Source organism: Scyliorhinus canicula, chromosome 3, assembly GCF_902713615.1.
Source record: "Scyliorhinus canicula chromosome 3, sScyCan1.1, whole genome shotgun sequence".
Taxonomy (NCBI): domain Eukaryota; kingdom Metazoa; phylum Chordata; class Chondrichthyes; order Carcharhiniformes; family Scyliorhinidae; genus Scyliorhinus; species Scyliorhinus canicula.
In genome coordinates, this window is record NC_052148.1 from 176,400,464 (window position 1) to 176,544,642 (window position 144,179).

Consider the following 144,179-nt stretch of genomic DNA (forward strand, 5'->3'; position numbering starts at 1 on the left):
GTTGTAAAACCGTGCAGGTCTCTTAATGATACGCATGCGCGTTGTCATTGGCTTATTGTCTACCTGATGTTCTCTCTTTGCAAAGTGTTGTTTATGTGGCACCTGTTGTTGCCATAGTAACTGTTGGTGTTGTTCCATTTTTGTTGTTGGGGACCAGTGGATCTCTGGGACTGATAGCCGTTCTCTTCATCTGGTGAAAACCGTTCTTCCTGATCAGCCAACTGCAGTGAAGGAACAGCTTCTCGATTTGTGTGTATATGCCTGCAGTTGTGCTGGTATATTTGGCATTCACATCCACCACGCATGATCAAGGTGAAAACTGCTCTTTGTGTGTCCCAGGTCACCACATGGGCTGACTCCTTTAAAACTCTGAAGATTTGTACCCTGACTTGCTCTCCAATTCTTAACTCTGGCAATGGTTTGGCAGCTTTGACAAAATGGAATTTGTTTTTCTGCCATTTTACCTCGCGATTTTCCACTTTTGGAAGAGTAGCTTGGATGTGGCTGAAATTATCTTTGGACTGGGCTACTTACCGTGTCTTCAGTCAGTGTGTTTCTCCGTTCGAAAATTCCTTGTATAGATCTTCTCAATTTTCTGATAATTTCTTGGGAACTTTCTATGATGCCTCAGCCTTTCCACTGACTGGGGATAGTGTGGTGATGATGTATTGTGGTGAATTTCTCAATCCTTTATGAAATAGCTGAATTCTTCACTTGTGAACTGAGGGTCATTGTTGCTCACGACAGAATCTGGAATGCCCTAATGACTGAAGTATGCCTTCAGGCATTCTACAAGTTGTTGTTGATGTCAGCTGGTCTAACTCCCAGTCATTGAAAGAATAGTCTATCGTGGCATGATAATCAGTTCCTAAGAGAGTGAAGAAATCTACTCCCAGCTTCCTCCATGGTCTGCTGGCATGTCTTAGGTCATCAGTAGCTCTCCAGACTGCTTAGCTTTCTACTTGTCATAAGGATCACACTTGCTGGGTGTGGTCCTTAATTTCATTGCTCATATTTAAGCAATAGAGTATATCTCTTGCCTTCCTCATGCTCGACTCAATTCCTTGATGGCTTGCATGGACGCACTTCAGCATCTCTCCTCTCACTTCCTTCGGAATATTTCCTTTCTACAGAATGCTATTATGGGTTGTCAATTCATCTTGGCTCTTGTGACCATAGGTATGTCCTTGATGCTCTCAGGCCATCCTTCCTGCAGCCCTTGGAGAGTTGCATCTTGTTGGGTCGTTCACTTGATTTGAGCAAGGCACTTGTCTGTCATATTCAGTGTCAGCTGGGTCGATGACTTCCCGATCATGCCAAACTGTTGCTTCACACTGAATCTGGAAGATCTCACATTTTGTATCAGCATCGTTAACTTCTTTCATGAGAATGCTGTTCTTGAAAGCATATCAGTGATGTACATCTGTTTCCCTTCTGCCTGTATCTCTATAAACAAAGTGGCATTCTTTGCAGATGTTTTGGAACAGAGCAAGGATTATGAAAATGCTTTGAAATGGCTTGTGGTCGGACTCCATTGTTACTCTGTCTCTCCCAAGCAGTTACTGAGAAAAGTGCTCACAATAGCCAGGCACTCATTCTCAATCTGTGTCGTGTCATTCAGTTTGCATTAATGCCCTGGATGTAAATGTGACTGGTTGTCTTTGCTGCATTAGTCTTGCTGGCATCTCTCTGCAAGGTAACTCCATCATTGACACCATAGTATTTCAGCACTGATGTCAGCACCAGTTATTTGATTTCAGTTATTCGATTTTAGTAAATGCTTCTTCTTGTTCCCTTCCCAATACCACTGCACATCTCCAACAGTGAGCTGGCATAATGGTTCACATTCTGATAACAAATTAGTAAAAAGCTTTGCTAAATAGTTCACAAATCCAACAAATTATTACACTGATTTCACATTGGTTGGTCACTACATCGCTACAGCTCTTATCTTGTGAGGATCTGGGTGAAGGCCTTTTGCAGTGAGTACATGACCTATGTTCTTGACTTCAAGCTTCTGCAGTTGCAATTTTTCTTATCCAGCTTCACGTTCATCTGGTAGTCATACTAAATTCTGATCATGGTCATCGTGGTTCCTTTCATTGTGTCTCCACATCCATAGATGAACAAATCATCCACTTTGGCTTCCACTTTGCGACAATCACTGACTATCTCACGCTGTCTACTTTGATACTCTTCTGGAGCTGTGGGAATGCCAACCATCTTGTGCAACCATCTGTATCTCCCAAACGGTGCCTGGAATGTAGTTCAAAAACTTCTGCTTTCATCCAAGTTCACTTACAGTAATTGTCCTTGGCATTGCAAGTCGTGAAGGTCTTTGCCTTAACAAGCTGTTGGCATGGGGTAATGAGATCTCTTCAGCACTTTATTTCGATCCTTTGGGTCTAAGCATATTCACAGCTTTCCAGATTTCACTGCTACCATATTGCTAATCCAGTCTGCAGGAATTGTCACTTTCTTGATCACACCCTTTTCCAGTTCTTCTATCTTGCTTTTTAGGCTGGGCTTGAGGGCTGCTGGAAATCTTCTTGCAGATGCTGAATTGGTCTTCCACTCTCATCTACTTTGATATAATATTCATCAGGAAGACATCCCATAAACACATCTTTGAACTGCTCTTGGATCTGTTCAGTGGTCAATGGTTTAGTGCTCTGTGACACATTGTAAATAACTGTTGGCATTTTTAGGGTTACCAGTCCAAGCTATTCATTTGCTCTGGCTGAGATGAATGGTTGATGCATTCCCTCTAACATCTTCATTCTTGCGATTACATTGGGCTCTCAGACTAATTTGTCCTCTCAGTATGCGTATCGTCCCTTCGTGTAGCCTCAACCTTCCTTTCGAGGGCTTCATTTTTTGATTACCATGTTGAACAGGTCGGTGCAGATTATGAGGTGGCATGATGGCACAGTTGTTGGCACTGCTGCCTCACAGAATCAGGGAGTCGGGTTTGGTTTCGGCCTTGGGCGACTGTCTGTGTGGAGTTTGCATGTTCTCTCCATACCTGCGTGGGTTTCCTCCAGGTGCTCTGGGTTCCTCCCACAGTGTAAAGATGTGCGGGTTAGGTGGATTGGCCATGATCAATGCATGTGGTTATGGCGATAGGGTGGGGGCGTGGGCCTAGGTTAGGGTGCTCTTTCGGAGGCTTGGTGCAGACTCAGTGGGCTGAATGACATCCTTCTGCACAGCAGGGATTCTCTAGATTGTCTATGATGTTGCATGATGCAGCACTGTGCTTCTGCACATGTCATTCACTTTCTGGAGAATACGTTTCTCCTCTCAGTAGGCTTTCTCACTGTCACAAACCTATCTTTCATGATCAGTTCAATTGCCCGATGCACAGGATTCTGCAAGCTGTGTTACTGCAATCACATACTGATTGATTGACCCTTTTTCACCCTGAGCCCTAATGTTGAACCATTTAGAATGTAGGTTGACTTGAGGTTCAAATCGTGCCTTCAAAGTTTAAAATAATTCTACAGTCTGGTTTTCTGTTATTCGGAGAGATTTAGAGTAGAATACAATTTGTAGCAGTCTATCCCCATTAGTGTTAAAAGTGTTGCTATTTGGATTAGCTCCAGCTTGTTAATTCAATCTGTCCCAAACTTGTAGTTTTGCCATTGCAAGTGGAAAAACTGCCAGTTCAGCCTCACATCATCTTTTATTTCGACAGGAGTCAGAAGAGGAAAATACATAGCCTCATAGTGTCTCACTCAGTGATTCACTGCAGACAATTTAGTTTGTTTGCTTTTCCTTTTAAGTGACTTTCAATGATTTATTTAGCACCATTTAGCAGACTGAACATTTCTGTTTACACTTTTAGTAATGTTTCTTTATAGCTCTTTGGAACTCAATCTCAGCTCTACTTCCACAGACAGCACGGTAGCACAAGTGGATAGTACTGCGGCTTCACAGCGCCAGGGTCCCAGGTTCAATTCCCTGCTAGGTCACAGTCTGTGCGGAGTCTGCACGTTCTCCCCGTGTCTGTGTGGTTTCCTCCGGGTGCTCCGGTTTCCTCCCACGATCCAAAGATGTGCAGATTAGGTGGATTGGCCATGATAAATTGCCCTTAATGTCCAAAAAAGATTAGATGGGGCTATTGGGTTGCGGGGATAGGGTGGAAGTGAGGGCTTAAGTGGGTTGGTGCAGACTCGATGGGCCGACGCCTCCTTCTGCACTGTATGTTCTACGCACAAGCTTTGAGGGTACAGTACGTATTGTACTCAGTCTTTATTGGAACTGAATGTAACATGGCAGAGGTCACATGTCTACAGCAAGCCAGGTTAAACCTTTAGTACATGATTGCATATCAATCCAAACTTTTTCTGACATCACCCCATGCATGGCCTATCTCTAATACTATGATTCCCCCTCTCCTGCAGTTTCGCTGCCAAAAAATTAGGTTCCTCTATCGACCCTATTATGTCCTTTAATCATCTTAAACACCGCAATTAGATCACCCTTTAACCTTTCATAGCACAAGGGCTGATTTAGCTTAGTGGGCTAGACAGCTGGTTTGCAATGCAGAACAAGACCAGCAGAGTGGGTTCAACTCCCGCACCAGCTTACCCGAACAGGCGCCAGAATGTGGTGACTAGTGGCTTTTCGCAGTAACTTCATACTCGTGACAATAAAAGATTATGATTATTACTCAAGGCAACACAAGCCAATCTCTGCAACCTATTCTCATAATTTAACCCTTATAGCCCTGACGCCTTTCTTCTTGCAAGTATTAAGTGCTAATTTCTCCTATGAGATCCCTAGAAATTCATAGATAGACATTATTTAATGGCTTCAAAAAGGAGGCATGAAAACAGCATGTTTGTTTGATTAAACTGAGGGCAGGAAAGGAGTAAAACATGGTCAGTAAAATATTTATTAAGTGAGACCCAGTTTTTTATTCCACCCGTTTTATTTTTTCTTTGAAATTTTAATAAGAATAAATGGATCAAAAAGGGTATAATTGTGGAAGCATACACGTGTATTTGATTTTAAAATTAGTAATGCATCCAAGGTTTTAATAATGAATTAGCATAATGAGTGCTTAAGACTAATCAGCTGCTACAGATTTTTATTGCACTATTTTTGCAACATTTATTGCCCTATTAAATTTGAATAATGACTGTGGAGATATTGATTTATTTACACGTAGATGCTAGTAGTTTCCAAAAATTAACCAAAATGCAAAATACTAATTCATCTGAAATGTGCAACTTTGACGCAGTTCAAAGCTTTGTAAATTACTTTGAAAATGACCAAAACAGCCGACTCAAATTATTTGTGTGATAAAGAAAGCTAGGTCAATAACTCTTGCAACAAAAATTGAAAATAAAGCATTTCTGCTGTCTATGTGGCTGCGTCATCGATGCCTGAAATTAAAACACCTTCAAAAAATTTAGTGTCATAGTTCATTGCTAATGGGTAAGATTGTTTTATTGCTCTTTGCAAATGCTGCTGTTACCATGACTTCACCTACCTCCATTTTATGTTAAAACATAAAATGTGCACTTTATATTGCTTTATGCCACTTCTTTATGCTACATCATTCGAACAGCTTGATTTATGTTGAACAAGAGCTCAAAAATTGTGGATGCTGGAAATCTGAAATAAAAAGAGAAAATGTTGGAAATCCTCAACAGATCAGGAAGCATCTGTGGAAGGAGCAGAGTTAATGGGCAGTAATTAATGGAGGTGAACTGAGGGCTGACAAAAGTGTCTCTCTTCGGGAAACCTGAAGGCACTAAAGAGACAAGGACCGCATGGGTGGAGGATCCGCCCACCAAGAACTTCAAGCGAATCAGAGGCCAGCAGTACTTCCATACTCAGCAGCATCCCTATACAAGAGTTGGCAGGTCATGTTACAGTTGTATCGGACTTTGGTTAGGCCACATTTGGAATACTGCGTGCAGTTCTGGTCGCCACATTACCAGAAGGATGTGGATGCTTTAGAGAGGGTGCAGAGGAGGTTCACCAGGATGTTGCCTGGTATGGAGGGTGCTAGCTATGAAGAAATGTTGAGTAGATTAGGATTGTTTTCATTGGAAAGACAGAGGTTGAGGGGAGACCTGATTGAGGTCTACAAAATTATGAGAGGTATGGGCAGGGTGGATAGCAACAAGCTTTTTCCAAGAGTGGGGTTGTCAATTACAAGGGGTCACGATTTCCAGGTGAGAGGGGAAAAGTTTAAGGGAGATGTGCATGGAAAGTTTTTTACGCAGAGGGTGGTGGGTGCCTGGAATGCTTTGCCAGCGGAGGTGGTAGAGGCGGGTACGATAGCATCATTTAAGATGCATCTGGACAGACATATGAACGGGTGGGGAACAGAGAGAAGTAGACCTTGGAAAATAGGCAACAGGTTTAGATAAAGGATCTGGATCGGCGCAGGCTGGGAAGGCCAAAGGGCCTGTTCCTGTGCTGTAATTTTCTTTGTTCTTTGTTCTTTGTTCTTTGTCCCTGGGGAGGCAGTGGTTGCTGCTGGTATGACACCCATCAGAGGCCTTAGATTCAGGAGGGACTCAGCCACAGGTGAGTGATACTGAGAAGGGGGTCATGGTGACTCTTGGTAGGGCCTCTATTCTTGATGCCGGGTCCTTCAATCAAGCGCCTTTGAATGAGGGAGCCCCCATGTTAGCCCCGCAAGCAAACATCAGTGTTTGCTTGGCATGCTCCCCGCATGGCGAACCCCTCCACGCACTGTTGGAATAATACCAGCAGCAGCGATAAGGCCTTTAAGTGGGCATTAGTTGCTCATAAGGGCCTCAGTTGTCAGCAGGGCAGGAAGGTTGTCCACAGACCTTCCCAGCCCTGACTTAATTGGGAGTGGAGGATCAAAGGTGGTGGTATCTCTATCCGTTACATTCCGGCCCAATGACATGCACTCCCACCACCAAACTCACCATGGGAGCAAGCACAAGATTCCACCTAATGTTTTAGGTTGATGACATTTTAACATCTTGCCCTCCCTGCCAATTGGATGGATTGGGTCTTGTTCATGTCAAATGTGAAAATGACCTATGAGGTTAAATTTTACAAATCCTTGTGCCATGGTGTTGCACCCACATTTCTGTCAAAATGCTTTGGTGGTATATAAAGCTCAAACAGCAATGTGGAAACTCATCGAAAACATCCTCCAAGCCCCACAATGCATTACCTAATTTTAGATTCTGTATCATATGTATTTAACTTGTATACCTGACACAACACATCAATGACCCAAAAAACACAAGGCCCATCATGTTCCACATGTATTACATAAAGTTTCATTTACCATGTAGGTTTCTTTACCCTGGGATGAAAAATCAATCCAGTCTCTTCTGTACAGGGGATGGTCAACTGCTTTATGCATTCCTTTAGAGTCATAGAGTCGTAGATGTTTACAGCATGGAAACAGGCCCTTCAGCCCATCTTGTCCATGCTACCCAGTTTCTATCACTAAGCGAGTCCCACTTGCCCACATTTGGCCCATATCCCTCTGTACCCACCCTGCCCATGTAACTGTCTAACTGCTTTTTAAAGGACAAAATTGTACCCGCCTCTACAACTGTCTCTGGCAGCCCGTTCCAGATGCTCACCACACTGTGTGAGAATAAATTTCCCCACTGGTCTCTTTTGTATCTCTCCCCTCTCACCTTAAACTTATGCCCTCGAGTTCTAGACTCCTCTACCTTTGGGAAACGATGTTGACTATCTACCTTATCTATGCCCCTCATTATTTTATAGACCTCTATAAGGTCACTCCTAAGCCTTCCACGCGCAAGGGAAAAAAATCCCAGACTCTCCTGATAACTCAGACCATCAAGTCCTGGTAGCATCCTCGTAGATCTCTTCTGCACTCTTTCTAGTTCAACAGTATCTTTCCTATAATAGGGTGACCAGAACTGAACACACTACTCCATGTGTGGTCTTACCAATGTCTTGTACAACTTCAACAAGACATCCCAACTCCTGCATTCAATATTCTGACCAATAAAATCTAGCATGCTGAATGCCTTCTTCACCACCCTGTCCACCTGTGAATCCACCTTAAGCATTCAAAAACTGTACCCCTAGATCTCTTTGTTCTGTAACTCTCCCCAACTCCCTGCCATTAACTGAGTAGGTCCTGCCCTGAATTGATCTACCAAAATGCATCACCTCACATTTATCCAAATTAAACTCCATCTGCCATTCAACGGCCCACTGGCCCAATTGGTCAAGATCCTGTTGCAATCTTATATAACCTTCTTCACTATGACTGCACCACCAATCTTTGTGTCATCTGCAAACTTACTAACTATGCCTCCTACATTCTTATCCAAATCATTTATATATATAACAAATTATCATGGATCCAGCACCAATCCCTGAGGCACACCGCTGGTCACAGGCCTTCAGTTTGAAAGAAAACCCTCCACAACCACCCTTTTGCTTCAGTCGCCAAGCCAATTTTGTATCCAATTGGCTACCTCACCCTGGATTCTGTGAGATTTAACCTTTTGCAACAACCTACCATGCAGTACCTTGTCAAAGGCCTTGCTAATGTCCATGGAGACAATGTCAACTGCACTACCCTCATCTACCAACTTGGTTACCCCTTCAAAAACTCAATCAAATTCGTGAGACATGACATTCCCCTGATAAAACCACGCCGACTTTCTAATTAGCCCTTGCCTGTCTAAATGCCTATAGACCCTGTCCCTTCTATCAACATACCCACTACAGAAGTAGATTAACGCAGGTAAGAAAAATGTGATGTATATATGTAATTGTTTATAAATATGAGGAATGCCAATAAAAAGATTTTTTAAAAAGGAAACAGAAAAAAATGCAAAATGCCTCACTCGAAAACGCAACAAGCTCACTGTGACGACAGCTGTAATGTTTTTCCCACAAAATGTTGTAGTGCACTTTCTGATAATTGATAAAAAAGACAGTGTTGCACTATCAGTGTGAAAGGCCAATCTTATTGTGATTTTGAAAGGGTGATTTTAATAGCTTTATTATTTATTGCCAGTATTTTAAATTGCAAACCTACTTTAGTCAGCAAATGTTACAAATTGTAAAGGAAACTTGTAAAATGTTAACATTTTTCAATGCACTGGTAAATGAATTTTACAATCTTGAGGTTCAAATGAGTATATATCGGGGAATGAACAGAGACAAAACAAGTGATGTTTTACTGAATTCCGATTGTTTTAAAGCCACAAAGTAGCATTTATCTTAAGAGCAGAAATCATTGAGCATTTCCACAATATCAGGTTCCAAGTAAGGATTAAAAAAGGGGACTTTTTGATATAATAACTACCACCAATGGCAGCAAAATAAAAATGGCTGCTAGTAATTCACACGATACAAAAGTTAATATTTAATGGCCCAAGTAGTGTGGATTTAGTACAGTACTCTAGTTGGAATTTAACTGCATAGATGTTGCACCATTTCTATAACCTGTGTATTCTAGTTCTCTCGCATTCCAATAGCCATTTTGATTGTTATCCACACTTGAACATGACATTTTAGTGATCTACATACATGGACCTGTAAGTCACTTTGGACCTTCGCTGTTTCTCCAAGTATTTTGATTAATTATTTAATGTCATTATTAGAGGGATGCATATCTAAGTGGTGAATCAGTTGAGTAGTGTGTTTTTTTAATTCGCTTTTTTACGGGACGTAGGTTCACTGGCTAGACCAGCATTCATTGTCCGTCCCTGATTGCCGTTGAGAAGGTGGTGATGAGCTGCCTTTTTGATCTGCTGCAGTCCATGTGGTGTAGGTACACCCACAGTAATGTTAGGTAGGGAGTTCCAGGATTTTGACCCAGCGACAGCGAACTAACGCCGATATATTTCCAAGTCAGAGGGCAGGATTCTCCGAGCCCCGCGCCGGGCCGGAGAATCGCCGAAACTGCGGCACGCCACCTCGATGCTGGCACCGATTCTCCGAGGAGCGGAGAATTGGCGCCATTTGCGCTTGCGCATTTGGCGCGGCGCCGGTCGCGGGCCGCTGTCCGTGGCCGGGCCGCCGACGCGGAAACGGCAGAGTCCCACCGGCACCGTCCACACCTGCTCGCAGCCGGTGGGAACTCTGCACGCAAGGTCGGGGGGCGGCCTGTGGGGAGGGGGGGGAGGGGGTCTCCTTCACCGGGGGGGCCTCCGATGGGGTCTGGCCCATGATCGGGGTCCACCCATCGGTGGCCCGGCCTCTCCAGCCCCGGCCCTATTTTGTTACGTGGCCGGCCCCTGAACCCCCACACCATGTTGTGTCGGGGCCGGCGCGTAGAGGAAGTCCTCCAAGGATGCGTCGGTTGGTGCAGCGCCACGGTGTATGCACGGGTTGGCGTGATGTCCAGTTGGCGCCGGGAAGGGAGGCTGGAGCGACGTGAACCGCTCCAGTGTCGTGCTGGCCCCCTGTGAGGGCCAGAATCGGTAGTGCTCGCGTCCGTTTCACGTTGTCGTGAAACGCGACGGCGTTCACGACGGCACGGACACTCTGCCTCCATTTCGGAGAATCCTGCCCAGGGTGGTGAGTGACTTGGAGGGGAACCTTCATATGGTGCTGTTCCCATGTAATTGCTGCCCTTGTCCTTCTAGATGGTAATGGTCATGGGTTTGGAAGGTGCTGCCTAAGGAACCTTGGTGAGTTCCTGCAGAACATCTTGCAGATGGTACACTCGGCTCCCACTGTTCGTTAGTAGTGGAGGGAGTGAATGTTTGTGGAAGAGTTCCCATCAAGTGGGCTGCTTTATCCTGGATGGTGTTGAGCTACTTGAGTGTTGTTGGAGCTATTAACACTCCTCTTTAACAAAGGCAGTATCCTGATTGTTATTTGTTCCAATTGTTGCACAAAAATGAGCACTCAAAATCAGCTGTCAATATTTTGTGTTAACCAACGAATCTTATGATTTATTTGTAGTGGTCCATAGGCATTAACCATAATAAGAAACACTGAACAATATTTTTTTAATTTTACACATCAGTTGAGTTTATAGTAAGCACATCAACACACTTACAGGAAACTTGTTTTATCTGGTACTCTATCAACCAGAATTCTCCCCTAACCAGAATTTCCCCGAATCTAATATGAATCATCACTTTACTAACTGGAAACAATTACAAAGTTGTCCCGAACCCGTACCTGTATGTACCTGATTTGGCATAATTTTATACTTTAATTATGCTTAATGTACCATTGAAGATTGGAATTAAACATGATACTGTTCTTTTCTTCTTGAGTACTTTCACATGAGTTCATGCGACAAATAGTGTGATGTACTCCATTGGTAAATGGAACTCTCCGTTAACCAGTGTTTTTTGATTAACCGGCACTACCCATTCCCCGCTCGTGCCAGATAATAAAGACTTTGCTGTATTTGGCATATTTAAGATAGAAAAATGTCCTAAGATGCTTCCCAGAAGTGTCATATTGTTAGGGCACTACAAGCTAGTCAATTAATTGGTACATGTTGAGCTTTACAAAGAGTTTAATTTTCTGAATGGAAATTTGGCTGAGCATGATGCACCTGGCCTTAAAAGTCCTGTGCTGACCCCAGTGGAGTGTGTGGAGTCAGCCTAATTTTATTAGTGTAAGATCCCAGCATTATGGGTATCCCTAATTTGGAGCTCTCCATTTTGGCAACTAGCTCACAGTTTGACAATTTAGCAGAGGTTCTCAACCAGAGCTTTGTAGAGTCCTAGGGATCTTGAGCAGATTTTGATGGGTCCACCAATAACAAGTACAGGATATACATCCTCATTTGCAAATGAAAAATTCTATCTACCAAGTCTTAATCTGTTGCACCATTTCATTGAGTTAGATTCTCCAGTCCCCCAGCCACATATTTCTTGGCGCCGCACCGTTCGTTGGCGACGGGAATTTATACTCTTGCCGCTTGTCAATGGAATTTCCCATTGAAGACACCCTATGCTACCAGGAAACCAGCAGTCGGGAGTGCACTGCTAGCGGGAACAGAGAATCCCAATAGAGGAAGAATTCTGGCCCAGGTGTCTACTTGGCGACCAAGTGGCCTGGATTCTCTGCTGCTCGTCACCGGTAATGGGGTCCCTAATGCAGCAGAGAACAGAAAAATCAGGATCAGCGGTGGGCACTGATCCAATTGCAATGCTGCGGCCCCCTGCTGCTGGCGGGATCGGGGTTTGCGGCCACGCCAGAGGGAGAATGTAAATGAGAATGTGTCTTAATGCCCCATTTGCAGGCCCGGCAACCTATTCTTCGGCCCTCTGTGATTCTCCGGTCCCCTGGGTCAGGAATCACGTGGGTGGGAACCACAGCAGGTCTCACCAAACATGTGGTGGACCTCGTGGTGGACCAAGTGGGCAACTCCTTAAGGGAGTTGCCCCCAAAGTCCATCAGCGGGCCTCCCACACCAAAATGGCAACCTTCTCCACGGAACCCCACAGAGACCCCCTTAAACAGGAGACCCACCTAAGAGACCCCTTAATAGGGAGACTTCTTCCCATGGATGCACTTAATAGGGAGATCTTCCAGGGACCCCCTTAATAGGGAGACACTCCAAGCACCCTCTGACTAAATAACCCCCATCCCCCTCAGAGGGACCCCTGAACTAGAGGGACCCTGCAGAGACCCACTAAAATGGGGCCCCACAGGAACCACCTAAATAGAGGGACCCCACACAGGGCCTCCCTTAAAAGAGGGACCCCCACAGAACCTCAATAACCCAGTCTGGAATCGAGAGAGCAGTCCAGACAGGGGCAGTGAACAAAATTAACCACATCAAAGAGAGATCAGTTTCAATCACTAAGTGCATTCCAATCACTCAAGCTACGATTGCAATACACTTAGCTCGCTTTGGTGTGGTTGATGTTTGTAAACATTGGGGTTTCAGCACTTAGAGTCACTCATCCATGGAGGGAGATGAATGTATCAAGGCAGCAGCGGTTTTATGGAAGCTGCAATCACAGCTCACTACTAGAAATGAATGAATGGGTTGCAGATAATGGATCTGAGAGGTTTAGACACAGGTCACAGCTGTTCTCTTTCCAAGAATGGACACGTGATGACTCCAAGGAAGTGTTACAATTTGGTTCGTCCACCAAAGGCATCAAAGACCACAGGGAACGGAAAGCAGCAGGCTGACCCCACATCTGATGTGCATCCTGAGGGCACACCTCGACATAATAGTTGATGACGGCAGATCAAGAAGAGTGAGGAGCACTGAGTGGGCGCAGGTGAGATAATTATTTATGGCTAGGGGGAATGGGAATCAATCACAGTAATATAGACCCCAAGTTTTGACAAAGAGTCATTTAGACTCAAAATGTTAGCTCCTTTCCTTCTCCACTGATGCTGTTGTGATTATCCAGTATTTTCTGGTTTTGTTTCAGATTCCAGCTTCCGCAGTAATTTGCTTTTATAACAGTAAAATGTTCACTATTAAAGCATGTCACACCTCATACATGTGTAAAATGTTCACTATTAAAGCATGTCACACCTCATACATGTGAAGCCTCTGTCACATTAATCTTCACAGCCGGCCTACCTGCACCCCTGCCCCCTGTCCCCATGCCCACTGCCCCCACACCCCCAGGCACAGTGGTGCAGGGTCTCAAGCCCCAGATACAGACCTCATTCAGAGGTCGGGTGTGAGCGCGCAGTCAGCAGAAAGACAAGAATCAGGCTTTTTCAGAACCTGAGGAACCCCAGAGCTTGCCTCACAGCGAGTGATCATCACTCTCCTGCCTTGTACGGTGACTCACTGACAGTGCCGACACAGGCCCATCACCCTGGAGGGATGTTACACAGACCCTTGGAGGGGGTAATAGTGTGGTAGGAGAAGGGGCGGTGTGATCGGGATCGGTACAAAAACAGGAGAGGGGAAGGAGGGGTAAATAGTGGCGGGAAAGGGGGTTTGAAGGAGGGAGGGATATGGGAGGTTGGGCTGACAGACACAGCCTCATCTTAGAATAACCTGGAGACGATAAAAGCCTCCCTGGTCCTCCTCGCATGTCAGAGCCTTGCTGCCGTCTGACTCCACCTCAGGCTCATCCTCTAGCCCCTCCAGGAACCCCTTCTCCTCAGACAAGGACACATGTCCCTCGTCCTCCTGATACTCCTTCTCCATGTTGCCCCGATGCTATGTCAGGTTGTGGAGGGCACAGCAGACTACCACAACGCAGGAGACCATTTGGCGCGTGTACTGCAGGGCACTAGAGTGGTCCAGGCATCAGAACTACATTTACAGCAGGTCGATGCACCACTCAATGACAGCACGAGTGGCAACATGGGCCTCATTATAACCAGCCCCCGCCTCTGTCTCAGGCCTCTGCACCGGCATCATCAGCCATGACCTCAGTGGGTATCCCTTGTTCCCCAGGAGCCAACCCATCATCCGAGGTGGTCCACAAAGACACCGGGATTCTCCAAGTGCTCCAGGATGCAGCTGTCATGGGTGCTCCCTGGGTAACGTGCACGCACATGCATGATTCGGAGGCGGTGGTCGCACACGATCTGAACATTCAGGGAGAGGAACCCCACCCTGCTAATATACGGCACTCCCTGATGCCCCGGTGCTTGCAGGGTGACATGCGTGCCATCAATCGCCCCCTGGACCTGGGGCATCCTGATGATGGCAGAAAATCCTGCAGCCTGGGTATCTTGCTAGGTCTGGTCCAGCCAGAAGTTGATATAGTGGATAACCGGGCATACAGAGCATCTGTAACCTCCCAGATGCACTTGTGGGCTGTAGATTATGGTATGCCACACAGGTCCCCGCTCGAGCCATAGAATAACCCATTCTCATAAAGGGTCGGTGCTACAGTGACCTTTGCGCTGGTGTCCTCCTTCTCCACGGGGTGCCAAGTCCATGAAGATGTGGCACAGGTGCTGCACTGACCCTCTACTGAAATACAGTCTGCTGTGGAACATTGCGTCGGCAGCTCACCGAATGGCCAACGACGCCTGTACATATTGGTCATCGCTGGCCTCCCCTCCTCCCCTCCTGGGTGCCTCCTCAGCCTTATGGGTGGCAGGTCGTCAGGCTGTGCAGCGTCCCTGCACATAGGGTGCTGCTCCAGCCTGTGTAGGCCTTACTGCCGTGCCATCGTCTGACCACCTTGGCTGCTGCAAGCAATGTGAGGGCAGCCCCCACGGGATCCAGACATTGTTGTATCGGTAAGGAATTGGAGAAGGAGAGTGATAGACAATCAGTTAGACCTTCCACCTTGGGACGCTCAACTCCAACAAGTCTTCCCCGCCCCTATGTGTCCTGTCTTCTCACAGAGTGCCATCCATCAAGCCTCTTGGGTTGTCAAACGTTGCTCTGCACACTCATCCCGGTCACATCAAGACCCCCTAGACCCTAGACCCCAGACCCCAGATCCAAGATCCCTACTGGGTACATTAGGAGGCCGTGCTCGAATGCCCTCTCTTAATCCACACACTCACCCTTCGGGGAGAGAGAGGGTCATCAGTGGTGAAGCCCTGCTCTTTAGTGTTTGATTGTTGGCAGCGGGCTTTATGGCGCTGACACTCCTCGAGTTCAGGCACGCTGTTTAGGCATCAAAGTTTGCTGGACATGTCGTGCACTAATCATCCTCTGAGACATGGCATGCCTACCCTCGAGGAGGCACTTGCGAGTTGAGAATATTTTGTTTATTAAACAAAATCCACTGGTAGGAAAAGCTAGAAGCAGAGGACACAATCTCAGACTAAAGGGACGATTCTTTAAAACAGAGATGAGGAGGAATTTCTTCAGGCAGAGGGTGGTGAATCTGTGGAACTCTTTGCCGCAGAAGGCTGTGGAGGCCTATTCACTGAGTGTCTTTAAGACAGAGATAGATAGGTTCTTTATTAATAAGGGGATCAGGGGTTATGGGGAGAAGGCAGGAGAATGGAGATGAGAAAATATTAGCCATAATTGAATGACGGAGCAGACTCGATGGGCCGAGTGGCCTAATTCTGCTTCTATGTCTCATGGTCTTATAGTCAAAAGTAACTAAGATTTGAAAAACAATTACGTAACATTCCACATATCACACTAACCATTAAACAACAAGGAAACATCACCATTCCATATTGGTGCCAATAAAAGCAAAACAAACACACGGTATCACACTCTCAGGTTCTTCAACAGAAACAGAGGATAAGCCTGAGAAGGATGTGGTATCATGCTCTGAACTTTGTTGTAGAAATTTAACAAAAAATAAAGTTAGAGCACCAAATTATTATTATTTTTTTCAATTAAGAGACAATTTAACATGGCCAATCCACCTAACCTGCACATCTTTGGGTTGTGGGGGTGAAACCCACGCAGACACGGGGAGAATGTGCAAACTGCACATGGACAGTGATCCAGGGCCAGGATTTGAATCCGGGTCCTCAGCGCCGTACTCCCAGTGCTAACCACTGCACCACGTGCCGCCCTACTTTGTCGTAGAAATGATCTGTCCATCAATGTGTTATTTGTTTCACATATCAGTGCTATTCTCCGTCCAGGAGCCGCAGCTGTACAGCCGCTCCCACACGGCCCAATCTCACCAGAATCAAATCCTGGCATCCACATATTCCACTGACACTCAAGGTGCAGTTGAACATCTTGGACTTCCAATGCGTTTAACCAGCCAGGCTGTGCCAGTTAGATGCAGCAACAACAAAAGCACCAGCAATCTGCAAAAGCATTTCTTCAATGGCATCATCAAGTGGTCCATTTGGATCAATGTCGCCCACCAGATCCCGCACCGTTTTCTTGCCTCAAACCGGATTACGTTCTGGACTCATACTTCGCCCTGAGCCCAATGTTCCAGCACACAGGTATCTTAAAAATATTGTCCTTCTTTCCGGCTACAGAAAAGGAAGGAAACAGCAACAGCAGTCTCCAGGCATCTGCAGCCACCAGCAGGAGCAAGCAGCAAACACAACCTGCAGCTGTAAAGTGCTCTCACAGCTAACAAGGTTAATTCCTCATTTGAAATAGCCTTCAGCTGTGATGCTAGATTGGTCACAGTCGAAGGGAGTGAAATTGAATTTCAGGAGAGAAGCTGCAGCAGGGCTCTGTCCTGGGAGAGTTTGGTAGGACAGCCAGGCTGCAGCTGTGGTTTCCCCTGTTATGGGTTTCCACAATATTTAAAGATGGCTTGAGACAAAGCCCCTCACATCCCAGCCCAGGGCCGACCCAAGACCGTGAACGCTTCAGCCCCCTCACCAAGCCCAAACCTCTGAGGGGTCCCCCAACTGCAACCCCCCCCCCCCCCCCCCCCCCCACCCGCCCCTCCCAGCACTGGGGTAGCTGCTTAAGTGCCCCTTGAGCTGCATGCCAGAAAATGGAAATGGCTACTCAACTCCTCACCTGCCCTCAGAAACCATTGCGCCAGCTTCATGTTTTTGGAAAGGAGTACTAAACCACGCCCACCTGACTTCTCGCTGGGGAGCCGGATAATTCCCGGGAGGTCACTGTATTCGACTTCAGTCTCCGAATGAGATAGTAATAAATGCAAGTAAGGGTTAATGATATTCTCATCATTTGTGGGCATGATCCGGAACTTGTCATCAGGCTGGGTGAATTGCAAAATGGTTCACGCCTGGCACAAATTTTGATTTAGCACCGGGTGGTATAAGGTTGCTGAATCATCCCCAATCACTAAAAGGCTGCTAGATGTATTCTGCTCAAGAGAGGACTCCACCCTTTGGGTGATCACTCATTCAATGTTCCCATTGGTCCCTTAATTCAGCTCACCCTTTTTGGCTGCACTGTTTTAAAGAGACAGACACCACAAACACAACAGTTTTAACCCCTCTCAGCATTTGTTTCAACATGTGCCTGCTTCAATCAAACACTTTTTCATGTGAAACATTTCAAGCTTTTTGTCATTTTTTGTTGTTTCCCATGGATTCTTCAGTCACATCTCTAAGGGAACAATGCTCGTTTAGCTACTCTTTCCTTTTTTATGCACTGGTAGTTGCTTTTCCTGTCTCTTTTTATATTTATTGTTGGTGTTCTCTAATATTCTATTTTCTCTCTCCTTACTTTTTTAAAATTCACCACTGGCTGATTTCTGAATCATTTCCAATCTTGGGCCACTCCTAAGCTTTGCAACAATTGCTTTCAATTTGACATCATCCTTAATCTCTTTAGTTAGCCATAGATGTTGCATCCTCCTTGTTAAGTCTTTTTTACTCAATTGAATATATCTTTGTTGAAAGTTTAAAAAAAAAATCTTTTTATTGGCATTTCCATATTTATAAGCAGTTGTGTATATATACATCACATTTTGTGGACCTTATCAGATTGAAAGGAAATTAGGGGCTGGTTTAGCTCACTGAGCTAAATCGCTGCCTTTTAAAGCAGACCAAGCAGGCCAACAGCATGGTTCGATTCCCGTACCAGCCTCCCCGGACAGGTGCCGGAATGTGCCGACTAGGGGCTTTTCACAGTAACTTCATTGAAGCCTACTCGTGACAATAAGCAATTTTCATTTCATTTTCATAATGGGGAGAGCGGGCATCCCTGCCTTGTCCCTCTCCTGAGATTAAAATATTCTGACCGGGTTCGGTTGGTTCTCACATTTGCCACCGGGGCCTGATCAACAGCCGGACCCAGTCCACAAATCCCTGCCCAAACCCAAACCTGCCTAAAATATCCCATAGGTACATCCACTCCACCCGGTCGAAAGCCTTCTCCGTCTCCATGGATAAAGAACTGGCTGGGCAACAGGAGACAGAGTAGTGGTGGAAGGGAGTGTCTCAAAATGGAGAAGGGTGACTAGTGGTGTTCCACAGGGATCCGTGCTCGGACCACTGCTGTTTGTGATCTACATAAATGACCTGGAGGAAGGTATAGGTGGCCTGATTAGCCAGTTTGCAGATGATACTAAGATTGGTGGAATTGCAGATAGCGAGGAGGACTGTCAGTGACTACAACAAAATATAGATAGATTGGAGAGTTGGGCAGAGAAATGGCAGATGGAGTTCAATCCAGGCAAATGTGAGGTGATGCATTTTGGAAGATCAAATTCAAGAGCAGACTATATGGTCAATGGAAGGGTCTTGGAGAAAATTGATGTGCAGAGAGATCTGGGAGTTCAGGTCCATTGTACCCTGAAGGTGGCAACGCAGGTTGATAGAGTGGTCAAGAAGGGATACAGTAAGAAGTCTTACAACACCAGGTTAAAGTCCAACAGGTTTGTTTCAAACACGAGCTTTCGGAGCACGGCTCCTTCTTCAGGTGAATGGAAAGGCTTTCCATTCACCTGAAGAAGGAGCCGTGCTCCGAAAGCTCGTGTTTGAAACAAACCTGTTGGACTTTAACCTGGTGTTGTAAGACTTCTTACTGTGCTCACCCCAGTCCAACGCCGGCATCTCCACATCAAGAAGGGATACAGCATGCTTGCCTTCATCGGACGGGGTATTGAGTACAAGAGTTGGCAGATCATGTTACAGTTGTATAGGACTTTGTTTCGGCCACATTTGGAATACTGCGTGCAGTTCTGGTCGCCACATTACCAGAAGGATGTGGATGCTTTGAAGAGGGTGCAGAGGAGGTTCACCAGGATGTTGCCTGGTATGGAGGGTGCTAGCTATGAAGAAAGGTTGAGTAGATTAGGATTGTTTTCATTGGAAAGACGGAGGTTGAGGGGGGACCTGATTGAGGTCTACAAAATTATGAGAGGTATGGACAGGGTGGCTAGCAACAAGCTTTTCCCAAGAGTGGGGGTGTCAGTTACAAGAGGTCATGATTTCAAGGTGAGAGGGGGAAAGTTTAAGGGTTAGGGTTAGGTGCGTGGAAAGTTTTTTACGCAGAGGGTGGTGGGTGCCTGGAACGTTTTACCAGCGGAGGTGGTAGAGGCGGGCACGATAGCATCATTTAAGAAGCATCTAGACAGGTATATGAATGGGCGGGAACAGAGGGAAGTAGACCTTGGAAAATAGGAGACAGGTTTAGATAAAGGATCTGGATCGGCGTAGGCTGGGAGGGCCGAAGGGCCTGTTCCTGTGCTTTAATTTTCTTTGTTCTTTGTTCCATGGCTACTACCATCGCAGCCTCCCGCCCCTCAGCTGACATCATTATAATATTAAGAAGCCATCTAATATTGGAAGTCAAACGCCTGCCCTTCACAAATCCAGTCTGATCCTCACCTATTACCTCCGGGACACAGTCCTCTATTCTGGTGGCCAAAATCTTTGCCAGTAATTTAGCATCTACATTTAAAAGGGAAATTGGTCTGTACGATCCACAGCTCTCAGGTCCTTGTCTCGCTTCAGGATGAGAGAGATCGATGCCTGTGATAGCACTGGGGGAGGCACTCCCAACTCCTTAGATTCATTTAAAGCCAACAGCAGTCCCACTAGCCCCGAAAACCTTTTATAAAATTCCACTGGGAATCCATCAGGTCCCAGGGCCTTACCCGAGTGCATTGCCCCCAATCCGTCTATCACTTCACTGAGCCCAATTGGGCCCCCAAGACTTTCACCAGCTCCTCATCTACCTTCGGGAACTCTAGCCTCTCCATGAATTAGTTCCTTCCCTCCTCCGACTCATATAAACAACTATAGAATTCACAAAACACGTCGCTAACCACCCCCAGGCCCTCACTATTTTCCCCCTCACATTTCCCTATTTCTCTCGCCACCTCCTGCTCCCTAAGCTGATGTGCCAACATCCTGCTAACTTTGTCCCCATATTCATATACTGCCCCTCTTACCCTTCTCAGCTGCCCTCTGCCTTGTCTGTGGAAAAGAGCCCAAAATCCATTTGAAGTCTCTGCCGCCCCTTCAGGAGGTCCTCATTCGGAGACTCCTCGTATCTCCTACCCACATGTAAGATTTCTCCTACTAGCCTGTCGAGCTCCTCTCTTTCAGCCCTTTCCCTATGGGACAAATAAAAATATATTCCCCTCTGATGACCACTTTCAATGCTTCCCACACCACCCCTGCCACGGTCTCTCCTGTGTCATTGGTTTTTATATACCCCCAAATGGCCTCCCTCTCTCGCTCACATATCTTGTCATCTGCTAACAGTCCTGATCTAGCCTCCACTGTGGGCGCTGAGAATTCCCCGTGTTCACCTGTAGGTTGAGCCAATGTGGCGCATGGTCCGATACGATTGCTGAATACTCTGTGTCCACCACCCCCGTTAACAATGTTTTGTCCAGTATAAAAGAATCGATCCTGGAGTACACCTTGTGCACATGAGAGTAGAATGAATATTCCTTGCTCCTTGGCCTCTCAAATCTCCATGGATCAACACCTCCCATGTGCTCCATGAACCCCCGCAACTCTTACACCATTGCTGATACTTTCCCTGACCTAGAACTCGACCGGTCCATCCTAGGATCCAAGACTGTGTTAAAATCATCCCCCATGATCAACAGGTGTGAGCCAAGGGCCAGGACTTTTCCCAGCATCTTTCTAACAAACACACTGTCATCCCAGTTTGGGCATATATATTTACCAACACCACTGCCATTCCCTCCAGTTTCCCGCTAACCATAATAAATCTTACTCCCTGGTCTGTCATCATCTTCCCCACCTCAAACAACACCCTTTTGTTAATCAGGATGGCCACCACCCTTATTTTAAAGTCCAATCCTGAATGGAACACCTGTCCGACCCATCCCTTTTTCAGTTTAAATTGATCCCCCAGCTTCAAGTGTGTCTCCTGTAACATGGCCACATCCATCTTTAACTGTCTCAAGTGTATGAACACACGGGCCCTCTTGACCGGCCCATACTGGCCACAAACATTCCAGATCCAGCAGAGCAAAGCTTCTGGTTGACTGTTCCGGGGAGATTTGCATACGTGCAGTGCGGTCAGCGTAAGTTGAAGGTGTACCTGCGCAAGTGACCCGAGGAGTTCGAGTGAAGGGAAGCATCCAGCAGAGGGCAGCAGAGCAGAGCTTCTGATTGGCTGTTCCAGGGAGATTTGCATACGTGCAGTACGGTCAGCGTAAGTTGAAGCTGGTTTGTGAAGGGGCTGTTCTCGAGTGACAGCTTTACCTGAAACACTACTTATGTAGTGTCTCCCACCCATCCTCCTCCTCTAACAAAAAAAAAAGTTCTGTCCGTCGGATTGCTAAACTAACAAGTTTTTTTTTAGTTTTTAGTTTTCAGTAGTTGGGAAGTTAGTTCAGTGGGAATGGAGGCTAGGGCAGTTGAATGTTCCTCCTGCAGAATGTGGGAGGAAAGGGTCACCTCGAGTGTCTCTGCTGACTACATCTGCGGGCAGTGCACCCAACTCCAGCTCCTCGAGAACCGCGTTAGGGACCTGGAGCTGGAGCTGGATGAACTTCGGATCATTCGGGAGGCGGAGGGGGTTATTGAGAGGAGTTATAGGGAGGTAGTCACACCTCAGGTAAAAGAAGAAGGTAGATGGGTTACCTTCAGGGGAGGGAGAGGGAACCGGCAGGCAGTGCAGGGATCCCCTGTGGTCGTTCCCCTCTATAACAAGTATACCGTTTTGGATACTGTTGCGGGGGACGACTTACCAGGGGGAAGCAATGGGGCACAGGTCTCTGGCACAGAGTCTGTCCCTGTTGCTCAGAAGGGAAGGGAGAAGAGGAACAGAGCACTTGTCATTGGGGACTCCATAGTTAGAGGAACAGACAGGAGGTTCTGTGGGAACGAAAGAGACTCACGGTTGGTGTGTTGCCTCCCAGGTGCCAGGATTCGTGATGTCTCTGATCGTGTTTTTGGGATCCTTAAGGGGGAGGGGGAGCAGCCCCAAGTCGTGGTCCACATAGGTACCAACGACATAGGTAGGAAGAGAGATGGGGATTTGAGACAGAAATTCAGGGAGCTAGGGTGGAAGCTGAGAGCTAGAACAAACAGAGTTGTTATCTCTGGGTTGTTACCAGTGCCACGTGCTAGCGAAGTGAGAAATATGGAGAGAGAGGAGTTGAACACGTGGCTACAGGGATGGTGCAGGAGGGAGAGTTTTGGTTTCCTGGATAATTGGGGGTCATTCTGGGGTAGGTGGGATCTCTGCAAACAGGGTGGTCTTCACCTGAACCAGAGGGGTACCAATATCCTGGGGGGAGATTTGCTAGTGCTCTTTGGGGGGGGGTTTAAACTAATTCAGCAGGGGGATGGGAACCTAAATTGTAGTCCCAGTGTACAGGATGTTGAGAGTAGTGAGGTCAGGGATAGGGTTAAAAGTTCGAAAGAGGCCTCCGACAAGCAAGACGCTGGTTTGAAGTGTGTGTACTTCAACGCCAGGAGCATCTGGAATAAGGTGGGTGAGCTTGCAGCATGGGTTGGTACCTGGGATCTCGATGTTGTGGCGATTTCGGAGACATGGGTAAAGCAGGGACAGGAATGGTTGTTGCAGGTTCCAGGATTTAGATGTTTCTGTAAGAACAGAGAAGATGGTAAAAGAGGGGGTGTGTGGCATTGTTAATCAAGGAAAGTATTACGGCGGTAGAAAGGATGTTTGAGGACTCGTCTACTGAGGTAGTATGGGCCGAGGTTAGGAACAGGAGAGGAGAGGTCACCCTGTTCGGAGTTGTCTATAGACCTCTGAATAGTTCCAGAGATGTAGAGGAAAGGATTGCAAAGATGATTCTCGACAGGAGCGAGAGTAACAGGGTAGTTGTTATGGGGGACTTTAATTTTCCAAATATTGACTGGAAATACTATAGTTCGAGTACTATAGATGGGTCAGTTTTTGTGCAGTGTGTGCAGGAGGGTTTTCTGACACAGTATGTAGACAGGCCAACAAGGGGCGAGGCCACTTTGCATTTGGTACAGGGTAATGAACACGGCCAGGTGTTAGATTTAGATGTAGGTGAGCATTTTGGTGATAGTGATCACAATTCGGTTATGTTTACTTTAGCAATGGGCAGGGATAGGTATATACCGCAAGGCAAGAATTATAGCTGGGGGAAAGGCAATTATGATGCTATTCGGCAAGATTTAGGATATATAGGATGGGGAAGGAAATTGCAGGGGATGGGTACAATCGAAATGTGGAGCTTTTTCAAGGAACAGCTACTGCGTGTCCTTGATAAGTATGTACTTGTCAGGCAGGGAGGAAGTTGTCGAGCAAAGGAACCGTGGTTTACTAAGGAAGTTGAAGCACTTGTCAAGAGGAAGAAGAAGGCTTATGTTAGGATGAGACATGAAGGCTCAGTTAGGGCACTTGAGAGTTACAAGTTAGCCAGGAAGGACCTAAAGGGAGAGTTAGAAGAGCGAGGAGAGGACACGAAAAGTCGTTGGCGGATAGGATCAAGGAAAACCCTAAGGCTTTCTATAGGTATATCAGGAACAAAAGAATGACTAGAGTAAGATTAGGGCCAATCAAGGATAGTAGTGGAAAGTTGTGTGTGGAATCAGAGGAGATAGGGGCAGCTTTAAATGGATATTTTTCGTCAGTGTTTACACTGGAGAAAGACAATGTTGTTGAGGAGAATACTCAGGTTCAGTCGACCAGGCTAGATGGAATTGAATTTCACAAGGAGGAGGTGTTAGCAATTTTGGAAAATGTAAAAATAGATAAGTCCCCTGAGCCAGATGGGATTTATCCTAGGATTCTCTGGGAAGCCAGGGAGGAGATTGCAGAGCCTTTGTCCTTGATCTTTATGTCGTCTTTGTCGATAGGAATAGTGTCGGAAGACTGGAGGATAGCAGATATTGTCCCCTTGTTCAAGAAGGGGAGTAGAGACAACCCTGGTAATTATAGACCTGTGAGCCTTACTTCGGTTGTGGGTAAAATGTTGGAAAAGGTTATAAGAGATAGGGTTTATCATCATCTTGAAAAGAACAAGTTGATTAGCGATAGTCAACACGGTTTTGTGAAGGGAAGGTCATGCCTCACAAACCTTATTGAGTTTTTTGAGAAGGTGACCAAACAGGTGGATGAGGGTAAAGCGGCTGATGTGGTGTATATGGATTTCAGTAAGGCGTTTGATAAGGTGCCTCACGGTAGGCTATTGCAGAAAATAAGGAAGTATGGGATTGAAGGTGATTTAGCGGTTTGGATCAGTAATTGGCTAGCTGTATGAAGACAGAGGGTGGTGGTTGATGGCAAATGTTCATCCTGGAGTTCAGTTACTAGTGGTGTACCGCAAGGATCTGTTTTGGGGCCACTGCTGTTTGTCATTTTTATAAATGACCTGGAAGAGGGTGTAGAAGGATGGGTTAGTAAATTTGCGGATGACACGAAGGTCGGTGGAGTTGTGGATAGTGCTGAAGAATGTTATAGGATACAGAGGGACATAGATAAGCTGCAGAGCTGGGCTGAGAGGTGGTAGATGGAGTTTAATGCGGAAAGTGTGAGGTGGTTCACTTTGGAAGGAGTAACAGGAATGCAGAGTACTGGGCTAATGGCAAGATTCTTGGTAGTGTAGATGAACAGAGAGATCTCGGCATCCAGGTACATAAATCCCTGAAAGTTGCCACCCAGGTTAATAGGGCTGTTAAGAAGGCATATGGTGTGCTAGCCTTTATCAGTAGGGGGATTGAGTTTCGGAGCCACAAGGTCATGCTGCAGCTGTACATAACTCTGGTGCGGCCGCTCCTGGAGTACTGCGTGCAGTTCTGGTCACCACATTGTAGGAAGGATGTGGAAGCTTTGGAAAGGGTTCAGAGGAGATTTACTAGGATGTTGCCTGGTATGGAGGGAAGGTCTTACGAGGAAAGGCTCAGGGACTTGAGGTTGTTTTCATTAGAGAGGAGAAGGCTGATAGGTGACTTAATAGAGACATATAAGATAGTCAGAGGGTTAGATAGGGTGGACAGTGAGAGTCTCTTTCCTCGGATGGTGATGACCAACACGAGGGGACATAGCTTTAAACTGAGGGGTGGTAGATATAGGACTGATGACAGAGGCAGCTTCTTTACTCAGAGAGTAGTAAGGGTGTGGAACGGCCTGCCTGCAACAGTAGTAGACTTGCCAAATTTAAGGGCATTTAAGTGGTCACTGGTAGACATAAAATGGAATAGTGTAGGTCAGATAGGCTTCAGATGGTTTCACAGGTCGGCGCAACATCGAGGGCTGAAGGGCCCGTACTGCGCTGTAATGTTCTATGTTCTATGTTCTTGTCGGGAGGGGCTCTTGCCACCTCCCCTGTTGATCAGCCATGACCTTTCTAGGCCAGCCCTTAGCCCATGGCCCGCACCTCCCCAGATCCGCCCCTCGGCAGCAACCACCATCTAGTTTTCACTCTCCAGCCTCCTGGAAGTCCCCTAATCGTCAGCTGCCCCCCCCCCCCCACCCGCCTTCCCAACCACTCTCCCTACCCCGTCACTTTTCAGCTCACCGTCCACTTCGCTCCCGTGAACCAGCCTTACCAGCTAGCCCAGCAGGTCTTGCCACTGGTGCCTAGGATTCTACCAGCTGCTGGAACTTTATCCCCCAACTCTTAACATAGGTTTCCAAGCACAGAAAGCAAACACACCACTTAAGGTCCAGGCTCAATGGCCCACCCCTCCTTCTTTACAACATCTTGTCAATCCCATCACCTTCAAACAGAGCCCCAAACAATGGAATTGAAAATAAGCAGGATAAATGGAAAGACAGAAAACATTATGCATGCAAAAACTCAGACAGATGTCATTCCCTCCTAGAACGTCTCAATTTGAGAACTTTTCTTCACCCCCCTCCATTTCTTTCCTTTTTTCTTTTTTTACAGACACAAAAAAAGGAAGAAACTTTACCTTAGTACATACACTGAAAGGTCAAAGTTCAATATCTCAGATAAATCCTTCTCTTACTGGTCATCGCAATTCAAGTTACAGTGCACCACAGAACGTTTTGATTTAAATCGCTACTGACCAGTTTTTTCTTTTTTTTAAGTCCTTATGGGTCCCCCAGGTTGTTGTCTTTCATAAAGACCACCACTTCTTCCGGCGAGCCAAAATATAGTTCCCGGTCCTCGTAGGTTACCCAAAGACGGGTCGGGAAGAGCAGTCCAAATATTATTCCCTTCGCATACAGAGCCACTTTAACTTTATTAAAACTCGCCCTCCTCTTAGCAAGCACTGCGCCCAAGTCTTTGTAACCCCGTCTCCCTATCTCCAGATGCGTTCTTTGTCCAGGAATCTGTGCAGCCTCACCACCAATGCCCTTGGGGGCTCACGACCCTGGGGCTTGAGTATAAGTGCCTTTTGGGCCCAGTCCACCTCCAACGGCCTGTCGAACGCCTCTGCCCCCATAATGTTCTCAAACACCTTCACAACATACAGGCATCCGATCCTTCCTTTCCCTCTGGCAGACCGGCAATCCGAACGTTCTGTCTGCTGGAATGATTCTCCAGGTCTTCCACCTTTTCCAGCAGCCACTTTTGCCGATCCTGTACGATGCCAATTTACAGTGCCATCCCAGTAGACTGCTCCTCATGTTCCATCGCCTGCTCCTGTAGTTTTGGATCGACTGTCCCTGGGCCGTCACTCTCACCTCCATCCGGTCGACAGCCTCCTTAATCGAGGCTACCATCTTGGTCAGGTCCTCCGCGCACTCCTTACAGTGCCGGGCAAACTTCTCATCCAGGTATGTAAGCAACTGATCCATCGACCATTGAGCCGGCGGGGCCGGACCTCGTTTCTCTGCTATTGCAGCCACCAAGCTCAGATCCTCACTTCCAACCAGCTTTTGAACATAGAACATAGAAAAATACAGCACAGAACAGGCCCTTCGGCCTAAGATGTGCCAAACTTTTGTCCTACATTAAGAACAAATTAATCTACACCCCATCATTCTACCGTAATCCATGTACCTATCCAATAGCCACTTGAAGGTCCCTAATGTTTCCGACTCAACTACTTCCACAGGCAGTGCATTCCATGCCCCCACCACTCTCTGGGTAAAGAACCTACCTCTGACATCCACCCTATATCTTCCATGATTCACCTTAAATTTATGTCCCCTTGTAATGGTCCCCAACACCCGGGGAAAAAGTCTCTGACTGTCTACTCTATCTATTCCCCTGACCATCTTATAAACCTCTATCAAGTCGCCCCTCATCCTTCTCCGTTTTAATGAGAAAAGGCCTAGCACCCTCAACCTTTCCTCATAAGACCTACTCTCCATTCCAGACAAAATTCTGGTAAATCTCCTTTGCACCTTTTCCAAAGCTTCCACATCCGTGCTAAAATGAGGCGACCAGAACTGCACACAGTACTCCAAATGTGGCCTTACCAAGGTTTTGTAAAGCTGCATCATCATCTCACGGTTGTTAAATTCAATCCCTCTGCTAATGAAGGCTAGCACACCATAGGCCTTCTTCACAGCTCTATCCACTTGAGTGGCAACTTTCAAAGATCTATGAACATAGACCCCAGTCTCTCTCTGCTCCTCCACATTGGCAAGAACCCTACCGTTAACCCTGTATTCCGCATTCATATTTGTCCTTCCAAAATGGACAACCTCACACTTTTCAGGGTTAAACTCCATCTGTCACTTCTCAGCCCAGCTCTGCATCCTATCTATGTCTCTTTGCAGCCGACAACAACCCTCCTCAGTATCCACAACTCCACAATCGGGGCCTCACGGTAGCATGGTGGTTAGCATCAATGCTTCACAGCTCCAGGGTCCCAGGTTCGATTCCCGGCTGGGTCACTGTCTGTGTGGAGTCTGCACGTCCTCCCCGTGTGTGCGTGGGTTTCCTCCGGGTGCTCCGGTTTCCTCCCACAGTCCAAAGATGTGCGGGTTAGGTGGATTGGCCATGCTAAATTGCCCGTAGTGTAAGGTTAATGGGGGGATTGTTGGGTTATGGGTATACGGGTTACGTGGGTTTAAGTAGGGTGATCATTGTTCGGCACAACATCGAGGGCCAAAGGGCCTGTTCTGTGCTGTACTGTTCTATGTTCTATATGTAATCTTTGTATCATTTGCACATTTACTGACCCACCCTTCAGCTCCCTCACCCAAGTCATTAATGAAAATCACAAACAGCAGAGGACCCAGAACTGATCCCTGCGATACGCCACTGGTAACTGGGCTCCAGGCTGAATATTTGCCATCCACCACCCCTCTCTCACTTCTATCGTTTAGCCAGTTTGTTATCTAACTGGCCAAATTTTCCACTATCCCATGCCTCCTTACTTTCTGCATAAGCCTACCATGGGGAACCTTATCAAATGCCTTACTAAAATCCATATACACCACATCCACTGTTTTACCTTTATCCATGTGTTTGGTCACCTCCTCAAAGAATTCAATAAGACTTGTGAGGCAAGACCTACCCCTCATCAATCCGTGCTGACTATCCCTAATCAAGCAGTGTCTTTCCAGATGCTCAGAAATCCTATCCCTCAGTACCCTTTCCATTACTTTGCCTACCACCGAAGTAAGACTAACTGGCCTGTAATTCCCAGGGTTATCCCTATTCCCTTTTTTGAACAGGGGCACAACATTCGCCACTCTCCAATCCCCTGGTACCACCCCTGTTGACAGTGAGGATGAAAAGATCATTGCCAATGGCTCGCAATTTCATCTCTTGCTTCCCATAGAATCCTTGGATATATCCTGTCAGGCCCGGGGAATTTGTCTATCCTCAAGTTTTTAAAATGCCCAACACATCTTCCTTCCTAACAAGTATCTCCTCGAGCTTACCAGTCTGTTTCACACTGTCCTCTCCAACAATATGGCCCCTCTCATTCATAAATACTGAAGAAAAGTACTTGTTCAAGACCTCTCCAATCTCTTCAGACTCAACACACAATCTCCCGCTACTGTCCTTGTGACCCACCCTCGCTCTAGTCATTCTCATATCTCTCACATATGTGTAAAAGGCCTTGGGGTTTTCCTTGATCCTACTCGCCAAAGAATTTTCATGCCCTCTCTTAGCTCTCCTAATCCCTTTCTTCAGTTCCCTCCTGGCTATCTTGTATCCCTCCAGCGCCCTGTCTGAACCTTGTTCCCTCAGCCTTACATAAGTACCCTTCTTCCTCTTAACAAGACATTCAACCTCTCTTGTCAACCATGGTTCCCTCACTTGACTATCTCTTCCCTGCCTGACAGGGACATACATATCAAGGACACGTAGTATCTGTTCTTTGAACAAGTTCCACATTTCAATTGTGTCCTTCCCTGACAGCCTATGTTCCCAACTTATGCACTTCAGTTCTTGTCTGACAGCATCATATTTACCCCCCAATTGTAAACCTTGCCCAGTTGCACGCACCTATCCCTTGCCATTACTAAAGTGAAAGTCACAGAATTGTGGTCACTATCTCCAAAATACTCCGCCACTAACAAATCTATCACTTGCCCTGGTTCATTACCAAGTAACAAATCCAATATGGCCTCCCCTCTGGTCGGCCAATCTACATACTATGTTAGAAAAGCTTCCTGGACACACTGCACAAACACCACCCCATCCAAACTATTTGATCTAAAGAGTTTCCACTCAATATTTGGGAAGTTGAAGTCAACCATGACTACCACCCTGTGACTTCTGCACCTTTCCAAAATCTGTTTCCCAATCTGTTCCTCCACATCTCTGCAGCTATTGGGGGGCCTATAGAAAACTCCCAACAAGGTGACTGCTCCTTTCCTATTTCTGACTTCAACCCAGACTACCTCAGTCGGCAGATCCTCCTCAAGCTGCCTTTCTGCAGCTGTTATAGTATCTCTAATTAACAATGCAACCCCCCCCCCCCCCCACCACCTCTTTTACCACCCTCCCTAATCTTATTGAAACATCTATAACCAGGAACCTCCAACAACCATTTCTGCCCCTCTTCTGTCCAAGTTTCCGTGATGGCCACCACATCGATGTCCCAAGTACCGATCCATGCCTTAAGTTCACCCACCTTATTCCTGATGCTTCTTGCGTTGAAGTATACACACTTCAACACATCTCCATGCCTGCAAGTACTCTCCTTTGTCAGTGTTACCTTCCCCACTGCCTCACTACACGCTTTGACATCCTGAACATCGGCTACCTTAGTAGCTGGACTACAAGTCCGGTTCCCATTCCCCTGCCAAATTAGTTTAAACCCTCCCGAAGAGTACTAGAAAACCTCCCAGGATATTGGTGCCCCTCTGGTTTGGATGCAACCCGTCCTGCTTATACAGGTCCCACCTTCCCTAGAATGCACTCCAATTATCCAAATACCTGAAGCCCTCCCTCCTACACCATTCCTGCATCCACATTTTCAACTGCACTCTCCCTGTTCCTAGCCTCGCTATCACGTGGCACCAGCAACAAACCAGAGATGACAACTCTGTGTCTTGGCTTTTAACTTAAAGCCTAACTCTCTAAACTTGTTTATTACCTCCACACCCCTTTTCCTACCTACGCCGTTGATACCAATGGGCACTACGACCTCTGGCTGCTCACCCTCCCCCTTAAGTATCCTGAAGACACGATCCGAGACATCCCTGGCTCTGGCACCCAGGAGGCAACATACCTTCCGGGAGTCTCGCTCATGACCACAGAATCTCCTATCTTCTCCCCTAACCACTGAGTCTCCCTCCCAAAACACTCATTCCAGGTAAAGCAGCGTTTCACTTGCATCTCTTCCAATTTGGTCTACTACATTCGCTGCTGCCAATGTGGTCTCCTCTATATCAGAGAGACCAAACGCAGACTGGGTGATTGCTTTGCTGAGCATCTTCGGTCTGTGCGCATTCAGGTCCCTGACCTTCTCGTTGCTTGCCATTTTAACAAAAGACCCTGCTCCCATGCCCACATGTCTTCCGTGGCCTGCTGTAATGTTCCAGTGAAGCTCAACCAAACTGGAGGAACAACATCTCATCTTCCGGTTAGGCACGCTACAGCCTTCCGGTCTCAACATCGAATTCAACAACTTCAAATGATTAGCTCTACCCCAAATTGACCCATTTATTTTCATCCCATTTCACTTTAACTGTCTTTTACCATTTCTCTCTTTCTTGTCTTTCTTAATATATATTAACCCCCTCCATCTTATCAACCTTTCCTTAGCCTTTCCCCTCTTTGCTTCCCCTTTCCCCTCCCCCCACATCTACAGTTCACCCTCTGATGTTAGTTTCTCTGCTGTTTAGCCTTTCACATCTTTTGTTCTCTCTGGGGACTGCCATTAGCACTCTGATCCCTTGGTTTCTGTGACCATTAGCACCCGGTTTCCCTGGGTTTCTGTGGCTATGACTCATCTTTCATTCTCACTCCACAGTATAAACATTTCCCACTTTCTCTATCTGTTAGCATTGACAAAGAGTCATTGGACTTGAAACGTTAGCTCTTTTCTCTCCCTCCAGATGCTGCCAGACCTGCTGAGATTTTTCAGCATTTTCTCTTTCGTTTCAGATTCCAGCATCCACAGTAATTTGCTTTTAACCAGAGGATAGGGGTCGCCTTCTTCTCCTCTCACTTTTATCCACTTATGTTAGAAACAATTTCCACGAAAATCTGGCTTAAAAGCCGTTAAAAAAACCACCAAGAGCAGGAGCTGCTAAATGTGCGACCGTTCACAGCATAGTCGCCACCGGATGTCACCCAATACCTTTGCTACCTGGAAGGATGATGTCTTGGGAATACCACCACCTGCAAGTTCTCTTCCAAGGCCACACAACATCTTGTTTTTGAACTTTATCGTCGTTCCTTTATTATTGCTGAGCCAAAATCCTGGAACTCCCTTCTTATCGGCACTTCAATAATAATAATAATCTTTATTGTCACAGGTAGGTTTACATCATAACTGCAATGAAGTTGCTGTGAAAAGCCCCTAGTCACCACATTCCGGTGCCTGTTCAGGTACACAGAGGGAGAATTCAGAATGTCCAATTCACCTGACAGCATGTCTTTCAGGACGTGTGGGAGGAAACCGGAGCACCGGGAGGAAACCCACGCAGACACAGGGAGAACGTACAGACACCACACAGACAGTGACCCAAGTGGAATCGAACCTGGGACCCTGGTGCTGTGAAGCAACAGTGCTAACCACTGTGCTACCGTGTACCTTCATCACATGTTCAAGAAAGCAACTCGCCAGCATCTTTTCAAGGTCATTTAGAGATGGACAACAAATATGGTGTTGGCAGTGATGCCTGCATGCCATAAAAGATTTTTAAAATACATGTGCACCTGAATACAGCACTGCTACTTCTTTAGCATTTGAAAGATTGTTCCCAGATAGTGCAACCTTTTTGTGTGGAACTGGACTTGCAGCAATGAGATCAATGAAAATAAAGCATGAAGCTAGGATGAACATTGAGCACAACATGTACAAGTGCTTGTCAAAGTGCTCAACACAATTGTTGCTCAGCATCAGCAGTGAGTTTTATGGTTAAGTAAATAAACAAAAATAATAGCAAATGTATTGAGCTTTAATTGTATAAATAATTGTTATGCAAAAAATATTTGTATTACAGGGGCTCTGGGCAGTTTTTATAGCACGGGTGAGAGGCCTTAGAAGCAAAAAGGGTCAAGAGCCACTGGCTAAAGGATGTCCCGCATCAAAAATTGTTTGGAAAGTAGAACTGAAAGCTTTTGACTTAAAGAATGTCTGAACAAGGGTGGTGAACCCCAAGATTCTTAAAGCATTGATTTAGATGAAGCATCCCAGGCTGCAAACAGATTAGTAGAGTAGCAATGAGAGTCAGTAGCCAGGACAGAGGCTAGCATATTGCCAATTCCATGGGCACAACATTTAATCTTATCAGAGCAGGCAGAGTCAAAAGACACCTTCCACTTGCATTGCACGAAGCCAGCCCAGCTATTTATAGTGATCGTTTTTCACGCTCTATTAATTGCTTGAATCACTTACACCCAAGAGGTAGTGTTCCTTCACTCACAATCTTACATGTATAAACACCACTTAATGAAACATGATTACCTGATACGTGCATCTGAGATTATCTCCCCCTCAGTTATGGACTGGATGTCGATTCTGCCATGATACTGCCACTAGGTCTGCTACTTTGTGTATGAGTGATCACACAGAGTAAGTGTCCACTAATACTAACACCGCCAAGAAGCAAAACATGTATACCCTTTTTCCAGCTCCTTCCAAAGAGTGTATTGACAGGGCCAAGATGTCTTTGCATTGCTGAAGGTCCCTGGGAAGCAAGTATTCACTTGCTTGATGAAAATGAGCAGGAGATAGAAATTGTTGTCCTTCCTTTTTGGCATATCAGATGAAACAACTTGTGATTCCTTGGACTTTGCAGAGTTTGAATACTCTAAAATTGCAATGCTGTATTATGTGGTTGCCATCAGTTGTTTAGGAGAAAGCTAATAAATCTGCTCGCTTGAAAGAGATCAATGGGTCTGACTTGGTACATTTTTGTACATCTGCATGACTAATTCTATTAGTGCAGTTGCGGCAGCTTGAAATGACTTATTGACAGGAAAGTGACCTTAATTGACAGAGTAAATTGGCCTGAAACGAATGAAGGCTTTGGATCCACATCCAACATAGATTATAACTCATGACTGATCCTTCAGAAAGCAAAACCTCTGCATTTGTTTCACTTGGTCATGTAGGAATGCCTCTACATGTATGTTCTGCTGTGAAATGTTAAGAAAGGAAACTTGGAATGCTGATCCCTAACTGTATTTTTTTGCAATTTGTCTTTTGACACTGCCTGCTCTGATAAGATTAAATAACGAGAGGCAAAACCCAATTCCAAATACCTCTACTTTCCTAACCTCAGGGCTCAACCTCCTCAAACAACATCCTATATGTTTTAAAATATGAGCAAAATCCAGCAATAGGCACCACACTCGGAACCTATATCTCATGTGGGGTAGCTTCGGGCTCAGAATAGAGACAGAATGCCTGTTCAAATACAATTTCTTCAGGTACTTTATGGTTTGGGAGTAAACACAGTTTCCTGCTCTGTGTGACTGTGATCTTGGACCAGCTCTCCATATAGGATGAACTTTGGCACTGATATACTGCTTTTTCTTTCCATCTTTTCTTATTTGAACTTTCTGTCTTAGCTGTCCCTCTTAAGGAAATTTCTGACATGCGTTCACCCTTTCTATATTGCAAGTGTGAAATTCATCTTCATCTTCTCTTTTGGACTTGTGCTATCTTGAACTCCTGAACTTCTATGCCCTATTGATATTTATTTCTCTTCAATAAATAATAATAATAATCACTTTATTGTCACAAGTAGGCTTCAATGAAGTTACTATGAAAAGCCCCTAGTCGCCACATTCCCACGCCTGTTCGGGGAGGCCAGTGCGGGAATTGAACCCGTGCTGCTGGCCTTGTTCTGCATTACACGCCAGCTGTTTAGCCCACTGTGCTAAACCAGCCCCCAATAAATATCTGTTTACAGCGTTGTGCGGCTCATCCACGTATCAAAAACCTCAGTCCCTTCACCTCAGCCAATTTGTCTTCCTAACAAATTCCCATTTTAAAAATAGTTTGCTCTCTTTTAATCCTACTCCAGCCAAAACACACTCCCAATTATTAGATTCCTTAAATTTCATTTTATCACAACTTACTGACAGGGGTTGGCATGTTCTATATAAGCCTCTCTATAATAAAGGCTTCTTTCTGTTACTACTCTTCTTCTTCCAAGAATGTAATGATGTGCAGCAACAGTGTATATAGCCTCCGACCACTAGGTGCTGGTTTAGCTCACAAGGCTAAATCGCTGGCTTTTAAAGCAGACCAAGCAGGCCAGCAGCACGGTTCGATTCCCGTACCAGCCTCCCCGGACAGGCGCCGGAATGTGGCGACTAGGGGCTTTTCACAGTAACTTCATTGAAGCCTACTCGTGACAATAAGCAATTTTCATTTTATTCAGGTGTCACGTAAGAGGACAGGACACTGGAACCAGACAGAGCCAGTCTCGATCAGAGTTACAGAAGCTGTTAGTAGCATGGTTAAAATACCCACAGTTTGGTCAGCAATAGTTTAATTTACCCACAGTTTACTCAACATGAAATCACTAGTCTTGAACTAGATGTTCTGTCGTACATTGATTCATTTATTATCATAGTACACGAACATAACAAAGAAGAAAAGACGTAACATTCCCAATACTTGCACCAATTGGCTGTGTCTGAACATGCTGGGTGGGTGAGGGGCTGCATGGGGGAATAGCTCTTCACAATAAATGCATCATACCTCGGGCATCTGATGTCTCCCCTTAAATGGTATGCAGGAAACAACAGTTTCATGGACAAACTCCACAGATATATATTGACCCTCACAAACAGCAGGAGGCAACAAGAATGACAACAACCAAAAAAAATATTTGATTCCTGGGAAACATCTGACAGGCATCAGCTTCAGCAAGGGACCGCACCTTTCCTGTAAACTGCAAAGTGGTTTGAGCACTGTGAAGGACAAGCAGAAAGGACAATGATCAGAGCTCCCATGATATTTCAGTAATAGTGACAGAATGAGAGCTCAGCGGAAGAATGCAAATTTTATTATTAGTAACCTAGGAACCATCTATATGGGAAAGGATGACACTTCATTGCACACCAACAGTGGTCCCACTATTTAAGACAGGTTGTGGAGACAAGCCAGGCAACTACTGACCAGTGAGTCTCACGTCAGTTGGTGGGAAACTATTGGAGAAAATTCTAAAGGTGAGAATTTCTCTCCACTTGCAGAGGCAAAGTTTGATCAGGAACAATCAGCATGACTTTGGCAGAGGGAGGCCTAAAAGATTTGACTGAGTTTTTTGAGCATGTGACCAGGCGTGTAGATGAGAGCAGTGAAGTTGATGTAGTTTAGTAAAGCCTTTGACAAGGTCCCACATGGGAGGCTTATAAAGAAGGCAAATGCACATGGGATACAGGGTAACTTTATAAGATGGATTAAAAATAGGCTTAGCTGTAGGAAGCAGAGGGTGATGACAGACGGCTGCTTTGATGACTGTAAGCCAGTGTACAATAGCGTACCACAGGGATCTGTGCTGGGTCCCCTATTGTTTTTTATTTATATAAACGACGTAGATGATTATGTGGGGGGTAGGATCAGTAAGTTTGCAGATGACACAAAGATTGGCTGGGTGGTTAACAGTGAGGTTGAGTGTCTTGGGTTACAGAAAGATATAGACGGAATGGTCAAATGGGCGGAAAAGTGGGTGATGGAATTTAACCCTGAAAAGTGTGAGGTGATACACTTTGGAAGGAGTAATTTGACAAGGAAGTATTCAATGAATGGCCTGAGACTGGGAAGTTCCGAGGAATAAAAGGACCTTGGTGTGTTTGTCCATGGATCTCTGAAGATGGGAGGGCAGGTTAATAGAGTGATGAAAAAGGCACATGGGACACACCTTTATCAATCGAGGCATAGATTACAAAAGCAGGGAGGTCATGTTGGAGTTGAATAGAACTTCGGTGAGGCCACAGCTGGAGTATTTTGTGCAATTCTGGTCGCCATTGTACATTATACGAATCTACAGCACGTGAAGAGTTAATATTACCTTAAGCCTAGCCACTAGAGGGAGCTAAGGGACAGTACCATAAATTGCACTGGCTCTTAAACTAAGGGGCGATTAGACTGGAGCAGATGAAGATAAGATTCATAGTGTATTATAGAGTTAGTTCAGATATAATAGTTATAATTAGTAGATAGAGATAGTGTTAGTGACTGTAGTTTAATTCTTACATGTATGTTTGCTATTCAAGTGTCAAACTCAAATTCAATAGTGTTAATAAAATTAGTTTAGTTCTTCAAAAGAGCTTCATGTATCTTTGTGATAACGACTGGAAACCCCTCACAAAGATCACCACATGGTACCTAGGTGGATTCAAGAAAGCAAACAGTAAGAAAGAAGAAAGAAAATAAATCAGTGCATCGCTACACATCTGAAAATCTGCAAAGAAAGAAGAACCAAAACCAAAATGGATGCAGTGCAGAAGCCAAATAACTTCAAGATGCCCAGTAAACTAAGTTTAAATTGGAAGACTTCAAGCAGCAGTTTGAAGTCTTTCTCTCTGCCTCTGCTCTTGAATCAGCTCCTGATACTAGGAAAAAAAACTCCTCATAAACCTGGCACGTCCACAGGCATTTGAACTCCAACTCATTTGATGTCTCAGAAAATGAAGGTAAAAATAAGTATGAGAAAGTAATGGAAAGATTTGACTCTCATTGCAAAAAACAGATCAATGAGGTGCAACTTAAAAGGGGAATTTTTAAAAATAAATTTAGAGTACCCAATTATTGTTTTTTTTCCAATTAAGGGGCAATTTAACGTGGCCAAGCCACCGAACCTGCACATCTTTGGTTGTGGAGGTGAAACCCACGCAGACACGGGGAGAATGTGCAAACTCCACACTGACTGTGGCCCAGGGCCGGGATTCAAACCCGGGTCCTCAGTGCCACAGTCCCAGTGCTAACCACTGCGCAACCGTGCTGCCCTTAAAAGGGGAATCTTTTGACTCTTTTCTAACTGATTTGAGGCTTCAAGCGAAATCCTGCAATTTTTCCTTAGTTTCTGAATCACTCCTGCATGACCAAATTGTGTTTGGCATGTTTGAAGAGCAACTGCGGGAAAGTTCACTAACAAAACCAAACTTAACTTTAGAAGAAGCCATCAACCTCTATAAAGCAAGTGAGCAAGCCACCAATGAATATGCTGAATTCGCATCCCGTGAAAAAGACGCAAACTCCAGCAATGTGGTTAGTCCATGCCTCTGTGGCGCAGTTTAAAATGAATCGCGCTGCAGCAGGTAGCCATTTTACGCAGGCGCGGTTAAGAAAAAAAACATTGAAACGGACATTCGACATTCTGCACATTCACACACGCACACTTTGAAAAAGGATGCAAACTGGAAGTTGACCGACTTGCATGCATGCACATGAGAGGTTTACATATGATGTCACCAACATCATGACTTGTACACGCTATGGACACTCCCACGTAAAGCAGCACTGTCCTGCATTTGAGAAAAGGTGTACAACATGTAACTAACTCAATCATTTTGCTACACAATGCAGATTTAACACAACAACAAACCAGAATCAATTTAAAAAGGCATTTCAATGGCATAAAAAAGTCAACACTGTCATAATATCCACTCCTGTATATAATGAGATGCAGACAGGCAGTGATTGACACACAGGATGACCAATGAACACACAACACAGAACAACCAATCACCAGACAGGACACCACCACTATAAAGCCCACAGGGCATTAAGACTCTCCCTCTCTCAGGACCCAGCTACTGAGACAGTCAGAGTGCACAAGCTAGCGAGCACTATCACCATGTTGTAGCTAATAAGTCTGGTCAAGCTAGGAAGAGGTCATCAGTTAGATTAGTAGAGTGTCAACCCACAGCTGAACATGTACAGCAGTCCACTAGTTAAATAAAACAGTGTTGGATCATCTCCTGTGTCAGACGTCTGTTTCTACCTTCACTGCATCCAGTTGCAGTCAACGTCGAACCTACCTGCCTAACACATCAAAAAATATACCAAACAAGGAATAAGAAGAAATGATTTTAAAATCAAAGATTGATCTCACTATGCCTACTTCACTGGACAACTTCATAATAGAAGCAATCACTAAAATAAATGGAAACGATACTGCTGATAAACCAATCAGTAGAAACAAAGATTGGATAGAAACATTGATCAGAAATGGATTAGAAGTACAATTTATATTGGACACTGGCGCACACGCTAATCTGATAACAGAATCATATTTGGGCAAAGTAACAACCTGTTCAAAATATAAAAAGACACATTTTCGATTAACAGACTACAATGGAAATGAAATCTGCACATCCTCCCCGTGTGTGCGTGGGTTTCCTCCAGGTGCTCCAGTTTCCTCCCACAGTCCAAAGATGTGCGGGTTAGGTGGATTGGCCATGATAAATTGCCCTTAGTGACCAAAAGTGCCCTTAGTGTCGAGTGGGGTTACTGGGTTATGGGGTTTGGGTGGAGGTGTTGACCTTGGGCAGGGAGCTCTTTCCAAGAGCCGGTGCAGACTCGGTGGGCCGAATGGCCTCCTTCTGCACTGTAAATTCTATGAAATAACAACAAAAGGTTCATGCTACCTCCTAGTTCAAAGTGGTGACATTAAAATTCCACTTGATTTTGAAATTGTGGATGACACAAAATCCTCACTTATTGGAGTAGATGCATGAATCCAGCGAAACCTGATGCAGAGAATTCATACTGCCAACTCTCCATGCTTCGAAAAGATTTAGTACATGCTGAACGTTATCCAGGGCCACTATGCACGAGGATAACAAAGTTGTTGACGTTGTACTCAGTATTGAAGCAGAAGCCAACTTCATCAGAGCAATGCTACGTGTCACAGATGCTAAACTGCAAATAACCAAGGCGGAAACTCTACGAGATACGACACTTCAGCAAGTGATAGAGTATCTACGTACTGACTGGCCTGAAGGGAAATGTGCAAAATTTCGTAACATCTGAGAAGACTTGACAACAACAGATGACTTTCTATTGAAAGGGGACTGCATTGTAATTCCAACATGTCTTAGCCAAGACATTCTACGCACAAATCCACGAAGGACATCAAGGCATTGAGAAATATAGAAGAAGGGCACGGCAATCGGTGCATTGGCAACTATATTGAACAGTATTGGATATGCCAAATGCACCAACTGGCACAACGTAAGCAAACCTTGGTGGAAAACAAACTAGTTATTCAACCATGGACAAAAGTCGCCATGGACATATTTAACTTTCAAGGCTGTGATTATTTCATAATTATTGACTATTACTCAAATTTTCTGGAGGTTATCAAATTATCCAACTCAATAACGCATACAGTTGTCAGGGCAACAAAACATGTATTTGCCAGACATGGCATACTAGTTACTGTTGTCACAGACAATGGACCATGTTTTAGCAGCCTGGAGTGGTTACAATTTGCCAATGACTAGAACTTCATGCATCTAACTTCGAGCAGGCAAATAGGAAAGCTGAGAAATGGGTGGAAATTGTGAAGCAGCTTCTCAAAAAGCTATGGAGGACAGAAAGGACTTTGACTTTGCACTATCAGCATACAATTGTCATCGGGGCTTTCTCCAGCACAACTATTGATGGGTCGAAGAATACGTACTACGTTACCAACTCTAATAGTTCCAAACAAAGATGAACAAGTGGTACATAAAAAAATGCAGCAACTGACGTGTCAGCAAAAGAAATATTACGATTAAAAACTCCAAACCACTATCTACACTCAAAGAAGGTGATATTGTACACATTCGTAATCCTGAAGGTGGATAGATGGACATTGCAAAAGTATTCAATGAACTCACACCAAGATCATTCATGATCACAACAGAATCTTGAAAGATTTTTTGTGGAATCAGAAGAGACCTCTTGAAACTCAAACAACTGGTTACATTCACAGAATCAGCTACCACGAGTCAACAACTCATATTTCCTACAAATGACTTTCCAAAAGCTGTATTGTCAAATGTACCAGATAATTCAAATAACACTGTTGTAACATTAAGAAGGTCTACAAGACATAGGAAGTTCCAAATAGATTAAATCAGTAAATTTAACATTAGTTCTATCATTGTTGACATGCTGTATAATACTGTAAACAAGAAAATGTATAGCCAACATTCTTCTCAAAGAAAGGGGGATGTGGCATTATACAAATGTACAGCATGCGAAGAGTTAATATTATGTTAAGCCTAGCCACTAGAGGGAGCTAAGGGGCAGTTCTATAAATTGCACTGGCTCTTAAACTAAGGGGAGGAGATTAGACTGGAGCTGACGAAGATAAGATCGATAGCGTATTGTAGAGTTAGTTAAGATATAGTAGTTATAATTAGTAGATAGAGATAGAGTTAGTGAGTGTAGTTTAATTCTTATCTGTATGTTTGATATTCAGAATAAGTCTCAAACCCAAATTTGGTTGTGTTAATAAAATTAGTCTAGTTCTTCAAAAGAGCTTTTTGTATCTTTGTGATCACTACGCCTTCCATCATGGAAACCCCTGACGACAGCCATATTATCGGAAGGATGTGATTGCACTGGAGCGGGTGCAGAGGTGATTCACCAGGATGTTACCTGGGATGGAACATTTAAGTTATGAAGAGAGGTTGGATAGCCTTGGGTTGTTTTTTGTTGGAGCAGAGAAGACCGAGGGGGGACCTGATTGAGGTATACATGATTATGAGGGACGTGGACAGGGTGGATAGGGAGCAGCTGTTCCCTTTAGCTGAAGGGTCAGTCATGAGGGGGCGCAAGTTCAAGACGAGGGGTTTGGCGGGATTTGAGGAAAATCCTTTTTACCCAGAGGGTGGTATTGGTCTAGAGGCACTGCCTGGGAGAATGGTAGCGGCGGGTTGCCTCGCATCCTTTAAAAAGTACCTTGATGAGTACCTGGCACGTCATAATATTCAAGGCTATGGGCCAATTGCTGCCAAATGGGATTAGGTAGGCAGGTCAGATGTTTTTCATGCGTCAGTGCAGACTCTCCTGCACTTGTATTATTCTGCGATTCTGTGCTACTCTGTATTCATACCCGGATGGTTGCTCCTATGTTAGTAGATGCAATCCTATGGTTGACTAACAATAGGGCAAAAGAGAATTCTATGCAGTCAGCGATCCATTTCAATCCCTGGTTTCTGTGACGGATGAGAACACATGATAATGTTGCCTATTTATATTAGGAATACTGTATTCTCACCATATTTACTCTAGTTCAAAAGGAAACATTACCAGGAATACTTACATAGAATTCAGTACAGGAGTGCACCAGTGAGTTAATGGATTTTGGTAAAGATTTGGGGCAGATACGCTTGGGTGTAAATAGTTGGCAGGTAGATGAAATCTCACACCAATGATGGAGCCCCTTGATTCTCTATTATGGATGTACAGTTCTCCCTGCCCAATTTTCCCCAATATGTTCTGTCCAGGCAAAACATAAAAGAGGGAAATCTGACTTTCTGGCTGCTGTTCTGAGCTGACAGGGAAATCAGACTCCAGAGTCCATGATAGAAAATGCAGATGGATGGTAGGTGTTGAACTGCTTTGTGCCTTGGTTCAGAACTGGTGTGGATTGCCTCAGTTTAGCTGAAGACTGCCTGATTTGGTCCATCCTGGCCATCCTAGACTACTAAGTGAGCAGCTTCAAGCACCCTGGTCACATTAGGCCTCTCCACTTCCTGTTACTCCTGCTGCTCTTCCTTCTCCTCCAGAGTGAGAAAACACTTATCACCTCGCTTCTCCTGCAGTTCCATTCTTCCCATAGATCAATATTGCGCAAGGCATAGCAGACCACTATCATTCTGGAAACCCGGCTGATATATACTGAAGGAATTGCCCCAGACCTGCCCCAACTCATGGGTTGTATCTTCAGTGATCACTCTTGTACACATAGGGCTTTTGTTGTACCTTTGCTCTCATATTTGGACTCCTCACTGGTGTCAGCAATCATATTAAGGGCAGCAGGGTAGCATGGTGGTTAGCATAAATGCTTCACAGCTCCAGGGTCCCAGGTTCGATTCCCGGCTGGGTCACTGTCTGTGTGGAGTCTGCACGTCCTCCCCCTGTGTGCGTGGGTTTCCTCCGGGTGCTCCGGTTTCCTCCCACAGTCCAAAGATGTGTGGGTTTTTTTTTTTTTTTTTAATTTAGATTACCCAATTATTTTTTCCAATTAAGGGGCAATTTAGCATGGCCAATCCACCTACTCTGCACATTTTTGGGTTGTGGGGGCGAAACCCACGCAGACACGGGGAGAATATGCAAACTCCACACGGACAGTGACCCAGAGCCGGGATCGAACCTGGGACCTCAGCGCCGTGAGGCGGTTGTGCTAACCACTAGGCCACCGTGCTGCCCTTAAAGATGTGTGGGTTAAGTGGATTGGCCATGCTAAATTGCCCGTAGTGTCCTAAAAAAAGTAAGGTTAATGGGGGGGGTTGTTGGGTTACGGGTATAGGGTGGATGCGTGGGTTTGGGTAGGGTGATCATGGCTCGGCACAACATTGAGGGCCGAAGGGCCTGTTCTGTGCTGTACTGTTCTATGTTCTATGTTCTATATCCTTAGAGGGTGGGCCTTGTCCCCAAGGAGCTATCTTCTGATGCTGTTTGAAGGTGCAAATATTTCAGTGGTTAACCTGACTGGCGCAGGCTGAAGGAATCATGACAGCTTCCAGGATATCTTGAACGGACATGCATGATGCTCTTTTGGTCGATGTATACCAATTGAACATTAATGCAATGAAATCCCTTTCAACTGGATCCTGCTGTTTGATCTTTAAGGCGCCTTTGCTGTCACACGTGTGTAGTCTATGACTCCTGGGACCTGTGGAAATCTAGCCAGAGGGCAAAATCTGTGGTCCCTCTCATTCTGACAGGCCCCACCAGTAGCAAAATGGACATAAATGGCAAACGTGGCATGAGTCACGTGGGAGATGCATCTGAGGATTGTAAATCCTGAATGTGTCAATTGTAGATCCCTGGGAAGAGCTAGCAGCAAAGAAATTCAGAGCTATGGTGACCCTGACCAACACAAGCAATATGTGGCATGAGGCCCACTTGGCAAGAAGTCTCCTTCCAGGAGATCTCGGCAATGTTACCTGACTGGAAAGTCTGAACCTCCTGAGGCGCTGTTGCTCAATCATGTGCAGAGAGTTGATCCTCTGTCTGAATGCAAAGTTCTAGGGCTATCAGGATGGAGCTCTGTGCTTGACTGCTCTGTCCTGTGGAGCAACAGGTAGTTGAGGAGAAGCCAGCTGCTACTTCTTTTGGTAATGTTGTTGCTGCTGCTGCCTTTGTTCCCCATCAGAGGTCTAAGGTGGAACTGCATAGGTTCCGCCAAATGTCAGATACTTATAAATTGGCTCAGCAGTCGACGCAGATTTTGGTCATTGCACTCAGCCAAAAAGTCCTTCAAACTCTGTCTTCTTCATGAGGAATTTCAGCTCCTCTTTCCCGGAGCTGGTTTGATTATCAACCAACAGCAGTGCACAACAAACCCGAGTTCCATGGCCGTGGTGTTCACCACAGGTGGCACACATCTGCAGAACCTAATCAACTCCATCTGGATTGGGTAGATCCACCAATGTTATCTTCTTGTAACTGAGGCAGCTTCAGCAACTATGTTGTTCCTTACTTTCAGCCTCTGCCTGTTTCAGTCTTCGTCATCTTGCTTATACTGCACCGCTGGACTGCTACTCCCAAGTTAGACTAATTTGTGTCCTTTCTTTATTTTTTAAACAGGGTCAGTTTGCCCAGGGGGTTTTGGTTTCTAAACCTGACTTTGTTGCTGTTTGCTTAGACACTGGGAGGATCAGTTTTCTTTCTATATTTACCTGTCCAGTTTCCCTTTCTGTTCCCTTTTCTGTTCAGCCTGTGTTTTAGTTAGAGCCTGCCTCAAAAATGACAAGTTAAATTTAGAGACACAGAGTCCCTCACAGTGGGTACACTTAACAGCTACTCTCCGTTTTCTGTTTGCCGACAGCTTGCTATCTATTCTGCTACTTGTCCCCTGGTTCCACATGCTCTGACCTTAATAATGAGTCTGCTATGTGGTACCTTAGTGAAAGCCTATTGAAAATCCAAACATATTGGATGTGCTATGTTGGTGTCTACTCTTTCTGTTACTGATTAGCAGAATTAAATAAGATTGGTCAGGCATGACCTGCACTGTTGAAATTCGTTCTGACTGTATTTTGTTATATTTTCGATTTTTAAATGCTTCCCTATTACACCTTTGGGTGAGGATTCCATTAAGATTTCAACCACTGTTGATAAGCAAATTGGTTCATACTTCGCTGAACATTTTTTGTATTGATTTCGAAATACAAGTTAATAATATATGTCCACCAATTCGCTTACACCATACACTTTTCTAATGATTTATATATTTACAAATATATTTAATTCTAGAGGCTGGTTTAGCACAGTGGGCTAAACAGCTGGCATGTAATGCAGAACAAGGCCAGCAGCACGGGTTCAATTCCCACACCGGCCTCTCCGAACAGGCGCCGGAATGTGCTTTTCACAGTAACTTCAGTGAAGCCTACTTGTGGCAATAAGTGACTATTATTATTATGTTATTATTAATTCTACCTCTGCTTTATTTTCCTAACTTCTTTAAATAAGAATGGATGCAATTCACAGTAACTTTATTGCAGTGTTAATGTAACAATAAAGATTATGTATTTTTTTAATTCTTCCCAGAAAAGGGGTTTTATCCTCTTAAAGTTCAACTTGTTCAACACCTATCTTCCCTTTTTTAAAATTTAAATATAATAGTATCATTTTGATCTCTTCTTCTTATGTCATTCCCACCTAATACGAATTCGTACAGCACAGAAGGAATCCATTTGGCCCATTAAGTCTGCACCGGCCCTCTGAAAGAACACCCATCCAGGCCCACTCCCCTTCCCTGTCCCCTAAACCTCACCCAATCTTCCTATTCTGTACAAAGACAAAGGAACTATTCAAATATTTTCAGGTCTTGTGGGGGTGGAGAGGGGGGGTGGGGGGGGGGGCGAAGGAAGGGGGGGGTGTCTGCTTGGCCTAACCGAACAAATGAACATCTTTATCTACAAACTGTTTCTGTACTCATGTATAATCAACAAAGTTAATGGCATGACTCTTTGGCCATGTTTATACACCAAAATAACACAGCAGGTAGTCATTTCATGAGTTGCCAGTCATCAAATTTTCAGATAGACTATGATGCAGACAGGAGTGCTCCCATCAGAAAACAGGCAGATGGCTCCCTTGGACCTACAAGTCAAATCAGATCGCAAAGTTAAGGCCTGGATGTCATTTTTTCCCCCATTTGCCACTATGCTTCCTCTTGTCCCTAGAATTTCATTGCCCATTGAATTCTAATTGTAAGATAATGAGGCTTCACAAAATAGCATAATATGATTGACAACCACCTAAAGACTGAGATGTAAATTACTACACTTAATAGTTAAATGTTAATATCATTAAAGATCTGGTGGGTTTTCGGAAAAAGCTGGAACATCTGGTTTAACTACAGCTGTAGGTAACGGACAACAGATTGCTCCACTTTACAGTTTGCAGCTGACTGCCTTCTGGAAGGAAACAAAGTTAGACAGCAAATATCTAGGGACCGTGAAGTGTGCATGTCATTGATGATGTGAGCAAACACTGATAGTATTTACAAATAGTGTTAACCCACCCATTTTTACTGCAGAATATGTGGGGTTTACACATTTCATTGCCGTTCACCTCCAACTTATTATGTCACTCGAGACAGAAATATATTTGCATTGGTGTGCATGTCCGTAGATCCCTGAAGACAGCAGGTCAGGTATATAAGATGGTTAAGAAAGCATATGGGATACTTTATTAGTGGAGGCATAGAATATAAGAGCAGGGAGATTATAATGGAGTTGTTTGAAATGCTGGTTAGGCTGAAGTACTCTGTGCAGTTCTGGTCTCCACACTATAGGAAGGAAGTTATTACACTGGAGAGGGTGCAGAGGAGGTTCACCAGGATGATGCCCGAGTTTGAGTGTTTCAGCTATCAAGAGAGACTGGATAGGCTGGGATTGTTTTCCATTGGAGCAGATAAAGCTGAGAGGTATATGATTGCGGTGCATGAAATTATGAGGGGCATCAATATGCTGCACAGTAAGGAATGTTTCCCCTTAGTGGAGATGTCAATAGCCATAGATTTAAGGTAATGGGCACAAGGTTCATAGAAGATGGGGGGAAACGCGTTTTCATCCAGAGGGTGGTGGGAATTTGGAACTCACTGCCTGAAAGGGTGGTAGAGGCGGGAATCCTGACAACATTTAAGGAGTATTTAGATGAGCATTTGAAATGCCATAGCATACAAAGCTATGGGCCAAGTGCTGGAAAATGGGATGAGAGCAGAGAGAGGTGCTTGATTGCCAGCACGGATACAATGGGTTGAAGTGCCTCTCCATGGTGTAAAAACTCTATGACTCTCTATGACTCTATGACTTTTTTTGTGATCTCACCAATAAACTCAATTAAGTTAGTTAAACATGATTCCTTACTCCCCTTTTTTAATAAAGGTGCAACATTTGTAATTCACCAGTCCTCTGCCATCCATCCCCCCATGTCCAATGTCACGAACTAATAATAAACTAATAATATGCTGATGTTATCTGCGAGGGGATCCCAACTTGGAACACCAGTTTGTGGGTGTGTACAGATTTTTTTTGGAATGTGTGAGGAAACAAGTGAAACGCCATTGAGAATAGCAAGCCCAGTCATCATGTAACAATTGTTATTGGCTATTTATTAAATTAAGTAAAAGACAAATATACATGAAGAGGACTACCATCCTCTCGGATAATTAAGTATATGAATCACAAAATACACAAGTTTATGTAGAACAAACCCCTTATTACAAAATATGGGCGGGATCTATCACGCTGGCCCCGCCCTACTCGGGACGCGACATGGCTGGTAAATCTCGAGGGAGGCCTCTCGCAAGATTTACCGGTCTCACCATGCCTCGCAAGATCTAACAAAATCTCGCGAGGCTTTGGTATCTGGATGCCGCCCATTGAGGTCGAGACCCAGATTTGCATATTCAAGTGAGCAGTTAGTCTTACTTGAATATGTCTATGGCGAATCTATCCAGCGCCCGGGGACTAACAGCCTCGCCTCAAACTTGGACCAAGCATACTGGCACTTGGGGAGGGGAGGTCTCCCAGGTGATCGGGGGCCTCTGGGTTATTGAACTCTGGGAAGGGTGGTACCCTGTCAAACCTGATGCCACAGTGGGTGGAAGTGACATGTTGGCAGGGGCATTGCCAGGGTGCCAGGCTGGCAGTGCCATGGTGCCGAGTTGGCATCATTCCCGTGCCATGGATCGGGCCCGGTTGGTGCTGCCTTGATGAGGTGAGGTGCATGGGCTTGATGAGCTCCTTATTGGTGAGTTGAAGCATTGGGTGTACTAGAGGCCGTGGTGGTGCGGGATCTAGAGACCGGGTGTCATTTAACAATGGCAACCCAATCTCTTCCTGTGCTGGCGAACGGAGCTCGTTAGTGCAAGAAATCGGACTAAGTGTGACATCGGCGGGCATTCTTCTCCGAGGACCTGAAATGGAGCAGAGTCCCATTTAATAGAGGGGTCGTTCTTGGCACTACCAACGCCGGGGAACATCCTACTAAACGCGCTAACCACACGATGCTGTTTCATTTCCGTTAAATCGCGTCCTATATCTGTGATTCCTGAAAGCCTTAAGATTGCCCCTTTCCCAAACAACATCCAAATTTATGTAAATATTTAAGTCAAATTCAGCTTAAACTTACCACACAATACAGTGTGGATAGTCAAATCTGGGAAACATATTTTCCTGGTCCAGCAAAGATAGCCAAAGTGCCGTTAGGAAGTTGTTTGCAGGACCTTGGCTCTAAGACTTCGATGTTAGTCTAGGGCCCTGGCTGTTAGATTTCAATCTCGCCTCTCTGGCTGTTTGGTGTAAACTGCCTCTCTGCTTTTGAGGGTGCTGCCAACTATATATCATTTGTCTAGTCACCTGCATCTCATATTTTTAAATTCACATCTCATTTTGCCTTTTGAATGCTGGCTACTGCTATCACTCGGCAGATTTTTACCTGTTGCTGGGCAGATCACATCCCATCATGCCTTGTTACATTTGTGGTACTGCTGTTATAGGCAGATTTCTACCTATTGATGGGCAGACCCATTGCTGGTCAGGTCCATGACACTAAACAGTATTGTAACGTTATGGCCAGTGCCTCTGCAAGTCCCATCCTCACATCCCTCAATATCATTGGATCCATCTGATTCAATCTTGACGATCAACAGCCAACCTTTCTAATACCTTCTCTTGATCAATATTTAGCTGATGCAGTGTCTCGACTACCTTCATGTTCACTATGGGTTTAGAAATATCTTCCTCCTTGGTAAAGATGCATGGAAAGTAATCATTTAGCACATCTGTCATACCCTTTTGCTCCACGCATAAATCTCCTTATTGGACTCACTTCTTTTCTCACAGCATCTTTACCAGTTATATGCCTATAGAAGACTATTGGATCCTCTTTTATGCTAGCTGCCAATCTTTTCTCATGCTCTCCCTTTACTTCCCTTATTTTTTTTACTTCCCTCTGATTTTCCTATATTTAACCTTGTTCTCAACTTTATTATCAACCTGACATCTGTCATTTCCTTCCTTTTCCTTCTTCATCTTATTCCCCATTGTCTTTCATTGTCCATGAAGCTCTAGATTTATTTGCCTATCTTTCCCACTCATGGGAATGCAAATTCATTGTACTTCAACAGTCTATTTTTTAAAGGTAGCCCATTGTTTTATTACTTTTCCCTGTACTTTTCCCTGTCAATATTTGATTCCAGTTTAACTGGACCAGATCCTTTCTTGGCCCTCACCCGGTAGTTACTTTAACACTTTTTGTCCTTTTCTATAGGTAAACTAAAACTTGTGATATTATGATCACTATTCACTGAAGGTTCCCCTCCTGACACTTGATCGACCTCGTGCCCACAAGCAGATTCAGCGTAACGTCTTTCCGCGTTGGACCAGAAAAAACTCTATGAGAAAGTTCTCCTGGAGACACTTTATAACCTCTTCCCCTTCTCTGCCCTCTATGCTATTTTTATCCCAGTCTCTAGTAGCATGGTTAAAGTTCCCCCTTATAACTACTTGCTAGATTATTTTTTTCAGCTCTTAGTAATTTCCTTGCAAATTTGTTCCTCTGTATCTTTCCCACTAATAACCATCGGACCTATTCTTAGAAGGCTGCAGGGACTGCCTAAACAAATGGTGGACCTTTTTCACAAACGAATCAATGTTCTATTTACATCGCTAGGACCTTGGTTGTAATGTTAAGGGCCACATAGGCAGAACTTTGAATGCAATCATGCTGCCCTTGTGTACTGGCATTCTGGTCAGGAAACCACAGAAAATGTAAAAAATTATGATATTGTGAGGTCTGAAAGAATAGGAATGTTCTGATTGGCTCTATAAAAAAATCAACTGCCAGCCCCAGCTCTACCACCTCTTTAAAGGACTCCACACTTCCTTGATATTCAATGGTATTATTCTTGCTGAATCCCCCATTATCAACATCCTGGGGGTTACCATTGACTGCAAACTGAACGGGACCAGCCATTTAAACACTGTGTCTAGAACAGCAGGTCAGTTGTTGGCAATTTCCCAGCCTAGAGCCTAGAGCCTGTCCACCATCTACAGAGCACAAATCAGGACAGTGATGGAATACTCTCCACTTGCCTGAATGAGAGCAACTCCAACAACACTGAAGAAGCTCAATGCCATCCAGGACAAAGCAGCTCACTTGGTTGGCACCCCATCCACCACAATAAACATTCTCTCCCTTCACCACCGATGCACAGTGGCATCAGTGTATATCATCGACAAGATGCATTCCTGTAACTCACCAAGATTCCTTCACCGGCACCATCCAAATTTGCAGCCTCTACTGCCTAGAAGGACAAGGGCAGCATATATATGAGAACACCACCATCTACAAGTTCCCCTCCAACCCACACACCAACCTGACTTGGAACTATATGATCATTCCTGAGTGAAGGACAATTAGGGATGGACTTTAAATGCTGGCCTAGCTAGTGATGATAACATATTGTGAAATAATACATTTTTTAAATGTTGAAGAGGCAGCAAGCAGGAAATTTTACATGTACATTGATCCTTATATATGATACTTCAACTTACACAGCTTTGGAAACAAGTGTGGTTATCGTATAGATAAGATTTGACCTGATTCATCAACACATGAACTGAGGTCTCCGATCATTTAATCACTCAGTAATTTGAACTTTATTGTTTTCAAACAAAAACACCAAATTTTCTTGAACTTTTAGAATTTTGGCTATTTAATTTGTTCTTTTCCAACTTGGGAAATACCTCAGACTGTGCATCTCTTTTTGTTTTCACCAGTTGGTATTAGAACATGGCTGATTGCCCTCACACTCAAAGAAATAGTTTTGGAAAATCGAAATATAACAACTGCAACATATTCACAATGAAACATCTCTTTGGGTATTTGTGCAGAAAATATTCTCAGTTTGTGTTTCTACAGAGACTGTAATAACTGTTTGGAGGGTGGTTATGAGCACCTCAGCACATGATGATCAGAAGGCATTGTGTGACTTGAGCTTAAGGCCTCTGTACTCCTGAAGGTCACCTGTCGTGTGATTGCCAAGCCTTGGTTGATGAAAAGAAAATCATTCCCATGATCTGATTAGAGCTAAATCCTCAGTTTAACTTGCTTCCAGTCAGATGGCTGTTCCCTCCACGCATTCCACCTCTTTGTCCTTTGTCATTTTTGACTGAAAACCATCAGACGGTACGTCAATGTTAATGTATTCCAGCTTATTTGACTTCTTAATAAGTTCTTCCTAATTATCATTTCACAAACATGAACATCAGAGCTCTGAGTGAACTTGGTAGAGCAGCACAAGGAGGTCAATATTTGTCTGCTGGCACAAGGCCTGAGCTGTTCGACTACCCTCTCAACAGTTTTATATGTGGTAAAATTTCCCCTTGAACACGATGTCAATATGTTGATGTGTCTTCCTTTATTAAGACACCATCCAACTGATAACAAGTCCCGCTGTGTTTCACCAACATAAATAATTAGAATGGAGACTATAGAACGGCAGGGGGCTTGGCATCAGGCAGGAACTGCATTTGATATGGAAGCTCAAGTAAAAGGGGCCATCTGTTCACAGCAGGGGAATATAAAAAAAATCAAGTCAACATATTGTTAGTAACATACTGGCATATAAAATAAATAATTCAGTTTCACTTTTAGCAACTTTTCAATCAACAACAAAGGAAAACAAATATAGATTTATGTATCTTTATTTCCAAACTTCCTCCCATTTTCCCTCATGGCCTCTATCTTAATACATCATTCCAAACATCATCAACAAACCATAACCCTATGAATTACAAATCCTCATGACAATCCACATAGGATCTTGATTGTTAGGGCATACATGCATGAAATAAGGCACTGCCACAATTCTTCCGTTTCAATGACCAGCTTTAGTATCTTCTGTATGTATGAACCTCAAGAACAAGAGGCCATGTGAGACAGCTAAATAGGTTTCTCTGAAGTATTTTTCTTCAGGAATTTGTTTCAATATTGCAGCCAAATGAAGTGCTCATGTTTTAGGGTGGAATTTATTTTGTCAGCGTTTCATTCCCCTTGGAAAAGATGTTGCAACAAGTGTTTCTGCTCACTTGTACGGCCAAGAAATGGTAAGTTCATTGGAAATGCAGCTGGTAGATTTAAATATTTGGCAGGGTCTTCAATTGTCGAGTTCAAACTCTCGTGCCTTTTGTTCCTTTCTCTCTGATTTGTGACAACAGTGACTTGCATTTCTCGACCACTCCTCATGTCCCAGGTGGTCACAAATCACTCAGTGGACAAAGACTAGGTAGTAAGAAAGAGAGGGATGAAAAAGAGAAAGATCTAAAGGAAGATGTTGAAGACTGATTGGTGGGTGATAAAGTGGGGGTGCTCATAAAAAAATAGGTAACTAGGATTAGGCCAATGTTGGAAGAGTGCATGGTACTGAGGTAAAATGGAGTGAAGTTATGGAAGAATATGAGACCGAGGATAAGGCACTTAAAGTAAAATCACTTGGGTGCACAGAGCCAGTGGAGTTGAGGGTGAAATTAAACAATAAAGTCTGTGGGTGCGATTCTCTGGCCATGTTGTGCCCGGTGCTGATTCTGCTATGTTGGGAGAACAGTGGGAGAGCCTTAAAACGGGAAATGCGTCGGGCACCAAACAGTTTGATATTCTCCTGGCTCACTCCAGCTGCCGTGATCAGAAAGGGCAAGACTATTATCACACCTCATTTGCATTCATTTTAATCTCATTAACGATATTAAAGTTGAATGCAGCGACAGACTGGGAGTCACCGACCCCAAGCGGGAAGTCACGGGAGCGAGATTTAGTACTCCTCTACAAGAGCAGGGACCAGGCTCCTTGGACACCAATGGGAGCAAAGAGGTTGGTAGCCTTCTCCATTTAGCGGCATGCACCTCAAGGGCACCTTAGCTGAAGACCCAGTTGTAGAGGGGGGGGGGGGAGCTTTCAAGGGGGCAGGAGTTATTTGGGGGCTGGAGAGGGCAGGAAGGGGCGGTCGCCTCTCGGACAGGGGTAGGTTGTGTATGAGAGACATTCAAGCCATCATTAAATATTGTGGAGACTCATAACAGGGGAAATCACAGCTGCAACCTATCTGTCCTACCAAATACTTCCAGGACAAAGCCCTGCTGCAACTTACATAGAAAATTCGGCCGACAATGTTGTGCCAACCATTTACCCGAAACTAAGATCAACCTAACCTACACCCCTTCAATTTACTGCTGTCCATGTGCCTGTCCAAGAGTTGTATAAATATCTCTAATGACTCACTCCACCACCTCTGCTGCAGTGCACTCCACACACCTCTCATAATATCCACTCATGGATATAATGAGATGCAGACAGGCAGTGATTGACACGCAGGATAACCAATGAACACACACGACACAGAACAACCAATCACCAGACAGGACACTACCACTATAAAATATGCAAGGCATTAAGACTCTGCCTCTTCTCACTGGATACAGCTACAGAGCTAGTTAGAGTGCACACTCTCCATGTGACAGAGAGCAAGTCTGGTCAAGCTAGTCTGAGGTTATCAGTTTGGATTAATAGAGTGTCAACCCACAGCAGATTATGTACAGCAACAAGCAAGTTCAATAAAACAGTGTTGGACCATGTCCTGTGTCGGAAGCCTGATTCGATTCTCATTGCATCCAGTTGCAGTCGATGTTAGACCAACTCAGATAACACATCATGGTACCAGGGAACTATTAACTCTAACGAACCTACCTCGATGATTCTGCAATGACCAGCAAACAAACATCCAGTGGCATGGAAAAGATCCGGCCCCCTCCGCAACTCCGGATCTCCGGCAACCTCGGCGCCAACTGGAAGGTCTTCAAACAGAAGTTCCTCCTGTATATCGAGGCCTCCGACCTCAAGGCAGCATCGGATGCCAGGAAGATCGCGCTGTTCCTGTCGACTGCAGGGGGTCACGCCATCCACAAGTTTAACTTGCTCATGTTTGCCGATAGCGAAGACAAAATGAAGTTCAAGACGGTTCTGCTGAAATTCGACAGCCACTGTGAAGTCGAGGTGAATGAGAGCTTTGAACGGTACATCTTCCAAAAGAGGCTTCAGGGTAAGGATGAATCTTTTCAGTCTTTCTTCACCCATCTCCGCATCCTAGAGTAGTCATGTAATTATGACTCGACGGCTGATTCCATGATCCAGGATCAGATCGTTTTCGGGGTCCAGTCCGACTCCGGGCGGGAGCAGCTACTCAAAATCAAACAGTTGACCCTCCCCATCACCATCAAAATGTGCGTTGTCCATGAGCATGCCAGAAATCATTATTCCTGCATCAGGGCAGCAGAAACTGAAAAACTAGCCTCCCACGAGGAAGAAAGGGTGCAGGCCATCTCAAAAATGCAAGGCCTGAGCATCGAGGAGAGTGGCCGTTTCGCGCGCTTTTCCCGTGTCCCCACGCATACTCGCCATGACCGGGAGGACAATGAGGCCAAAGACCCTACTGCACATGTGCGAATGTTGGCCGACCGCACTGCGCATGCGCGACGGCGCACAGACGCACTGACGTCAGCGTCATGACGTGTCCAAATTGTGGCTCCGCCCATTTAAAGCGGCAATGTCCAGCCAAAGGCAGGTGATGTCAACAGTGTGGAAAGCTTTGGCATTATGCGGCCCTCTGTAGGTCCACTTCACTGCGCAACAGCCAGTGATCCCAGCTGCAGCGCAGACGTGTCCGCTGCATACAATAAGGCATGCAGGATTCTGATCCCGAAAGCCCAACAGACCCCGATGTTGACTGCCTTGAGTCTCCGTATCGGGTGGGCATCATAACCACACGCGAGCTGGTCTCCACCGCGCCTGCAAACCGCCTTTCAATCCTGAGTGTGGATCCTGACGACGAGTGGTGTGCTGTTATCAAGGTCAACCAGTGTCGCATCCGATTCAAATTGGACACTGGCTCGTCTGCGAACCTCATATCATAGTCGGACCTCGACAGCATCCGAGACCAACCTAGCATTCTTCCACCAGCCTGCCAGCTCCTTGGCTACAATGGCAATGCCATACCTGCCAGTGGATCGTGTCAGCTAGCTGTATCTCATAAGGCAATCAAGGCGATGTTAAGATTTGAGGTCGCCCGGCCTGACAAGGTATCCCTGCTCGGTGCTCGCGCATGCAAACTCTTAAATCTGGTCCAGCGAGTCCATGCCATGTCCTCCACACCTGCAACTGCCTCGCCCAATGCGAACCTACAGGCTGAGAAAGATGACATTCTCACGCAATACCACAATGTGTTTGATGGGATGCGCTACAAGATACTACTCAAGCTGAATAGCACCCCAGTCATCCATGCACCATGCCGGGTGCCGGCTCCTCTCAAGGATCGTCTGAAAGCACAGTTACGAGAACTCCAAGACCAGGGCATCATTTCAAAGGTCACGGAACCAACAGACTGGGTCTGCTCTATGGTCTGCGTCAAGAACCCCTCTGGTGAACTCCGCATTTGTATCGATCCCAAAGACCTGAATCGCAACATCATGCGAGAGCACTACCTGATCCTGAAGCGAGAAGAATCAACTTGTGAGATAGCTCATGCCAAATTTTTCACCAAGCTGCACACCTCATGGGGTTTCTGGCAGATACAGCTGGACGAATCCAGTTGGAAGCTGTGCACATTTAACACTCCGTTCGGCAGGTATTGCTACAACCGCATGCCTTTCGGCATCATTTCAGCTTCCAAAGTCGTTCATCGAATAATGGAGAAAATGATGGAGGACATCGAGAGGGTGCGAGTCTATGTGGACGACGTGATCATCTGGTCCACGACGCCCGAGGATCACGTCGCTCGCCTCAGACAGGTGTTCCAGAGGATCCACGAAAATGGCCTCCAGCTCAACAGGGCCAAATGCTCATTTGGTCGGCTCTGCTATCAAGTTTCTGGGTGACCACATTTCACAGCAGGGTGTGCAACCTGATACAGACAAGGTGCTGACAATCAATGCCATGAAGACCCCAGAGGACAAAAAGGCGGTCCTCCGTTTCCTCGGGGTGGTAAATTTTCTCGGAAAATTAATTCCTAATATGGCATCCCACACCACGGCAGTCCGGCATCTCGTTGAAAAGTCGACAGTGTTCCAGTGGCTTCCCGCACATCAAGCGGAGTTGCTTGAGCTGAAAGCGGTCTTTGACCCAACCAAGGATACCAAGATATCCACAGATGCAAGCCAGGATCGCATTGGTGCGGTGCTCCTCCAGAGAGATGACGCCTCGTCCTGGGCTCCAGTGGCATACGCATCCAGGGCCATGACTCCGACCGAACAACGGTATGCCCAGATCGAAAAAGAATGTTTGGGTCTCCTGACAGGAATAGTCAAGTTTCATAACTACGTATATGGTCTGCCAAAGTACACGGTGGAAACAGACCACAGGCCTTTAGTCCACATAATCCAAAAGGATTTAAATGATATGACACCTCAGCTGCAGCGAATTCTTCTTCGTCTCCGTCGATATGACTTCGAACGCGTCGGCACACCGGGTAAGGAGCTGATCATTGCGGATGCCCAATCCCAATCCATCACCACGCTGTGTGAACAGGGCGACTTCATTCGCCACATTGAGGCACAGGCACAGTTGTGTGCCAGCAACCTCCCAGCCACTGATGAACGGGTTATCCAAATACGCGAAGAAACTGCCAAAGATCCTCTACTGCAGCGTGTGATGCAACACCTCGCCCATGGCTGGCAAAAGGGGCAGTGCCCCCAGTTCTTCAACGTTAAGGACGAGTTAACGGTTGTTGAAGGGATCCTTCTGAAACTGGATAGAATCATCATTCCCCAAGGCATGCAAAACATGGTGCTCAGACAGATCCATGAGGGTCACCTTGGGTCGAGAAATGTCGACGCAGAGCTCGGCAGGCAGTTTACTGGCCTGGCATCAGCCAACATGATCCTCAAATGCACAACATGCCAGAAATTCCAACCATCCCAGCCCAAGGAAACACTTCAACAGGATGAGATTGTGACCTCTCCGTGGTCCAAGGTGGGGATAGACCTCTTTCATGCAAATGGGCGTGATTACGTGCTTTTAGTTGACTACTTCTCCAGCTACCCAGAAGTGGTGAAACTGTCGGACCTCTCGTCCAAGTCCGTTATCAAAGCCTGCAAAAAGACGTTTGCCAGTCATTGGTACCACTCACGGTAATGAGTTACAATGGTCCATGTTTCTACAGCCGGTCCTACCACTTCAGGCATATCGGATCCAGTCCCCATTACCCGCAATCAAACGGGAAGGCCGAGAAAGGGGTCCATATTGTCAAGCGGCTGCTTTGCAAGGCTGCAGACTCAGCCTCTGATTTTAACCTGGCGTTGTTGGCATCCAGGGCAACCCCTCTGTCGACTGGTTTGTCTCCTGCGCAGCTGCTCATGAACCGCAATCTACGGACGACTGTTCCAGCCATCCATGTTCAAGACCTTGACCACCTCACGGTGCTGCAGAAAGTGCAGCGATCCAGGGTCCAGCAGAAGATCATGCATGATGCTCATGCCACTGATCTGCCTGCGTTGGCTCCAGATGATATTGTTCGTGTCCAGTTGCCTGAGGGAGCTGGTCAGCCCCAGCTGTTGTCGTCAGACAGGCTGCCCCCAGGTCTTTCGTTGTTCGATTGGCTGATGGTTCCATTCTTTGGCGCAACAGGAGGACGCTGCGCAAAGTTGCCTGCCCACAACCTGACCGCACTTCTCCGCATGTCTTCTTGCCGCCTCAGGACATCTCGCACCATGAGGCCACCGATCTGGCAGCATCCCGCCTGTCCACGAGGCCCCCGATCTGGCAGCATCCCGCCTGTCCAGGAGGCCCCCGATCTGGCAGCAATCCAGCCTGTCCAGGTACTGGCGTCCCCCCTCCACTTCTGAGGCGATCGACAAGAATCCATCGGCCACCACAAAGACTGAATCTACAGAATTGAATCGTGTAAGTTTTGTTCAGTTTGCTCTTTATCTGCACGATAGACACCTTCCCATGTAAATATGTTCATTGTCTTACCACTTGTACATAGTCACACATGTATATACAGCCACATTCCAAAATTTATTTCAAAAAGGGGAGATGTCATAATATCCACTCATGGATATAATGAGATGCAGACAGGCAGTGATTAACAGACAGGACAACCAATGAACACACACGACACAGAACAACCAATCACCAGACAGGATATTACCACTATAAAACACACAAGGCATTAAGACTCTGCCTCTTCTCACTGGATACAGCTACAGAGATAGTTAGAGTGCACAAGGCCATGAGCACCTTCTCCATGTGACAGAGAGCTAGTCTGGTCAAGCCAGTCTGAGGTTATCAGTTCAGATTAATAGAGTGTCAACCCACAGCAGATTATGTACAGCAACAAGCAAGTTAAAAAAAAACAGTGTTGGACCATCTCCTATGTCGGAAGCCAAATTCGAGTCTCACTGCATCCAGTTGCAGTCGATGTTAGACCAACTTAGATAACACATCAACACCCATCACTCTCTGTGTAAAGAACATATCTCTGACATCTCCCCTATACCTTCCTCCAATCACCTTAAAATGATGTCCCCTCATGACAGCCATTTCCACCCTGGGGAAAAGTCTCTGGCTAGCCACTCTATCCATGCCTCCCATCACCTTGTACACCTCGATCAAGTCACCTCTCTTCCTTCTTCACTCCAGTGTGAAAAGCCTTAGCTCCCTCAACCTTTCTGCAGAAGACATGCCCTCCAGTCCAGGCAGCATCCTGGTAAATCTCCTCCTCACCCTCTCCAAAGCATCCACATCCTTCCAAAATGAGGTGACCTGAACTGGACACCATATTCCAAGTGTGTTCTGACCAGGGTTTTAGAAAGCTGCAGCAAAACCTTGCGGCTCTTAAACTCAATCCCCCATTAATGAAAGCCAACACACTATACATCTTCTTAACAACCCTATCAACCTGGGTGGCAACTTTGAGGGATCAATGTACCTGAACCCCAAGATCCCTCTGTTCCTTCACATTCCCAAGAATCCTGCCTTTAACCCTGTATCCAGCATTCAAATTCAACCTTCCAAAATGAATCGCTTCACATTTATCTAGGTTGAACTCCATCTGCCACTTCTCAGCCCAGCTCTGCATCCTGTCAATGTCCTATTGTAACCTGCAAAAGCCCGCAACACTATCTACAACTCCACCAACGTTCGTGTCTTCGGCAAACTTACTAACCCACCCTTCCACTTCCTCATCCATGTCATTTATAAAAACCACGGGCAGCACGGTGGCTCAGTGGTAGCACTGCAGCCTCACGTCGCCGAGGTCCCAGGTTCGATCCCAGTTCTGGGTCACTGTCCATGTGGAGTTTGCACATTCTCCCCGTGTTTGCATGGGTTTCACCCCCACAACCCGAAGATGTGCAAGGTAGGTGGATTGAACATGCTAAATTGCCCCTTAATTGGAGAAAAAATGAATTGGGTACTCTAAATTTAATTTAAAAAAACACAAAGAGCAGAGGTCCCAGAACAGATCCCTACGGGACACCATTGGTCACCCACCTCCAGGCAGAATACTGTACATCCACCACCACTCACTGTCTTCTTTCGGCCAGCCAATTCTGTATCCAGACAGCCAAATTTCTCTGTATCCCATGCCCCCTAACTTTCTGAATGAGCCTCCCATGGGGAACATTATCAAATGCCTTACTGAAATCCATATACACCACATCCACTGCCCGACCTTCATCAATGTGTCTCATCACACCCTCAAAGAATTCAATGAAGGCATGACCTGCCCCTCACAAAGCCATGCTGACTATCTTTAATCAAACTGTTTTTCTATATAATAAAAAATCCAGGGCGGGATTCTCCAATAATGGGGCTATGTCCCCACTCCAGCATCAAAATGAAATGAAATGAAAATCGCTTATTGTCACGAGTAGGCTTCAATGAAGTTACTGTGAAAAGCCCCTAGTCACCACATTCCAGCGCCTGTCCGGGGAGGCTGGTACGCGGGCGTTACACTCTGGACTTTCTTCAGTAAAGTCCAGAATGATTCTCCTACCTGAATGGGGCGTGCAGGGCCCCGGAGTACGCCACACAGCTCTGCGTGCCGGTACGGGGCCCTGCACGTCCTGCCGTGGACTCACAACGCGGAGCAGCCCCGATAATATAGCCCCCCCACCACCGAGGCCGTGCGCACCTGCAGATCAGTGGCCCCCAATTGCTAGCCTAGCCGTCCCTGAGGCCCTCCCCAGTGAAGGATCCTCCCGACCCCCACCAGGGTGGCCGCGGACTGAGTCTGCAGCTGCCGCCGACCATTCCCGACAGGCAAAATGTGGTTAGAACCACGCTGTCAGGAACTCAGCCAGTTTTCTTCAGTGATATCGCGAGGGGGGCCTCTGCCAATGGCCCCCTACCCGCGCCACGTAAACTGTGCACGTGTCATTCGCGGCGCTTCTCCGGAGACCAGAGAATTGTGGGAGCGGCGTCGTGCCGGATTTCAGTGGTTTCGGCACGGATGCTCGGAGAATCCCACCCCCTATCTCTCAGAATCCTTTCCAGTATTTTGCTCACTGCAGACGTAAGACTGGTGGGTCTGTAATTCCCAGCGATTTCCCTATTCCCTTTCTTGAACAGAGGGACAACATTTGCCTTCTTCCAATCATCCGGTCATACTCCAGTGGAGAGTGAGGACGCTGTGGTGAATTATACTGTATTGTAATTCACACTGTATTGCATTGCATTGTATTATGTCCTTGTGGGCTCTGTCTGTGAGCCGTTGCATGGCTCTGCCCATAGGGGGAGATGATGAGCTTGTACAGGGATCCACCCTTGGCTCCCCTCATGGCTCCACCCATGGCCCCTCCCACTATAAAGTATAAAGTATAAAGTGCTGCAGCCGTAAGCCTGCTCTCAGTTCCTCTGGTCGCAAGCAGGCTCAGTTGTAAGACTATTAAAACCACAGTTTGCTTCCAATTGTGTCTCTAGTGAATTGATGGTCACATCAGACGCAAAGATCATCGCCAATGGCGTAGCAATATCCTCTCTCGCTTCCCGTGGCAATATTGGGTATATCCCGTTTGGCCCAGGGGACTTATCTATCCTGATGCTTTTCAAAATCTCTAGCACTCCCTCCTTCTGAATATCAACCTGTTCGAGCCTATTAACCTGGTTCACGCTGTTCTCATGAGCAACACGCTCCCCCTCCCTCGTGAATGCTGAAGCAAAATATTCATTTAGGGCCTCCTCCACGTCTTCGGACTCTGGGCACAAGTTGCCTCCACTATCCCTGATCGGCCCTACTCACTCTGACCATCTTCTTATTTCTCAAATAAATGTTGACTGCCTTAGGGAACTTGTCTCATGAAAGTCCATTTCACCCTCCTTTAATTCCAACAGACTCTGTGTTTTCAATATTGCAGTCTGCCTTCTTTTCTAGTTTATACGTGGGTGTTCACATTCCATTTCACACCCCACTAACTGTGACCAGCCTTTAGCTTGACGACTGAAGGCTATTTCAAAGGAGGGATTAGCCTTATTAGTTCTTGTAGCACTTCACAGTCCCTGAACTCTCAAGTGCCTCCTCAAATGATTCGGTGCCCTACCTGAGGGGATGATGAGTACACTCGATGTCCAGCAACCTTTGAAACCTGAACAGTGAGTCTGAACTCTGAAAGCATCAGCACTAAAGAGGCAGCTGCCAACAATCAAACACTAAAGAGCAGGGCTTCCCCACTGAGCCCTCTCGTGGCCAAAGGGTAACAACTGGATGAGCAGAAGACATCCCTAATATTGCTGGCAGAAGTATGAGATCTCGGAGATCCTGATATGGGCAGGAGTGAGTGTGTAGAGCGAGGTTTGCCAGCACAATTGGCTCTCTGGATGGCAGTCTGAGAGAAGGCGGCACAGTCATGCTAATGGTGGGGGACTCCCACTCCCTATTGGTCTTAAAGGCACAGTGCAAGTTCTGGCAGCCCAAGTGATTTGAGTTTGATGGCATGATAGCAATAAGATCTCAGGTTCCCAAGGTTGGTATCGACCACGCATGATTGTTTGTCCCCCTCATTGGCTAGGTCTTGTGTCTCTCACAGTCTAGTGAGTCAGGCAACAATAACCACTTGGCCATCATCATGCCTCAGCACACTCAGCTACATCACTCTACAAGTCAGGGCCAGGGAAAGACTCCCTCACAGGCAAGGGCTGAGGGTCGCGGGCCAGGCAACTGGAGTGTTGGCCAAGGGAGCCAGATGCAGTGATGGGAAGTCAGCGGCAAGGATCATGAGGACAAGGAGTTGTGGGGAGGGTTGGGGATTTCACGATTCCCGAATGGAAGACCTAATTGATTGTCAGTCTCTTCTCCAAATCCTTCCAGATGCAAAGACGAATGTAGGGATAGATCCTGCTGAGGTTGCAGTTCTCTTAATAGCCACACCCGAGGTGGGCAGAGTTGCCAAGACCATCAAGGCCAACGCAGGTTGGAACTTGCATCACATCAGCAGGGGGCCACCACATAGGCTCAAGACCCAGCCGCCCATCAGGCTGAGGACAGGACCAGAAGGGGACATTGAAAACGAGCTGAAGTGTACAGGACTCAATGGTTCTACAGTGAGCTGATGAACCCAAGTGCCGCAGAAGTGGGCAGCACGGTAGCACAAGTGGATAGCACTGTGGCTTCACAGCGCCAGGGTTCCAGGTTCAATTCTCCGCTGGTTCACTGTCTGTTCTGAGCCTGCATGTTCTCCCTATGTCTGCGTGGGTTTCCTTCGGGTGCTCCGGTTTCCTCCCACAGTCCAGAGAGGTGCAGGTTAGATGGATTGGCCATGGTAAATTGCCCTTCGTGACTAAAGAGGTTAGATGGGGTTATTGGGTAACGAGGATAGGGTGGAAGTGAGGGCTTAATTGGGTCGGTGCAGACTTGATGGGCTGAATGGCCTCCTTCTGCGCTGTATGTTCTATGTTCTAAGACTACAGCACAGGAGGGAGACATTGCACCACCCGTGCCACATCCTCGCAGGCATGCCATCCCGTAGAGGAGGAAACCCGTGAAGGTCACGGCAGCCCTCAATCTCAATTTCTATGCGACAGGAGCATTCCAGGGTTCGCATTGGGACCAGTGCGGCATCTCAGTCATTTGCCCACAGGTGCATCCTGCAGGTAATAATGCTCTGTATGCCCGGGTATCAGACCATATCGCTTTTGACCTGGACCAGGCCCACCATGATGCCTGGGTTACAGAATTTTCCACTTTCGGCGGGATTCCCCAGATATAGGGGGCAGGATTCTATGAGCCTCCTCGCCGAAATCGCACTCGGCACGTGGGCGGAGAATGGGGTCTCAGACTCGCGGCGCCGTAACACGAATCTCCGCGGACCAGAAAATCGCGGCCGGCCGCGTGCGCGCGGTCGATGTGGTGCCGGTTGGGGGCTGTTGAAAGAGGCCCCGGCGGCAATGCTCCGCGATCGACCGATCGAGTTCCCGCCGAGTTCTGCCAGCGTGGTTCCAACCTGGTTCTACCCGGCGGGAGCTCGGCCTCGCATCCGCCCTGGTTGGGGGGGGGGGGGGGGGGGGGGGGGGATCAGACTCCGGGGGGGGCCTTCACGACGGACAGGCCCGCGATGAGGGACTACCGATCGGCGGGTGCGCACCATCTGGGGGAGGGGCCTATCTTCTTCCACGCTGGCCCGCTGTGTGGCTCTGCCATTTTGCACGGGGGCCAGCACAAAAACGGCCGCCACGCGCATGCACGGACCCGCGGCCAGCCGCCGTGTGCATGCTCCGACCCGCGGCCTTAAGTGCAGGGCCCCGTATCAGCAGCAGGAGCTGCGCGGCCGGAAGTGCAGGGCCCCATATCAGCAGCAGGAGCTGCGCGGCTGGAAGTGCAGGGCCCCGTATCTGCAGCAGGAGCTGCGCAGCGCACGCTGGGGCACTGCTATCCCTCTTAAACTGGAGAATCACTCGGGAATTTTGAAAAAAGTCTGGAGTGATTCACGCCCATTTTCCGGTGGTGTGGTGACATAGCCCCATTTTCGGACAATCCCGGCCTGGAGTTCATAGATGGCACACATGCCACCCTGCGAGCACCAGAGCATCAGGGAGTGCCCTATATCAACAGGAAGGGGTTCCATTCCCTGAATGCCCAAATCCTGTGTGACCATAGTTTACGCATCATGCACGTGTATGCACGCTATTCATAGAGTGTGCATGACCACTACATCCTGGGACTCTCAGAGATCCCTGGTGTCTTCGAAGATCACCCTAGGATGACGGATGGCTGGTGGGGAGACAGAGGATATCCGTTGACTGATGACGCCTGGATGGAGACCTGAGACCGAGGCAGAGAGCCGTTACAATGAGGCCCATCCTGATACCTGTGCTGTCATTGAACGGTGTATCGGGCTGCTGAAAATGTGGTTGCGCTGTCTGGACTGCTCTGGCGGTGCATTGCAAGGCAGCCCTCAGAGGGTCTCCTGCTATGTGGTCACCTGTTATGCCCTCCATAACCTGACACAGCTACAGGATGACATGCTGGACAAGAAGGAGGAGGAGGAACATGCAGTCTCTTCTGAGGAGGAGGGTAAGGAGGGCTGGAGGATGAGCCCAAAGAGGACCCGAAGGATGGCAGCAAGGGTCCGACATGCTCAGAGGAAAGCCTCATAGCCTCCAGATTTGCATGACACAAAGCTGTATGTCCGAAAGCCCCCCCGCCCATCACACCGCTCCTTCCCTGATCTCCCTGCGTCCCCTTCCCAGATCCCTCTGTCCCAACTCTCTCCTGCAAGGGTCTATGTAACATCACTGCAGGTGATGGGTCTTTGTTGGGACTGTCAGCGTCCCACTATTCAAGGCAGGAGGTTGATGATCACTCATTGTGAGGCAAGCTCTGGTGATCCTCAGATTCTGATGAAGTTTGACACTTTACTTTCTGCTGATAGCACAGTCACACCCATCCATGTCAGAGTCTGTATCGGGGGCTAATTAGTTTGGATCACTATTTTGGGATGCGAAGGTTGGGGGGAGAGGGATGGTGTCAGTGTCCAGTGAGAGGTGGGCTTGCAGCCCAGGGTTCCCTGTACTCTCACCGGTGGTGTCTCTTGGGGGGCCTGTGAAGATTAAAATGACAGAGGCTTTACATGTTTCAGGTGTGCCATGTTTTACTGGTGAACATTTAATGTGACTATGACCCATTCGCCCTAGCTACGAATACTAAACTCAGCAGTGCCCACACAGTGCTCCTGAAACCTCTTAACCTTCCGTGGTCTAATGCTATTTCAAGGTGTGTCCCCAGGATGCACATCACAGGTGGAGTTGGCATGCTGCCTTCTGCGTCCTGTGGTCTTGGATGCCCTTCGCAGGCGTCATCTGGAGGGCCTGATGCCAAAGTGTCACCGTACCACCTTGTTCTGCCAGCTGTCTGCGCCAGTGTCAGGTGGAGTGGATTCAGAAGGAGTGGAGATCGCCTGAGTCTCCTTGGTTGAAGGCCGCGGGATGGGATCCAGTGCTTCCTCCTCCCTGAGGGTGACTGTAGCACTCTGGGTGACCCTGTGGGATGGAGGGGCACTGGTGTGAGCTCCAGAAACCTTTGAGTCACCTGGTGCTGCCAGTTCTGTCTGCCCAATTGTCTGCACCATTGTGTTGAAGCCTTCAGGGCTGCTCCTCAGTGACTGGGTCATGCTCTACAGTGACTCCGCAATGTTCACCTGTGTCTGGGACAACTCTCTCCTTGAATGGGACATGATATCGAGGCCTTCAGCCGTGGTCATCAGTGACTGAGCCATGCCTTGGACACATCACTCATGGCTCGGGCGTTGTGCTGCAGGTTTTCCAATGCAGTCACCACCCTTGCAGTGTTGGCCTGGGTGCCACACAATGCGGACATCATCTCCAGTGCCAGAAGCCTTCAGGACTCCACCAATCGGCATTGCAGCTGTAGGAATGTTGCTGACACCCCCTCCTGAATCTCACGGCTCTGGCTTATCATCTCTGGCAGCTCAGGGGGAGCTTTGTCCCGAAGCTTGACATCTGGCTCGGGCCAGCAAAGTTCTGGGATTCAGCAGACCTCCGACTGATGTCTCCCTTGGATGTTCCTACCTTCACCTGAAGTGCATCAGTAGCTGTGTGGAGCTCATCAGGCCGTGACCCAGATACCTGTCTGCTAATCTTGGCCACCGAAGTCACAGACAGTTATAGAATCCCCAAGTGCAGAAACATCCCATTCAGCCCACCAAATCTGCACCAACTCTCCGAAAGAGGACTACTACCTAGGTCCACACCCTTGCCCTACCCTCGTATCTCTACCTAACCTGCACATCTTTGGATTGCGGGAGGAAACCCAGGCAGGAACAGGGAGGACGTGCAAACTCCACACAGTCACCCATGGCCGGAATTGAACCCGGATTACTCTGTGCCACCATGCAACTCAAGGTGTGCAATGGTGGAAGGTATGGTGATAGCTGTAATGCATCGTCCGTGTTCTCCTCGGAGGAGGTCTCTTGGGTGGCGTGGAGGGAGGGGAGCAGCAATTCCAGATGGACCAGCTTCATCAGATGGTGATCGTCCAAGACAATGACTTTGTGGTCAGCAAGAGGGATGAACAATTGTCTGAGGCATCAACAACTGACTTGAGACAATGGCTCCTCACGTCTCTGGTGCAGGCCGACCTCACTGTCTACCCACAGCTCGCTCTATATGCAACCAGGCGATTTTCAGGTCCCTTTCCTCACAGTGCGTGAGGACCTGTATTCTACCTTTCCCTCTTATTACGTGCTATGTTCTCTTGCGAGGATGAAAAGAAGACATTGTGAGCCACACACTTGATGAGTCAGGGGGTCTATAGCAGAGCCAGGGGACTGTGAGGAACAAGCTTGGAGATCGGATGATGGGAGGGTGCGAAATGTTAGCCAGTAAATTGGGATGGAAAGTGTTAGAAATGGAAGGGAGTCAGGAGGGACTGATGCCAGGGGGACAGAGGTGGTAACGCACCCATGCAGCTCGCAGGAGGTCATTCGTCTTCTTCCTACATTGGATGGCGGTCCTCCTGGTCGTACTGCTGGCACTCACTGCAGCTGTCACTGCCTCCCAGGTGGCATTTGCAATCGTGCTGTTGGGTCGCCTACCCCCTCAAGGGAACAGGGTACCCCGCCTCTCCTCAACGGTGTCCAGAAGCCTGGCCAGGTCTGCATCTAGAAATCGAGAAGCAGCTCTCCGAGCTGCCATCCTCCTGGCTTGACTGGGAGTGAGTGCTAAGGGATCGTTTAAATGTTGCTGCCTCATGTTGGCAGTGAACAGCTGAGCGCCGGGTCGGGCGAATCAGATGTCCGGGGGCTCATGCTCGGTGTGTTCCATGTAGGAACTCGTTTTTTCTGCTAAGTGTGGGTGAATTGTTAGCTAGATTGCACCTATCGGCACGGCGGAAATTGCTCCCCTGATTCCCGCCCAAAATGTACAGTCATTTTTCAGGCGAATCGCACCCTATCTGTGAGGCTTGGGTACCAAGCACCAGATTGTAAAGCGGTGCATGTGGCTGTACTTCTGTGAGGTCACTGACATGGAAGTATTGGTGCACCCTCATCTCCCAAGCAATCTCGTCAATCTCCAAAGTGGGGGTTCTTGTAGGATCTCAAACGGCAGTGACAGGATAACAATTAAATGTAAACAAGGGAAATAGGGAAATAGCATCAACATATAATTAGCAAGGGGGCCTTCAGATGAACTTTCATAAGCATTGACTTTAACTTTATACTGGTGCAAGCGTCGGGAAATTATGAAGTTCACAAAATAATTAACAACGTATTGGTGGGTGTTCCTGACATTGAGATAAAATGAAATGAGGAAATGACAGAAATCTGACAGAATTAATCTCAGTCTGTTCTTATTTAAGACTTGTTAATTGGATGTAACTATTGGAAAAACTACTTTTTACGATGCAATGTTGGGCAATTTAACACACAAAGGATTCATGAAAATGGTTAAAGGTACATAGACACATGTGAAATGGGAGTTGCCTGTTCCAGAATAAAACTTTATTTGAATTAATATGGTACTACTCCCAATCAATGACTAGTATGCTCCTGAATTTAGGGCATGCTATTTGGCTTGAGGCATTGTATGACAGATTTGTACACTGTTATTTACTGCACTCTGCAACAACGTGACCCAGAATTTTCAGAAATCATTTGTGAGGCTTAATTCGCCAAATGTTTTTAGTCATGATTTGGACCTCATCATGAATCACAGAATTGAATGTCACAGAGGAGGCCATTAAACCCTTGGGCCTACACTCACTCTTTGAAAGAATTAGACTATTTGTTCTGTTCCCACTTCTGTTTCAATAGCCCTCTAATAATAAGCATGGTCTTCAAGAAATTGAACCAACAGTATGGATAAATTGATACATTTCACACACTTTCAAGTGTGTTTTGTTGGGGAGGGTGAGGGACATGCAGATTCTGTAGGTATAGTGACTGGCTTTAGGCTGAAAAATGAAAAGTCTCTGATCTGGGAGCAGTTGTGAACCAGTTTCAAGATTCTGAACTGGCAATATTCCCTAACTGTCAGCTTGATATGCTGTTGTGGAAACTCTGCGTAACTGAGTGGATGAGCTCTCTTTTTCTGTAATTACATAATTGTCCTCTGGTGAACTTTGGCCTGTGATAATGAGATCAGTGTGGTTTTCTTTGTGTTGCTTCATTCAGAATGTTAGGCGTAGTGTTCACAAAAACCACAAAATACCTTGAACTTAAACAAAGCCATAAATTTATTAACACTACTAATTTTGATTGGACACGTACTCCTAAAGAATACACAGTTGATTATTCATATTTAAACTACACTTATCTACAGCTAATCTTTATACTGATATAAACTATGAGCTGCTCTCACTCACATTATTTGCTCCTCTGACTCTCTCTAGCTAACTCCTGCACATGCTCTCCCACAAGGCGTAGCATCAATGTCTTGTATACTTGTAACTGTAGCTTTCTCGACTGGTTGTTCCAGCCACTTCATTAACCCTTGCAGTTCTCACAGTTATGATAATACCACATCCCCCTTTCTTTGTAAAAGAAAAGTATTATAACTTTGGTTGTGATATTTTCTTTAACCAATACATTTCAAGTGTGATCCTTATTATTAGCTAATATTCATAAATGTTTTATCAGTTTGTACACTAATTTGTAAATAACTGTCACATCACTTAGATGATGAAATAATTCAGTGTATAGTCATAACAAATAAAGTCTTTCAGGTGGTCTCCTTCTTCTTGTGGACTTTATTAATGGGGTCTTCAAGATATTCAATTGCTCTGCCATATCGTTTTGCTGTATTGGAGTCAAGTAAGGATTGGGAAAGTCAATGTCCTTGAAGATGTTATCTGGATCAATAACATTCTGAGGTTTTGGTTCAGCATTAAGTTTGATGCACACAGTACTCTTCTGTTTCTTCTGAACTAAGACCATTGTTCAGTCTGAACAAAGTATGATCTTGGTGTGACTTAGAACCTTTGCTAAGCCATCCTCCTTCAGGATTCTGAATTTGTACAAATTTACTTTCTTTTAATTCAGGCAGAGGTTTGGTTTGCTTATCATTGTCCTCTTTTTCCTTCTTTTTCCTGAATCTGATACGTTTGTGTATCTCTTGATTATCCATATCTGGAATGGTTATCTCAGGTAAAGTGCAAAATGATCTACCCATTAGCACCTGAGCAGGTGATAATCCAGTTGTCAGTAGTGTTGCTCCGTACACCAACAACGCCAAATTTAGATATTGATTATCATTGATTGCTTTGTGGAACAAATTCTTGATTATTCCTTCTCTGCTTTGCCATTTGACTGAGGATAACATGGGCTCGAGGTAATGTGATTGAAGTTGTATTTCCCTGCAAACTGTGTCCACTCCCAGCTTGAGAAACAAGAACCATTGTCAGAGACAATGTGTAAAGGTATCCCAAAAATTGATTTTGTTGCCGTTATGACACATCTTGTTGTCAAATCATTCAGCATCATCACCTCTGGATAGTTGGAGCAATAGTCTATGACAACTAGACAGTCACGATCTTGAAAATAAAACTATTCCATGCCCACTTTGTTTCATGGACTGGTGACGATTTCCATCTCTTTCATGCTTTCTCTGCTATGTACTGGCTGATGCATTCATCAGATTGTGCATTCTTGTACATATTGATCAATATCTCTGTTGATTCCCAGCTAATACATCGACTGTCTGGCTCGTCTACGGTACTTTTCTAACCCCTATTGACTCTCGTGAATTTTCTGCAGAATTCCTTGGACGTAAATTGGCAGGAATCACAATCCTATCTCCCTTGAACAGGAAACTATCTATTACAGAAAGAACATCTCTTATATCTCGAAAGGCAGATCGACATCCAGTAGGTCATTCTTCTTTGAGATATTTCTTCACCTTCTGGAGCATCAAATTCTTTTCGGGTTCGGCTTCGATTATGCGTAATCTTCCGTCAGACACTGTAGTACTTCGGTAAAGAAAATGGCTTGAGGTTCCACTATTTGGACTATCTCTGGTTCTGATGTTCCAGCATCAGTGGTTGCTTTGGAGAGTTATCCACAACACCTAAGTCTTCCGTTGACTCTTCATTTCAGTCAGCTGAAGTACTGGTTGAGTGAACCCTTTCAACTAGCTGCAATTGTTCACAAGCATCCACCCCAATTAACGATGACTTATCCTCTTCCACTATCTCAAAGTCAATGAGCATTTTGATGTCCCCATTTCTAACAACAAGATGGCAGATCCTCTTGTGACTATAGTGTTGCCATTGTAACTGATCAGCCGACAAGTAGATTTCTTTATTAGTGATGTCCAATAAGCTTGTCTTCAATATTTTTCTGTGATAATATTTGCGTGTGCTCCTGTATCGATTTAAAATGGTGCATCTGTGCCATTAACTTCAAATAATACAGTTCACTCCTTAATTATCTTGGAGAGCTGTTGTACTGGTCTGTCATTGCGATCCAGTAAATTCATCCTAGTGATGCTTCAATCATGAAAGTATCCGTTAGTGTGTACGGTGAGCAATCCTCTGCACCAGTCAAGATATTGGATGTTTTATCTTCACTCTTAACACTTTGGATCCTTCTGAAGTCATTGCAGGATTTTAAAAATTTGGTTACTGGAGAGGTTGCTGAGAAACGACACTGTGCTGTAAAGTGGTTCAACTTGCAACAATTGGAATATTGCTTGCCTTCTGTAAGACAATTGTTTTTTACTGTGGGCGCATCCACAGTGTGTGCACACCATCACGCTCATGACATCACTCTCAAAATGGCTGACAGCCATTGTACGCAATTTTCTTTGCTGTGACATAGCATTAATGGCATCAGCCACGTTTCCCGATTTCAACCTCTTCTTTTGCCACAAACTCTGCATTTTCAGTCGATGCCTGTTCACTGGCCTTGCACATACGAATCGCGTCTTCAAGCGGTAAACCCGGTCGTCTTAGCATTTTCTTGCACAACCGTTTGTCATTTATCCCAAAAACAACTTGATAACACAGCATTGAATCGGATGCTGAGGAAAGGTTACAGGACTGCGCCCTCAACTTTAAAGCTGCTATGAAAGGATCTACCGACTCCCCTCTTAACTGCAGCCTTTTTCTGAACTTGTGGCGTTAATAGGTCTCATTCACCTGCTTCTTACAGTGTGTATCAAACTTTTGTAGCACCATGTTGGATTTAGTTTTATCCTCATCAGCACTGACTTTAAACAAATTATAAAGTTCTAATGCTTGCGATCCAATCACATTTAATAGGAGTGCTATTTTTCTTCGGTCGGAAGCAATTTCTAGCGTGGAAGCAGTTAAGAAAACTTCAAACGGCTGTTTAAAGAATACCCAGTTTTGACATGGTTTACCGTTTGTCCTGAAGTGGTCAGGCTTCTTGAGACCCTCCATCTTACGATTTGTCTTTGATGTAGAGTTTTTTAGCATTTTGATTGTTTCTTCAATCTTCTTATGCTAATGCTTTCTAATCTAACTGCTTCTTACTTGTCAAAATAGACCCCTGGTACCATGTGGTGCCCTTTGTGTTGCTTAATTCAGGACGGTTGGCTTAGTGATCACAAAGACTAGAAAATAGCTTGAACTTGAACAAAGCTATACATTTATTAACATTTCTTACTTGAATTCTACACGTACTAAAGTATACACAGTTGATTATTAACATTTAAACTACACTCATTTACTGCTAATCTTTATACTGATATAAAATAAGATCTGCTCTCACTTACACTCTTTGTAGTTCTGACTCTCTCTAGCTACCTCCTGCACACGCTCTCCCACTAGGTTTAGAATCAATGCCGTATATACTTGTAACTGCAGCTTCCTCAAGTGGCTATTCTAGACACTTCATTAACCCTTGCAGTCCTTACAGTTATGATAATACCACAGCCAGGACAGAACCAGCAGAACAATGTGGTCTGAATCTGAGACTGTAGCCACCTGGGGTGGCCTCTGTCCAACACAAAATGGAAGATTGCAAAGAATGCAGGGAAAATTGACATGTTGGAAAGCAAGCAGCTTGCAAGGCGATTGTGTATTGGGACGACTGCAGAAACCGGTTTTGACTGCCGCAGAGACCAGACAGCACTGTGAAAGAAAACCCGTTAACATATTAATGAGGCAATACCGGGCGAGTCCCAGATACAATGGGCACAAGTTAAGCACAAATTGATACATTCTATGGAAGGCCAGACCCAGTGGCGCCAGAGAAGCCCAAGACAAAAGGTCCCAAGAACCGCCCCAGCAACCAAGGAACTGCCCTAGGATTGGGGGGTTCAAACATATCGATTGGGAAGAGACCCAATCGATTCCAAGCAGGTAAGGGAGTCCGCCCAAAGGGGCACGGACCCCCTGGGACCTATAAAAGACAGGTCCCATACATGGTTCAGTCTCCTGTCTCCGTGCTCCTGTCTTCTACAGCCGTCGAGCAGCAGCCACCAACAAGTAAGTGCCTAAAGACAACGACCGCTACCAGAAATAGGCACTCCTGACACCCTTGGCAACTGATAGCAATCCGAAGTCTGCAGACCAGAGCAGAGCAAGAGGCCTTGTTCCCTGACCTCGCAGTTCCTTCGAGATAAGTATTAGTTGTTTAGCGGTAGGAGTAAGTTTAATTCTTTAGCGTGTGCATGGGTAGTTATTATAATTGTGTTATGGACTCGTTGTTTGGACTTAGTAATTGGTGTACGGTTTTTATTGCTTTGAACTTCACCTTGAAACTTGTGGCAGTGTCTTAACGGCACCTGGCGACTCCAGAGCTTAGAACGAGAAACAGAGCCAAGTGAGTGATAAGCATACTCACCCAGAATGACCAACAAGACACACATCAACTGGAGCGGCTATGTGCTGAGTCAAACAGCATGCTCGGTTCTGTCAGGCCATAAACGTTGACCGTTATAAGTCTTTTTGTTGGGTTTGGAACCTTACAGAAACCGAATCCAACCTGAACTCAACACCATGGCAATCCAGACAGAGTTTTTACGCCCTCCTTGAGGAGGGAGTGAAATGCAGCACGGTAGCATTGTGGATAGCACAATCGCTTCACAGCTCCAGGGTCCCAGGTTTGATTCCTGCTTGGGTCACTGTCTGTGCGGAGTCTGCACATCCTCCCCATGTGTGCGTGGGTTTCCTCCGGGTGCTCCGGTTTACTCCCACAGTCCAAAGATGTGCAGGTTAGGTGGATTGGCCATAATAAATTGCCCTTAGTGTCCAAAATTGCCTTTAGTGTTGGGTGGGGTTACTGGGTTATGGGGTTATGGGGTTGGGGTGGAGGTGTTGACCTTGGGTAGGGTGCTCTTTCCAAGAGCCGGTGCAGACTCGATGGGCCGAATGGCCTCCTTCTGCACTGTAAAATCTATGAAAATTGATGGCATGGAAATGGCAAAGTTTTCGTTAGATATTCAAGAAATTGAAAGGGAAGAATCTTTATTTTTGCCAGGATGTAGTAGAAGTAGTCTTGTCCTGTGGGAGAGAAACAGATTTTATGGTAATAGCTTGGATCAGGGAATGGAGAAGAGGTGGTGGGGAACAGAGGTGTGGGTGGGGAAGGATTTGTGGATGAGAGACCCAGATGTAATGGTTTCCTGAAGCTCCTTTCAAATTTATGCAAGGTATAGGATATCAGTCATGATGGTAGAGGAGAATAAGACTTCAAGGGGAAAGAGCATTGAACATCACAGGGAAAGGGAATCAAACATCATAGGGTGGGGAAGTGGACATTGTGAAAGGTCGAAGTCTCAGAAGGGGTGGACAATCATGAGCGATTGAACATTGAAGCAGAATGAAATACATGGGAGATCCAATATCACAAAGATCGAATGTTAGAATGAGAAAATATCACAGGAGATTGAACATTATTCGGGATCGGCCAAAACAAGGGATCAAACATTGCAGTTGATCAAACATTGTGGGAGATCAAACATCATGGGGTTCAAGCATCGCAGCAGATTAGATAGCATGAGAGATTAAATATCGCAATGGATCAAACATTGAGAGAGTTTGTGCATGATGGGAAATCGAACATTGCAAGTAAACTATACATTATAAGAGATCGAACATTATGGAGATTGAACATCTTGATGGATCGCAGATTGAATGAGGTCGAACATCAGAAGAGATCAAATATTGAGAGTTATTAACCAGAGGATCTAACATCAAAGACAGTGGAAGCAGCATCTAATAGACAAAGTTATTCAATTCCACAATCAATGGATTAAACCTAATCTCTGAAATGCTGCCACATCCATTAGTGAATGGTGGTGGACAATTAAATAACTAACAGGAGAAGAAGGCTCCATGAATATCCCCATCCTCAATGATGGGTGAGCCCAGCACATCAGTAGAAAAGATAGGCTGAAGCATTTGCAAACATCTTCACCCAGAAATGCCGAGAGGATGATCAATTTTGACATCCACTTGAGGTTCCCCTGCATCACAAATGCCTGTCTTCAGCCAATTCAATTCACTCCACATGATATCAAGAAATGGCTAAAGTAACTAAATATTGCAAAGGCTAAGGTGGGCCCTGACAATATTCCGGATTGAAGGCTTGTGCTCCAGAACTAACCACACACTTAGCCAAGATGTTCCAGTAGAGTTTCATTGGCATCTAACTGGCAATGTGGAAAACTGCCCTGACCATGAAAAGCAAGACAAATCTAACCCAGCCTGTTACCACCCCATAGTCAACTATTGATCATCAGCAAAGTGATGGAAGGGGTCACTAACTGTGCTATCAAACAACACTCGCTTCTCAATAACCTGCTCATTGATGCTCAGTTTGACCCAAACATGGACAAAAGAGCTGAACCTCAGAGGTGAGGTGAGAGTGACTGTCCTTTAACATCAAGATAGCGGAGGGGGTGGCACAGTGGTATTGTCACTGGACTAGTAAATCAGAAACCCAGCGTAATGCTCTAGAGACCTGGGTTTGAATCCTGTCACTGCAGTTGGTGAAATTTGAATTCAATAAAAGTCTGGAATTAAAATTCTAAAGATGACCATGAAACCATTGTCGATTGTCGTAAAAACCCATCTGGTTCACTGATGTCCTTTAGGGAAGGAAATCTGCTGTCCTTAACTGGTCTGGTCCACATGTGACTCCAGACCCACAGCAATGTGGTTGACTCTTAGCTGCCCCTTCAAGGGCAATTAGGAATGGGCAATAAATTCCGGCACAGCCTGAGACGCCCATTCCCATGAACAAACAAAGGAAGATGGTTGTGGTTGCTGGAGGTCAGTCATCTCAGGTCCAGTATATCACTACAGGAGTTCCTCAGGGTAGTGTCTGAGACCCAACCATCATTAACTGCTTCATCAATGACCTTCCCTCCATCATAAGGTCAGAATTATGATGTTTTCTGATGATCGCACAATGTTCAGCACCATTCGCAATTCCTCAGGAAGTGAAGCATTCCATGTCCATATGCAGCCATGATGTGGAGATGCCGGCGTTGGACTGGGGTGAGCACAGTAAGAAGTCTTACAACACCAGGTTAAAGTCCAACAGGTTTGTTTCAAACACGAGCTTTCGGAGCGCAGCTCCTTCTTCAGGTGACTGAAGACCAGTCACCTGAAGAAGGAGCTGCGCTCCGAAAGCTCGTGTTTGAAACAAACCTGTTGGACTTTAACCTGGTGTTGTAAGACTTCTTAATATGCAGCCAGTCAGGATTGGGCTGATGGATGAGTGCAACTCCATTAGCACTTGAAGCTCGACACCATCCAAGACAAAGCACCTCACTTTATTGGTACTACATCTGACTCCTTAATCATTCATTCCTCCACCACTAATGCACAGTGACAGCAGCGACATACAAGATACACTGCAGCAACTCACCAAGGCTCCTTTGTCCTAGAAGGACAAGGTAAGAAGTCTTACAACACCAGGTTAAAGTCCAACAGATTTGTTTCGAATTACTAGCTTTCAGAGCACAGCTCCTTCCTCACCTGAGCTCACCGCAGTCCAACGCCGGCATCTCCACATCATAGAAGGATAAGGGCATCAGATGCATAGGAACTTTGCTGCCTACAAGTTCCCTTCAAATCCAAACACCATCCTGACATGGAAATATATCACCGTTCCTTCACAGTTGTTGGGTCAGATTACTGGAACTCTCTCCCTAGCAGCATTGTGGGTGTACCTACATCACATGGAGTGCAGCAGTTCAAGTCAGCAGCAAACCACCACCTTCTCAAGGGAAATTAGGGATGGGAAACAAATGGTGGCTAGAAAGCGACACCCAAATCCTGTGAGTGAATAAACAAAAGTCTCCCATCCCCACTTCCCCAGGGTACAATCTGTGATGTCCCCATCCGGAGTACATTCTTTACTTAATCATAGAATTCCTACAGTACAGAAGCAGGCCATTTGGCCCATTGAGTGCACCAACCCTTCAAATTAATGCTCTCCCCATGTCCACCCCGCCCTATCCTCATAACCCCGTAACCTAACGTGCACATCCCTGGATGCTGAAGGGCAATGTATCATGGCTAATCCACCTAATCTGCACATCTGTGGGAGGAAACCGGAGCACACGGAGGAAACCCACACAGAAACATGAAGAAAGTACAGACTCCACACAGACAGTGACCCAAGGCTGGAATTGAACCCGGGCTCTCGGGTGAGGCAGTAGTGCTAACCACTGTGCTATCGTGCTGCCCCGGCACAATACGGGATAAGCAGACATCCCTTATTACCAACTGATCCATGGAAATATGTTGTTCTCAGATTTGACAGGAAGATTAAAGAGTGGAAATGTACACTAAATGACAACCCCTCAAATGATGGAAATTAAATTGATGAACTAGTAAATGAAGCACTTGGGACCATTGTATAGGTTTATAGGTAAGGATATTTTGCTGGATTTCATGCAGCCTATTGTGCGGGAAATGTGGTGACTGGGTCCATTCAAACATTGAAGACACCGTATGTTAGCCGACTGGAAATGGGAAAACCTCCCTCGATTAGAGGACAGGCATTGAAAGAAGGGAAAAGAGCAAGAGCTAATACTTAATAGAAAGGAGAAAGAGTAGCAGGTGATTGACAATACTATGCACAACCAGGTTATCATAGTGGATGTACGATTGCGAGAAAAAAAGTGGAATGTTAGAAGGATGGGAAAATACCCAAGCATGTTCTGTGGTTTGTTTCTGGTCTCTTCATCGCCACTGCAGAGTGCTGTCTCCCTGCCAGTAATGTTAATGTGACCGCCTTCTCCACTTGCATAGATGTTCGAGCTTCTTAAGCTTGGTCATCTCACTTCTGCTATATGGGGGTTGGTCCTGCAGGCAGAGTCCGCGTGGGTTAGTGTGAGCCCTGTTGAAGCGTTCTGAAGATGTGTAACACGATATTGCATATTGTGCAAGATGAGATGAAGAATCAACAGCTAGAGGAAAGCAGAGTTAGTAGTTATGAGAGCAATAGCTAGTGTTGAGATGTCAGTGCAAGCAAAGGAGGCGCTCTGAAGTGTCCCATTGTGATGGAAGGAGAGATTTGGGAAGCAATAATTGATAGTGCTGTGCTTTAAATAAGGTTGTGCAGAACTGTCCATCGAGAGATGTGTAGTGGAAACTCTAATAACGCCACTCATTTTTTTTCCTGCTGTGATGTCAGATACATTAAACATTGCTTGCCGCATTTAAATGGTCAGCCCCTCTTGCCGCTTATACCAAGAAATTTGCCTGCATAACCCGTGCCCAGCATGAGATGCACGACCTCCTTTGCGCTGGTAACAAGCTCTCCAAACATCTCATTGGCACCATCTGCAAGCCCAGAGCTGTAGTGACCTCATCAGCAAACTGTGAGAAACTCGTTCCAGTATCCACCCTTTAAGAAGTAAAAACTGCCTTTAAATAGCAGCAACCCATCGGATACCTCACCTTCTCCAATAGGTATGTGTGTTAGTGGCTCAGCCTGAATATTAAAATGAGACTTGCCCAGGAAAATGGATCAGACCTCCAGCTGACATCACTGGGCAGATACATTGATTACATTTACGCTGTGATCAAAAATCACTCAGAACAGGTGGAGTTAAGTGCCTTCTCCCAGCTCGAGTTTGGAGACATAGGGGGCAATTAATCAGGTGGGAGGATGCCAAGGGGGGAGCCTTCCACCTTTCTATCTCTTCCTTGATTAAGAAAGTAATGCCCACTTAAGGACCTCTTTCCACCACTCCTGATATTCAAGCAGCGATGGGAAAAGGCATCAGTGCTTAAGCGAGTCAAGAGCATCTGGAAGGAGGACCCATTGAGCACCACCCCCTTTCGCTTTCTACAGACACCCCCTGCCACCAAGGCAGCGATCTCTTGGCAGACATCCCCCAAAGGAGGCAGTGTGGGTCTCTCGCTGGCTCTCCAACTGACGGGAGAGAACCCTGATGCATGGATTAAATTCCACTCAATATCGCTTCTCCCTGGCTTAATATTGTTTATCAGAGATGTTTAAACAATGTGAACAAATTAGTAGCAAGAATAATAAAACTAAAATGAATGCAACATCTTACCCAAGCAAAAAGGATTAAGACTCAGCAGTGGTGCCAAGCACTGCAGCCAGAAAGATGTGCGGAGAAACTATCAACTGCATGGACATGGGAAACTGGTGACACCAATGTCGTCAATGAAAAGGAAAATTGGATGGATGTATATAGGGGAGGTCATCTTGGAACTATTGGTTTTTCAGCCCCATTGCAGTACACCCAATAACACTTGCCTAAATAACTCCCCTCCATTCCATCGGCACACTTCTATGGGTGCCATCCAGCCTCCAATATTATACCCGTGACCATTCTTCATGTATCAGCTTTGACTATTCAGCTGTGGTAGACATCACGATATTTACCTTGTTATCCCGTGACAGCCACACACACACACATGCTTTCCAGCCGAATCTCTAGATAATGACAGGGGTATCAGATGATTTTCCCCTCTGTCTTTCTCAATTTACCCAGATGACAGTTAAATCCCACCCGAGCTGGCAGGAATTGAACATGGCACCTCCTGCTCTGTGCAGCGCAGTACCAAAGTGGGTCATGCCATTGCCCACTTATCCTTCGGAAAAGATTTCTCTCCATGAGCGTTTAAGGGATTTATTGTTATTAAATCACATTTTCTTGTACTTCAACACTGCAGTGTGAAATGGTGTAAAGCAGTCTTGATCCCATTTTGTCTGAATGATAAAGAGAGTTCTGCATTTACACATGATTCGTCCTGAAACCTTCAGGTTGACATTTCCTTCCATAAGTTTCTGTGCTTTTATAATTTAAAAAAAGATAGCTGCACTGCTGTTTGCTCGAAAGTCAACCGGTACAATTCTGAAAATTGCAGATTTATAATAAAATGGAACGCTCTGCCTCATAGTCTGATATTTTGGAACGCAGCATTTTATTTAATTTCCCTACAGTTAAAATGTCGCTATCAGATTAACCACACCATATCAGCAAGTGGCTTATGGCAATCACAGGCGAGTGAAAGTAGGCCATATTATTTCTGTAGGCCTCCAGTGAGTGTTCAATAATACCTGCTGATATCAGGCAGAGAGCCCACATTTTTTATGCATTAATCCTATAGTGATGATAGAAGTAAATCAGAGTTTAGAAGGATCAGTATGATCCTAATCCACAGATAGCTGTCTCGGCATGATTTCTGATGCTTTTATTATGATTTTGATATTGTTTAATACTTATAATAAAACCATAATCCGGTAAGAATCTATTGTTTGAATTACTGTAAGACATTATCCTTAAAGTATAAGTCTAAATGCTAAATTAAACAATCCTCTCTGTCAAGAAATTATTCAGTATCCAAACCAGTGTTGGGTATCAAGCTTTGTTTTTAATCATGTGGACTAATAAGACCCCTGAGAGTAATCTTTCAGCAATATCCCCAGTAAACAAGATCATATCTCTGTAGGTCACCTGCCTTAACCTTCTGTCAAATTACAGCTCCACCAGCCATTCTGATTGCTTCAATCAAAACAGCAGATTTGAATATCCAGGAGAGTTTCCAGTAAAACCTTCAAAAAATGATTTATTCTCGCACAAGGAAATTACATTTGCTGGCTGGACTCTGTGTTTGGCATGCAATATAGTTCATTATCCTGTGCACCAGCCATACAGTTCATCATTAAAATGGAAACAAAAGGAAAAATCTGAAGAAAAAAGTAAAGTTATGACATTTATTTTGAAGCAATCCCCCTGTCCTGCTTATTCCACATTTTTATTTCTCTGCGTTTCGTCTTTGACAGATCTGTGTGTGTGATTGCTGCTGATGTAATCATTCAACTTAGCTTCCACGAGAGCAACGAGTTATTCAGCCACAGTTTGGACACGTGACTATTCTGAGCTGTAAATTCTTTTTTGCCAGAAAATGTTGCCAGAAAGCAGACGGCACTTTCCCACCACATGCTGAACATGAAAAGATGGATATGGCTTTTGAGATTTAAATGAAGGACAGAACATGACACAGGTATGATATGTAAATTTGTCCAGTTAGGAAATATGCTGTTGTTTTATTGTTTTCAATTTTACAAAGCCATAACGTTGTGACTATAGTCATGGGCATTGAGTGTCTAAACTCTGCCTGGCATTGCTGCAATCCACTATGAAACAGAAGTACCAGAAAATACAATTAAACATTATTACACTGTTTTTAATATCACGATGCAGTAACTGCATTGTACAGAAAAACTTACATCCAAATACCTCGCCCCACACACACCCCAACCCCAGTGGATGTTTAATACGATAATTGATTGATAATTCTTCAGGTCAAAGTTAAGCATCACTATATATCCTGTCTAAAACAGCAATTTTTCAAACATTTTTGAATAAACGCAAATTTGTACTTTAACATGAAATAGTCATTTGCTGCAGAGTTATCAGCCAAAATAAGATGGTAGGAATAACAGCACTTATCTCTCAAAGTGAAGCTTAAAGGTTAAATACTGTGCTCATCATGCCATTTTGTTGATATTAAGAAAAACCTATTCAAAAACCCAATTTGAGTAGTCATGGAGGAGTCTGGAAAGGAGAGTGGGGTGCAATCTAGCGGCCGCGTTACATTAGAACAGGACTGTGACGCGGCCAGTAGCTGCTGGGTGAAGCCTTCTGTCAACTTGGTGGCAGCCAATACGACTTGCGAGATCTACCACGATCAGGATCCCACCAATAATGGGCGCGACCAAGTCCCAATCGCTTAAGTTGATTTTTTAAAAATAAATTTAGAGTAACCAAAGCTTTTTTTTCCAATTAAGGGACAATTTAACATGGCCAATCCACCTATCCTGCACCTAGCATGGGGAGAATGTGCACACTCCACACGAATAGTGACCCGGGGATGGGATCAAACCCGGGTCCTCGACGCCGTGAGGCAGCAGTGCTAACCACTGCACCACCATGCCGCCCTTAAGTCGGTATTAAATCAACTTCAGTGCGTTCACTCGGTATCTACCAGCCTCCCCAGGGAGACCCCAGCCAGGCGCCGGGCAGTACTGGTCTACAAAAATGTGGATCAGGTGGAACATCACCTGGGGGGCGTCTCCCAGGTCATCGGACACCCATGGGTGGTCAAGGACAGTGCAGGATGGCTTCCTGGGCTTCCCCCTGGAATGTGGCACCTTGGCATTGCCAGGCTGGAACATTGGCATTGCCACCCTCACACTGCCACGGTGCTCGTGTGGCAGTACAAAGCCAACAAGAGCACACCCAGGGTGTCAGTGCCAGGGTGCCTGGGTGCCAGGGTGACACTGCCAAGGGCCAGGGCCTGAGGGGGATCATGCCCATGAAAGGAGGGTGGAGGGGGGGGTATGAAGGAAGGGGGTGCAGGGCAGGTAAGTCGGGGCCTCTGAGAAGTTGGGGGGTGAAAGGTGAGGGGACCTGCAGAGGAGGGACACTCGGGGACCCTCGCTACACTGCGGACGTTGGGCGAGCCAGGGTCTTCGGTGCAAAACATTTCCATTCAATCACACCTAGAAGATTTCCTGGAAGAAAGTATTTGCAAATAACAGTCCCAGTCTCAGTCGGGACTATTCTGCAGCTCGGCCCCTACCTGGGCCGCTTTTATAGTATTCAATTAACTAACCCGCTGATAGGCCATTACCCCTCAGCGGGGGAGCTCATACACTACGAGACTCGCGGAGAGATTAATAGGGTCATCCCGGTGGGTCTCCTGGGGGTTACAACATCCCTCTTCCCCCCCCGAAGTCCGTAAGTCCCTCTAAAGAAGGGAGAGCAGGAGGATGCCTGATCCTCTTTGCCCGCAGCTGTACTTCAGTGGGTATATAGCGTGTCATTTCTGAGATGATCCCTTGGGTGGTACCAATTGATCCCCGGCAAGATCACCGTCGGAAGCCTCGAAACCCTGGGCCTCTATCTCAGAGTTGGAGTCCTCCACCTCCGCATCTTGGTTCCGGGGCCCTCAGGGGGCTACACCCCAGGCCTCCATGTGCCGGGGCGATGTGGCTGAAAGGCGGTTCTTGGGTGTGGCATGTCCTAACATTGACCCCCTGCTCCTGAGGTGGTTAAGGTGCTTCTGAACCATCAGCTCCCGCGGCTTCACCTGGCATGAAACTGGTCTGATCTGTTGTACCACTGTCCCAGGAATCCAACGGGCACTGCCCCGAAGTTTTGGACATACACCGCGCGCCTTGGTTTGAAACTCCTGGTGTGCGTTCGCCTGCCTTGGCTTCACATCTGCAGGTCCTGATCCCTTTGTGCTTTCTCACCATTATTGAGGAACATGGCGCTGAGGGGAGTCTTGGGCCTCCGGCCCATCAACAGTTCCGCCGGTACTATGCCCGGAGTTCCATGCAGCAGGTAGCTAAACTGAAACCATGCCGATTGCATCTCCACGAACACGGTTTCATAGATTATAATCATAAAATTTACAGTGCAAAAGGAGGCCATTTGACCCATCGAGTCTACACCGGCCCTTGGAAAGAGCACCCCACCCAAGTCCACATCCCTATCCCCGTTCCCCAGTAAATCAACCTTTTTGGACACTAAGGGAATTTAGCATGGCCAATCCACCTAACTGGACATCCTTGGAGTGTGGGAGGAAACCGGAGCACCCGGAGGAAACCCACGCAGACACGAGGAGAACGTGCAGAATCCGCACTGTCACACAAGCCGGGAATCGAACCTGGGGCCCTGGAGCTTTGAAGCAACTGTGCTAACCACTGTGCTACTGTGACGCCCTGTTGTCTGTTTCTTCATCCCTCTATTGAATGCCTGCACTGCTCGCTCGGCCAGTTCACTCGAGGAAGGGTGATAGGGGCCCGTGCGAATGTGCCCTACCCCATTTGCCTTCATAAAGCATTCAAACTGGTGACCAGGGTGCTGTTGCCTTTGACTACCATCTCCAGGATAATGTAGGATCTGAAAGAAAGCTGTAGCTTCTCAACCGTGGCCTTTCTCCCTCTGGTGGACAATATCCAATGGACTTCCAGCACTTGGAGTGGGCATCCACCATGAGTCAAAGCATTGAGCCTTGGAAAGTCCAGCAAAACCAGCATGCAGGCACACCCAAGGTCGGCCTGGTCGTTCCCATGGATTTCACGAGGCCGCTGGTAGGAGCTTCTGCTGCTCCTGGCATGTGGAGCATTGTTGGGCCAATCGTTTGAGTGCGCCATCCAGGCCTGGCCACTACACATAGCTTCTGGCCAGCATCTTAATTTTTAACACTGCTGGGTGTTGTGCAGATCCTGGAGAATCTGCCCTGGCTTGGGACCACGACTCGAGTTCCCCACAGCAGGATGCCGCCATCCACACTGAGCTCCTGTATCTTGGCATCAAAGGCCTGCAGGCCTTTTCGCAGCTTCTCTTGCTGGCTCCTTTGTAAAACAACGTGGCATACTTTCGCCATTACTGAGTCCATTGGGGACAGGGTCAGTGATAAAGATCCAAGGGTGAAACATCTATCGGTTAAGCCAGGATGTAACCACAGTGGGTTTTTAGGCCCAATGCCATGACACAATAATTATATGTAAACCTGAATAAAGCAGAATTTGATAGGGAGGTTTGAAAAAACTGTGAAGATAAACTCAGAATTTCACATCAGTTATCTAATGCAATCTTAATCGTAATTGATGCGTTATAAATCAAATCTTCTGGCAACTGCAGACAATTCCAAAAGGCATTTATTTGTTTTCATCTCCAATAACTTGATGTTGAAATAAGCAGCAGATTACTGTACTAACCAGACAATGAGGTAGCAGATGGAATTTAATGTGAAGGAGTGTGAATTAATGCATTGTGGAAGGATAAACAAGGAATTGAAAATACACTTAAATAAAAGACACTGATGGCTGTGGAGGATCTGAGAGACGTAAGTATTCAAATACATCATTCAACGAAACTAGAGACTAAATTTAATTGTCACGGTGATGGCCTTGTCCACAGTCCAAAAACTGGACGCACTGTGGGCATTTACAGAACATAGAACAGTACAGCACAGAACAGGCCCTTCGGCCCTCGATGTTGTGCCAAGCATTGTCTGAAACCAAGATCAAGCTATCCCAGAAGGCCTGATTCAATGTCAATCAGGCACTACCTGCTGTCAGGACCTCTGAGCCACATTGTGGAATCCTCAAGTTTGAGGATTCCACCCCCAAGAACTGCTGGCCAACCAGAGGGCTGACAGTTCTTCAGTCTGTGCTGTCCAACAGTGCGACTGGAAGTGGTGCCCACTGCTGGTTCTGCAACCAGCCCTGGAACAACCAGCATGGAAGAGGCCTGAAGTGTAGGTGCATTGATCTGGTGAGAACAAAAGCAAAATACTGCAGATTCTGGAAATCTGAAACAAAACCAGAAAATGGTGTAAAATCTCAGCCGATCTGGCAGCATCTGTAGAGAGAGAAAAACAGTTTGTGTTTCCAATCCATATGACTCTTCATGTGATAGATTTTATACTGTTTAAAAGGGGGTCGAGCAGGTGGAGCAAAATAAAAGATCAAGGTTAGGTAGGAGCTCAGGGAAAATTTGACAAAGATGAAGGGAGCGTTTAGGCTAGTGTTAAAGATTTTAAAAGTGCTGATAGTGGCATAAAGGTAAGATAGCAAAGTGTGTTAATAGCAGAACAAGGATCAGCACTCAAAATTTAAGAATACATTACAGACTGGTCCTGTTGGGGACAGGGTGGCGGGGGACAGGGAGGGCCTTGTCCACAGTCCAAAAACTGGACACACTGTGGGCATTGGGGAAAAATTGGATTAAAAAAGGGGGTTCCAAATGGAGGAGAAAGTTCATGGACCGAAGTTGTTGAACGTAATGTTAAGTCCAGATGGCTGTAAAGTGCCGAGCTGGAAGATGAGGTGCTGTTCCGCTTGTTTTCATTGGGCATCAATGGAACGTTGCAGCAGGCCAAGGACTGACAGGTGGGCATGAGAGCAAGATGCTGAGTTGTAATGGCAAGCAACAGGAATGTTGGGGTCATGTTTTCCGACTGAGCAAAGATGTTTCACAAAGCGTTTTCTTCTCCAACAATGTAGAGGAGACTACATTGGGAGCAGCAAATACAGTAGACTGATTTGAAGGAGGTGCAATTGAAACACTGCTTAACCTGAATGGGGTTTTTCATGGTAGGTGTCAGGGGAAGGAGATGAGGAGTTCGAGGCGGTGGGGGACCAGAGTAGCAAGGAGGGAATGGGAATGGTCCCTATGAAATGTTTACCGGGTGGGACTTGGGAGGGGTAAGGGGAAGATGTGTTTCTTCGTGGCATCATGGAGTTGGAGGAACTGGAGGAGGATGATGCTTGGAATGCAGAGGCTGGTGAGGTAAAAAATGAGGATAAGGGAGACACTGCCATGATTCTGGGATGGAGGGAATGGGTGAGGGCAGAGATGCGGGAGATGGGTAGGACACAGTTGAGTGCCCTGTCAATCACAGTGGGTGGAACCCAAAAAGGCAGACATGTCAGAAACACTGTTTTGGAAGGTGGCATCACTGGAACAGATGCGACAGAAGTGAAGGAACTGAGAGAATCGGGTGGAGTCTTTACAGGAAGTGTGATCTGAGGGGTTATAGTCGAGACAGCTGTGGGAGTCGGTGGGCTTGTAATAAATATTGGTAGACAGTCCATCACCAGAAGTGGACACAGAGAGGTTGAAGGAGGCAAGGGAATTTTTGGAGATGGACCATGTGAACATGAGAGGAGATTGGAAGCAAAATCAATACATTTTTTCAGGTCTAGACGGAGCAAGACGCGACAACAATACAGTCATCAATGAAGTGGAAAAGGAGTTGTGGCAAGGGGCCTGAGTAGCACTGAAACAAGGAATGTTCCATATACCCCACAAAAAAACAGGGGCCCACATGGGTCCACATAGTTACAGCTTTAACTTGCAGGAAATGAGACATGTTAAGGGTGAAATTGTTGAGACAGAGAACAAGGTCTCGGGCTTCTGTTCAAGAAAGAAACAGATAGTCCTCAGACCAACCTGATGGGGTTGCAGGTGGAGAGGAATTGGTAGGCCAGAGTGAAGAGGAGGCAGTTAAGGATTATTGGATTATTAGGCTATCCGGCACAAGTGAGGCAGGCCCTGGCAAAGAATGAGGGGCTTGTTGCAGAAGGAAGGTGGGTTCTTCCAGTGGGAGTGGTCCTTGCTGCCGAGTGAGGCTCTCTGTAGGCCAAAGAATACCCAATGAGCAGGTTCCTTCACCCCTGAACCCAGAGTGAAATGATCAGTTTTTAGTGGGCAGCCTCCCCACATGAGTCCCTTCCCCCCCTGCCACTAGTAGATACCAGTGATTTTAAAAAAAATTGTTATGGGGTGTGGACTTTGCTGGCTGGACCAGAATTTATTGCCCATCCCTGAGGGCACTTGAGGTTGTGGGTAAGGTCGAACATCAGGAGGAGGTGGGTTGTGCCTGGAGGCATGGAAGTTGAGACGTCTTGGGTTAGGGGTGGGGGTCGGTTGGATGGTCCAAGGTAGGGGGAAGTGTGGGTGTTTGAAAGTCTGGGGAGTGGGCGCTGTTGGAGGTCAGTTGGTCAGGTGTGCCATAAAGGATCGGGAGTTGTGGGGGGGGGGGGGGGGGGGGGGGTAGGTGGAACAGATTGGATGTGCTGTGCGGGCAGAGGTTGAATCGGGTGGAGGGGTGTCGGGCTGGGTGCAGCGAGGGGGCCAGGACTTTGAGGAATGCTATGGGGATTGGTTGGTCAAGGGGTTGGTCAAGGGGTCTCCCATGCAGGGGCACTGGGGATGTAGTGGCAGTCCCGTAAGGGGGTCGCATTGTGTCTTATCACTACTGTAACCCAGAGGTTAGGATAGGTTTTAATTCTTCTAACTTTTCCTGCGTAACTATTGGTGCAGTCCTGTCAGAACCACCCAAAGCGTCTCATTTAAATTGCATTTTTGGATGGTTCCCAGCGCAAGGCTGTCGGCCAGAGGAATATTGCACTTCTGGGAAATTGCCATCCCTTACCTGCGAAGTTCTGAGAGGATTCCCCAATGCATCATGGGTACCCCCACAATTTGGCACAGGGGAGCTCGGAAGGTACGGTCCAAGGACAATTTAGGCTGATTTGGATCCAAATTTTATTGATGTATTATGTGAGACATAATGGAATGCTTTATATATGGAAAGTGTACCACTTTTTCCCAGGTGCAACAGAGCGGACTATGGATAAAAGTTTCATTTTAAATGCATCTGGTGTGGGAATACTGTGGCTTTTCTGCATAATGCAGGCAGGCTGCACCTCAGGGAAAAGGACATAAGCTCAAAGCAGAGATTCCTCATACCCGTGGTTAGTGATCTCAGTTGGGCCACTGGGGAAGATTCTGGTGGAGTAGAGGCATTTCCTCAGAAGGAGAAAGGGAAATTCTGAGAGTGAGTTAAACTGTGCTTTTCCTGCAGTCTCCCTGACAGCTGGTCACAGAGCTACCTTGGCAGGGGTCTTGGAAAGAAAGGCAAGTCACCGAGGGAGCCAATTATGGACTTCTGCTTCAATAGATGCTTGAGTTCTCATCTGAAATATCATTTTTATATATTGTTTTGGTTGAGCTTTTCGAAAAAACACAGCAGGAAGAAGCTCGCACCTGCTTTCAACAGGTCTCGTCTGTGTACTTAAGTGGATTCATTTTGCGTTTGGAGGGAATGTGAATTTTGACAAATTCAGGCAAAGGATGCAGATGTCTGTCCAATTTCCAGCTGGCATGCTATCTCTCCTTATCTATACACAAACATCATTGCACCTGCGTTTGGCGTAACATTACAATGTGTGCTTGGCATCTGCTGAAACCACTATCAGTCATTGAGGAAAGAGCATTGGCCAGCTGTGCATTCGGAGGAAAATTGCCCTGAACTTCAATCGATGCTAAATGCAAAATTAATAAATCTGCTTTTTCTCATATGGTGCCTTTCTGTCTGATTCATTCACTTTCACGATTCCTTCTTTGTCCTCCGCATCTATTGTGGAATCACAGATCTCACAAATAATGGCAAGCAGATTATTCTTGCATATTATGACACTCTTATGTTGGGACACAAAGCAGTGTGAACTGAATTGCTTCTGCGGTAACGTAATCTGATTTACGTATTAAAATGTCAGTTCAATATTTATATTGCCTTCTCAGGTTTGTTGCATTTCCTTGTTGCTTTATGCAAACTTACCAATCTCTCATCAGGGTTGGTAAATTATGTACAGTGGTCTATTTGGAGATATAGTCGGGGATGGATTCGCAGACACGTCTACTGTATGGTTTCGTCAACCATTACTCACAAGGGCAACACCACTGCAATACCGGCCACTTACTCATTTGCATATTCCCTTAAACTGATATCACAACATCCTCTTTTTATCCAAGATAAGATTACATAAATTAAGAGTAGAAATACATGTTCAATAGGGTAGGTGTGAAAACTATTTACATAAAAGATAGATCTCTGTTTAAGAAATGGATATCGCTTATTGTCACGAGTCGGCTTCAATGAAGTTACTGTGAAAAGCCCCTAGTCGCCACATTCCGGAGCCTGTCCAGGGAGGCTGGTAAGGGAATCGAACCGTGTTGCTGGCCTGCTTGGTCTGCTTTAAAAGCCAGCGATTTAGCCGAGCGAGCTAAACCAGCCCTTAGAGATGAAGACTCTACATATTGTATGGGTGGCTTGCTAATGATCCCGGATCTCATGATGGTATGATCCTCCTGAGATCTTGTCAATTAGATGTTCTTATCTTATAGGTGTGTTGAAATCTTGTGTGTTGTCAGAGTGTTCATTGTTTTCACGGTGGTCTTCCACAATTTCACTTTTCCAGTTCATGTTTAGGTGTGTTATAGCCAGTGGCGGACTGTCCAGGGTGTCAGCTTGCCCGATGGCAAGTGGGCCCCTGATGAAGTGGGCCCCCTATATCAAATAAAAATGCAATAAAGAAACAAACACAGACAACTGTTTTAGTAATAAAAAGGAATAAGAAAAAAAAGAGAACAGGACACAAATAAGCAGTGCATGAAAAGGAACGAAGCAGGGGAGGTAGTGGAAGGATGTGGAATAGGGGGGCCCGGGTCGGGCATAATTAAGGAAGTTCCATGTTTTCAGCAAGAGTGTGTGAATTTAAAGATAAAGTTACAATTCGTGATTTGAGGTGGTCGGCAACTTCAAAGGATATCAAGCAGTAGTCTTGGTTCAGCCGGTACATCGGTCCGGGCCCGGAGAGCCAAGAAGGGGCCTGTGAATCTCTGAAGGGCCCTTAAAAATTATAATTAATTAGATAAATAAATCTCCAACTTCTTTCCTGAGATTTGTATTCTAACTTAATAAAATATAATTGTTTTTAAAAAGAGCAATACCAAATAAAAATGTAATAAAGAAACAAACAAATAATCACTCAGTGTATGAAGGAACGAAGCAGTGTTAAACGGATGTGAAAAGGAGTGGGGGGGGGGGGGGGGGGGGGGGGGGGGGGGGCTGGTTCACTCGGGTCGGACACAGTTGGAAATCCATGTTTTCAGCAAGAGTGTGTGAATTCAAAGATAAAGTTACAGTTCGTGATTTGAGATGGTCGGCAACTTGAAAGGATATCAAGCAGTACATAGGGTCGTGAGGTCACCGAAAAGAAGAAGCGGTACCTTTGACCGTGAATCATGAGGTCAAAGATATTGAAGTGATAAGCCATGATCGGTAAACTCAAAGGGCTGCGACTTGTAACACTGCACTGGTATCAAACTGGACATGTTAACTTTGGTCGTGGGACCATTCTTAATGTCTTACTATAGTCGAACCAAACCTCTAAGTTTCAACAGTTGTCTCAGTTGCTTGCTGGTGTGAACACTGGACAGTGGATTGTCTCCTCTTCTGAAGCTGCATAGGCCACAGTAGTATTGACTAATGAACATAGCCTATTGAAGTGTAAGCAAGTTATTTTATATTTTTAATCAAGTAGGGGTTTATCTGGCGTTCCTTCAAGTTAATCTTGCAATCATCAATATTAATATTTCCCAATGTGGGCTATTTTTAATTAAGTTTTTATTTTATGAATATTACCCCTACCAGCATGGAAAAGAAAAAGCATAAATCTGGGTCACTAAAACGCAAAGAACAAAAAGAAGCAGAAAGGAAGGAATCAGCCAAGCGATGCAGGCCTATTACAGAGTTTATAATACCACAAGCACAGTCCACATCAATATCCAGTTCTGCAACAAATAATCAAGAAGCAAGAAACAATGCTCATGGTGATGATGCAATGACATGTGAGTTACAAGAACAGTGAAGAGCTACTTTGAATGTAGAGACAAATACAAGTACATCCATTACTAATCAACACAGGCCCAATATTTCTTCTGGCTTCCTTGTTCCGGTATCTGTACTGCCTGTAGTTGCAACATCTGAACACATAGCTTCAACTAGTGACAGGGAATCAGATATTCCTTCAAGCATAAATGACTTGGTTTCTGAAGCACATCCTGTAAATGAACCTACGCAAGAAAATGAAAGATCAATTACTGGAATCTTCCAATATCCATCACGAGCAAAGCTAAAACAGTTTTTTGCTGAACATCCACTTCAGCCACTTGATGATCTGCCATTTGATGCTCGTTTGTATGAGAGGAAAATTATGAATGACTCAGTCCCAATAAAATGGCTAATATATAACAAAGAAAATAGATGCTTATATTGTTCGTACTGCTTAGCCTTTGAGTTTCCCAACACCCTTTGTACGTGGCTTTAGTGACTACAGGCGTATTAGCCAGAGCTTGACTTTACATGAATCGACAACAACACATGTCAGAAATGCTCAGCAATATATCAGTGTGGTTAATGATGGCACCTTAGATAAATTTTTTGCAGCATCACTAATTAAAAGGAAAGAAGAAGTATTGAAGCAGAGAAGTATTGTCATGAGGATTATAGAGGATCATAAAGATGTTAGGCAAGCAAGCACTTCCTTTTCGAGGTCACAGAAATGAATCGGCCTACACTCTAGATAATGAGGTTCTGAATCATGGCAATTTTTTAGCTACAGAGCAGTTGATGGCAAAATATGACCCCATTATGGCAGCTTACGTTTCTGCAGTGCAAAACAAGTCTAAACAAAGAATCAAACGATTAGAGCAACAAGGAAAGGCTCAAAATAAAGGCCGTGGTGGACTTGTTACATACCTGAGTAAAACAACTATAAACATGTTAATCAAAATTATGAAGAATATGATACAAGAAAGAATTAGTCATGACGTTTCTCAAGCAAAATATTATTCTATTCAGGTTGATTCAACACAAGATAATTCATCCATCGATCAGTTTAGCATTATTATTCGGTATGTGCTTAAAGGTATTATCTGTGAGCGACTACTTTCAGTTGTGCCAAGTAATGATGGTACAGGACAGGGACCTTTTGATCTATTGATTGAAACATTACAGCATCTTAAAATCGTCCCCCAAAAATGTTTATCTGACAGCACAGGTGGCGCTGCAAGCTACCATGGCCAGTATAATGGTTTACAAAGTAAAATTGATGATGTGGCTGATCAACATGTTCATATATGGTGCTATGCCCATGTCTTGAATTTGGTGATAACTGAAACAACAAAATGTTGTGTGCCTGCAGTTTCTTTTTTCAATTTGCTCCAGAACATAGCAACTTTTGTGAAAGCATCATACAAGAGAATGGCTGTATGGATAGAAGTTGTTGGAATCGTTTCTTAAGACAATTAAATTGATGAGACCATCAATTCATGCGACACGTGGTTAGAAGCGAACAGTGGTTTTAATCATCTTACAACAGAGTCTGCCTGTAACGAGATGAACTCTAGATGAACTGGCAGGCAGGCTCACAGCAGCAACCTTTATACTTCCGGTTAGGGGGAGGAGCCATGGGCGGAGCTAAGAGTGGAGCCCAGTACAAGCTCCTCATCTCCCCCTATGGGTAGAGCCGCGCAACTACGCATGGTCTAGTACAAGGTACAGGCTCAACACTATACTATTGCTTGATGGGGTCATAAAGGTTTGCCACATGAAGTGAAAGTTGTGTCCATAGTTTGTTTCATGTTATTGATGTCAAAATATGGAGTGAGGACCACAGAGAGTAGTGAGTATGATTCCAATTCAGGCTATACTTTGCTGAAGAGAGAAAAACTTACAACAGTACACCTATAACAGACAGCTCTGAGTGACAGGCCACCCTGGGATTCAGACCCAGGATCAGCTGGATAGTGAGTTAGTAGTTTTACCACTAGATTGCCTTGATATCTATTTTTTACTTTGCGTATTCTTAACCACCCAAACAGGCAATTTTCCACAGTTCAAGTGTCTTTCATTTGTTTGGCAATTGGACTGCCATCATTGCAGGAAATAATTATTTTTCAAGTCTCTGAAACTAAAATAATAGAACATTATTTTCTAAGACATCACAGGCTGTGCTTTGCAAAGTCATTCACAACTATCAAGTTGCCGTAATAAGTTCCCAGGAGGTGCTAATTGATCACTTAAAAGCCTGTCAGTGCAGTTAAACAGCTGTTGAGAGAGAGAGCAGGTGATGACTTTAGCATGTAGCCGGCCGAATGTCAGGACTTTGATAAAAAATTCTCAAATATATACAAAAACACAGCCACAGCTGGTAATTTCAGTTTGCATGATTCTCTTGACTGTAACTTCCACAAACTGGACATCTTGCTGAAGTGCGAAGAAAACATTGAAACAGTTGTTAAAAAGAGAAAAAATAATTAACTAATTGGATGAAACCTGTTGATTAATGATAATTAATAATTAATTGTGAAAATTGTGTCAGACATGTAGATGGAAATATTTTCAGGATAAAATTTTGATTAATATTAAGATATCAAGGAAGAAAGCAGCGTGGACAAAGTCTGTAAATTCCAACATCTGTGAAAAGTTATCATTTAAGCAGCATTTACATAATAATAGATTGATTTTTCATTGCATACTTACGAGGAGCACAGAGTATTTGTGATATATCTGTACAACTGACTGGTAAATATTTTTCTATTCTTTCATGGGACGTGGCATTGCTGGCTAGGCCTGCATTTACTGCCCATCCCTAATTGCCCTCGAGAAGGCAATGGTGAGCCATCTTCTTGAACCGTTGCAGTCCATGTGGTGTAGGACTGTTAGGAAGGGAGTTCCAGAATCTTGACCCAGCCACAGTTAAGGATAAGCGATACAGTTCCAAGTCAGGCAGGTGTGTGACTTGGAGGGGTGCCTGCAGTTGATGGGGTTCCTAGGCATCTGCTGCCCTTGCCCTTTTAAGTGGTAGCGGTCGTGGGTTTGGAAAGTCCTGTCGAACGAGCCTTGGTAAGTTGGTGCAGTGCATCTTGGGGATGATACATACTGCTGCCATGGTGATGGAGGGACTGAATATTGAAGGTAATTGATGGAGTGCCAATCAAGTGGGCTACTTTGTCCTGGATGGTGTCCATATCCTTGAGTGTTCTTAGAGCTGCACTCACGTTCCATCATACACCTGACTTCTGCATGGTAGATTTTGGTCAGGCTTTAGGAAGTTACTCTCTGCAGAATTCCCATTCTCTGACCTACTCCTGTTAGCTGTTGCTTTTATAAGGCTGATTCAGTTCAGTTTCTGCTCAATGGTAATCCCCAGGATCATGCTAGTCAGGTTTCAGCAACAGTAATATCATTGGATGTCAAGGGGAACTGGTTAGATTTTGTCTTTTCAGAGATTATCATTGCCTGGCACTTGTGTGGCATGAATGTTATCTGCAGTTCATTAGCCCAAGCACAGACTTTTTCAGAATCTGAGGAATAATGAATGGTGCTGAACATTGTGCAATCACCAGCAAATACCCCCACTTCTGACCTTATGTCGGAAGGAAGGTCAATGATGAAGCAGCTGAAGATCGTTGTGCTGATGACTCTACCCTGAAGAACTCCTGTAGAAATGTCCTGGTACTGAGAAGATTGACCTCCAACAGTCACAACCATCTTCCATTGGTATGACTCCAACCAGCGGAGAGATTTCCCCTGAATTCCCTTGTATCGGTTTTGTTAAGGCTCCTTAATGCCATACTTGGTCAAATGCTGCCTTGATGTCAAGGACAGTCACTCTCACCTCACCTTTTGAGTTCAGCTCTTTTATCCATGTTTGGATCTAAGTTTTAATGAGGTCAGGAGCTGACTGGTCCGAATGGTGGGTTTCCTCCGGGTGCTCCAGTTTCCTCCCACAAGTCCCGAAAGACATGCTGCTAGGTAATTTGGACATTCTGAATTCACCCTCTGTGTACCCGAACAGGTGCCGGAATGTGGCAACTAGGGGCTTCTCACAGTAACTTCATTGCAGTGTTAATGTAAGCCTACTTGTGACAATAAAGATTATTATTATTATTTTTTTTTAAATAATATTTTATTAACGTATTTGAAAATTTTTACAACAGTAACAAAAACAATGACATCAACATAGTAAAATAAACATTTCGCCCCCCCCCAGCCCAATCTTCACACACCTCAACCATACAACAACAGTCTGCCTGCGCCCCCTTCCCACCCCCTTGGAATACTGCATCTGCCACCTCCGAGAGGACCCTAACATTGACCCTCTTAAGGCAAACATTATTTTCTCAAGACTGAGAAACCCATCCATGTCACTAACCCAGGTCTCTACACTCGGGGGCTTCGAGTGACTCCACATTAATAAGATCTGTCTCTGGGCTACCAGGGAGGCAAATGCCAGGACGTTGGCCTCTTTCGCCCCCTGAACTCCCGGCTCTTCCGACACTCCAAAGATTGCTACCTCCGGGCTCGGCACTACCCGTGTTTTTAGTACCATGGACATTGCCTGAGTAAAATACTGCCAAAACCCTCTCAGCTTCGGGCATGCCCAAAACATGTGGACATGATTTGCTCGGCTTCCCGCGCACGTCGCACACCTATCCTCTACCCTGAAAAAACTGCTCATCCTAGCCCCTGTCATGTGTGCCCAGTGGATTACCTTAAATTGTATCAGGCTATGCCTGGCGCACCAGGAGGAGGTATTAACCCTGCTTAGGGCATCCGCCCATAGACCCGCCTCGATCTCTCCTCCTAGCTCGTCCTCCCAGTTGCCCTTAAGCTCCTCCACCGGAGCTTCCTCCACCTCCAAGAGATCCTGGTAAATATCCGATACCTTCCCCTCTCCCACCCAGGTACTGGAGAACTACTCTATCCTGTATCCCCCGTGGCGGCAGCAGCGGAAAGGCTGGAACCTGCTTTCTCAGGAAGTCGCGCAGCTGCAAATACCTAAAACCATTCCCTGCTGGCAATTTAAATTTATCCTCCAAAGCTTTCAAGCTGGGGAAGCTCCCGTCTATAAATAGATCCCCCATCCTTCTAATTCCTGCCCTCTGCCAACTCCGGAACCCACCATCCAGCCTACCCGGTACAAACCTGTGGTTGTTATAAATCGGGGTCCACATCGATGCTCCCTCCACTCTTTTATATCTCCTCCACGCCCCCCAGATCCTCAGAGCCCCCACTTCCACCGGACTTGTGGAGTATCGGGCCGGCGAGAACGGCAGAGGTGCCGTTACCAATATTCCAAGACTGGTGTCTTTACATGACGCTGCCTCCACCTGCTCGCATGCCGACTGCCCCCCCCCCCCCCCCCCACTACCCATTTCCTGATCATGGCTATATGAGCCGCCCAATAGTAATTGCAGAGGATTTGCAGCACCAAGCCCCCCCCCCCCCCCGGATTGCGCTCCAGCAACACTTTCTTCACTCACTCGTGGGTTTTACTCGCCCACACAAAGCCCAAAATAATCTTTTTCACCCGCTTGAAAAAGGCCTTAGGGATGAAAATGGAGAGGCACTGAAACAAACAGAAATCTGGCGAGGACTGTAATTTTCACGGTCTCTACCCTCCCCGCCAGTGACAGCGGGAGCATGTCCCATCTCTTAAAATCCCCTTCCATTTGTTCTTCCAGCCGGGATAGGTTTAATTTGTGCAGTACCTCCCATTTCAGGGCAACCTGGTTTCCCAGATATCGAAAGCTCCTCCCTACCATTCTACGTGGCAGCTCTCCCAGTCTCTTCTCCTGCCCTCTAGCCTGGATGGCAAAAATCTCGCTTTTCCCCATGTTCAATTTATACCCCGAAAAATTGCCAAATTCCCCCAAGATTTGCATTACTTCCCGCATCCCCTCCAGTGGGTCCCAAATGTACAAGAGCAGGTATCTGCATAGAGCGAGACCCGGTGCGGCACCCCCCCCCCCCCCCCCTCAGAACAAGCCCTTTCCAGTTCCTAGAGGTTCTTAACGCCATGGCCAATGGCTCTATGGCCAGAGTAAACAGTAACGCGGAGAGGGGGCACCCTTGCCTCGTCCTTCGGTGTAATTCAAAATGCCCCGACCTCAGCTGGTTCGTACGCACACTCGCTACTGGTGCCTGACAGAGCAACCGCACTGGTTACAAATCCCGCCTGGTCTTCCCCTATCACCTCCGGGACACAATCCTCCATCCTTGTGGCCAGTATCTTAGCCAGCAGTTTAGCATCCACATTTAGTGGAGAAATCGGCCTGTATGACTCGCATTGCTCAGGATCCTTCTCCCGTTTCAGGATCAATGAAATCGAGGCCTGTGATATTGTTGGGGGCAGGACTCCCTTCTCTCTTGCTTCATTAAATGTCCTCACCAGCAGTGGGCTCAATATCTCTGAAAACGTCTTATAGAATTCCACCGGGTAGCCGTCAGGCCCCGGGGCCTTGCCCGACTGCATGTCCTCCAGCCCCTTGATTATTTCCTCAATCTCAATTGGGGCTCCCAGCCCCTCCAACAGGTCCTCCTCCAACCTTGGGAACCTGAACTGATCCAGAAATTGCCTCATCCCCTCCACCCTAGCCGGGGGTTCCGACTCATATAATTTACTATAAAAGTCCTTAAACACCTCGTTCACCCCCGCTGGGTCCAGGACAGTATTACCATCTCTACTCTTTACTATACCTATCTCCCTGGCCACCTCTCTTTACTAGAGCTGATGCATCAACATTCTGCTTGCCTTTTCCCCATCCTCATAGATTGCCCCCCCCCCCCCCCCCCCCCCCCCCCCCTCCACCCCCCTGCCTTCCTCAACTGTTCCACTGATTTTCCTCTGCTCAACAGCCCAAACACCACCTGTAACCTCCGCCGCTCCCTCAGTAGCCCCGCGTCCGGGGCCTCCAAGTATCTCCTGTCCACCTGGAGTATCACCTCCACTAATCTATCCCTCTCAGCCCGTTCCACCTTTTCTCCGTGGGCCCGTATTGAGATTAATTCCCCTTTGACTATTGCCTTCAAAGCTTCCCAGACCGTCGCTGCAGAGACCTCCCCCGTATCATTTGTTTCCAAGTAGTTCTGGATGGACTTGTTAACCCGCCCACAGATCGCTTTGGCCGCTAGCAACCCCACATCCAGTCTCCACAGTGGGCAGTGCCCTCTCTCCACACTAACCCGTAGATCCACCCAGTGCGGGGCATGATCCGACAGTGTAACTGCCGAGTACTCAGTATCCACATAGAGCTACTTAAATTTTTACAGTCGAATACCGCAAATCTCTGCCACAGTACTTCTCCAAGGCTTAAGTGTCTTTTAATTCACCTCCAGCTTCATTTCTTTAATAAAGGTCCATACTTCGTCTGGCTTTTCAAAGTAGAAGTCCCGTTCCTCATGCGTGACCCACAGGCGGGCTGGGTACAGCATCTGGAACTTGACCCTCTTCTTAAAAAGGGTCTTTTTTGCCCGATTGAACCCAGCGCGCCTCTTGGCCAAATCTGCTCCCAGGTCCGGATAGATGCACAATTCACAGTTCTCCCACTTGCTGCTCTGTTCTTTCTTGGCCCACCGCAAAACGCATTCCTATTCAATGAAACAGTGAAATCGTACCACCATGGCCCTCAGCAGTTCATTCGCTCTGGGCTTCCTCGTGAGGGCTCTGTGCGCTCTGTCCAATTCCAGGGGCCGAGGAAATGCCCCAGCCCCCATCACCTTCTCCTACATGTCCGTCACATAGGCCTTCGCATCCGATCCCTCACTGCCTTCAGGGAGGCCAACAATTCTGAGATTCTACCTACTGGACCTATTCTCCAGGTCCTCCACCTTCTCCTGCATTCTTTTCTGGTGGTCGTTCATCATCCCCACCTTGCTTTCCAGCACAGTTATATACTCCTCATGCTCGGACAACTTTTGTTCGACCTCCTGGATCGCTCTCCCGTGGGTTTCCTGATTCGGAACCACTTGATCAATCAAAGCCTTAATCGGGTCCAGCGTGTCTTTCTTCAGCTTGACGAAGCAATCCTCGAAAAACTTCACCAACTGCTCCATCGACCACCGTGCGTCTCCCCACGGCCCTTGCCCTCCGCCATGCTGTCCCGTGTTACCAGCTCTGCTTGCATCTCCCTTATAGGACTTTGTCGTCTCATACGTCCACTTCTGATCCAATTCTCCATACACCGGAGGGGAATTTCTCCTTCCTGTCTCACTTTTTACTGATTTATCCCATAAAATCCGAAAAAAAACCGGGGGATAAAGGTCCAAAAGTCCGTTACAGGCGGGAGCTATCAAATGTGCGACCTACTCCTCCATAGCCACCACCGGAAGTCTTATTATTATTATTAATGGAACCCAAACTGAGCATCAGTGAGTAGGTTATTTCATAGTAAGACCGCCTTCATAGTACTGTTGACGATACTTTCCACCACTTTACTGATTATCAAGAGTAGAGTGATAGGGTGGTAATTGGCTGGGTTGGATTTATCCTGCTTATATGTTAAGCTTTTAATCAAGTTAAGACCGTAAGATATAGGAGCAGAATTAGGCCATACTGCCCATCGAGTATGCTCTGCCATTCGATCATGGCTGATGCCATATAAAAGACTGATGCAGAATATGAGGTCGCAGGGGTTTGGGGGTAGAGTACTAGATTGGATTGAGAATTGGCTGACTGACAGAAAGCAAAGGGTTGGGATAAATGGGTCCTTCTATGGCTAGAGAACTGTAGCTAGCGGAGTGCCTCAGGGGTCAGTCCTCGGAACTCAACTGTTTACAATCTATATAAATGATCTGGAAGCAGGGACAGAGCGTAACATAGCAGACTTTGTGGATGATATTAAAATTGGCGGGAGAGCAGGCAGTGAAGAGCAGATGAAGATTTTACAGACAGATATAAGAGATTGGATCAAAATTTGGCAGATGGAGTTTATCGTGGATAAAAACAAATTACTGCGGATGCTGGCACCTGAAACAAAAACAGAAAAGACGAGACAATCTCAGCAGGTCTGACAGCATCTGTGGGGAGAAAAGGGAGCTAACGTTTCGAGTCTGGATGATTCTTGTCAAAGCTCCAATGTGGATAATGTGGCCATTTTGACTGAAAAAATAGAAAGGCAAATTATTATCTCAATGGAAAGCTGATTCAAAATGCGTCTGGGCAGAGGGATCTGGGTGTCTTTGTTCATGAATCGCAGAAAGTCTGTACACAGGTACAAAATGTAATTAAAAAGGCAAATGGAATGTTAGCATTTATTGCAAAAGGACTGGAGTATAAAAGTAGAGAAGTGTTGTTGCAATTGTATTGGGTGTTGGTGAGACCACATCTGGAGTATTGTGTCCAGTTTTGGTCTCCTTATTTGAGGAAGGATGTGGTGGCATCGGAGGCAGTTCAGAGGAGGTTCACCAGATTGAGTTTGGGGATGAAAGGGTTAACGTTTGAGGAGAGATTAAACAGTTCTGTCTTATGCTCGCTGGGGTTTAGAAGGATGAGAGGGGATCTGATCAAGGTATATAAAATACTAAAAGGGATTGATAAAGTAAATGTAGACCAAATGTTCCTCCTTGTGGGGCGATTTAGAATGAGAGGTCATGGATATAGTTTGAGAGGTGGTAGATTTAGAACTGATATGAGGAAGACCTATTTCTCAAAGGTGCGGTGAACTTGTGGAACTCGCTGTCCCATAGTGCGGTGGAATCTGGATCTTTAAATGGATTCAAGTTGGAGAAAGATATATTTCTGATTTTAAAATGGGTTAAAGGGACATGGGGAACAAGTAGGGAGGTGGATTTGAAACCAGGAAGGGATCTGTAATCATCTGATTAAATGGCGAAGGTCTGAATTACCTACTTCTGCTCCTAATTCCTATGTTCCTATGCTCCTGTATGTTCCTTATCCCCATTTTCCTGTCTTCTCCCCATAACCCCTGATCCCCTATTAATCAAGAAATCCCCTTATTAATCAAGAACACCAGATTTGTGCTTGAGGTGCTGTTACCTACAGGGCGACAGACCAAGAGCTGGAAGGTAGAATTAGACTGAATAGTTCTTTCTTAGAACATAAGAATTAGGAGCAGGAATAGGCAATTTAGCCTCTTGAGAGTTAAATATATCCAGTTTCAAAAAATACATTTGATCACATCCTATATTTAACATAAACAACCACTTAAAAAGAGACCCAAATCTTCCGAACAGTGTCAGAACTGCTTTGTCCAACACTGATATAACGGTCCATTACCTGGATATGTCTTTCCATAGCAAACATACAATCCATGATGCAGAAGAATGTCCTCAGTTCAGGAATCCATGGGAAGAGCATTGAAGAGAATCAATGAGCAAGACACACACCCTTGTTATGGCACTAGCTGCAACATTGTGCTGAGTGTTTAAAGGTGAATATGTGTCTGAGCAAATGGATGAGTGAATGGGTGAGTGTGTAAGTGGTAGGATGCATGAGGTAAGTGGGAGTGCGCAAGTAGGTGAGGTTGTAGGTGGGTGACATGGTAGGGTGGCAGGTGGGTAGGGTGGCCGATTGTTTAGGTGGTAAGGTGGCAGATGTCTTGGCTGGCAGGATGGCAGGTGGGCAGGATGGAAGGTAGCTGGGTGGCAGGTGGATGAACCAGCAGGATAACAGGTGAATAGGATGGTAGGTGCGTGAGGTGGTAGATTGGCAGGTGTGCAGGGTGGCAGCTGGGAGGAATGGTAAGGTGGCAAGTGGGAAGGGTGGCCGGTGGGTAGGATGGCAGATGGTGAGGGATAGGTGGGTCAGGGAATCACCAGATCGGGTCAGGGTGATGGTGGTCAGATGGTGGGTCTAGTCAGTTCAGGTCAGGGGTGGTTAGATGATGGGGGCTAGTCAGATTCGGTCAGACAAAAATCAGGGGGTGGGGGTTAGTCGGGTCTGACCAGGAGTAGTCAGATCGGGTTGGGAGAGTCATATGTCTGATTGTGGGGGCGTGGGGTGTCAGTTGATAGTTACCCAGGAGTTAGACAAGAACGTTTGTGTTTAATATTTCCAAAGGTATCTATCCAGGTAAGTAAACTGGAACCGTTTGAAATTTCCAACTCTAACTCCGAACACTTTTGCGGAGTCCCAGGAACCAGGGGAATTGCCCATCAGAAGATCAAACTTCCCAGGCAATTCCCATGAAATCAATGTGTCGGGACTTCTACGGGGTCCTAAAGTGCATCTTTTGGCGGATATGTCGGTCTCTGACAATCCGGAGACCTGGGGATCTGGACAATTGTTTACGTCCTGCAGCAAAGAAACAAATCAGGAGTCCCAAGATTCTGAACTTATTGCTGGTTTTATAATGCACAAAGCTTGTTAGCTTCTGAGCGATAAATCTGAAGGCAATACATAACACCAAAGCAGTTTCTAATGATGATAACAGATATCACACCCGTCTCCATCACTAACTCGGTCTCTCTCTTCTTGATGGATAAGTTGCAGTGTCAGCTCTCCAGCCATAGATTCCTCCTGTATGTAATTGCGTTGTGGTGCTATGAACACACATCAGTTAATTGTCTTGAGGATATGAGGTGTACATTGCTCATTATTACTGCTAAGTCACATTTTTACAGTGTAAATTATTTGCAGGCAATAAGCATAAACACCCAAATAGGCAATCATCCATGAAGCCTATAATTAACTGATTAAATTATACCGTTAATGATTTGTAATTGGTTGTTCAAATGAAAAATGCATAAACGTAACTCAAATTTCCCTTAATTCTATATGTCCATATTCTGTGAACGTATTAGTTACAAATTTATTGCATAGCCATAAGCATGTGATTAATAAAATAATTTTACGACTTCCGGTTGCGGCTATGCGGAGCTAAGCAGCACGTTCGGCAGCTCCCGCTTTAACAGGACTTGTGGGCTCTTTTAAGGGCCCCAAACGGCGCTGATTTGACGATTCCCGGTGGATAAAGGGGTCTGGAGCAAAACCCCCCAGGATTTATGGTGCGGACCCGGAGTGGGGCAAGGAGAAAAACGGCAGCAGCTCCCCTGGAAAAGCGGGGGAAGGTGGTCAAAATGGCGGCCGGTGGAGCCCCTGAGGAGTGGAGGCAGTGGGCGGAGGAGCAGCAGGCGGTCCTTCTGCGCTATTTTACGGAGCTGAAAGGGGAGTTGCTGGACTCCCTGAAGGTAACGACAACAAGTAAGCTGCTGGAGACCCAGACAGCTCAGGGTGCAGCGATACTTGAGTTGCAGCAGCAGGCCTCTGAGCGCAAGGATGAGGTATCGGCCCTCATGGGGAAGGTGGAGATGCACGAGGCGCTCCACAAAAAGTGGCTAGATCGTTTCGAGGAGATGGAGTTTCGATCAAGGAGGAAGATCCTGGGCCTCGCGGAGGGGCTGGAGGGGTCGGACCTGCCGGCCTATGTGGCCGTGATGCTGAACTCGCTGGTGGGCGCAGGATCCTTCCATCTGCCCCTGGAGCTGGAGGGGGCCCACAGAGTACTGGCCAGGTGGCCTAAGGCGAATGAACCCCCGCGGGCGGTGCTGGTGCGGTTCCATCGGTTCAGTGACCGGGAGTGTGTGCTGCGCTGGGCCAAGAAGGTGAGGAGCAGCAAGTGGGAGAATTCGGTAGTGCGTATCTACCAGGACTGGAGTGCGGAGGTGGCTAAGCGGAGGGCCGGCTTCAACCGGACAAAGGCGGTGCTCCACGGCAAGCAGGTGAAGTTCAGCATGCTGCCGCCTGCGCGCCTGTGGGTCACCTACAAGGACCGACATTACTATTTTGAGTCCGCGGAGGAAGCGTGGGCCTTTGTGCAGGCTGAAAAGTTGGACTCGAAATAGGGGTTGGGGGCTGTGGGAGTTTTTTCTTGTATCACTGTTTATGCTGTTGCTGGTTATTTTGTTTGTTTTTTTTCTCTCGCTTTTGGATGATGTTGGTTATGGTCTGTGTCTTAAGGGGCGTATTGGGGTTTGTGGTTGATCTGTTTTTGTTTGTACGGGGATAGTGGATGCGTTGGGACTGCTATTTGGGAGCAGTGTTGGGGGGGTGAGGTGGGGCAGTGTGAAAGCGCGGGCTTTCCTCTGGTTTCCCGCGCTGTGGGACGAGGGGGGTGGAGCTGGTGGCAAGGGGCGTGGATATCAGATCCGTTTTCCCACGCTGAAGCGGTGCCAAGGAGCTAATGCAGGGGGGGAGGGGTGACCCCATATCGGGAGGGGTCGGAGTTAGGGCGGGAGCTGCCGGGGTCAGCAGAAGTCAGCTGGCTCACGGGAGTACAGTGGAGGGAGAGTTGCGGCTAGGAGGGGTCCTAGCCTGGGGTGGGGGGGGGGGGGGGGGTGGGGGGGGGGGGGCATACCGGGTTGCTGCTGGATTGGCCAGGGAGGAGCTGGTGTGGGTCGGGGGGGCCGGGGTGAGGTTCTATCGCCGTGGGAAACGGGCCGAATGGGTGCTGGCCAGGGGCGAGCAGTCGATGGGCCATGGCTAGTCGACGGGGGAGGGGGGCGGGGTGCCCCCTGATCCGGCTAATCACGTGGAACGTGAGGGGGTTGAATGGGCCAGTTAAGCGGGCCCGGGTGTTTTCACATTTGAAGGGGCTGAAGGCGGACATGGCCATGCTCCAGGAGACTCACCTGAAGGTGGCGGACCAGGTCCGTCTGAGGAAGGGGTGGGTGGGGCAGGTTTTCCATTCAGGGCTCAACGCGAAGAACCGGGGGGTGGCGATCCTGGTGGGGAAGAGGGTGGCATTTGAGGCATCTGAGGTGGTGGCTGACAGTGGCGGCAGATATGTGATGGTGAGCGGTAAGCTGCAGGGGGAGAGGGTGGTGTTGATAAATGTGTACGCCCCAAATTGGGATGATGCTGGTTTCATGAGGTGTATGTTGGGCCGCATTCCTGACCTGGGGGCGGAGGGCCTGATCATGGGGGGGGGACTTCAATACGGTGCTGGATCCCCTACTGGATCGTTCTAGTTCAAGGACAGGCAGGAGGCCGGCGACGGCCAAGGTGTTGAGGGGGTTTATGGACCAGATGGGAAGAGTGGACCCCTGGAGGTTTGGGAGGACGAGGGCTCGGGAGTACTCTTTTTTCTCCCATGTGCATAGGGTTTATTCCCGTATTGATTTCTTTGTCCTGAGTAGGGGACTGGTCCCGAGGGTGGAGGAGGCCGAATACTCGGCTATAGCGATTTCGGACCATGCTCCGCATTGGGTGGATCTGGAGATGGGGGGCGGTGCGGGACCAGCGTCCGCTTTGGCGTCTGGACGTGGGGTTGTTGGCTGATGAGGAGGTGTGTAGGAGGGTCCGGGGATGTATCGAGAGGTACCTCGAGGTCAATGATACTGGGGAGGTCCAGGTGGGGATGGTGTGAGAGGCTCTGAAGGCAGTGATTAGGGGGAGCTGATCTCCATTCGAGCCCATAGGGAGAGGGGGGAGAGGAGGGAGAGGGAGAGACTGGTGGGGGAGATGCTGAGTGTAGATAGGAGGTATGCGGAGGCCCCGGAGGAGGGATTGCTGGGGGAGCGGTGTAGCTTGCAGGCCAAGTTTGATTTATTGACCACCAGAAAGGCGGAGACACAGTGGAGGAAGGCGCAGGGAGCGGTCTATGAATATGGAGAGAAGGCGAGCAGGGTGCTGGCGCATCAGCTTCGCAAGCGGGACGCGGCTAGGTAGATTGGTGGAGTGAAGGATAGGGGTGGGAATGTGGTGCGGCAGGGGGCAGAGGTCAATGGGGTCTTTAGGGACTTCTACAGGGAACTTCTACAGGGGGAATGGAGAGCTTTTTGGACAGGCTGCGATTTCCAAGGGTGCAGGAGGAGCAGGTGGAGGGACTGGGGGCGCTGATCGAGTTGGAGGAGCTGGTCAGAGGGATTGGCCACATGCAGTCGGGGAAGGCACCGGGACCGGATGGGTTCCCGGTTGAATTTTATAAGAAATACGCGGACCTGTTGGGCCCCCTGTTGGTTCGGACATTTAACGAGGCATGGGAGGGGGGAGTTTGGCCCCCGACGATGTCACGGGTGCTGATTTTCCTGATCCTGAAGCGAGATATGGACCCCTTGCAGTGTGGATCATATAGGCCAATTTCACTGCTGAATGTGGACGTCAAGTTGCTGGCGAAGATCTTGGCCACTAGAATAGAGGACTGTGTGTCGGGGGTGATACATGAAGATCAGACGGGTTTTGTGAAGGGGAGGCAGCTGGACACTAACGTGCGAAGGCTGCTAAATGTGATAATGATGCCGGCGGCAGAAGGAGAGACGGAGATTGTGGTGGCATTGGATGCGGAGAAGGCCTTTGATAGGGTTGAGTGAGGGTACTTGTGGGAGGTGTTAGAGAGGTTTGGGTTTGGGGTGGGGTTTATTAAATGGGTGAGGTTGCTGTACGAGGCCCCGATGGCGAGTGTAGCGACAAATGGGAGGAGGTCTGAGTACTTCAGGCTCCACCGTGGGACGAGGCAGGGGGTGCCCCCTGTCCCCCTTGCTTTTTGCGTTGGCAATTGGGCCTCTTGCCATGGCTCTCAGGGAGTCGGGGAGGTGGAGGGGTCTGGTGCGGGGTGGGGAGGAGCACCGAGTGTCGCTGTATGCAGATAACTTGCTGCTGTATGTAGCAGACCCGGTGGGGGGAATGCCGGAGGTGATGGAGATTCTTGCGGAGTTTGGGAGTTTCTCGGGCTATAAATTGAACCTGGGCAAGAGTGAGCTGTTGTACACCCGGGAGATCAGGAGGAGGGGATTGGTAGGCTCCCGCTAAAGAGGGCAGTGAGGAGTTTTAGGTACCTGGGGGTTCAGGTGGCTAGGAGTTGGGGGACTCTGCACAAGCTTACTTTTACTAGGTTGGTGGAGCAGATGGAGGAGGAGTTTAAAAGGTGGGACATGCTGCCGCTGTCGTTGGCGGGTAGAGTACACTCCGTTAAAATGACGGTGCTCCCGAGGTTTTTGTTTTTGTTTCAGTGCCTCCATTTTCATTCCGAGGGCCTTTTTTAGGAGGGTGAACAGCAGCATTCTGGGATTTGTTTGGGCGCACGGGACTCCGAGGGTGAGGAGGGTCTTTTTGGAGCGGGGCAGGGATAGAGGGGGGCTGGCGCTGCCCAACCTCTCTGGGTACTATTGGGCGGCTAATGTCTTGATGGTACGTAAATGGGTAATGGATGGGGAGGGGGCAGCATGGAAACGGATGGAGATGGCGTCCTGTGGAGGCACGAGCCTGAAGGCACTGGTAACGGCGCCGCTGCCGCTCCTCCCAACGAGGTACACTACGAGCCGGTGGTGGCGGCTACCCTCAAAATTTGGGGGTAGTGGAGGTGACACAGGGGGGAAGTGGGGGGCTCGGTGGAGGCCCCGCTGCGGGGGAACCACCGGTTTGTCCCAGGGAACGTGGATGGCGGGTTCCTGGGGTGGCACAGGGCGGGCATTAGGAAATTGGGAGACCTGTTCATTGACGGGAGGTTTGCGAGCTTGGGTGAACTGGAGGAGAAGTTTGAGCTCCCCCCGGGGAATATGTTCAGGTACCTTCAGGTCAAGGCGTTTGCTAGGCAGCAGGTGGAGGGGTTCCCTTCGCAGCCCCCGCGGGGGGTAAGGGATAGGGTGCTTTCGGGGGTGTGGGTCGGGGATGGGAAGGTGTCTGACATCTACCAGGTGATGCAGGAGGTGGGGGAGGCGTCGGTAGAGGAGCTGAAGGCTAAGTGGGAAGTGGAGCTGGGGGAACAGATTGAGGAGGGGACATGGGCGGACGCCCTGGAGAGGGTTAACTCCTCCTCTTCATGTGCGAGGCTTAGCCTCATCCAGTTCAAGGTACTGCACAGGGCTCATATGTTCGGGACGAGGATGAGCAAGTTTTTTGGGGGTGAGGACAGGTGCATTAGGTGTTCGGGGAGCCCAGCGAACCATGCCTATATGTTTTGGGTATGCCCGGCACTGGGGGAATTCTGGCAGAGGGTGGCGAGGACGGTGTCGAGGGTGGTAGGGTCCAGGGTCAAGCCAGGCTGGGGACTCGCGATATTTGGGGTTGGGGTGGAGCCGGGAGTGCAGGAGGCGAAAGAGGCCGATGTTTTGGCCTTTGCGTCCCTAGTAGCCCGGCGGAGGATCTTGCTGCAGTGGAAAGATGCGAGACCTCCGAGCGTGGAGACCTGGATTAATGACATGGCGGGATTCATTCAGCTGGAGAGGGTCAAATTCACCCTGAGGGGGTCGGTACAAGGGTTCTTTAGGAGGTGGCAGCCTTTCCTCGACTTTCTGGCTCAACAATAAGGAACTAGGTCAGCAGCAGCAGCAACACCGGGGGGAGGGAGGAAATGGGGGGTGGGGGGTCTCAGGGGTGTATTGTTTAAGTTAATTTGATTATTGTTAATTTATTTTGTTATTTATTGGGTTGGGGGGGTGGAGGGGTTCGTTACATGCATTGTTATGGGTGCCGGGGGGGTGTTTATTATTGTTATTATTATTATAGGTCTGTTGCTATATATTTTTCAAAACATTCCAATGAAAATTATTTTAAAAAAGTAAAATAAAATAATTTTACTTTTATTGTATAAAAGTTTCAAAAATGTAAGCAATCTCTTTCTTATAAATGAGTAACCTTGATAAAAGAACTGTACATAATGTAGTTAAAGAAAATATAACAAATACTTGGAAATGGTATTCCATTGAATAGTGATTACTTCACATATCGGGAACAATTTCCGAGTGTTTATTTTCTACTGTTCTTCATATCTGAAAACAGAAATGTAGACGTTTTGAGGGAGAGGAAAGTGGGGATGAGGTGGAATATCAGAGCCGGGATTCTCCAACCCTACATCGGGTCGGACAATCCCTGGGGGAGGCGCGAATCCCGCCCCGCCGCCCAAACGCCGGCTGCCCTATTCTCCGGAGTTGGTTTTCAGGGGCTAGTGGGATTCCCACCACACCGGTCGGGGCCGTTGACAGCTCCCCCCCCCCCTCCCCCCCCGGCGATGCTCCGGGCCCCAATGGGCTGAGTGGCCATCCAGTTTTGGCCAGTCCTGCCGGTGTGAATTACTCACCTCACGCACGGCGCGGGATCTGGCAGGTAAGTGTGCGGGGGCGGTCCTGGGGGGGGGGGGGGGCGCGGGAGAATCCGACCCGGGGGAGCTCCCACGGTGGGCGGACCCGTGATCGGGGCCTACCGATCCTGTGGGCGGGCTGTTTCCATGGGGGCCTTCTTTCCTCTGCTCCGGGCCCTTGTAGAGCACTGCCATATTACCTGCCAGCTGGCGCGGAGAAGAGAAACCCCATGCATGCACGAAAATACGCCGGCCGGTCTACGTATGCGCGGAAATACACCGGCCGGTCCGCGCATGCGCAAACTCGCGTTGGCCCTTCGCCGCCGGCTGGGGCGGCGCCAACCACTCCGGCATCAAATTAGCCCCGGAAACGTGCAGAATTCCTCACTTTCGGGGGCTGTTGACGACAGAGTGGACACCAAGATGAGGGTGAGGTGGGATTTGAGAAGGGGCTAAGTCAGAAACATGCCATCATCCTGAACGATCTTAGATGTGTTGGATGTAATGGCTTCTGCTGCAGTTGACTCCATGACACAGAGCACAACTTCTTCCAAGGGCTTTTCTGATTCAGCCTTGCCTGTCCTTTCTGTTCTGCACTGCTCCCTGCAGTTGTGGTCCAAATTGCCCGACAAGACTGAGGGAAGAATGTGAGTGATTGAATCACACTGTGTTTGGGCGATGTGTCAGTCATTGCTAAGCAGATGGAGGTATGTGGAGAAAGTGAGAGATGGGTGTGAGGCTTGCAGTATTGGAAAATGTATGGGGATGAATTGGAGGATATGAATGGCAGGCCTGAGCCCTGACTATTAGGGGATGCTGATAGATGAGTGTAGTAAACCAGGAGACACGAAGGAGGAGGATAAACAGGTTTATTATCAAAAGATAAAATCACTGCCATAGTGTACAACACAAATGTCCCAGCCCGGGATTATTGGAACTCCCGGTCCGGGTCTGGGAGCAGCATTTAATGGGCTCACTAATGAGGTCCAGCTGGGCCAGCCTCCAGCCGCTATCAAGGGAACTTGTACTCTACGAACCCCATGGGGAGATTGATTAGTGATCCCTCATGGTCCTTGTGAGGGTTATCACATTGCTACCCCCCCCAACTCCAGATCACTACCATGCCCCCCCCCCCCCCATCCCACTCCCCCCCCCCACTCCCATGGTGATGATGCATCCTTGGCTACTTGGTGCACGGTCTCGGTTAACTGTCAGTGGAGCCGGATCGGGGGGGCATGAAGCGGAGAGGGGAACCATCGCTTCCTGGCAGAGCGTCGAAGGGCCACTGATGGGACTTTTTCTTCAACGCTGACCTCCAGCTGAGGGTCAGTCATCCCAGTCTCTCTTTCTGATCCTGAGTCCCCATCCTTGAGGGAAATGACTCTCAGATTTCCAATGGACTGAGTCTCCCACCTGGAGATGAGTGCAAAGGGCGTTGAGGGCAATGTTCCGTCCGGAGACGCTTCAATAAAGGAGGGTTTCTTGCTCTTAGACTAATCTAAATGTTTCCTTATGGTCTTCTCTTTCATCTTAACCTTGTCTGAAATGGGGTCAATATTTTCCAGTACAACTCCTGGAACCCAAGGAGATCCATCTCCAAAGTTACGGACATAGAATGTGTCTCCTGTCTTGAAGGGGCTGTCGGGTCTTTGGATATCTAAATTAAATTTCTGGGCTTCTTGTGCTGACCCCACCTTTCCCCCTAGATTGGGAAACAATGGGCTGATTCTGGTTTGGAGTCGACAACCCATGATCAGCTCTGCTGGTGTGACTCCCGTTGTAGTGTGTGGCATGGTCCTGTAATCAAAGAAGAACCAGGCCAATTTGGTGTCAAGCGAACCAGCAGTCTGTTTCTTCATGCCATTTTTTAATATTTGGACAGCCTGTCTGGCCAGGCTGTTAGAGAATAGAATGTATGGCACCATTCAGATATATTTAATCCTGTTGGATTAAATAATGCCTGGAATTAATGCCTGGAATTCTCCAGTGGTGATGGGGGTCCCATTGTCTGACAGGAGTACCTCCAGTATCCCATGAACACACAATGATTGCCAGAATTTCTCTATTGTCCTGTTGGAAGTTGTGGAGGACACCCGGTGTATGTCCATCCCTTTAGAATGGGTATTAAACAAGATTAAGAATGTTGATCCCATGAACGGCCCGGCGAAGTCCACATATACTGGCACCCAATGTCTCCCTGGCCATTCCCATGGGTGCAGTGAGGCTGAGGGTGGGAGCTTAATATTCTTCTGACACAAATGACACTGGTTCACCAAGTTCCCAATGTCAGTGTCAAGCCCGGGCCACCAGATGTAGCTGCTTGCGAGAATAGTCATCTCGGAGTCCCTTGGCCAGCGTTCCGTAGATCCATCAAGATTGAGCACTGACCTGGACAGGGGACAACCACTTGGGCTCCCCATAGCATGATGCCATCTTCTGTGCTCAATTCTTGGTGTTTGGATAGGAAGGGTAGCATGGTAGCATTGTGGTTAGCACAATTACTTCACAGCTCCAGGCTCCCAGGTTCGATTCCCGGCTTGTTCTGCACGTTCTCCCCGTGTGTGCGTTGGTTTCCTCCGGGTGCTCCGGTTTCCTCCCACAGTCCAAAGATGTGCAGGTTAGGTGAATTGGCCATGCTAAATTGCCGTTAATGCCCAAAATTGCCCTTCGTGTTGGGTAGGGTTACTGGGTTGTGGGGATAGGATGGAGGTGTGGGCTTGGATAGGGTGCTCTTTCCAAGTGCTGGTGCAGACTAGATGGGCCGAATGGCCTCCTTCTACACTGTAAATTCTATGATTCATATGCTGCATGGTGTTTCCTCGAATTCTACCACTTAGGATCATGTGGCGCAGTTTTGCCAGCATAGAGAACTTCTGGTTCATGCTTGGACTTGTTGCGCAGAGACAAGATATCCAGGAAATGTAGTCTCATTATGAACATAGAACATAGAACAGTACAGCACAGAACAGGCCCTTCGGCCCTCAATGTTGTGCCGAGCCATGATCACCCTACTCAAACCCACAAATCCACCTTATATCCGTAACCCAACAACCCCCCCTTATCCTTACCTTTATTAGGACACTACGGGCAATTTAGCATGGCCAATCCACCTAACCCGCACATCTTTGGACTGTGGGAGGAAACCGGAGCACCCGGAGGAAACCCACGCACACAGGGGGAGGACGTGCAGACTCCACACAGACAGTGACCCAGCCGGGAATCGAACCTGGGACCCTGGAGCTGTGAAGCATTTATGCTAACCACCATGCTACCCTGCTGCCCATGACTTCTTCCATTAATGTTGGAGGGGTCAAGCTTGTGGGTAGCAGTAGGTGGCTCAGGGCATCAACATTGGTGATGAGTTTGCCAGGGTGGTCCTCCAATGAGTATTCATAGGCCGCCAACAATAGTGCCCAATGTTGGATCTGAGCCGAGGCAATGGGGGAATCATTTTGTCCTCCTTAAAAATGCCCAACGGGGTAATAAAGATTATCATAAAATGCCGGCCGTAACTGTATGGATGGAATTTCTTTACCCCAAATATCATGGCCAGTCTCTCTTTTTCAATTTGAGCAGAGCGTCGCTCGTGTCTGCCAAGGTTCTTGACGCATTTGTAATTGGTCACTCGGTGCCATCAATCCATCAATGGGAGAGAATTCCCCTATTCCGTACGGAGGGTGTCACACATTAGTACCAGCTGTCACCAGCTGGTATGCACCAAGGTGTTGGATGATAGCAGCTGTTGTTTCACTTTTGTGAATGCCTCATCCTGTGGCACCTGCCACAACCACTTGTGGTCCATCTTCAGCAGTGCATGCAGGGATGTCAGTAAAGTAGCCAAGTTGGGGGATTCATTTCCCGTAATAATTTATGAGGCCTAGGAAGGACTTCAGTTTGGTCCTGTTTCGTGGAGTCAGTGCACCTTTTATGGCCTTTACTTTGACCACTACAGTCAGTCTTTAACGGTGCAGTATCCGAGGTAGGTTACCTCACCTGCCTGGAACATGCACTTTTCTCGCTTGACGCAGACGCCCGGGTTAGAAAATTGTCGCAGGTCTTCCTCCAGGTTTGCCAGACGTTCTTTCTAGGTGTCTCCTATGATTAAGAAGTCTTCTAGGTGCACTGCCACCCTAGGCAGCCCTTTAAGGATATTTTCCGTTACCTGCTGGAAAATGGCACCGCTGATGAGACTCCAAAAGGCAGGCGGATGTATTCATATAACCCCTTATGGGAATTGATAGTGTTGTATTTTCTGGATGCCACATCGAGCTCTAACTGGAGGTACGCGTGGCTAATATCAAGCTTGGTAAAGCTGCAGCCGGTTTTGCATGGAGCTCCTCGGTGTGCAGTATGGAAGGCTAGACAGGAGGCTCTGTTGACAGTCCCTGAAAAGGCGGACTGACTTGACGGGCTTGAGGACCGGGATTACTGTCACGGTCCATTCCGCAAATTGCACCAGGAATATCATGCCAAGACTCTCCAATCCCTCGGTTTCGGTCTCCACCTTGATGAGCAAGGCATAAGGGACCGGTCATGTCCCAAAATATTTAGGTAGGGCATCGGAGTCTACATAGACTTTTGCCCTTGCTCCCTTATTTTTACAAAGGCCTTCCTGAAGTACCTCAGGGTATTTTCTGATGACCTCGCATGGACCGCCAGTACCTACTTAGAAAACTTGCTGCCCATCCAACAGATCCATTGAAGCCAGCCTCTGCCCAGAGATCTAGGCCCTGGGGTTCTCATACAATGATCAGAGGGAATCAGACCATCTGCTGCCCATGGGTAATCAGGGTCATGGTGGTTCCTACAATCCATAGAAGTTCCTCTGTATACATGGCCAACCAGGTTCTGGTGTCTAGCAGGCCTAGCGGTATAATGTCCGTTTAGAGGCACCTGAAAGTCTTTTCCCCAATAATGGAGATGAAGGCTCCTGTGTCCACTTCCATTGCCAAGGAGTGATTGTTGACCTGGAATTTGATTTCAACTGGGGCAGCCTTGGGGGCGGTGAAACAGTTCAACTGTATTATTTGTTCTGTTTGGGCTGGTGGATTTCTGAGGCTGGGGCCTGAGGTGGCTTTGGTTTCTAATCTGGGCAGCACACTTACTGTCAATTCTGGAAGCCTTGGGTGTGCCTTTGGCCACAGGTACAGCAGCCATGAGACTGTTCTCTGAAATCCTCCGGGGAAGCTTCTCTAATATTTCTGGGATTTCTAGGCTTCATCCTGGTCAATACATATTCTTCCGTACCATAATTGATTGACGTACAGGCGGTGGGTGGTGCACATGAGTGCTCCCCACAGGGCAACTTTCTATACCGTGGTCGCCCTACACTAAACACACCACCATCCATTTACCCTTGAGATTCCTGGGCTCTGTTCTCATCATTCTCCAGGGACACTGCCAGTTCTATGGCTCTTTTAAGGTCGAGGGTGGTTTCTGCTCGTAGCTTTCTCTGTGTCGTGGCATTTATCCTCCATATCAATCAGTGCCGTAGCATCTCAGGAAGGGATGGCCAATACTGACGGTATTCTGCCAATTTCCTGACCCTGGTCAGGAAATTCATCACAGATTCTCCAGGGATCCTTTCAGCCATGTTAAACCTGTAATGCTGGACAATTATCGAATCTCTTGAGTCATAGTGGTTTGCCACTAACACTACCAGTTTGTTAAAGATTTTTGTGACAAGGGCTGCTTGGTCCTTCAAACTCTTAATGTTGTCAAATGTCAGGGCTCCACAAGTAGCCAGAGGGATTGCCTTGTGCCAGTCGTCACCTTCTATGCCATTAGTATGAAAAAAATAGCACCTCCTTTCAGCATACTGGGGCCAGTCCTCTATGGCCGTATCATATTGCTTGGGTTTTCTGAATAGGGGCATTCTGAGTTCATTCATTCCTTACCGGAGTTTCAGGGAAGACTGTCCATGACCTCATATTTGACTCTTGTTGTCAATGTCGTAATCCAGGCGTCATGAAGAAGAGCGCTAAACAGGTTTATTTTAACTCAAAAAATGGTGACCTTATTTGCGTACAACACAAATGTCCCAGCCTGGGACTATCACAATGCCAATTCCGGGTCTGGGAGCAGCATTTAGAGTCATAGAGGTTTTTCAGGGCTTGGCCCATGGTCTTATATGCCTTGGCATCCCAAGTGTTCCCTTGTCATTGATCCCTCCACCAAAGGGAAAAGTTTCTTCCTGCCTGCTCTATCTATGTGCCTCATAATTTTATACATTTCAATCATGTCCCCCCTCAGTCTCTTCTGCTCTATAGAAAACAACCACAGTCTATCCAATCTCTCTTCATAACTAAAACTGTCCAGTCCAGGCAGCATCCTGGTAAATCTCCGCTGCATCCTTTCCAGTGCTATCACATCCCTCCTATAATGTGGATTCCAGAACTGCACATGATACCCTAGCTGTGGCATAACCAACGTTTTGTACAGTTCCAGCGTAACCTCCCTGTTCTTAAACTTATCAAGGCAAGTATACCATGTGCCTTCTTAACCACTGTATCCACCTTCTCTGCTACCTTAAGGGACCAGTCTACATGCACACCAAGGTCCAGCTGACCCTCGGTACTTCCTAGGGTCCTGCCATTCATTATGTATTCCCTTGCCTCATTTGTCCCGCCAAAGTACATCACAGCTCCAGGGTCCCAGGTTCGATTCCGGCTTGGGTCACTGTCTGTGCGGAGTCTGCACATCCTCCCCGTGTGTGCGTGGGTTTCCTCCGGGTGCTCCGGTTTCCTCCCACAGTCCAAAGATGTGCAGGTTAGGTGGATTGGCCATGATAAATTGCCCTTAGTGTCCAAAATTGCCCTGAGTGTTGGGTGGAGTTACTGGGTTATGGGGTTATGGGGATAGGGTGGAGTTGTTGACCTTGGGTAGGGTGCTCTTTCCAAGAGCCGGTGCAGACTCGATGGGCTGAATGGCTTCCTTCTGCACTGTAAATTTTATGATTCTATGATTCTGCTACGTCCTGCGCAAGCTCGCCATCGTAAGAGCGCAACCCCTGCCAATGGGTACATGGTGAGCAGTTGAGGGGGTGGAAGAGGAGGAGGAGGAATGGAGGTCAATCAATGCAGCTCCTTCCCTGTCAAGCTGTCTGTGACCAGCTCATCTGACTATGGTTCCAGTGAACACAACTTCAATCCCACTCTAGCTTTTGATACCCCATATTTATTTCTCATGGGTACGTACCTAACTTGCACCACATTCATCTCCCCTTTGAATGTCACCCATTTTCATCCACTGTTTTATCTACCAAAATGCGTTTCCGATCAACCTGCTCCGGTGCAACTTTTAGACCGCTAAAACTTTCCTTTTTCCGGTCTGGGATCTTAATCTGTGACTGATTTTTATCATTTTCCAACGTAATATTGAATTGTATTATATTATGACTGCTACTTTCCAATTGTTCCCCGCTCTGACACTCTCCATTGCCCTGTCTCCTTTCCTAGGAATACCGCTTGCTCCCTGATAGGAATGGAAATGTACTGTTCTAGAAAGTTCGCCTGCACACACACTGCAGGAATTTCTCCCTTTCCGTGCCCCACACTCTACTGTTTGCCAGTCACCTTAGGGTAATTTAAATCCCTAACTATCACAACGCTACTTGTCCTGCAGGTTTCCATAATCTGCCGACAAATGCTCTCTCCCACTTTCTCCCCACTATTTGGAGGTCTATAGTAAATACCAAACAAGGTCAATGCTCCCTTCCTGTTTCTCATCTCCAACCATGTAGATTCTAAATCAGGAACTACATCTCATTTAAGAGCCATGATACAATCTTTGACCAAGACTGCTACACCTCCTCCCTTTTTACCCACGCTGTTCCTACTTAAAAACATATAGGGGGTGATTCTCCGAGCCCCGCACCGGGCCGGAGAATCGCCGCAACCGCACCATGACGTCCCGACGAGGTGCGGGGAATTGGCGCCATTTGCGCCGGCGCATTTGGCGGGCCTCTAGAATCGGCGGGACCGCCGATTCTGCTGCCCGAATGGCCCGAGCGGCCGCGCCAATACAACAGAGTCCCGCCGGCGCCGTTCACTCCTGGTCGCTGCCAGCGGGCACTCTGTGCGAATGGTCGGGGGACGGCCTGTAGGGGGGGGACGGGGGCTCCTTCACAGTGGGGGGCCTCCGATGGGGTCTGGATCAAGATCAGGGCCCACCGATCGGCGGGCCGGCCTCTTCCCCCCACCCGGCCCCTGAACACCGACGCCATGTTGGGTCGGGGCCTAACTGCGCATGTGCGGGTTGGCGCGGCGCCAGGAAAGGAGGCTGGAACGGCGTGAACTGCTCCAGCGCCGTGCTGACCCCTCGGTGGTACCCGGGTCCGGTTTGCGCCGTCATGAAACGCGACGGCGTTCATGATGGCACGAACACTTGGGCTCCATATTGAAGAATTGGCAGCGACCAGGGGTGAACGGCGCCGGCGGGACTCTGTTGTATCGGCACGGCCGCTCGGCCCATCCGGGCCGGAGTTTCAGCAGCCCCACCGATTCCAGCGGCCTGCGGCTGGCGCATGGCACCGATCCTCCACACATGGCGAATCGCGCTCCGGCGTCGGGGCATCGTGGCGCGGTTGTGGCGATTCTCCGGCCCGGCACAGGGCTCGGAGAATCGCTCCCTAAGTATCCAGTCCTGTTCTGGTTTGAGCCAATTTCCGTCATTGCTACTATGCCATATGCCCCCAGAATAATTTCTGCTTGCAGTTCTCTAATTTTGTTCACTATACTGTGAGTTTGTACATGCATAAAATTAAACCCTGCCCTTATCTCTTTCTTGCCCTTTGGGAGGCGACCATTTCTTTGTTCATTGTCAAGGCTCAAGCTTTCTCTCACTTCTGTTTCCTCTTCAATATTTTCAGCATGTCACTGACCACCTCTGAGGTGCCAGCTCAAATTATGGTGAGCATCATTTCCTCCACGGTAGTGAGGAAATCTTGCAGCAATGGCTGTCCTCCAACGCATAGCTCTTGTTGCTTTCAGCTGTGTGCCACTCTGTCCTGCCAAAAAGAGGGAATGGCACCGGTGAGTGCGATGCTATGTGTTTTGCTGATGTGGTTATCATGGTTGTGTGTGCAAGCTGTGATGTGTGGGTGCATGTTTGCAACATTGCCAGTTGTGAGATGAACCTATAAATGTGAGGTACTGATCGAGATAGTTGGTTGGTAAGTGAAGGGGAGGTGACAAATTGAGCAGCGTTGAAGGTTAGTGGCACATTTGAAAGGATGTGGCCTTTGAAGATGTATTCACTGGCCTTGACCACCTATGTGAGCTCACTTCTACAAGGCATCCAAGCCCTCATGGCTAGACTGCTGGGATTGACTGCGACGGCTATATCCTCTGAATGACTTAATGTCTGGAGGCCTCTTGGTCCCTGTGGATAGACGACCTTTCCCCTTCACTCCACCTCCTGCAGTTCTGCGTCAATGAACATTGGAACATATTTTTTGCCATTTTCCTGACATTCCCAAGTCAAACCCACCAGCACCTGGTTCAGTCAAAGTGAACCTCACCTTTAAGAGGTACAGACTGGCTTGAAATCATGCAGGCTGCTTTAATTCCTGCTCACCTGTCATACATTTGCATCCCAGTTTAGGTGTTCAGCCACTCAACAGCATTATTAGTGCTGAGTTGAATACTGCAAGAATGTAAACTGATTCATGCGTAGCACTCTCACCCACGAGTCAGAAGGTTGTGGGTTCAAATCCCACTACTTGCACACAAAATGTAGGCTGATAGTCCAGTGCCACACTGAGAAACAGCTGCACTGTTGGAAGTGCCATCTTTGTGTCCTGTTTCTGTAGTGTAGTGATTGTCATGTTTGCTTTACACGCCAAAGTTCCTTGGTTTGAAACAAGGCAGAAATGTTGTTAAAACCAATTGTTTAAGTATGTGGAAAAGTTGTAAACGAGTCGGCAGCACTAGGTTTGTGTTCTGCCTGCATCAGAAAAGACATGTGCCTGTTAATTGCACATTGCCATCCACAAGCCTGCTTTCAGGGGCTATCCCATTTTGCCTGCTGAATTTCAAATGCAAAGAAAAAGGAAGCATGTTGAATTCAATCAAAACGTCCTTTTATTCACATGAACTTCCTTTTATTCACATGAACACATGAATTGCCTGAGCGAGTGACAGTTTGGATGTTGGCAGGGTCAGTCAGAATCTGACCCAGGACTCTCCCCCTTATTGGAATGGGTTAGCAGCCCAAGGGGAATGTGCACAGGGAATGAGACTTCAATTCTGGTTGACTTCCAATCATAAAATCAGTCCGGCCAGCAATCCTGAAGGGAGTTCACAAAAACAGCTATTGGCTGGAGTTGGAGCTGCTGAATGGTTGCGGGAAAGACTCCAGTTTTCAGTCCAATGCATCGGAGGCCTCCGTAAAAGAGCTGCACCCCTGAACCCAGATATCTGGGATGAGGTTATCTAATTAATGAGCTTGAGGATCCGATTCCATGACAGTTCCTCCCAGAGAAGAGTGAAGCTTGCGGCAGGCAGGACATGTCGGGAAACATCAGCCCAGAATCCCAAAGCACTGAGGACAGAGTGGTGACCTCTGCTGCCTGTTGTAAATTACATCATTAAGACCTTGGCAACCACTGAGCTGAAATCTTATTCCCCAAGCATGTTTCCCAAGTGCAGGGATTGCTGTTTATATTTAAAATCTTCATAGAGTTTAACTTGGAATAATTTTAAAAAGCAGATCTGATGTTCCTTGTTTTTCTTTGTGTCTTGTTTGGTCTTGGAAGATTGCTGACTTTGGGCAGGTTTGGTTCCATGTGACAGCCTTCTTCTAATCCTACCTGCTTGATTCTTAGTGTAATAACTTTTCTGCTGCCTCTGTTCTTCCGTTTTGGACATACTTCCACTCGCCCACCCATTTTCTATTAATGCTCACTTTGGTGTAACTATCTTTGATGCACCTTGGTAGGTGGTACATTTGGCTTGTAGGATGGTGGTGAGCAATCAAATCTGTTCCTATATTATCTGGGTTGAATCCAACAGTCACAGGCATGGCATAGCCATACAGCATCTATGTAGTGAGATAGCAGCTGAGTCTAGAACAAATCTTTAAAGCAGTATGGAAAAATTGCACAGTGGATCCACAGGCTTTTATTTCCTCATTGTACATGAGCTGTTTTTTGGGGATAAATTGTGCACAGTTCTAAGTAATAGTATATTCGGAGCCAGTGCAAATCAGTTTGGGTTGGTGGATTGTGAGCCATCTCCATAGAGGTTGCAACATGAGTGCTTTTGTTGATGGGTCACTGGGACAAATAGCAACAGGTGTTCTACTCTTAATGTAGAGTGCAATCACTGAATTTTCCCATTGAGGTACTGGTGACTGGTCAATGTCCAAGGAGCTGCATTTCAACAAAAGCATCAAGAAAGAAGAAGTGAAAATTGGTGGAAATAAAGAAAATCTGAACATTATCTGAGATATTCTTGTTCAAGGATTGATTTTGCCTCAGGACACATTTTGAATTTGGATTTGGACTTGTTCATTGTCATATGTACCAAGGTACAGTGAAAAGTATTGCATACAGTCTAGACAGATCATTCCATACACAAGAAAAAAAAACACAGGACAAACCGAAGTACACAATGTAAATACATAGGCACAGGCACCGGGTGGTGTAGTACTACTCAGTAGAGAAGATGTGTGAGGAGATTGGATCAGTCCATAAGAGGGTCATTTAGAAACCTGGTAACAGCGGGGGAGAAGCTGTTTTTGAATCTGTGCATGCGTGTTCTCAGACTTTTGTATTTCCTGCCCGATGGAAGAAGTCGGAAGAGTGAAGTAGTCGGGTGGGAGGAGTCTTTGATTATGCTGCCCGCTTTCCCAAGGCAGCGGGAGGTGTAAACAGAGTCAATGAATGGGAGGCAGGTTTGCGGGATGGTCTGGGCTGTGTACACGACTCTCTGAAGTTTCTTATGATGTTGGGCCGAGCAGTTGCCATAATGGACTGTGATGCAGCCAGGCAGGATGCTTTCTATGGTGCATCTGTAAAAATTGGTAAGAGTGAATGTGGACATGCCGAATTTCCTTAATTTCCTGAGAAAGTATAGGCACTGTTGTGTTTTCTTGGTGGTAGTGTCGGTGTGGGTGGACCAGGAAAGATTGTCGGTGATATGCACACCTCGGAATTTGAATTTACACATCGGACTGTGTGTAATAATAATAGAGTAGATTTGTATTTAATTCATTACCCAAGTTATAACGTACAAATAATATTTTCTACAATATAAGATAATTACTGCTTTAAATGCCTCCAAAGTTTGTTTTCAGTCGTGTTCTGAACGGGCTGAAATATTCACCTTGAGGTTTTCCTGACATCTCCCTCACCGCAGGTAAAATATCCATGGGTAAGGGAGGCTGGGAAGATGGGGAGGGGGTCAGTTCAGTGACAGCATGGCACAACTGCAAAGGCACCCAACTATTAAAAAACTCACCCTGGTACTCACACTCCTATCACCAGGGCCTGTCAGCCTGACCCTGGTGTAAGGGTCCTTCCTTTTGTTCCTGTTTATTCCCTTATTTCCTCTTTCTTATATTTTGCTGTTACATTTTTGATCCATGGATGATTTATGGACATGTGTTTTTAAGGAAGGTGGCCTGTGCCTTTAAGTTGAGCAGAAGGTTAGACTGACATCAGTGATCAGTGATGACTCGGATTGATTGATATGGCTGGTGGCCAAAGAATGGGCCCAGGAGGCTGTGCCCTGCCCGGTAACAGGTGGTGACTGGATATTACCTCACTGGAATGTTTCTCAGAGCCCTGTGATTTCACTATAGTTTCACGTATGGTTCTGCAGTCTGTGTGGAGGATTTCAACTAATCTTCTCCCAGGAAACCCAGCTAAACTCTTTTCATAAGGTCTCTGTGAGGGCTGATTGTTTCTGAAGTAAGTCTCTCTCGAGACTGTAAAGGTTTGAAGTCAAACCACGGGCTGGAAACAAGGTTTTCATGTGGGATAAAGTGTTTCAAGAAGGAAATAGGCCTGAATGTGAACTTTCAAGTTGAAGGCCCAGTTTGATAAGGACTAGAGTGATTCTCCAAAACACTTGCTGGCTGTAAGTACTTTACTGAATGAATGACTCTGCAAAGAAGACCACCATCAACTGTGAATCAGAGGCTTTGATCAACTAGTATACTTTAAAGAAATAATTCTGTGAACCACCATTTGAACCAAAGACTCTTATCTTTTGTCCTTCATCCTTATCATTTTTACCCTTCCTCCCCCCCTTCTGTGTTTGTCTGTCCTTTGTGTGTGGGTAGAGGATGGGACAGTTAAAGGTGCAGTAGTAGGTTAGCTTACCATTATTCAGTTCCATTTATTACATATTTCATCTTTTATCTTGTCATAAATAAACAGTAATTGTGTTTCAACTTACAAACTTGGTGACTATAATAATTATTATTAGGTAGCCAACGGCCAAAGATTTCGGGAATTTTTAGAAGAAGTATTAGTTGTGTCACTTGTGTTGTGACTCAGGGGCATGTGGGGCTGGAATTGACCGCGCACTTGCCCAGGGTGTGGTGTAACACTGGTGAGGCTTCAAACTCCCCCTCCTGGTTCCTCCTCCTCAGGGGATTTACTGTTGACCCAGCAGTGATCACTGCTCCCAGGGGTGCTGCTCAAACAGGAGAGTTACTTCCCCATTTGACTGGCTGCTAGCTCTGCGGTAGGACTTCTTCATGGAAGGGAGCAATGCTGCCTCAAGCCAGTTAAAGGATTGAAAAATTGGGTGTCTTTGGGGTGAACCGGCCTAGTGCAGGAGATACTATGGTTCTATGTAAACAAATCAATAGTGTTTGCCCTTTAATATATAATTGGGACTGTTTAACTAACATCATGCTGAGACAGAAGGCAGATGTTCCAATGTCCTTTGCAAAGACATTGAAATACCCTGGGATGTGACTGCCTGACCTATTAGGGGAGTAACATTTGGTACTGTAGTTACCAATCAACAGGAGCCCTTTGAAATGCTTTTCTTCATTTATTCATGGGAGAAAATATGGGTCGAAATGGGCTGAAAAGCATCTGCAGGTGACAGCTATACCCATCATCCTGCAGGAGGGAACAGATGGCCTTGGTAGGCAAATGTTTGCATTCCACCAGTGTGCAACATGAAGATTTTTATATAAATAGTTTCAAACTAGGTTTGGCTTGAGCTTCACACAATCATCATTTGGCCCAGTTAAAAATGTACAGAACTTCCAGTTCTGGATGAGCTTAGAGAAGTAGCCAACATTTTATTAATTTTTATAATCTCTCACCACAATATTAAACTCAATGAAACAGTACTCCAAACATGTTGTCGTAGAGGTCTATAGGCAACCCAGCTACATGACATGCAAGAGCTAATTCCACATGTTTTTTCCTTCCTTTTCCAGCTACTCTAACAGGGACATGATTCGATGGGTGGTAGATAACCTTCTCCTGTTTATCTCGTCAGCACGGTAGCATGGTGGTTAGCATAAATGCTTCACAGCTCCAGGGTCCCAGGTTCGGTTCCCGGCTGGGTCACTGTCTGTGTGGAGTCTGCACGTCCTCCCCGTGTGTGCGTGGGTTTCCTCCGGGTGCTCCGGTTTCCTCCCACAGTCCAAAGATGTGCGGGTTAGGTGGATTGGCCATGCTAAATTGCCCGTAGTGTCCTAAAAAGTAAGGTTAAGGGGGGGTTGTTGGGTTACGGGAATAGGGTGGATACGTGGGTTTGAGTAGGGTGATCATTGCTCGGCACAACATCGAGGGCCGAAGGGCTTTTTCTGTGCTGTACTGTTCTATGTTCTATGTAGTGTTCAAATACAAGTTTCACGAGTCCGCATTTGATGAGTTGGCACCTTGAGGTTAGAGTAAAATCTGGGCCTACAATTCTGGTACTGGAAAAAACAAGGCAGGTTTAACAATGTGAATATGAAGAACCAGCGGTACGGTGGCACAGTGGTTAGCACCGTTGTTTCACAGCACCAGGGACCCGCGTTTGATGTCCTACTTGTTCACTGTCTGTGCGGAGTTTACACGTTCTCCCCGTGTCTGTTTGGGTTTCCTCCGGGTGCTCCGGTTTCCTCCCACAAGTACCGAAAGACATGCTTATTTGGTGAATTGGATATTCTGAATTCTCCCTCCGTGTACCCAAACAGGTGCCGGACTGTGGTGACTAGGGGATTTTCACAGTAACTTCATTGCAGTGTTAATGTAAGCCTATCTCTGACATTAAGAAAGATCATTAAAGTATTATTATTAGTATAAGGTTGCTGCTTTCTCAGAATATAGAATACAACAGTGCTAGCATCGGATCAGCTTTTGTAGTCTTGTATTTGATCTCATGAGAATTCCAATACTGAATTTGCTGACAATATGTAGGATGAACATTGTCAGTTCCTAACAGGATAGGTAGGGAGATGATCCTGTCTCAGCTACATTACAATGACACTTCAATACTTCCCTCTTTCATTATGGGCGCTACTTCTCCAACTTGTAGAAGCAGTGTTGGTGTGAAAAGCAATGGGCCAGGCCACAATACTTTTCATGCTCTGCAACCAGTAAAAGGAGAACACGATGCAGATAATTGAAAGCTATCTGACTGAAGAGAAATAGAACATGAAGTGATCCCAAAAAATGTTAATTCACACCAACTGTTTGAATCACTTCAAGTGTGAAAATGCCTGAAACTCTAAGTAAAACATACAAACATTTGAATATGGTTCTTAAACATGTAGAAAACTCACAACTTTATTTAGATTGGATTTTCAAAATTAGCTTAATGATTTAGGTCTTCAATGTGTCCCTATTTGCGGACATGTTCTTTGCCCATTGGGGGTGGGCTTAAGTGGAGAAAAAGGGGAGCAGATGTCAAATTATGGGAATTGGTATGTTTTTGTTTGATTAAAAGTTTATGTTTATGTATGCTCTAGTTTGAATAAAAATATATGTTTTTGAATGTTTTTAGCATTTGATAAGGTTCCCCTTGGTAGTTTCATTCAGAAAGTTAGGGGGCATGGGGTCCAGGGAAATCTGGCTGTCTGGATACAGAATTGGCTGGCCAAAAGAAGTCAGCGAGTGGTAGTGGATGGAAAGTATTCCGCCTGGAGGTCGGTGACCAGTGGTGTTCCCCAGGGATCTAATCTGGGACCTCTGCTCTTTGTGGTTTCTATAAATGACTTGGATGAGGAAGTGGAAGGGTGGGTCAGTAAGTTTGCCAATGACACAAAGATTGGGGAAGTTGTAGATAGTGTTGAGGGCTGTTGCAGGTTACAACAGAACATTGAAAGGATGCAGAGGTGGGCTGAGAAGTGGCAGATGGAGTTCAACCTAGATAAATGTGAAGTGATTCATTTGGAAGGTCGAATTTGAATGCTGAATACAGATGTTAAAGGCTGGATTCTAGGAAGTGTGGAGGAACAGAGGGATCTTGGGGTCCATGTACATGGATTCCTCAAAGTTGCCACCCAGGTTCATAGGGTTGTTAAGAAGGTGTAGGGTGTGTTGGCTTTCATTGACAGGGGGATTGAGTTTAAGAGCCGCAAGATTTTGCTGCAGCTTTATAAAACCCTGGTTAGACCACACTTGGAATATTGTGTCCAGTTCTGGTCGCCTCTTTATAGGAAGGATGTGGATGCGTTAGAGAGGATGCAAAGGAGATTTACCAGGATTCTGCCTGGACTGGAGGGCATGTCTTATGAAGAAAGGTTGAGGGATCTAGGGCTTTTCTCACTGGAGCGAAGAAGGAAGAGAGGTGACTTGTTCAAGGTGTGCAACGTGATGAGAGGCATGAATAGAGTGGATAGCCAGAGACCTTTCCCCAGGGTGAAAATGGCTGTCTTGAGGAGACATAATGTTAAGGTGATTGGAGGAAGGTATAGGGGAGATGTCAAGTGTAGGTTCTTTACACAGAGAGTGGTGGGTGCGTGGAATGCACTGCCAGCAGAGGTGGTGGAGTCAGAGTCATTAGAGATATTTATGCGACTCTTGGACAGGCACATGGACAGCAGTAAATTGAAGGGGTGTAGGTTAGGTTGATTTTAGATTAGGATAAATGGTCAACACAAAATCGTGGGCCTAAGGGCCTGTACTGTGCTGTACTGTTCTATGTTCTTTGTAAATAATTTAGGCCTTTAGCCAATCCATGTATATGTTTGAGGTATCGTTATGCATTTTAAAGATATACATACAAGATGCATATGGACTATACATATATAAATGTCCTACTAATTAGGTTAAAAAGTGATTTTTATGTTCTTTCATGGAACATGGGCATTGCTGACAAGGTTAGCATTTGTTGCACATCCCTAACTGCCCTTGAACTGAGTGGCTTGCTTGACCATTTAACAGGGCAGTTAAGAATCGAGCACATTGCTGTGAATCTGGAGTTTCACGTCGTCGGCTCCCAGTCTGGAGTATATTAACCGCAAGTCTTTATTAACAATTAATAACTAAATATGCACATGTTTAAGGTAGAAGATACAGATATGGAGCTCATCCCATTCTAGGCCTTAGCCCAACTGTATCCATTACCAGACATGCCCAGGCTATGGGTCAGGTGTCTTCTTGGATAACTGTGGGGGCATTACTGCACTCAGTCCACATACCATGTATGCATCAGACCTTTCTACTACACCTCGCCCAAGTCTTTTTCCTGTGGATTTCGAGTTATATCAGTTTACTTCCAAGTCTTTATATTGTTATAAGTCTTGTGGATTTACCTTATTGTTGCAATCTTAATGCTATTACAGTCTTAACATTAACAGCATTCTCTGTACCATATCTTCCCCCCCCCCCCCCCCACCCCCATCCTGTTGATTTGACCAATGGGGAATTTCCAGGGCCTTGAATGATGATGGGATAACCTGCTCCACAAAAAGTAAAGGAAGATCACAGGTTAAATCAATGTCTGAATACTCTTTAGTGTTTAAGGACTCTGGTCCGTGCTGTTCTGGTTGACTACCGACTGCGGTAGACTTGACATGGTCGATCTGCTCTGTTAGATCGAGGGCTACGCAAGCAGGTTTCTCTACTCCGACTGAAAAGCTGATTGTGGATGATAAACCTCAGCTCAAAGATGTTTGTCTTCATACCTCAATGATTCAAAAATCATGCCAAGGACTGAAACAAGGACCCTGCTCAATACAATGGAGTGTCTGTCATTTGAATCCGATGACCTTGGTGTTATGGTTCCCAACCATACAGGGCTGTCTCACTCTGGGCCTGAATCTAATTTAAAATTTGTTAGATGACCATTTACCAGATATCTGAATTCTCAAGATGAAGAACTACATTCTCTGTCCCCCAAGAACAATGGCTGTGCTTTTTCAGGGTCTTTGGCCGCGGCCTTATGGATTACATTTGGGATGTCTGGGCAGTACTGGGGTTTTGACTTGTACAGTTTACCCGAGTGTCACTGCCTCTTGCAATGGAAGCTTTGGGCAGTATTCACACTGATTTTTCTTGCCAGCAGCGCTGGCATGGTGGCTCTGTTGGGTGGTTCAGGGGTTGCTTTCCCTGATTTGGATGATCCCTGCATTTTTGTCAGCTGGTATGGTGGACTAAGGGTCGGTTTATACCCCATGAAGTGTTCTCTCCCCTGATCAGTTTTTCCTTGGCAGACTATAAATCCTCCATGCTACCTTCCCAAGGTCAAATTCTGTTCTCGTACATCTGCCAATTGTTTTTGAAAGGTCTCATTCTCTTTCGAGAGAACTTCTAGTTTCACTTGCCACCATGGCAGATGGATTAAAATGTGAGGTTTTCCACTTTGATAGGAGGAACAGATGTGCAGGATATTTCTTAATTGATAAGAGACTAGGACGTGTAGATTTTCAAAGGGACTTGGGTGTCCTTGTGAATAAGTCATTGAGAGCTACCATGCAGGTGCAGCAAGCAATTAGGAAAGCTAATAGTATGTTAGCCTTCATTGCAAAAGCATTGAAGTACACGAGTAGCGAAGTCTTGCTTCAATTGTAGTTCACTGGTTAGTCAGCACCTGGTGCTGGAGGGTCTTTTCTCACACAGCCTGAATCTGTAGGCTTGTGGGTGGCTATTGACTATGAGTACTGCACAGTTTTGGTCCCCTTATGTTTGGATATTTTTGTCATAGAGGGAGGGCAATGAAGGTTCACCAGACTTGTTCCTGGGATTGTTGAACTATCCTCTGAAGAGAGACTGCAAAACCTGAACCTATAGTCTCCAGAGTTTCAAAAAATGAGGTTAAAACATTCACAATACTTCAAGGGATAGAGAGGGTAGATTCAGATAAGGCATTTCCTCTGGGTAGGGAGTCGAGATCCAGGGGACACAATTTCAAAATCAGGAGGAAACCCATTTTGGACCGGGATTAGGAACATTTTTTAACTCAAAGCATTGTGAATCTACGGTACAGCACATAGCACTGGGGACCTGGGTTTGATTCCTGGCTTGGGTCACTTTGTGCTGAGTCTGCACGTTCTCCCTGTGTCTGTATGGGTTTCCTCCGGGTGCTCCGGTTTCCTCCCACAAGTCCCAAAAGACATGTTGTTCGGTGAATTGGACATTCTGAATTCTCCCTCAGTGTACCCGAACAGGTGCCGGAGTGTGGCGACTAAGGGCTTTTCACAGTAACTTCATTGCAGTGTTAGTGTAAGCCTACTTGTGACAATAATAAAGATATTCCTATCTTTGGAATTCTCTATCACTGAGGGCTGCAGAAGCTCAATCGTTGGTCAGAATGTTGTACTCTTCCCCTCACTCTGGGTGTGCCCTGAGGTGGGGAAGCATGAAATAGCATGGAAGGGATTCCCTGTGCCCTGACCTGAACATGATTTTAAAGTCGGGCAGACAGGAACTCGAGCAGGAAGCCTGTCCCGCCCCAATAATGGTCCTTAAGTGGCCACTTGAGGGTCTTTTCTCACACAGCCTCAATTTGTAAGCTTGTTAGTGGCTGTTGACTGTGGGTGGGAAACAGAAGGTTCTCACCCGCTAATTCTGACAGGAAGGCTCCATCGGAAGGCCCCTTCAGACTGGGGGCGGACCATTCACCCTCTCTGCATGGCTAAGGCCACTAGCCCCCCTGCTCTATCCATTGACAGCGAAATGGCACCCCTCACCCCCCCCCCTCCCCCCCCCCCCCCCCCCCCCACCCCTCACCGGATATCCCTACCATCTACTCTCCTGGACCTTTGGTACTTACCAACACTGAGATTCCCAGGACTTGGTCTCCAATACGGTGCTGCAGTACCTCAGTGCCTGGACAGGGTGGAGAGCTGTCAGCCAATCTGACTGGTTGATAACTTTCCTTCCAAGTGAACACAGAAGTTCTGCCTGATGTCAATCAATGCTCACTAGAGTGTGAGACGTCAGCGGGCCTGTTTGAGTTGGTGGCACTGCGTGTGCTAAACCACTGTTACACCTGTATTAGGTGATGTAAGGTAGGACCTGTACTACAGAATCGCCGGTAACCCCTGCCTGCTATAAATATGCGTGTCCTCTATTCAGCAGCCATTTCGCCAGCTGCTGTGGGAGGCTACACATCTTACTGCAATAAAGCCACAGTTGTATCCAACTTTAGTCTTTCTACAATTGATCGTGCATCAATTTATTGCAGTCAGATTTTCTAAAAGATGGACCTCCGAATCAAACCAGATCGCCTGCAGCTGGATCCGCATTCAAGCGACGCCATAAACGACCTTAATCACTGCCTATCTTGCTTCGAGGCCTATATCAACTCAGCAACCACCCCTCTGACGGGGCTCAGAAGATACAGGGCGCAATTCCCCCATCAGGAGGCTAAGTCCAGACGCCGGAGTGAAAACCTGAGTGTTTCACTCCGGTGTCGGAGGCCGCTCCCAGCCCCCTATTCTCCCGCCCCCGGGGGACTAGGATCGGCGCCGCGTCATTTACGCGTGCCGGGCCTTGGTGGCGCGTAAAAGCGGTACCGCGTAAATGCCGCGTATATGACATCACCCGCGCATGCGCAGGTTGGCCGGCGCCAACCCACGCATATGTGGTTGCCGTCATCCATGGGGCCGTCTTGCAAGAAGATGTCGGATGTATCTTGCGGGGCAGTGGAGGAAAGGAGGTCCTCCTTCAGAGAGGCTGGCCCACCGATCGTGGGCTACACCCCTTTTGAAGCCCCACCCGATGCAAGAACCCCCCTCCGCCCTCCCACAGGCCGCCCCCCCCAGCGTTCCCGCCGGCAGCGACCAGGTGTGGACGGCGCCGGCGGGAACCCGTCGTGTTGGGCAGGCCGCTCGGCCCATTCGGGCCGGAGAATCGCCGCTCGCCCGTTACAAACGGCGAGCGGTGATTCTCCCAGCGTCCAGCCGTGAATCTCGCCACGCCGGTTTGGAAGGGGTGGGAGAAGCGCGTGCGGGTGCCGGGGAGGCATGGCGGGACTCGCCCGGCGCCCCGGCGATTCTCCCATCCGGCGTTGGGGGGAGAATTCCGCCCACAGATCCTGTACACAAGGTTGAGCTCCGCTGATCCAGGATGCCCCGACCTACGCAGATGCCATGGCGCTCCTCAAAGAAAACAACGCACAGAAAACGAACACACTCTTCACCCGGCACGTACTCACCACTCACTCTTAACACTCTGGTGAGTCCATAGAAGACTTCTGGCGTGTCTAATCCCACTTGTCCGGGACTGTGACTGTCAAGCTGTTACAGCCACCGACATTCCAACCTTCTTATGCGCAATGCGTTTGTAACGGGGATTGGGTCGGACCTCATACGCCAAAGACTGCTAGAAGGGGCCATGCTCGACCTCGCTGTCACTAAAAAGCTAGCACTCTCCATGACGGTCGCCTCATGTAATACTCAGGCCTACCCCTCCGGCCGCGCGGCCCACCCCTCCTATCCCTCGTGGACCCCACAGACGGTCGCCCCAGCCAGTACGCCTGCACCACACGCCAACCCGCGCACCTCGGGGGTCCCCGATGTTACTTCTGTGGCCAGCAGAAGCACCCCCGCCAATGCTACCCGGCCCACACTGCCATTTGCAAGACTTGCAGCAAAATGGGGCACTTCGCCGCGGTGTGCCAGGCCCGCACAGTTGCCGCTATCGCCCCCTCCCCTCTGACCTACACACAATGGGTGCCGCCATCTTCATCCAGGACCACGTGCGGCCAGTGGGCGCCGCCATCTTCACCTCCCGGGGCCGCGAGCGGCCAGTGGATGCCGCCATCTTGTCCAGCCCCCGCAACGTGCGGCCCATGGGCGCCTCCATTTTGTCTCCCGCAGGATCTTCAGGCGCCGCCATCTTGTCTTCCCCACGGGGCATGGACACCGACAGCATTCCACGACCTGGACCCCCCACGCTCTCCACCTTCTGACGCCAGCGACGACCGACCACAGCTCGCATCAGTGACAATCGACCAGTCACGTCCGCACAACCTGGTCACCGCTTCGACCAGTGTGAGAATCAACGGTCACGTGACCTCTTGCCTGCTGGACTCCGGGAGCACCAAAAGCTTCATCCATCCGGATACGGTAAGGCGCTGCTCCCTCGCGGTCCACCCCGCCAATCAAAGAATCTCCCTGGCCTCCGGATCCCATTCCGTCGCGATCCGTAGGTTCTGCACGGTCACTCTCACGGTCCAGGACGTGGAGTTCAGCGGCTTCCACCTCTACATCCTTTCTAATCTCTGCGCTGCACTACTATTAGGCCTGGACTTCCAGTGCAATCTCCAGAGCCTTACCCTCAAATTCGGCGGGCCCCTACCACCCCTCACTGTGTGCGGCCTCGCGACCCTATAAGTCGACCTACCCTCCCTCTTTGCTAATCTAACTCCGGATTGCAAATCCGTTGCCAGTAGGAGCAGACGGTACAGCACCCAGGACAAGACATTCATCAGGTCCGAGGTCCAGCGGTTGCTTCGGGAAGGCATCATCAAGGCCAGCAACAGCCCCTGGAGAGCCTAAGTGGTAGTCGTGGACTACAGCCAGACCATAAATCGGGACACGCAGCTCGACGTGTACCCCCTCCCACGCATATCTGATATGGTCAATCAGATTGCGCAGTACCGGGTCTTCTCAACAGCTAACTTGTAACTCTCAAGTGCCCTAACTGAGCTTTCATGTCTCATTCTAACATAAGCCTTCTTCTTCCTCTTGACAAGTGCTTCAAGTTCCTTAGTAAACCATGGTTCCCTTGCTCCCTGCCTGACATTATCCCTCCCTGTATTATTTTAGCCATGCTTTGCGGGTTTATAAAACTTGCCCAATTTCTGACCTCCATTAATCTTCGCAGCACTGTACATTTTTCGTTGAATTTGATACCACCCTACTCTGTCCTCCTCCTAAAGTCGTTCTTTATCAATAGAATCAATAGAAAATATAAGCAGGAGGTTGCCATTCGACCCTTCAAGCCTGCTCCACCATTCATTATGAACATGGCTGATCATCAAGTTTAATACCCAAGAGCTATATCTAATTCCTTCTTGAAATTTCACAACGTTTTGGCTTCAACTATTTTCTGTCGTAGTGACTTTCACAGGTTCACAACTCTCAGGGTGAAGAGGTTTCTCCTCACCTCAGTCCTAAAAGGTTTACCCCTTATCCTTAAACTATGACCCCCAGTTCTGGACTCCCCCACCATTGGGAACATTCTTTCTGTCCTGTTAGAATTTTATAAGTTTCTAGGAGATCCCCTCTCACTCTTTTAAACTGCAATGATTTTTTTTTTCTTTTTTTAAATTTAGCGTTGCCAATTCACCTACCCTGCACTTCTTTGGGTTGTGGGAGTGCGACTCACGCAGATACGGGAAAAATGTGAAAACTCCACACGGACAATATCCTCAGCTCCGTGAGGCACGTATTAGCCAATGTGCCACCCCAGCTGAAATTAATATAATCCTAACCTATTTAGTCTCATCAGTTGACAGTCCCACCATCTCAGGAATTAGCCTGCTACTTGCTGCACTCCCTCCATAGCAAGAACATCCTTTCTCAGATAAGGACACCAAAACTGCACACAATACTCCAGGTGTGGCCTCATCAATGCCCTTCACAATTGTAGTAAAACATCCCTATTCCTATACTCAAATCCTCTTGCTATGAAGGCCAACATGCCATTTGCCTTCTTTACTGCCTGCTGTACCTGCGCTGAAGCACCTCTACATCCTCCTCACAGCTCACTCTCCCATCCAACTGTGTATCATCTGCAAATTTGGAGACAATACAGTTTGTTCCCTTCTCCAAATCATTCCTATATAATGTGAACAGTTGGGGCCCTAGCACATATCCCAGCAGTACCCCATTAGTCACCACCTGCCAATCGAAAGAAGACCCATTTTTTCCAACTCTTTGCTTCCTATTTGCTAACTAGCTTTGTATCCATCTGAAGACACTACCCGCAATCCCATGTGCTTTAACTTTACACCGTAATCTGCTATGTGAGACCATATCGAAAGCCTTCTGAAAGTCGAACGAAACCACATCCACCAGTGCTCTGTGGTCAACTCTACTGGTTACATCTTCAAAGCATTCTGGTAGCTTTGTCAAGCATTATTTCCCTTTCATAAATCCATGCTTAATTTGTCTGATTACAACACTGCTTTCCAAATGCTTGACAATGGACTCCAGCAACGCCCTTACTGCCAACATTAGGCTCATTGGTCTTTTTGGACCGAATGGTCGACCGGTACGGTTTGCGGGCCACCTTCCCGTACCTAGACAACGTCACCACCTGCGGCCAAATTTCAGCAGGACCATGACGCCAACCTTGCCAAATTCCTCCACACTGCCACTCTCCTCAACCTCACCTACAACAAGGAGAAGTGCATGTTCAGCACAACCCGCTTAGCCAACCTCAGCTATGTGGTCCAGAACGGAGTTCTGGGGCCCGATCCCGACCGCATGCACCCCCTCATGGAGCTTCCCCTCCCCCACTGCCCCAAGGCCCTCAAACGATGCCTAGGGTTCTTCTCCTACTACGCCCAGTGGGTCCCAAACTATGCGGACAAGGCCCGCCCACTCATTTACTTTCCTCTTACGGCCGAGGCACAACAGGCCTTCGCCCGTATCAGAGCTGATATAGCCAAGGCCGGGATGCACACAGTAGATAAGACACAGCCCTTCCAAGTAGAAAGCGACGCATCAGACGTCGCACTTGCCACCACCCTCAATTAGGAAGGCGGACCCGTGGCATTCTTTTCCCACACCCTTCAGGCCTCAGAAATTCAGCACTCATCTGTCAAAAAAGAGGCCCAAGCTATTGTTGAAGCTGTGCGGCATTGGAGGCATTACCTGGCCGGCAGGAGGTTCACTCTTCTCACTGACCAAAGGTCGGTAGCCTTCATGTTTAACAACACGCATCGGGGCAAGGTCAAAAATGATAAAATCTTGCGGTGGAGAATCGAGCTCTCCACCTATAATTACGAGATTTTGTATCACCCCGGCAAACTCAACGAGCCCCCAGATGCCCTAACCCGAAGTACATGTGCCAGCGCACAAGTAGACCGACTCTGGGCCCTACACGACAGCCTTTGTCACCCGGGGGTCACACGATTGTACCACCTTGTCAAGGCTCGCAATCTGCCCTACTCTGTTGAGGAAGTACGGACAATCACCAGGGACTGCCAGGTCTGTGCGGAGTGCAAGCTGCACTTCTACCGGCTGGACCGTGTGCGCCTGGTGAAGGCCTCCCGCCCCTTTGAACGCCTCAGCGTAGATTTCATACGGCCCCTCCCCTCCACCGACCGAAACACGTATATTCTCAGTGTGGTCGATGAGTCCTCCAGATTCCCCTTCGCCATCCCATGCGTCTGCCACCGTCTGCCACCGTCATCAAAGCCCTAAACACAATCTTCGCTCTGTTCAGTTTCCCTGCCTACATCCACAGTGACAGGGGATCCTCATCCATGAGCGATGAGCTGCGTCAGTTCCTGCTCAGCAGGGGTATCGCCTCCAGCAGGACGACCAGCTTTAATCCCCGGGGAAATGGGCAGGTAGAGAGGGAGAACGGGACGGTGTGGAGGGCCGTCCAACTGGCCCTACGGTCCAGGAACCTCCCAGCCTCTCGCTGGCAGGAGGTCCTCCCTGATGCATGACACTCCATCCGGTCATTACTGTGCACCGCTACGAATAACATACCCCATGAATGTCTTTTTGCCTTCCCCAGGAAGTCCACATCCAGGGTGTCGCTCCCCACTTGGCTCGCAGATCCAGGGCTGGTCCTGCTCCATAGGTACGTCCGACTCCACAAGGCCGACCTATTGGTGCATAGGGTGCACTTGCTCCATGCCAACCCCCAGTATGCCTATGTGGCATACCCCGACGGCTGCCAAGATACTGTCTCCCTCAGGGACCTGGCACCAGCAGGTTCCACCCATACACACTTCTCCGACCCGGTGTCATCCTTCCCTCCCCCGGTGCTCCCAACATTAACCCCACCAGGACCATCCCTCCTTCCCCTGCCCACGCCAGAGGATGAAGAGGATTTCGGCAGACTCCCGGAGTCATCCAACATCAGACCAGCATCGACATCGCCAGCATCAACATCGCCGCCGCCGCTACGTCGCTCCCAGCGGAACGTCAAGGCTCCAGACCGGTTGAATCTCTAACTGGCACCGGACTTTCAAAGGACATTTCTTTTTCCCTGATAAAACACTGTACATAAATTCGCTACTGTATATAGTTCTCCACCACCCCCGCCGGACTCATTTTTAACAGGGGGTGAATGTGGTAAACCACTGTTACACCTGTATTAGGTGATGTAAGGTAGGACCTGTACTACAGGTTCGCTGGTAGCCCCTGCCTGCTATAAATATGCGTGTCCTCTATTCATCAGCCATTTTGCCAGCTGCTGTGGGAGGCCACACATCTCACTGCAATAAAGCCACAGTTGTATCCAACATTAGTCTTTGTACAATTGATCGTGCATCACTGTGCTCCCCGCTAACTCTCCGGATGATTGGTGCAGAATGCTCGTCAGCCTAAAATTCATGCCTTAAGTATGTTTAAAGTAGATATTGATAGATTTCCAAATACCAATCGGTTAAAAGGATATGAGGATAGTGGAGAAAAGGCACTGATATTGAAGATCAGTCATGATCCTATTGCATGGAAGAGCAGGCTTGATCAGCTGAATGTCCTGCTCCTATATTTCCACCATGACCGTTGAAAGGATCTGCAGAACATTCAATTGATTGGCTTATATTGGACTGCCCCACATATATTACCTGTACTCTAATCCCTGACTCAAGTATGGCCGATCAGTGGATCTTGCAGGACATTTCTTCTATTAAAATTAATGAGCAGGAAAACCTGCCAAGCCCACTGACCTCCACATCCAGTCTCTGATGCACACTCCCAGCATACTAATTTCTGTATGGGTGCACAAACTTTAAAATACTATCCTTGTATTTTTAACACGATTCACTAGGTAATTTTAACATATGAACAGGTTTCTCCATTTGCTGCAGCCAGAAAGAATGAGAGAAAGAGGGGCAGCACGGTGGCCTAGTGGTTAGCACAACCGCCTCACGGCGCTGAGGTCCCAGGTTCGATCCCGGCTCTGGGTCACTGTCCGTGTGGAGTTTGCACGTTCTCCCCGTGTCTGCGTGGGTTTCGCCCCCACAACCCAAAAAAATGTGCAGAGTAGGTGGATTGGCCACGCTAAATTGCCCCTTAATTGGAAAAAATAATTGGCTAATCTAAATTTATAAAAAAAAAAGAATGAGAGAAAGAGAGGAAAAGATTCCTCTGTTCATATTTTTAGAGCAATTAATTAATAATGGGATGAATTTTCATTCTTGAGTAAAATTCCCAACTCTGCAACCTGGTTCTGGGAGGGGAGACGGAGAAAGCTCTCCAGATGTTTTGATTTTCATTCCGGGGGCTCGGGGACGGCAGGAGGTAACCTGAAGTTGGGTCCATCACCCCAGGAGCAGCAGCCATCAGGATTGTTGGGTGCAGAAGTGGATTGTGTAAAAGGCCCTCGATGGTGCTCTGGAACTTGTATTCATTCAAGCACTTAAATCTCTTTTATAAAAAGAAGCTAGTTTTCTTCATATCCCCACATCAAAAACATTGGGCAGAATCTTCCAATCCTGGCAGCAGTGGGAAGCTTCGTGCACTGGTGAACCTAATTTGCTATGAGGCCAAAAATGGGTTTCCTAATGAACTTTAGTAATTATGTTCTCGGGATTTTAAGGCAGGTCAAGCTTTCTAATGAGCATGTTCTGCATACTCATTGAAATGCCAGCTCTCTGGAAATATCCTGCCATTGAGAAATTAAAATGTTCACTTTTATGACTAGCACAAAAGTGGCATACACCTGGCGAGGTAGACTGCTTCCATGATTAATAGTGTGTTGCCGCTGGACTGTCCTGTTTGGGAGCATCTGTAAATGCCAGCCTCTACTTCAGACTGGGTGGTGATGGTGCAACCTGGGGTTGACCAAGGAAAGGATGAAAGGTTAATGGGGAAATGTGGAGTAGTAGCCAGGAGAAGATGGGAGGGGTAATGCAGACTGTCCTGGTGCCCTTTAAATATGGCACCTGGACCTTTGACTCCATGACGTATGGCAGTGCTGGCAGCTCCTGCTTTCCCTCCTGCGAAAAATGTCAAGCTCCTTGCTGATGCATACTTAACACATTGAACAGCACAGGATTGCGTGCGGTCAACCATCCTCCACCCAAGTGGAAATCACTCCCACTTCCATGTCAGCCATCGAACTTAAACTCCAGAATGGATGATTCCAATCTTTATAACCACTTAGAGCTGTCAACCAAACTAAACTGACCTGCACCCCACTGGAATAACAATATGTTGTGAAATCACTGAGCACAAATCTTATAATAATCCTCAGGCTCATATCAGCACATGAGTGAAATTTCAAGCACTGATATTTTTAAGCTGCGGACTATTTTTAAAAAAATTAAAGGGACAGTAGATTTAAATGTTTGAAAGTTTGACAGTTTTATACATTCATTTTACTCTTGCATCTGGTTTGAATTTGAACATAGCTAAGCAGTTGACTGTTCCATATTGTAATCTCTATGGCAATACCTCCATTCAGACTCCATTTGCCAACCAATCAGTAATTTCTTCTCATACAGCATGAATTGTTGTTTCCCTGTTGTGAGCTGTCCTGATGAGTGGAAGCCAAAAGGTTTTTCCACCAATTTCCAGTCAGTTGAAAGTTGAAATTGTTATTTGAGAAATAAATGGACATAGCCTCCTGAAAAACATATACAAGGACAAGATCATCATTAATGTAGTTATGCATCACAAGATGTACATGTCACTATTGTCCATTTTAGTTTGAGAAAAACGTAATTGATAACTGAACAAGGTTGCAAGTTAGAAACATGGCTTGTTTGAAAATATAACTTCTTCAGGGTTCAACTCTGACAGCATTTAGTATCATAATATTATGGAAAGAGGGAGTTTTTAAAGGGATTTAATTTTCCTTTGCATATAACACTTCCAGCATGGGTTTTCTAGAGTTTTGGAAAGTGACCAATGGAAAGGAGGTGAGTTTAATGGGTAGTTCATGGTTTCAGTTTCCTCTGGTCAAGATTTGGCAATGAGTTCTTGCCAACATAAGAGTTGAAAGGGCGAGTTTCCAGTCACAGCAAAATAACGAGCTAGACATGGAAGTGATGCCAAGCAATACATTTTCTTTTTATTCTATACATAAAATTAACAACATAATATTTTTTTGAACACCCAATTGCATACGCTTGGAGAATTACAAATGCTTTACCTTGCACTTCTTACGGTTTCTCTGTGATGTTTCCTTTGTGGTTCAGAGATACTGGCAAGCTGTTCAGATTGGCTCCCTGACTGCTAAGATGTTTATTGCTTCACTAACTGCTGAGACCTTTATTGTTATATATAGAACATAGAACATAGAACAGTACAGCACAGAACAGGCCCTTCGGCCCTCGATGTTGTGCCGAGCAATGATCACCCTACTCAAACCCACGTATCCACCCTATACCCGTAACCCAAGAGGGCATGTGCAGGGATACGAGGAAAAGGTAGAGAAATGGCATTAAGTCATGATACTCATTTGGAGAGCTGGTGCAGACATGCTGGGACACTTTGTGATCAGCAAGGTGTATGACTCCACATGTTCAACAACATTTTATGTCCTCCTGTTCAAGCTTTTCAACAGGAACGCATGAAAATGCATCTGCTGTTTGTTCTTTTCCTTCGTCAAATTTGTCCATCAGTTCTTGCTTGATATAAGCTGCTGTTCTGGGGACTGAACTTGCGGTTCCTGCACCTTCTGTTTCTCAAGGTTTATACATGGTTCTATTATGATCTCCTTCTCCTGTTTCATGACACTTGCTTCAGTCTTCTCAAGACCTCTGAATAATTTTGTACATTCTGTCCTGAATTCTGTCTTTTTTTCTTGGCTTCCGAGTTCATCGGCTTTCTAGATCTGTGCAAGCTTGTTGACTATTGATTGTGGGTCACCTGCAAATTTTCTGTGATTTATCTTCCTTTTGTACTGAAACTTAGTAGGCAACTATATCTTGACCTTCAGTTGAACGTCTCATGGATCATGGAGTCGTATGGTTAATGGCTGGAGGAAGTCTTGCATTCGCCACTTATGTATCTGAAAGAACTAAAATTCCTGCTCCAGTGTCAAATTGAAGTTTGTTGTTAACCAAAATGTCTGTTCTCCAAGAGTTCCCATTTGATCGTGTAATTTCTCCCAAGAATGGCACACTATCTTTTTCGCCTTCGACTTCTTGAATGATAGATGATTTTAGCTGTTTGTTCCTTAATTTTAGTGTTAGAAGCTTTTTGCTGTGACACACAGATGTACAACGTCCTCTCCTTCTACAGGAAAGGCACTCTGCATTTTTATCAGGACATGTTCCACTCCGATGCAGTCTTTCCTGCCGAAAGGAGAATACTGAATAATGACAGCTGTCACACTCTCTTCATTTTTTCCTTGTTTCAGATTAGGTGCAATGCTAATTCAGTGTTCTTCAAATTGCACCCTATCAACTTTTTTCTCCACGAGAATTGTCACTGGTCCATATAACTGATTAATGAAGGAAACTTTATTATCCTGCCTTTCCTGGCCTTTGGGTACATCTATTAAACTTTGCTCTTTCTATAATGGTGTTCCTTCTACTGCTAAATAGCTGAAAAGACTTTGATAACATCTTGTGCATGTTGCTGTTTCTTCATTTATGCCCTGTCTGATGACCATTACATCACCTGCACTACTGTTTATGGCATAGAACAACGTGTTGACCTGTTCTTTGCTAGTCTTCTCTACTAGTCCTGAAGCTGATCTGTAACTGGTAAACCTGTGACACCAGTTCTGTCACTTCTTGGCTTGATTCAGGCCTTCCATAGGTTTGAAACACTCTCGAGTAAAGGTTGTGTTTTGTCTATGGCTTGTCTTCACGAAAATAAAATTCTGGATTATTTTGCTGGGTTTTTCTGTTATCCTTTTCCCTCAGTAGTTTCATTTGCTGCTTCTTCCTGCCACCAGTCTCTTTTATCCGTTTTTTTTTCCACCATGTTTTCCGCTGTCACTATCTGTTATCATTGTTGCAGATGTTAAATAACATTGTCCATAGTTCGGGTTTGCAGATGATTCTGGAGGCAAGGCTGATGGTGAACGTTACCTTTTATTGAACATTATACTAACCATGCACTGTACATGGCTTAGCATTTGTCTCTCCATAGAAATATCTTTCAGCTAACTTTTGTCATGTGATCTTCCTTCACTGCGGATGTAGACTATCTATTTACATTTTTAACATTAAACCTTTATGCTACAGTGCCCTCTGAGCACCATTTAGAACATAGAACATAGAACAGTACAGCACAGAACAGGCCCTTCGGCCCTCAATGTTGTGCCGAGCCATGATCACCCTACTCAAACCCACGTATCCACCCTATACCCGTAACCCAACAACCCCACCCATTAACCTTTTACTTTTTTTAGGACATTATAGGCAATTTAGCATGGCCAATCCACCTAACCCGCACATCTTTGGACTGTGGGAGGAAACCGGAGCACCCGGAGGAAACCCACGCACACAGGGGGAGGACGTGCAGACTCCACACAGACAGTGACCCAGCCGGGAATCGAACCTGGGACCCTGGAGCTGTGAAGCATTTATGCTAACCACCATGCTACCCTGCTGCCCCATTTGTCTTGTATTTCGCACTCTCCTCTTATAAGAGATGAAAAATGAGTAAAGATAAGGTATTCACCGATGGGTGCAGTACATTTGATGAGGGTGACTGAAACAGCTGCATCACATGGCACGTGGATTGGAGTGAGATTGAGGGTAAATGGATAAACTGAGGTGATGAACTGTGTAGAAGGTGAAGGCTGGGTGGGGATGATGAGTGATGTGGTGGAGTGTGCTTGGCAAGAAAGAATAAATGAAGGAAGGATTAAAGCACAGGATGAAAGTGAATCAAAACATGTATGTGCAGTTCCTGACTTGGTTAGGTTACCAAAACACTTCCTGAATTGCGCCCAAGAACTGAGCACAATATTCCTTCTGTTCACCTCAGCTACCTCCAACTATGCCTTCTTGGTGATAGTCGCAAATTTCCGACTCATTTTGCTCCTTTTCCCCTCTGTGTTTACCTTAATTTTAGGCCCAAGTGTCAATGAGGGAGAAAGAACAAGGCCGCAATTTCACGGCCTCGTCACGCCCGACCTGGTGGTGCATAAAGGCCGATGAATCTTGCGAGAGGCCTCTTGAGATATCTCGCAAGATTCATCCAAACCTTGGAAGACACTTTGATCTGGATCTCACACTCATGTGGCTCATTTAAATATGCTTGTGCCATGTTCTCTCGGGGCCCGGGAACTAACGAGGCCTGGACCGGGCGCCGTTTACTACTGGTCCATACAAATGTGAACCAGGCCTAATGGTACCTGGGGAGTCTCCCAGGCTTTTGCAAGCCCCAGGGTGGTGAAGGACAGGGCAGGTGGCCCCCAGACTCTCCTTCAGGCACTGAGACACCTTGGCACTACTAGGTTGCCTCTGTTGTACTTTCTGAATAATTCTTTATTATCCTGCTACCTCTTGCCATCTCATTCATTATACAGCAGTAATAAATGGAGATTAGTACACAGCAATGACCTGATTCCTGACACCATTTAACATTTTGCTGTCATTTGTAAGATCTAAAGCGTGTTTTCATTCAATATATTTCCCAGCGACATTTCAAATCCATCCATAAGTTTATTTTTTGATTGCTCCAGCCACGCCATTAGAAAAATATACCCTCCCTCATTATTTCTGGCAATGCATTGCAGTAAGCAAAGACGTAAAAGGGACAATTCTATGATCTGAAGATTGCAGATCATGTACTGGACAATAAAAGAAGGCTCCCTGGCAGATTTTTAAATTTTATGTTTCATGAGGGCGACTTTTAACTTTAGTCGATTGTGTAGGGCAGGTGATATCAGATTGACTGCCTGTTTTACACCTCTCCTGGTTTCACCTTCAGCAGCAAGCACAATTAGGGGAGGTGAATAACAGGTGGATAAGCTGAGGGCGCCCTGCTTCGGCAAATAGTTCAAATGACCCAGGTTGCATTAAAAAATGCTAACCTCGTCTTTCTCCTTGCTGATACCGAAGAAGCGAGTGCGTATTTCCAATATTTATTGTTTTTATTTAAATACATTTAGTTGCATGTCAGGATTGTCCTAAAATGCTGTATAAAACTTTTGCTTTAATGAGACCATTGGTATTTTTGTGTATTTTTAAAAAATATTTCATTGGTCATTAGGGAGGGATAGCAGTGGAACATTTTCAGCATAATTATGTGAATTTACATCATAATCCAAGCACAAGAAAATGTTTGTTCAAAGTTCGTGTCAACTTAAATGAGATGGTGATAACACGATCATTTCTTTCTCTCTTGCGTGACTGGTACCATAATCATTTCTCCTAATCTCTCTGACCTTTTTACTCCTAATAATTAGACACGACAGACCTTCCAGTAGGCAACTGGTGATATTTTCCTGACTAATAATTTGCACTGGAATATAGCGAGATCATTTCTTGTCAAAATGTAGCTGGCTGCAGTTAAAAAATAATTTTTTTTTAAATTAGAGTACCCAATTCATTTGGCCA